This window comes from Polypterus senegalus, chromosome 7, assembly GCF_016835505.1.
Source record: "Polypterus senegalus isolate Bchr_013 chromosome 7, ASM1683550v1, whole genome shotgun sequence".
Classification (NCBI taxonomy): Eukaryota; Metazoa; Chordata; class Cladistia; order Polypteriformes; family Polypteridae; genus Polypterus; species Polypterus senegalus.
This window is the reverse complement of record NC_053160.1, coordinates 174,696,190-174,840,368: the sequence shown is the minus strand read 5'-3', so window position 1 is coordinate 174,840,368 and position 144,179 is coordinate 174,696,190. Positions and strand designations below refer to the sequence as shown.

The 144,179-nt window shown below is 40.2% G+C and overlaps 2 protein-coding genes across 4 annotated transcripts; one reads left to right on the top strand and one right to left on the bottom strand.

Annotated features, from left to right (window-relative positions):
• The first annotated feature begins 27,644 nt into the window (after positions 1–27,644).
• On the top strand, positions 27,645–47,522 carry apela (apelin receptor early endogenous ligand). Its single transcript, XM_039759632.1, has 3 exons — positions 27,645–28,199; positions 34,799–34,885; positions 47,055–47,522. The coding sequence occupies exons 1-2, from the start codon at positions 28,124–28,126 to the stop codon at positions 34,882–34,884; spliced, it is 162 nt and encodes a 53-aa protein (XP_039615566.1). The 5' UTR covers positions 27,645–28,123; the 3' UTR covers position 34,885; positions 47,055–47,522.
• Positions 47,523–50,619: 3,097 nt separating this feature from the next.
• Positions 50,620–114,560, bottom strand: tmem192 (transmembrane protein 192). Of its 3 annotated transcripts, none has more exons than XM_039759629.1 (6): positions 114,367–114,560; positions 102,630–102,779; positions 93,206–93,467; positions 84,648–84,782; positions 65,094–65,205; positions 50,620–51,691 (listed from the first exon to the last, which is right to left on the bottom strand). In XM_039759629.1, the coding sequence occupies exons 1-6, from the start codon at positions 114,421–114,423 to the stop codon at positions 51,568–51,570; spliced, it is 840 nt and encodes a 279-aa protein (XP_039615563.1). In that variant the 5' UTR covers positions 114,424–114,560; the 3' UTR covers positions 50,620–51,567. The 3 variants fall into 3 exon arrangements, with proteins under 3 accessions (XP_039615563.1, XP_039615565.1, XP_039615564.1); XM_039759631.1 differs by lacking the exon at positions 114,367–114,560 and adding an exon at positions 114,196–114,321; XM_039759630.1 differs by lacking the exon at positions 114,367–114,560 and adding an exon at positions 114,078–114,180.
• Between the last annotated feature and the right edge of the window lie 29,619 nt (positions 114,561–144,179).

The following is a 144,179-nucleotide window of genomic DNA, read 5'->3' as shown; positions in this document are numbered from 1 at the left end:
CTGCATTTGACACCATTGATCACAACATTCTTAGAAATCGCCTTAGTCAGTGGGTGGGCCTCTCTGGCAGGGTCTTAAATTGGTTTGAATCCTACCTGACAGGGAGAAAAATCTTTGTGAGTTGTGGTAATTACAACTCGAAGACACATGATATCCGATATGGTGCTCCACAAGGCTCTATCTTGGGTCCGCTGCTCTTCTCAATCTACATGCTTCCGTTAGGTCAGATTATCTCAGGGCACAACGTGAGCTACCACAGCTATGCTGATGACACACAGCTGTACTTATCAATAGCACCTGATGACCCCGATTCTATTGATTCACTAACACAATGTCTTACTGGTATTTCTTAATGGATGAATAGTAATTTTCTCAAACTAAATAAAGAGAAAACTGAAATTTTAGTAATTGGCAATAATGGATTCAGTGAGGTTATCAGAAATAAACTTGATGCACTAGGTTTGAGAGTTAAGACGGAAGTAAAAAACTTAGGGGTAACCGTTGACTGTAATCTGAATTTTAAATCACATATTCATCAGACCACTAGGACAGCATTTTTTCACTTTAAGAAACAAAGCTAAAGTTAGACTTCTTATATCATTGAAAGATGCGGAGAAATTAATTCACGCTTTTGTTTTCAGTCGACTAGATTACTGTAACGCACTCCTCTCAGGACCACCCAAAAAAGACATAAATCACTTGCAACGAGTGCAGAATGCAGCTGCTAGAATCCTAACTGGGAAAAGAAAATCCGAACACATTTCTCCAGTTTTGATGTCACTACACTGGTTGCCTGTGTCATTCAGGATTGACTTTAAAATTCTGCTTATGGTTTATAAACCTTAAATAATCTCGCTCCATCTTATATATCGGAATGCCTGACGCGTTATATTCCAAATCGTAACCTTAGATCCTCAAATGAGTGTCTCCTTAGAATTCCAAGAACAAAACTTAAAAGAAGTGGTGAGGCGGGTGGCCTTCTGCTGCTATGCACCTAAAATCTGGAACAGCCTGCCAATAGGAATTCGCCAGGCAAATACAGTAGAGCACTTTAAAACACTCCTGAAAACACATTACTTTAACATGGCCTTTTTATAACTTCACTTTAACTTAATACTGATACTCTGTATGTTCAATTCATCATAATAACTATTCATCAGTGGCTCTAAAATCCGTACTGACCCTAACTCTCTCTTCTGTTTCTTTTTCCGGTTTCTTTGTGGTGGCGGCCTGCGCCACCTCCACCTACTCAAAGCATCATGATGCACCAACATTGATGGACTGAAAGCCAGAAGTCTACGTGACCATCATCATCAGGTCCTTCCATGAAAACCCTAAATACAAAGAGGACTGTTTGACTTATGTTAGGTAGATTGCCCAGAGGGGACTGGGCGGTCTCTTGGTCTGGAACCCCTACAGATTTTATTTTTTTCTCCAGCCTTTGGAGTTTTTTTGTTTTTTTCTGTCCACCCTGGCCATCGGACCTTACTCTTATTCTATGTTAATTAATGTTGACTTATGTTTATCTTTTATTGTGTCTTCTATTTTTCTATTCATTTTGTAAAGCACTTTGAGCTACATTTTTTTTGTATGAATATGTGCTATATAAATAAATGTTGATTGGTTGATTGATTGATAATTAGTGGGTCTGACTCTGAAGTAGCTGCAGCCTTTGATTATTCAGTGTTGTTTGCCAGCGAGTCTGCTTTGCTCATTTTTAATTGTCATTAATAAGATACAATGAAGGGGGAAAAACTACACAGAGAAAGGGGAAAATATAATGAAATTAACAAAACAGAGTTAAGCATTTAAATCTATAACAACAGCAGAAATAGTTCTAAATGTCTTATAAATGTAAAAATCACGCTGCTGTGCTTTCTTAATGTAGAATAAGAGAAGAGAAAAAAAAACCACCAGCTAAATAAATGAGATCAGTTATTGCCACTCATTATGGGTCTGGTTGGAACAAAAACCTGCAACCACAGTGGACCCCCAAGACTGACTTTGAGAACCCCCGGCCGAGACCACCCTTCGAAGCAATTTCTTTTTCTGGAATGGCCAACAGAGCTGTCGTCATATTACCCTTGATGTCCTGAATGTCTTCAAAATGTCGTCCTTTCAACAGTCGTGGCCAAAAGTTTTGAGACACAAATATTCATTTTCATAAAGTTTGCGGCCTCAGGTTTTATGATAGCCATTTGCGTATACTCCAGAATGTTCTTTAAAGTGATCAGATGAATTGCAATTAATTGCAAAGTCCCTCTTTGCCATGAAAATAAACCTCATCCCAAAACACCCATTTCCACTGCTGTTGTGAAGAAGGCTTCAGGGGGCCCAAGAAAGGCCAGCAAGCGCCAGGACCATCTCCAAAAGTTGATTCAGCTACGGGCACCACCAAGGGCAGAGCTTGCTCAGGAAAGGCAGGAGGCAGGTGTGCATCTGCTTGCACAGTGACGTGACAAGTTCTGGATGATGGCCTGGTGTCAAGAAGGTCAGCAAAGAGGCCAAGACAAACATTAGGGACAGACTGATATTCTGGGATTGGACTGCTGGGGGAAAGTCATTGTCTCTGATGAATCCCCTTTCTGATTGTATGGGGCATTCGGAAAAAAGACAAGGTGAGCAGCGCTACCATCAGTCTGCTGTATCACACCAACAGTAAAGCATCCTGAGACCATTCGTGTCATGTGGGGTTGCTTCTCACAATATTGCCAAGGAAAACAGCCCTGAATAAAGAATGGGACCAAAACATCCTCCAAGAGCAACTTCTCCCAACCATCCAAGAACAGTTTGGTGACCAACAATGGACAATCCAACATGATGGAGCACCAGGCCATAAGGCAGAAGTGAGAACTCAACGGCTCGGGGAACAAAACATCAAAATTTGGGGTCCATGACCAGGAAACTCCTCAGACCTTAATCCCATTGTGGTCAGTCCTCAAGAAGCGGGTGGACAAACAAAAACCGACCAATTCTGACAAACGCCAAGCATTGATTATGCAAGAATGGGCTGCCATCAGTCAGGATTTGGCCCAGAAGTTGATTGACAGCCTGCCAGGGTGAACTGCAGAGGTCTTGAAAAAGAAAGAAGGGCCAACACTGCAAATATGGACTCTATGCATAAACCTCATGTAATTGTCAATACAAATCTTTGAAACTTATGCTTGTAATTCTACTTTAAACATCTGACATAAAGATCTAAAAACACTGAAGCAGTAAACTTTGTGAAAACCAACACTTGTGTCATTCTCAAAACCTTTGGCCACGACTGTAACTGTAAGTCATTGGGGGCCAGATCAGGTGAGTAGGGAGGCTTTCCAATACAGTTATTTGTTCGTTACTCTAATGGGAGCTCCGACATTCTCGCGACAGTACACAAGAACAAGCAACCGCAGTAATGAATGCCACTCAGCAAGGCACCGCCACACGTCGACACGAACACAGCTGTGAGGCACTGATATACCAAGTTTATGAAACCTTCCCGAGCAGTTTCTACAGTACGGCCAATGTAAGCGCACGGTGGAAAGTTCACAAACTTAATTGTCAGACCTCGTATATACACAGCTGTATTCTTTTTCGTTTTAGAATTGCTGCCTTATGGCTCCAACTCCCAGGGTTTGGATCCCATGCCCAGTTGTTGTTCTTGTGGGTTTTGTATGTTCTCGCTCTGTCTATGTGGTTTACCTCTCAAACTCCAAAGACTAGCAGGTTGGCTCAGCTGGCAACTCTAAAAGTGTGGTGGTGCAGGTGAGTGGGCTCTGTGAATTAATGGTGGCCCATCCAGGTGTCGTTTCTGCTTACACAACCCTGGATACTGTAAGTTAGAACATTAGAACAATCGAGATGAGGGCAGGCCATTCAGCCCAACACAGCTCACCAGTCCTACCCACTTAATTCTTCTAAAATGACATCAAGTCTCATTTTGAAAGTCCTTGAAGTCCTACTACTTGGTCGCTTGTTCCAAGTGTCTGTGGCTCTCTGTGTGAATAAAGACTTCCTAATGTTTGAGGGACCTTCACAAGTTTCCAGCTGTGTCCCCGTGTTCTTGATGAACTCATTTTAAAGTCACCGTCTCGATCCACTAGATTAACTCCCTTCACAATTTTAAACACTTCAGTCAGGTCAACTTCTTCATTTTCTTCGGCTTAAATTAAGCAGGTTTGGGAATGTAGTGTTCTGCACAGTTTTTAGTTTATCTGTTAGTGTTTGTGTGCAAGTTGATCCAACCAACCCTCCATTTTCAAGCCCGTGTAATCCTATTCAGTGCCAGCAGCCAGACCACCTGCACTTTAATCCACCTGAAGCTAAGCCTTTTCAGGCCTGGCCAGTACTTGGATGGTAGACCATCTAAGAAAAAGCTGGGGCTACTGCTGGAAGAGGGGATGTTTAGGCCAGCAGGGGGCACTTACCCTGTGATCTGAATGAGGGCCCCAATGCCCCCAGTGTAGTGATGGGGGCAATGTGCTGTAAATATGGTGCCATCCTTCAGAAGACAAATAAAACCGAGGTCCTGACTCTCTGTGGTCATAAAAGATCTCTGGGCATCCTTTATAAAGACCTGGGTCTGTTGCCAATTCTTCTTCTTCTTTTGGCTGCTCCTGTTAGGGGTCCCCACAGCGGATCATCTTCTTTCATATCTTCCTGTCCTCTACATCTTCCTCTGTTACCCCCATCACCTGCATGTCCTCTCTCACCACATCCATAAACCTTCTCTTAGGCCTTCCTCTTTTCCTCTTCCCTGACAGCTCTATCCTTAGCACCCTTCTCTCATTATACTCCGTATCTCTCCACTGCACATGTCCAAACCAACGCAATCGCGCCTCTCTGACTTTGTCTCCCAACTTGAGCAGACCCTCTAATGTCCTCATTTCTAATCCTATCCATCCTCGTCACACCCAATGCAAATTTTAGCATCTTTAACTCTGCCATCTCCAGCTCTGTCTCCTGCTTTCTGGTCAGTGCCACCGTCTCCAACCCATATAACATAGCTGGTCTCACTACAGTCCTGTAGACCTTCCCTTTCTCTCTTGCTGATATCCGTCTGTCACAAATCACTCCTGACACTCTTCTCCACCCACTCCACCCTGCCTGCACTCTCTTTTTCACCTATAATAAATAAAAAAAACTGACAACTTCCAGGGGGTTGAATACGTCTTTAAGGCACTGAATGATAACTTTTCCAGTGCTCTGAATTCTATTTGTAGCAAAAAAATGTACAATCCTCAAACAATGCTATATGATGTTGAAACTGCAGATTGGTTAAGGCAGGGGTGTCCAACTCCAGTTCTGGTGGGCTGCAGTGGCTGCAGGTTTTCATTCTAACCATCTTCTTAATGAGTGAGCCATGTATGTTGCTGATTAACTTGTTTTGCCATTAGTTTTAATTGGCGTGACTCAGACACATTAGTTCAGTGATCTCGGACTCCAGTCCTGGTGGGCTGCAGGTTTTCATTCTAACCATCTTCTTAGTTATTGAGCCATTTCTGCTGCTGATTAACTTTCATTCGTTTTAATTGACGTGACTCAGACCCCTTAGTTGTTTCTTTTTCCTTACTGAGCAGCCAAACAATAATGAGACACAAAACAAGCTACCACCTGACCAGCTCACCTGAAAATAAAGAAAGGTGAAGGTCTCGGTCATGTTGGTCTGCTCAGGTCATCAAAACATCTTGACGGTGGTCTTAGAAAAAAACAGAAAATCTTAACAGTCTGCTGTGTCAGAATGAGAGCAGCAACAAGTCCTGATATTCCATAACGGCTTTAATTAACAGCAAGAACTGGCTACTCATTAAGAAACTGGTTGGAGTGAAATTGGCTGGAGTTTGACATTCTTGTTAGCTGGTCATCTGTCGGCTTGTTTCACATCTCCTTTCTATTTGGCTGCCATTTGATGAAGAAATGAATCAATTCAGAGGACTGAACCCTTAAAAACAGGGCTATTAAAATAAAGGGAAAAGGAGTTAATAAGCAATCAAAACTGGTCAATGATTAGAAAAAGGGTGAAAATGAAACCTGCAGCCACTGAGTTGGACACCACTGGGTTAAGGGAACAAATTTAAGAAATGTAGCTCACAAAGACCCTTTTTTATTAAGGGGTCTTTAAATAATAAATAGCAAATTAAAATGTGGAACATGTAAAGGCCGAGTTCCTTGAAAGACATGAAAACATTTTTTTTTTTTTTTAAAAGTACTCTTATTAAAAATGAAGTCCAAGTCTGGCACAGCAGTTTTAATTTTTAACAATCAGATGTAATGTCTACAAGCCAGACGAAAGGAAAAAAGATTTATACCGTCTGTGTCCTCCGTCTTCTACACTCTAAATGAACTTCCTAAATTGTTGATGCGTCGAAGGAATAAAAGATTACTAAACACGCACTCATTTTCAAACCCTTTTGGAAAAATAATATTGTCTTTAAACAGGCTGCTGGCAGACGTAGGCAAAGGCATAAATAATTCAGACTGACGGAAGGCAACTGACCCCTGCTTTGTGTGTTTTTGGCGGTCCTGTCCAGAGCCGTTTATAAATAACTGACACACTTTAACTGAAAGCGCAGATCTTGCAACTCAGAATAAAAATGACCCTGATCGAGCTTCTTTTGTTAACTTCTAGTGATGTAGGGTCTCTGTCATCACCTGGCAAAACAACAATATGATGCCATGTTGTTGAAATCGAGGGCGCACCCCGGCATAGGGGCTTGGAGGGTTTGCCGTGATGCATCTGCTAGTCACTTATTCCCACATGACACCACAGAAGCCTTTGTTAAGACCTTCTTATGTTGCAAGTGACTAATAAAGGCAATCAAGGTAGCCCCCTATTGTAAAATGGAGTCATCTCTACTATGGAAGTCTTATGAAGTACAAACAAAGTGTTCATTAAGGTCTTGTTACAAAGCGGAGAATGACTAACAGATGGCCTTGTCATGTAAAATGCTAGCAAAATCTGCTGGTTTATTGAAACACACTGGGGGCTCCAGCCCAGTGAGCACTGGTCTCAACGAGAACTCTGAGCTCTTGATAATGTGTCTAAATATGACCGCCAGGCTCCTGAGGACACACGGCAGGAGCAGAGGTGATGCAGGCCACAGGAAACATCAGAACAGTCTGGACAAGAACAGGCCATTCAGCCTCAACAAAGCTCGCCATTCCAATCCACCTACCGTATATACTCATTATACTATATAAGTTGGGTCTTGAAACCCGAAAAATCAATCGCAAAATCAGACCCTGACTTGTATGCCCGTTCAAAAATACGGCAGTTAATTTCCTCCAAAGCAGCGCAGTTACCAATTTCTTTCGCCACTTCAACGACGTTTAATTTAAAACCAGCTTCATATTTTCTTCTGATCGAACACTCCATCGTAGATAAGGGATGCTCTTACGATAAAGGTGTATGAGATAGAAAAAACACAAAACAGTGCAAACGTCGTTTCGGAATAGATTTGGGTATTACCGTGTGGTCACAATACATAGAAACAAAAGGCAGTGTGCGCTGTGGTTACTCTCTCAGGTGGACGTTAGCATATCATAATCACTTGGAGCAATAGCGTGAGTTTTCCGCATTCGACTTATACGACCAGCATTATAAAATATCGGAAATTATACATTAAAATCAAGCCCTGACTTATCCACTGGAGACCTTAAACGTGAGTCTATATGGTAGTTCTTCTAAAATAACATCAAGTCGAGTTTTGAAGGTCCCTAAAGTCCTTCAGTCCATCACACTACTTGGTCACTTTGATGGTACGGGTCGGCTCCATGCTACCAGGAACTCCCAGGCCACTGCCGTTTACGTACTGCGATGAGCACACGAGAAAATGAGGGGACATGTGCTCTGCCTACAGCTCGCGTCTGCTCGGTTGGTGGGAGGGATCATCGCATTGGTTGAATTCTATTGGACGGGACCTTTCGATTGATGCATAACACTTGGGTATTCCTTACACAGAATAATTACTGTAATTTTTTTCTAATTTTTTTGTAACAATTTATGAAACATCACACATATGATTTTTTTAGCCGAAAAGTCAACTATAAATACGAGGGACGTTCAAAAAGTTTCCGCAGTTTTGATTTTTTTTTTACTTTATTTATTATGAATTTCAAACACAAATGACATCACTATTCTGCATAGTCACCTTCGTTTGCGCTGCAATTTTCCCAGCATTGTACCAACTTTTTAATGCCCAATTACTACTCTTCCCTCCCACCTTCACCGTTTCCAACGGAAATATAAAAGTGCGGAAACTTTTTAAACGTCCCTCGTATTTTAACCGTTTGATTACGAGGAGGGTGACGTTGACTCCTGTCATTTGTAAGCGAGTTATTGTTTGTGTCTGTGTGGAAAAGTTCACCTGTAGTGAAAGATTTTTAAAAAGATCTCTCAGGCCGATGCCAGGATGCTCAGGGTGCAGGGCCGATTCTCTGAAGTACAGTAAATTGAGTTAGGGTGGCACAGTGGCTAGCCAATAGATAACGCTTTGATCAGACATTGTAAGTGGTCTTTCTTTGGGTTTCTAGCTTTGATTCTAATGCAGTTCTTTAGAGTAACACTGCTCACGTTCTGTAGATCTACTCACTGACTCATTCATTGACTTTTAATATCAGGATAATTTCAGGTACGTAATTAAATAAAAATGAGTTTTGGCATGGTGATCATAGTGACATCTGTGAATCAACCCTGCTAGTACATCCATATGCAGTGTCTTGCAAAAGTATTCACCCCCGCCCATGGTGTTAGTCCTATTTTGTCACATTGCCATGTGGAATTCAAATCGATTTTTATTTGGATTTTCTATAATGGACTTATTAACATTACAGTCCAAATTGTCGACTTGGATTGAAAATAAAATAGAAGAGTGGTTAGGAGCATGTACTGATTACAGCGTGTTGGCACACCCACCACACGATGAGCCACCTGGATTGGGACCCGAGTGCAACTGGTGACTCCTCAGCCCCACAGTGTGAAGTATTTTTTTTTTTACAGTGGCTGGAGTGCCAATCCTGCCACCAACCCCCACGTTTTCCCTGCAGGCTGGAGGACCTCCTTGGAGGGCTGGGTGCAGATTAACGTCATAGGCAGGATGGAGCAATTGCAGGTGAAGGGCCTTACTCAAGGGCCCAATGGAGTAGAGTCACTTCTGGTGTTTACGGGATTCAAACTGGCAACCTTCCGATTCAGATCACTAGCCTCAGGGCCAAAAATTGAATACCCAAAATTAAATACCTTGTCTATATACTTAAAAAAAAAAAAGTTTTTTGTTTTTTTTATATAAATGCAAGGCTTTTTTTTTTTAATGCAAGATGATTTACAGGAATGTCTGAATCTGTTCACCATCATGTTCAACACACGTACCATACGTGGCACATAAATTGTCCACAAAAATTTTATATAAGTACTAGCTGATTACCCAGTGGCTTCGGGGAAAAAAATAAAATGTAGTATTTCTAAAATAAGTTATTCAGTAGTAAAACATTTTGATAAAAGAATTTGAAGAACATATAAGAAGCGTATAAATTATTAAACGGTAAAACATTTCCATAAGAGAATTTGAATGATATATAAGAAGTGTATACATTATTAAACAGTAAAACATTCACATTTAAGAAGTAAAGATACATTGAGTACTACTGCAGTGGTTTCGGTGTAAACTACCTGCTTGACAACCTTGCACTACGTGCCTGTGATTTAAGAGAAAAATTCTTCTGAGAAATGTGGACGCTGCCCTTCCGTGCTTAACGGGCAGAAGGTCCAAACAATCCCCTAGTCCAATACTTTACACGAAGAGGTCGGTACATCTTCTTAAATATCCTTCTAAATAAAAGCCGTCGGGATTGTCCTTCCGTCCCGTGAGTGCTACGCAGGCGTGGAGTTTCACACACACCCCGTCCATTTTGCAATGCATGATGGGATTTGTAGCTTCGTTTTTCCTGGTAAAAGATGATTTTCTACTCCAGACTGTGCGTTTTCTTCTTCTTCTTTCTTACTATATAAAAGCGGTCGGGATTGTCCTTCCGTCCCAGCTCGCGGTACGAATCGACATGATGTGAGCAGAGTTCTGGTGGTCTCATCGTTCCCTTGCTTTTGTGTGCGATGCACTGGAAAAATAGACAAAATTATGTCTGTGGAAATAATTAATGTTGATGGAGTACAAATGCCTCACCGCATAGTAAATATCAGGGGGGTTCAAAAGGGCGACCTCAATATAGAAAAAAAGTTTAAATTTAATCACAAAAATAACAGAAACTATGAGTATTAAAGTAATACCGCTCAAATGCAATATAACCAAATTAATGAGTTTGTATAAAATATCAAATTGATCTACATATTGAATTGCCTTAAGAAGTGGTCAACTTAAAAGTCGGTTGCCTTAAAAGGCGGGTCAGCCTAGTATATATATAGATATATAGATATATAAACATGACAAGTTGGGAGTTGCGTATGTTTTCATCCCCTTTGCTATGAAACCCCTAAATAAAATTGGGTCCAACCAGTTAACTTCAGAAGTCTCATACTCAGTTGATTAGAGTCCACCTGAGTGTCACATGAGGTCTTTTCTGACTCTGCAACACCACTAAGCACAACACAAATAAATACTGAAGAGCACTCCAAACAAGTCAGAGACAAAGTTGTGAAACAGTATGTATGAGTTATGGGGAAAAATATCCCAAACTTTAAATATTCCATAGAGCACAATTAAATCCATTATCACAAAATGGAAAGAATATGGCAAACCTGACAAGAGAAGGTCACCCACCAAAACTTACAGACCAGGTCACAAAGACTCCAAGGTTAACACTGAAGGAGCTGGTCAAAGATCCACAGCCGAGATGGGGATATCAGTCCACAGGACCACTTTAAGTTGTACACTCACCAGAGTGGGGCTTTATGGAAGAGTGGCCAGAGAAAGCCATTGCTTAATTAAAAAACAAAACACCTTTGGAGTTTGCACAACAGCATGTGGAGGACTCCCAAAAGACAAGGAAAAAGATTCTCTGGTCAGATTAGACTAGATCACCCGGAAGGCCAAGTGTGACACACAGCCAGCTCTTGCCATCACCCTGTGAACACCATTCTCATAGTGAAGTATGGTGGTGGCAGCATCACACTGTGGGAACAGGAAAACTGGTCAGGACTGAAGGAAAGATGGATTGCACTAAATACAGGGCAATTCGAGAGGAAAACCAGTTGGAGTCTGGCAGAGCGCTGAGGCTGGGATAAAGGTTCATCTTCTAGCAGGACAATGAATGACCCTAAACATCCTGCTAAAGCGACACTAGAGTGGTTTAAGGGGAAACACTGAACTGTCTTGGAACGGCCTCATCAAAGCCCAGACATCAATCCACTCGAGAGTCAATGGCACGACTGGAAAATGGATGAACTCCAATGCAGCTCCTCAAACTTGAAGGAGTTGGAGCAGTTTAGCTTTGAGAAATGGCTGAAAATCTCAGCGCTGAGATGTGCTAAGCTAACAAGAGACCTGCAGCTGGAATTGCAGCCAAAGTGGGCTCTCTATCTGCCTATCTATCTATCATATAGTGCCTTTCATATCTATCTATCTATCTATCTATCATATAGTGCCTTTCATATCTATCTATCTATCATATAGTGCCTTTCATATAGTGCCTTTCATGTCTATCTATCTATCTATCATATAGTGCCTTTCATATCTATCTATCTATCTATCTGCCTATCTATCTATCTATCTATGTAGCACTAACTTTGAATACTATGCACACTCAGGATTTCTCTTTTTTTTGTCTAAATTATTGTTTGTGTCACAATAAAAACATTTTTCACATTCAAAGTAGTAAGCATAATGTGGTTTAAATCAAATAGTGTTAACCATCTCCCCCCAAAAAATGTATTTTAATTCCAGGCTGTAATGTGACAAACAGGACAAAGAGTGAGGGAGATGAATTCTTTAACACGAGGCACTGTATCGGTCTTCACTTCATGCCGCTTTACTAACTGATTTCATTACAACCTCGTAACACACAAAACTAAATTTAAAGTCTGCTTGTCATTTGTGCCGAGGTCTAAAAATGTGAATTATTCAAATCCCCCCACACAGAGGAGACAGGTGAGAACTCTCTCTAAAGTTTTAAAGTTTAGCTTTGTGGATGCAATGCTAGAAGTGCACCTTCATTTTTACCTGTGTGTAGAAATGTCCATCCATCCATCATCAAACCGTTTTAATCCATTTCAGGGTCACAAGGCAGGAATCGACCCTGAATGGCTCACCAGGTGTAGAAATAACATAAATAACAGGACATAAAATTCTCAAACTTGCTTAATCCAGTTCAGGGTCAAGGGGGCAAGACCCTATGCTGGTAGCTTGGGTGCAAGTCCATCGCACATTTCAATGCCACACTCATAGAGAGATTTTCTGGCAATTCCAAGTAATAATTCCAACATTTGTTGTGTCCGTGGCCAAGAGTCTCCATAATTGAATAAAAAATAAATAAATCAATGTAATATTTATGATGTATAAGTTTATTCATGAGTGGAGCAGGAGTAGCGCTGCTGCCTCACAGTGTGGAGACCAGCGTTCATGTCTCAGGTCCTCCCTGCATGGACTTTACCTGTTCTCCGAGGGTCTGCGTGGGCCTCGTCCAGGTGCTCAGGTTAGGTGAACTGGTGACGTTAAATTGGCCCAAGTGTGTGTTCGGTGTGTGGACATGTGTGTGCCCTGTGATGGACCGGCACCCTGTTCAGGAGTAAAGCTCTGAAGAGCTCGCCCTGGCTCACTCCTCTGAACAGTCAAATCTTTAAATTGGACCCAATCTTACAAGATGGAATACTGAGAGTCGGAGGCAGACTCAACAAAGCTGCTGTGCCAGAAGAAGCTAAACATCCTATTCACGTATCGCTTCTCTTATATTGCAGCACATTCATACAGTCGCTGGATATCATGGCCGGCCTGTACACTGCACTGTGAGCGCTATGCAGAGAGGAGGCAGAACCTCTGCGGTCTTCCCAGTTGACTCTGGGGTTCATCGGTGGTCGTTTTTTGCTCCTACTTTGTTCAGTGCTTGCATGGCCTGGGTGTTGGACAAGGTTATGGGGTCCAGCGGCTGTAGGGCATCTGTTGGTAGAGAGATTCACTGATCTTGACTTTGCTGAAGGTGCTATGAGCTTTGCAAAGTCAATGGAGGTTCTGATCAGGGCTCTCGAGACACTGAATGAAGAGTCTGAGTGTCTGGGCCTGTGAGTGTCCTGATAAAAACCAAAGAGCCAGGCCTTTAATGACCTCTTGGGCATGGCCATCAGCAGTGTGTCTGTCTGCAGAGAGTGTGTCAAACTCATCGAGAGGTTTACATACCTCAGCAGTGACATTCATGTCTCTGCTGACTCTTCCTATGAAGTCAGCAGAAGAATTGGGAGAGCTATTGGGGGTCATGAGGTCACCAGAAAGGGGTGTTTGGCGCTCCCGATATCTATGCAAAAGGACGAAGGTCCAAGTCTTTAGAGTCCTGGTGCTTCCTGTCTTGCTATATGGCTGTAAGACATGGATGCTATGCAGTGACCTGAGATGAAGACTGGACTCCTTCGATATTGCGTCTCTTTGGAGAATCCTTGGGTACCGCTGGTTTGACTTTGTGCAGAATGTGCTCAGAGTCCCAAATGAGGCACATTACCTGCATTGTGAGAGAGCGCCAGTTACGGCACTATGGTGATGTGGCAGGATTCCCCGAGGGTGATCCATCTCACAGGATCCTCATTTTTTGAGGACCAGAGTGGTTGGACCAGGCCAAGAGGATGTGCACGTAACACCTGGCTGCGGTAGACAGATGGTCATTTCCACAAGGTGGGACTGGACTGCGTATCTGCCTGGAGGGTTGCCAACCAGGATCTCAAGCTGTTTTGTCGTGTAGTGAGGGCAGCTATCCAGTAACCTGAGATGAAGACTGGACTCCTTCAGTACTGTGTCTCTTTGGAGAATCCTTGAGTACCGCTGCTTTGACTTTGTGTAGAATGTGCTCAGAGTCCCAAATGAGGCACATTACCTGCATTGTGAGGGAGAGCCAGTTACGGCGATAGATAGATAGATAGATAGATAGATAGATAGATAGATAGATAGATAGATAGATAGATAATGAAAGGCACTATAAGATGACAGACAGACAGACAGATAGATAGATAGATACTTTATTAATCCCAAGGGGAAATTCACATAATCCAGCAGCAGTATACTGATATATTAAATTAAAGAGTAATAAAAATGAAAGAAAAAAAAAATGAAAAAAATAAAAATAAAATTAATGTTAGCATTTATTCCCCAAGATGTAATTGAAGAGTTGCATAGTGTGAGGGATGAATGATCTCCTCAGTCTGTCAGTGGAGCAGGACGGTGACAGCAGTCTGTCGCTGAAGCTGCTCCTCTGCCTGGAAATGACACTGTTAAGTGGATGCAGTGGATACTCCATGATTGACAGGAGTCTGCTCAGCGCCCGTCGCTCTGCCACAGATGTTAAACTGTCCAACTTTACTCCTACAATAGAGCCTGCCTTCTTAACAAGTTTGAGTTTGAGTGTGAGGCGTCTTTCATCTTTATGCTGCCACCCCAGCACACAACCGTCTGGTAGAACATCTGCAGCATCTTACTGCAGATGTTGAAGGATGCCAACCTTCTCAGAAAGTATAGTCTGCTCTGACCTTTCTTACATAGAGCATCAGTATTGGCAGTCCAGTCCAATTTATCATCCAGCTACACTCCCAGGTATTTATAGGTTTGCACCCTCTATGGTGATGTGGCAGGATTCCCTGAGGGTGATCCATCTCACAGGATCCTTATTTTTTGAGGACCAGAGTGGTTGGACCAGGCCAAGAGGATGTGCACGTAACACCTGGCTGCGGTAGGCAGATGGTCATTTCCACAGGGTGGGACTGGACTGCGTATCTGCCTGGACGGTTGCCAACCAGGATCTCAAGCTGTTTTGTCGTGTAGTGAGGGCAGCTATCCAGTAACCTGAGATGAAGACTGGACTCCTTCAGTACTGTGTCTCTTTGGAGAATCCTTGAGTAGCGCTGGTTTGACTTTGTGTCGACCTCATAGGACCAGAGACATGAATGTCACTGCCTAGGTGAGGAAAGTAAAAGAGCCAATCTTAGAAAGTTCATGTTTAATGTTAAATTCTTATGGTGTTTGCTTAATTTCTACTGAATGTCAGTTTCTCATAGCTACTTAGAATATGGTATAGCCTTTCACCACAGGTTAAATTAACATGAGAGAGAACTTTCTTAGCTATATCCGTGAAAGAGAGTGTTCATTGAGCCAGTGAGGAAATAGTCTTACTGCTGGCATGGTCTGTTTGTAAATAGGAGATTGGCTTACAGTTTTTTTACTGTTTTGAAACGTGCCTAAAGTACGACTGTATGACCAAACTTTATAGAAATGAAACAGGATGAATAAGGCTTAAGCAGAACTTTCCTTAAACAAGAACTTTTCTTTTTTTTTTTTTTTTTAACATCAGTTTTTTCTATCTGTTGCTTCGCGCTCTCCCCGACCATAAACTACCGTCTATGGGGGAGGAGCGAAACTTTAAATTCGTCAAAAATTTCGATCTCCGGGTTTTCAACGGATCTCAACGTTTTAGGGTTCCCTGATAAGAAAATGTTGATATCCTGATGATGGATGTGTATCTGTCCGTGTGTCACAGTTTCTTGAGGACGGTCTCGAGCTAAAACTTCTGGAAGGAAAAATACCAAACTCGAAACTTTAGCCTGTTATGAGATGACGATGTGCTGGTTAGTTTTTAAGCCAAATTACACAAGAGAAAGAGGCACTCTAGAGGAACACTCAGATACTGTAATTCTGCAATTAGTTATGAATTCTTCTCATCAGTTGCTATCATAATGACCTATTTTATGATCCGAAAGATCAGCATCAGAGCGGTAAATAATTACTGAAACGTTATAGAAGAGTTCGGGTAAGTCTACTGACGCTCGCATGGATTTTTATGTAAACTGTTTTGCTTTGAGGTTTAGTAAAACTTTTAAAATGAAGATAACTTGGTCTGTGGAATTATTTAAATACGCATCACACAACTGCCAGAACCATCCTATGGAGCAAACTAAAAGCTGCAGAACTTTGGTCATTTGGGACAAACCCAGCTATAATGTGTTTGAACCACTAAAGGATCTCCCATTTATATAAATAAATAATAAATAGTGCTATAAAAAGATTCATCAAAACAATACTTAAATAAACCTTAACTATATATTAAAAAATCTAATGAAATTTGCATTCAAAGAAGATTTTTCCAAACGGAGGTTCAAGTTAAACCTCTCCCTGTTGGTGATCCAAAGAATTGCAACTAAAGCAGTTAGTACTAGAGTGTTGTACCGTGTTAGCCATTATGGATGTGTTGAGAAGTCAAGCAAAATGATGCCTTTTATTGGCCAACTAGAAAGATTACAACAAGCAAGCTTTTGAGGCAACTCAGGCGAGATGTAAAAGAAGGGTCCCGAGTTGTCTCAAAAGCTTGCATATTGTAATCTTTTTAGCTAGGTGTCATTTTGCTTGACTTCTAACTAAAGCAGTTAAAATTAACATTGTATAGGATTTATAAAAAGTATTAAATCCATGAAGATGATGCTATACTGGCCCGTGTGCGTTTGCCCCGGTGCCCTTCCTGCCTTGCGCCCCATGCTTGCTAAGATAGACTCCGACTCCCACGCGACTCTGCTCAAGATAAAGCAGATTTAGAAGATGGATGGATGTTTATCTAAATATATAAAATTCTTTTCGCATTTGAAACAGAAATTACTTATGACCACAGAACATCATATAATACACTACGTGCGTATGACCGGAGACGGAAACTAATCACTTCGTTTGTGGACGCCAGTTTTCATATCGTCATACTCTGCTTAAGATAAAGCATATTTAGAAGATGGATGGATGTTTATCTAAATATATAAAATTCTTTTCGCATTTGAAACGGAAATTACTTATGACCACAGAACATCATATAATACACTACGTGCGTATGACCGGAAACGGAAACTAATCACTTCGTTTGTGGACGCCAGTTTTCATATCGTCTTTATGAATTGTTATTATTTGTGTGAGAGTTATTTTACTGATATTGAAAAGAAGTAAACACCTATTTGGTAAGTGATCATTTAAGAAAATAAATGTCTATGTATTCGTGATATGTTATTATATGTACTACTATGTATGTGTTAATTGTTTATAAAAGATTTGTCAAAACCCGGAAATTACGTATGACCACAGAACATATTATAATACACTAATCTTGACAAATGCCAGTAGAGGGAATCGTGTCTTCTTTCCCCGTATCTATACCACGTTTATTTGTTGAAAAATAAAATTGGTAATTAACAAACTTATTTTATAAATACTGCATTTTATTTTTTTTCCCTTGCACTCAGTGAGCGAAGCCACTGGGTAATCAGCTAGTTTCTTAATATTTTTAGCTCACAATGATACTAACAGATGAAAATATGAAGGAGGTGTCTCAAGAAAACTATACCTCATAGAACAAAATGACTTCACATTATCAGACTTCAGCATTATAAAAGTATGCCCAGAACACCCAACACAATCCTTTGGATAAAACTGTCGTTGACCGATGTTATGACTCATTAACCAAAATGACAAAACTGCTAAACAATGCTTAAGAGGACATCAAAATATTTACCACAATTTACTGTTATTTTTTAGTTCAGCTATTAAGTGTTTTATTTCACTTTGCCTTTGTAATGTATTGCCACGCTGCAGTAACATTTGTCACCTTCTTATGACAAAGGTCGCAAAGAAAAAAGAAAATCAGTCTAACTAATGTCTGTGAAAGGTTTGCAAAGTACAAAGGAAAAGTAAACTAACACTCGACGTGCTCTGCTCCTTAAAAGACTAAGCAGCTTCATGAGGAATGCCAGCTCAATGGTCAACATTTTGCAAACGTCATAAAGTCGTAAACGTGAAGTGGAGTCATTTTTTTTTCCTAGACTTAAACTCGGGAGAAAGAACTCAAAGCGAGTCTGTAGCAGTGTGGCAGAAGTGTAAGGCAGATATTTTCGGGGTGACAAAACTTTATTCAGCTGCAAAGAAAGAATACAAAACCATTAGTGGCATGATGGGATTTAATCCTAACTGACGTGTAAAAGCAACAGCATTTTATCATAATGTGCCAATTCATTAGTTGTACAATATGTATAAAGGCGTGAGCATTAAAAGGTACAAATCACACATAAGATGTTGATTGGTAAGTTTGTCTTATGTGAGGGACCCCCACTCCCTTACCTAGCCAGGAGGCTTTGATTAACGGAGGATCAGGGAGGAAATGACAACGTCCCCTTTCCAAGCCACGACCCGGATGTGGAAGAATGTTACAGCAGGGCTGGCATCCAAGCAGCCACCGAGTGACACCTGGGATGGACTTGGGAACAGGGAAGGACGGCACACTAAGTGACTGCCCACTATGAGCAGATTGTCTGTCCCCCTGAATACTGGGTGGCAGCATCCCATTTGGCAAGCTCCATTATGGACTCCTGCAGAGCAGCATGGGATTTGTGGTCCCACGGGCCTGCCTTGTAAGGTTCTGTGGTGGCCGCCAGGGGGAGATGTCAGATAGTGACGATACAAGGAGTGCTGCAGTCCTGCCTGACCTGGAAGTGCTTCCTAAGCACCGGAAGTATTCCCGGGTCCAGAGTTAAAAGAGAGCCCTCCACTCGGCTCAGGGAGGCAGAGTCAGGTGAGGAGCTGGACAACACTCTCATGGGAGAAGTGGAGGAATGGGAGTGACTGATGGAATTATCGGACTGCGCTGTGTTGTGCGAGAGCCGCTATGACAATGAGGGAAGGAAGCCTGTAAAATGTAGACAATATTATAACACTCAAGACAAGAACAGGCCATTCAGCCCAACAAAGCTCGCCAGTCCTATCCACTTATTTCTTCCAAGAAAACATCAAGTCGAGTTTTGAAAGTCTACTACACTACTTGGTAGCTTATTCCAAATGTCTGTCGTTCTTTGAGTAAAGAAAAACTTCCTAATGTTTGTGCGAAATTTACCCTTAACAAGTTTCCAACTGTGTACCCGTGTTCTTGATCAACTCATTTTAAATAATAGTCTCGATCCACTGGACTAATTCCCTTCATAATTTTAAACACTTCAATCATGTTACCTCTTAATCTTCTTTTGCTTAAACTGTAAAGGCTCAGCTCTTTTAATCTTTCCTCATAACTCATCCCCTGTAGCCTCTGAATCAGCCTAGTCGCTCTTCTCTGGACCTTTTCTAGTGCTGCTATGTCCTTTTTGTAGCCTGGAGACCAAAACTGCACACAGTACTCAAGATGAGGCCTCACCAGTGCATTATAAAGATTGAGCAGAACCTCCTGTGACTTGTACTGCACACATCATGCTATATATTCTAACATTCTGTTCCTTCTTAATGGCTTCTGAACACTGTCTGGATGTCGATAGCTTAGAGTCCACTATGACTCCTAAATCCTTCTCATAAGGTGTACTCTCGATTTTCCGACCACCCATTGTGTATTCAAACCTAACATTTTTACTTCCTATGTGTAATACTTTACATTTACTGACATTAAATTTCATCTGCCACAAATCTGCCCAATCCTGTATGCTATCCAAGTCCTTCTGTAATGATATAACGGATTCCAAATTATCTGCTAGTCCACCTATCTTGGTATATTATAAGTAAAGGTGCTGGATATGAACGCAAGACTCTGTGTGTGTGTGTGTGTGTAGTTATGTCTGGGGTTTGGGGTGCTGGTACGCCCCCTAGCGGCCACACTTAACTTCCATTTTCCAGATCTAAACTTCTGAAGGTTAGAACACCTGAGTCACAAGCATTCATGAACATATGTAGTAAAATCTAGTGATGGGGAACACAAGTCTCAGAAAACGTGAGCAACCGTGTCTTCAGTTTTAAAAATACAGTCAAACTCGGTTATAACGATTTCTCGGTTATAATGAAAAAAAATATTTTTGAAAGATATACCAGCTATTGGCATGTAAATTTGCCCGGTTATAATGAGCGAAATCTCAGTTATTACGAACAAAACTTGACCACATCCTGGACTTATGCGAGCCACTTATCGGAATAAATTTCAAAACCAAATAAATTTCTTATCCACTGCCTGGAACAATGTGACGACTGTTACCATACAGAATTACTTCAGGAAATCAACATCTGATATTTTTGAAGAAAAGGACGAATTGCCATTATCTACATCGTTTCACCAAAACAATATTGAAATTAATAATGCAAATTATTATGACTATCAACACGTGGATGACTAGCGTAATTCATACAGAAAAAGAAATCATAAATCAAAAAGAAGACGATGATGATGACAAGGAGGAAGATGACGCTGGCATATTGGATTTACCAGAACGCTGTTTACCAACATTGTTTGATGCCGAAAACGCCTGCAATAGATTGATGGCATTTTAACAAGGGACTGATGCGAAAAAACAAGCGTTGAATGCATTAAGAGGCAAACTGTGCGACTGTCTGTAGATTACAAAGTTTAAAACAAAAAAGTATTTTGGACTTTCTTAAAAAATAGTATATTGCACTTAATGTATGTTTTAATTATGGACTAAATGTATATTTTTCAGTAAATCACTATTACTTTAATAGACTGTTAGTTTTTGTCAAATTCGCATTTCCCGGTTATAGCAAATTCCGCTTATAACAAGCAAATAGTGTCGGTCCCGTCAAACTCACTATAACCGAGTTTCACTGTACTAGCCTTACAAAGTGTACAGTTCAGTATAATATGCTTTGTGGTTTGCACATCTGGCTTTGGAAAATCTTCAATATGTTTGCTGATGACATTGTGATCTGTAGCAAGAGTAGGGAGCAGGTTGAGGAGACCCTAGAGAGGTGGAGATCTGCTCTAGAGGGGAGAGGAATGAAGGTCAGTAGGACCATCAGGACAAAATACGTGTGTGAATGAGAGGGAGGTCAGTGGAGTGGTAAGGAGGCAGGGAGTAGAGTTGGCGAAGGTGGGTGAGTTTAAATACTTGGGATCAACAGTACAGAGTAATGGGGATTGTGGAAGAGAGGTGAAGAAGAGAGTGCAGACTGGGTAGACTGGGTGGAGAAGAGTGTCAGGAGTGATTTGTGACAGACGGATATCAGCAAAAGAGAAAGGGAAGGCCTACAGGACGGTAGTGAGACCAGCTATGTTATATGGGCTAGAGACGGCGGCACTGACAAGAAGCAGGAGACAGAACTGGAGATGGCAGAGCTAAAGATGCTAAGATTTGCATTAGGTGTGACGAGGATGGACAGGATTAGGAATGAGGACATTAGAGGGTCAGCTCAAGTTGGACGGTTGGGAGACAAAGTTAGAGAGACGAGATTGCGTTGGTTTGAATATGTGCAGAGGAGAGATGCTGGGTATATTGGGAGAACGATGTTAAAGATAGAGCTGCCAGACAAGAGGAAAAGAGGAAGACCTAAGAGAAGGTTTACGGATGTGGTTAGAGAGGACATGCAGATGATGGGTGTGACAGAGCAAGATGAAGAGGACAGGAAGATATGGAAAAGGATGATCTGCTGTGGCAACCTCTAACGGGAGCAACCGAAAGAAGAAGATAATTATGGGAACTGATCTCAGAAGGACCCAGATACTCTATACTGGAGTGAGCGTGTTGAAAATATATGAACGAACAGATAGATCTCAGATAATAACTAACCCTGACTCCAATTAGCACTAAAGTAGTGCCCTTAACAGCAGACACCAACATTACAAATGCACTCAGTGCCTATAGAAATATTCCCCCCTTTGAAGGTTTCTTTATTATTATGCAAAACTGACTCACAGTGGATATAATTTGGCTTTGTTGAGACTGATCAACACAACACAAAAAGACTCAGTAATGTCAAAGCGAAAACAGACCTCTGTAAAGTGGCCTAAATTTATTACAAATACAAAGTATTTCGCTGGAGCAGCCAATAGGTTTTAGAAGTCACAGAATTATTTGACTGGAGGTCACCTGTCTGGGTTTCAGTCGACTGTCGTATTAATGCATCTTACCTTGAAGGCCCTTGTGGAATTTCCACTGTGGTGTCCCCCATGGTGAATCACTGACACACATATCACGCATGGCTGTCTGTGGATCACCATCTTGACTCATCTTGGGTAAGAAATCCAACCTCGGGATGAAAGTATCATCTCTTTCAGTTCCTGCAGCCAGGAGAAGACACCCAGTGAGGTCAAATGACTCAGCCGATTCCAGTCTGAGGAGTATAAAGGCGAGGAACTCACAGAAGGTGGCGTCTCATTCTGGACCAAGGCTCGAGAGAGATGGAGCTGTGAAGCAGACGGGATCACTTTAAGAACTCGGTGTCTCATTCTGGACCGATGCTCGAGAGAGATGAAGGTTTGAACCAGACCTGATCACTTTAGGCACTCTCAACTGTTGCCATATTATGATTAGTAGAAACGTCATTCAACGTTGTTACTATTAAACAGTGTGATCCGACTTGTGGCCCAACATTTCCTGGAATCAATTGTTATACCTCGCATGACCACACACATTATAGCGGTGCAATGGTGTCTGATTAAACTACCCTCGGCGACCCATTGCAAGATGTTCCACAAACCATGTGCGACCCTTTTGCATTGATTACAATTGTGAATCACGACGTTGCACAACCCAAAATCAGATAACACACGCCACAGAATTGGTTGTGACTCATAGTTTAAAAACATGGTTTAGTAGATGCACCTTTGACAGGCATGACAGCCTTGACGCTGTGCAGAGGAGAACAATCAAGTGCATTCCAGGTCTTAAGCACGTGTTCTACTCAGAGAAATAGACCTGTTCAGTCTCAGGCAGTGCAGACTGTGTGGGGATGAAATCCAGGTGTTTAAAATCCACAAAGGCAGTCCAGCAGAATTCTAAATCACGTAGTCAAGGACATCGGTGAAAATGAAGGGGAAGTGCATTTAAGACTGAAGCCAGAAATAAATTTTTTATGCAAAGAGTCGAGGGACTTTGGAACAAACTACCGAGACACAGTGTTAAGACAGAAACCTTGACAGTCTTTCAGAAGTACATGGGTGAGATATCGGGGCAGCTTACCTACTAGCTAAAACAAACAAGCCTGATGGACAGAATGGTCGTCTCTTGTTTGCTAAATTTCTTAAGTTCTATGCTCTTATGTTCTTGAGTCTGTGTGCTCAGGCTTTTAGCAGCTTTGCACATCCGGACGCTGCCATTTTTCTCCATCCTTCTTTGCAAAACTGTTCAAGCTCTATCAGGTTGCTTGAGAATAACGAATGAATGATCTTCTTCAAGTCAAGCCACAAATTCTCATTTGGATTGAAGTCTGGTCTCTGACTTTGCCACTCTCGGACATTAACGTTTTGTTTAGGCCACTCCTGTGTAATTTTTGGCTTCATGCTTGAGGTTGTTGTCTTACTGGAAAGTGAATCTCCTCCCAATGGTGCAGGCTTCTTGCAGACAGCATCAGGTTTTTCCTCTAGGATTTCTTCAAATTGTGTTGTATTCCTTTTACCTTCTGAAGCTTTTCACAGCCTGCTGCAAAGAACCATCCCCAGAGCATGATGCTCCATGATGGCGATGGCGTGTTTTTGATAGCCTGCACTGTTTGGCTTGAGGCAAACATGGCATTCAGTCTGATGGCCAATAGGCTCAAGTTTGGTTTCAACAGACCAAAGGACCTTCTTCCAGCTGACTTCAGGGTCTCCCAAGTGCCTTCTGGCAAGATGTCATGTTCGCTTTCTATTAATGGTGGCTTTCTCTTTGCCACTCTCCCATAAAACCTGTGACTGTTGAAGCACCTGGGCAACAGTTGTCTGCACGGTGTCTCCAATTCCTCCCACTGTAGCTTGTGACTCCTGCAGAATTCTCATAAGTCTTTTGGTAGCCTCCCTCACTAGTGATCTTTTTGCATAATCACTCAGATTTTGTGGCCAGCCTGCTCTTGTCATACGCTTTCCATTTCTTAATGATTGATTTAACTGGACTACAAAGAATATTCAGCGACTTGAACTATTTGTTCATCTCTTCAGGGAGTTGACTGAAGTGCTCTTTTGTCTTCATTGTGTAGGTTAGTCCACCATACTGACCGACCACGGGTTAGGCCTTCCACATTTACACTATAGTCAATTGAAGCCTCCGAGAGATGATCTCCACTGAAGTAATTCTGTGACTTCTAAAACCAATTGGCTGCATCAGTGAGGATTTAGTTGTGAAAACTTAGGTGGTCAAAGATTTTGTGTTTTAGATTGTGATGGGCAACCACGGCTATCACCCAGCTGGGACGCCAACTGGATGGAAGGACCAGGAGAGAGAGCACCTGCGAGGCACTACCTCCGCTCGGACGCTAGAGAGCAGCCCTCCAGGGCAATTGTGGCACCACAGATTCCTGCAGGGCACACTGGGAATGTGAGTTTGGTGTAGCCTCGTTGGGTTCTGTGGGGGCCGCCAGGGGAGCTGCAGAGTCCTGCAGTGGATTTCCATCACACCTGGGTTAGTGATTCCAGGTAATGCTGATGAACCAACCGGAACACTCCCAGGACCTGTTTAAAAGGAGCCAGCCACCAATGATCGGAGGCGAGAGTCGGGAGGAAGATGACAGAGCTTGCCACAGAGGGAGTGGAGGCGGAAAGAAGAAGACGACAATCTGTTGTGTATGGGACTGTGATTTAGAATTGTGCTGTACTGGTGGGAAATGAGGTAGAGCAGTTCCCACGAGGAAGAAAAATAAATTGTGTGTTGTGTGGCAAAAAACGTGCGTCTCTGCCTGTCTGTGTCGGGTTAGGGTGGCTCTACGTGCCCCTGGTTTCCACAAGATTTATAATTAATTTAGACCACTTGGTAGAGATCTGTTTGCACTTTGATATTAAAGAGTCTTTTTCTGCTGATTAGTGTCAAAAACTCAAATCAAATCCATTTTGAGACAATGTCATATAAGCAGAAACTGAAAACTTCCAAGTGATGGATACTTCTTATAGGCAGTGCTTATGACAGTACTATATTAAATTAAAAACAATATTTTTTTAACAAAAAAACTGTAAAATGTGCTTAGAGCTGCTGCCTTATACATTTCCAAGGGTTTCAATCCTATGCCCAGCTGTTGTTCTTGTGGGTTTTGTATGTTCTCGCCATGTCTACGTGGTTTACCTCTCACAAACCCGAAGACTGGCAGTTTGATTCATCTGGGAATTCTAAGTTTGGCCCTTTATGAGTGTGGTGGTGCAGGTGAGTGGGCTCTGTGAATTAATGGTGTCCCATCCAGGGTTTGTTTCTGTTTGTAGAAGCCTTGCTGGATTAAGAAGGTTTGAGAACATAGTGTTCTGTATGGTTTCTAGTTTCTCTGTCTGTGTGTGTGTGTGCGTATACAGGGGGGGACAAAAGCAGGTTTACAGTTGTTCATATGGAAAAAGACATGTGGGTTATGATTATTACAATAGCTTTATTAACTCAAAAGAATGTCACAATGGCATAGTGCATTTAGGTACAATCTCAAATTGCTCTAAACTCTAAACCTAATTTTGCATTTATCCATCCGTCTACCCATTTTCAAGCCTGTTTAATCCAATTCAGAGCCAGCAGCCACACCACCTGCACTTCAGAGCAGGTCACCCACCTGAAGCTAAGCATATTGGGGCCTGGCCAATAATTGGATGGCAGACCAACCAGGAAAATGGTGGGGTTGGTAAGGCCAGCAGGGGGCGCTCACCCTGCGCTCTGTGTGTGGATCCCAATGCCCCAGTGCAGTGATGGGGACAATGCTGTACAAATGAGGAGCTGACTCTATGTGGTCATAAAAGATCTTTTGAAGACAGTAGGGTGTTTCTAGATGTGATGGCTAAATTGTCCACCACAGCCTTGACATTCTAGGCACCTAAATCATTTCCTGTCCCTTATTAGCGAACTCTCTCCCTCTTTCTCTCTCTTTCACCCCTTCACCATCTAACAGCTAATGTGTGGTGAGAGTTTCTGGGACAAAACTGGCTGCCCGTCTTGTCATTCAGGCGGATGTCACACATTGGCGGTGGTTGAAGTGGCTCTGAGTAAATTAGAAAAGCACTATAAAAATGAAATAAATTATTTACCGAATAATCAAGGCAGCATAAAAAATAAGGCATGAGGCAATCCAGGGCACACTCAAACACTTTAGAGTGGATATCCTTAGGAAAAGCAGAGAGTGCCTGCAGAAAAACATGCAAACTCCTCACACACAGAAACGATAAAGGACTTGAACCCGGGGCTGAAACTGTAAGTTTGCTTTTTTTATTTTTTTTTAAACATAGTCTACTTTGTTCAATTCAGGAATACAGGGAGCCATGGCACTGGGTTCAAGGCAGAAGCCCATCTTGGATGGTTCATCACTGAGCTCACTCATGTATGGCCAGCAGCCACATCACCAGCACCTCATAAGAGGTCATCCAGCTGAGGCTAAGCGTGTTTAGGCCCAGCCATACTTGGATGGGAGACCATCTAAGAAAAAGTTGGGGCGGCTGTTGCTGGAAGAGGGGTTGGTGCAGCCAGCAGGGGGCACTTACCTTGTGGTCTGAATGTGGATCCCACTGCCCCCAGTGCAGTGACAGGGGACACTGTGCTTTAAAAATGGTGCCGTCCTTCAGATGGGACGTACAACTGAGGTCCTGACTCTCTGTGGTCATAAAAGATCCCTGGGCATCCTTCGTAAAGAGCAGGGCGTATCCCAATGTCCACGTTAAATTGCCCATCTTTTTTTTTTTTTTTTATATAAACATATCAAAGTCACTTAGTTCAATTCTGAGTCACAAGGAGCCACTGCGAGAGACCAACCCTGGATGGACTGAGCTCACACGATTTAAGCTTTAGGATTCCAATCGGGGCAACTTTCACATTTTGGGGATTTTGGTGGGAAAAAAAATCAAAAGTACCTGCAGAAAAGTCACAAGGACACACAGAGAGAGTTTAACTACAACACTGGCACCAACTGAGGGCAGAATTTAACCCCAGATCAGTTGGTGTGGAGCTTTAGCTGAAAGGGCACACATACCGCAGATCTGTGTGTCCACATAATAAAATTATTTGAATAAAAAGTGACAGCAACTTAAAGCAAATTAGATGTGATTGCAGTTTTTAAAGATTATGTAGCACCTCTGACACTACCTTTCAGTGTCTATTAGACATTCCAACATACAGTTTTCATTATTTTTATCTTGAAAAGTACAATCACTACCAAATGCTCCTTTTTGCCCTAAAGGCGATATTCCTATGGGTACGGCACTTTTAAATACGATGGACTCTTTTAATTTCTTCTTAAATGACATGTCATTTTTCAGTCTGCTCTCTCTTAGCAGACTTAGACCCTTAAAGTCACTTTCCATACCCAGGATATTCACAGCACACAAGAAAATATCATGGCACAAAGGCGGCTCATTAAAGTTAACAGACTCGAGATTCCCTTTGAATGGCCGCCTCTTTGCAGTTACTTTACATACTATTCAGTGAAACTGCTGCAAGCAGCTGCCTGATATTCCTGGGCTCCTGAAGTATGCGCAAAGGCAAAGTGTGTGTGTGTGTGTGTGTGTGTAGGGGTGGGGGGTCTGGTGGAAGGGTGGGCCGGTTTGACTTGTGGGGCTGGCGGGGGCTTCCTGTCACCCTCACTGACTTCTACACGTGGGGACAATATGTGCAATGCAAAGCTTAAGACATGCAAATCAGGGAGCCTTTACTGTTTTGATTTTTAAATATTCAACCCGCCCACTGATATAAAAAGGAGGTGGAGATGCTGCATTCAGCAGACGGTCCTCCTGCTTATCTACTGAGGGACAATCACCGCTCACATGCTCATTTACTTCTAGGCTTCTTAGCTGCCGAAAAGAAAAGAGGTGTGTGTGTGTGTGCGCACGCGAGTTTAAGACTTTACAAAAGAGGTAGAGAGGCCCTGGACACAGCAACCAATAACCCTGCCTGATGTGATCATTAGGGTTATTAGTAGGGACTACCAGCAAGCAGTCGGCAGTCGTGTGCAGTCACTACATGGTGCAGTTGGCAGACGCAGGTCAACTTGGAGAAAAACTACCTTCATACAGCGCACTAGCGGCATTCTAAAAAAGGATTACCCTCCAGAAGAAGAACAACTCGGCCAAAATGAAACTACAGAGCCTCCTTTATATCTTTTTTCTCATAATGATGGGCGCCTTACTTGCACTCGGACAGAAGCCAGGTAGGAGACACGGATTTGACTATGTGACTAGAGGATTGACTAAGATGTGTGACCTGAGGTAGAATTGTGCATTTCAGTGTTCAGTAGAATTGTGGTGGGATGTATTTTGCACCTGTTTTATCATCACAAATGATGAAAAATGATAAACATGAGGTTTGTAAATAAGGTTATTTACCTGACTGACAGGCAAACGCTTACTATACACACAGTAGATATAACATCATAATTCATACGGTGAAGAAAGTAATGTTATCACATACTGTAAAGAAAGTAAAATAGCTTATAGGATACATGTGTGCATTAATTTATATACATTTAATTAAGATAAATGTTTTATGTGAGACATTACAGTACATATACACACAAACAATACAGAATAGCTCTGCACTGTATGTATGAGAAACCGGAGAGAAACAGAAAATATGAAAATTAATTAAAATCCACTCAGCGTACATCCATCTATCATCAAACCTACTTAATTAAGTTTAGGCTTGCAAAATATTATAATATATATATTGTATACAATATGTACACACTCACAGTGTGTGTGTGTGTGTGTGTGTGTGTGTGTGCGTGTGTGAGTGTGAGTGTGTATTTTATATATATATATATATATATATATATATATATATATATATATATAAAATAAAAAAATATATAAAGAAATATATATAAATATAAATTATATATATATATACACACACACACCACACACAAGGGTGGACAAAAGTAGGTTTACAGTTGTTTGTATGGAAAAAGACATGAAGGTTATGATTATTACAATAGCTTGATTAGGTTTATTAACTTTAAGAAGACAAATAATACAAATTAATAGCACATTAATTAATAAATAAGAATACAAGAATAAAATGTTTCATGTATTTACAACTGTAAACCTACTTTTGCCCAACCCTTTATATAAATTTAGATGAGACTAGATAAACTTTTAATAATCTCATGGGGAAATTCACATGCATACAGCAGCAGAAACATAAAAAACAAGACTACAGACATGTATATTTGAATGTATTATATACATATAATGTATTTGTATTATGCAATATATTTAGTATATGCATATACTGTATAACATGTACACACACACAAATACATACAAACATACATACATACACACAAATGCTATATGCATCATTGCCTCTTTGAAAACTTTTAAGAGAAGAAAAGATGTCAAATTATACCATCTTCTCTCTCTCTCTCTCTCTCTCTCTCTCTCTCTCTCTCTCTCTCTCTCTCTCTCTCTCTCTCTCTCTCTCTCTCTCTCTCTCTCTCTCTCTCTCTCTCTCTCTCTCTCTCTCTATATATATATATATATATATATATATATGGGAAATCTACATAACATACAAATGTGTTTTTACAAAGGAGAATTAAAAGATGGTCAGTTGCTTGTTAATGTGTGCTCGTGTACTCCACATTCATGCATGGTAATGTACAACTATCTACAACTAAATGTATTATTTATGCAAGTTTTTAATACACATAATGTTTCTTTAAATGGCTTGTTCTTATCTAATTATTTTCTAAAGTGATGTCTTCATGATTATGTTTGTGTGGTCACTTAAAGAAAGAATGTTATCTATTTAATTTTGTTTGCATCAATACAGTAAAAGAGCTTAGTTTATCTTTTAAGAATTTAATTTTCAGTCAGGTAAGTGTGGGAGAATTTTCATTAACGTCCCCTAACAATAAAACTTTTGAGTAGACACAGAATATGCTTAACTCACTTTTGACTCCTGACCGTACCTTTGAAATCTTTAAGCAGCTTCTGCTGTAGTCACAGGTAGGCAAACCTTTCCTTACCAAGGACACTTGTAAGTTTTCTTCAGATGTTAATACAGCTCCCTCATTCGCATTCAAATTAGAAAGACCATTAAATGCCAGGGGATTTAACACTAAGGAAAAAAACAATTACAGCAAAAAGCATTAGTGCCTTCTTAAAGTTCGCCTTTTAAGGACAACTTTATCTGAGATTTTTCTGAGTTGCAGTTAATTTTGTGGGGGCCTAATGACAAAATGAGAAAGCTTAATTTAAATCGACCAAAGCATTTACAACCATCCATTTTCAAACCAACTTAATCCGGGCACCAATGTGCACAAAGAAGAAACCAACCTTTATAATTAAAACATCAACATTATAATTTTTAACACTAGTAGGCTCCTATTTGAATTTATTTTTTTAAAGAAAGGTACATTTTTACAGTTCTCTGTGACATTATTTATTTTTTGGGTTTGTTAACAACTATAACAATGAGGGAGGATATCGCTAGTCCTTTCTTTCTTTCTTGAGACCAAACATGTTAATTGCTGTGAGGTTAATGGACCATACTGGTGCTGGTCCAGCTTCACACACCAACATCATGACTTCAAAGTTGTAGTTTGAAAGTGCACATTAGTGAAGATGTCCTTCATATTCGGCACGCTCAAATCCTCGCCCATGTGTGCCCGCCCGTCCACAGAGATGTCAGGACTCGATTTGCAGCCTAGCATGAAGACGGCAGCAACCCGGAGAGGGAGCTGCCAACACCTGTGGAGGAGGGTTTGCTGGATTTCTCTTAGTCTTAATTGGATGTGACTTTAAGTTTAGGCACACATGATAAAACCTCTTGGATTACTTTCCGCCTCTTTTTTGCCATTAACTTGGGCATAAACCATTTCCGGCATGTCTATTGTAGTCTTTGGTGTTATATTGGTTTTTCCACAGTTAAGGGTCAGCGATTTTAGCACAGTCTTTCACACTAACAGCTGCACACCTGCATGTTCTCAGCTAAAAGAGGCAGAAAGCAACTGACATGCCTTTTATAAATTCTCCTTTTTTCTCCAAACATGAAGGGGGGTCCGGCTCATTGACTTCTTTAAAGTTTTACAGCCATTCTTAGTTTTAACTTGTCTGAAGATATGTTTGCTGTATTACTGACATTTTGTTATCTTAAATCGTGGTCTTATACATGAAATGAATACTTTTGTTTTTTGACAATTCTGTGTAATTTGCAGTTCAGATTACATTTCATCCAACATTCACTTTACAGCAATCATCATTTTTAGAGTCACACACTCGGGCATCAGCTAATGGGCACATTTAAGATCTCCTCAGTCTTGGTGAGGTGGTCTCTTTTAGCTCTTTAAACATAAAACCAATAATATACTTGTGAGGCACAGGCTCCATAAAGCTGATTACACCCAGAGGGCAGGATGTTTGCTCCTGGTATGCTAATATAAATGACTATGCTCAAGGCAAATACTTAATTTTCAGACCATAACCACTTCATTATATATATACAGAGCGAGTTGGTTGACCAGCGCTGAGCTATAGTTTCATGTGCCCAATCAGCCAGGATAAACTCAGCTAAAATCTGACCTTCAGTTCATATTGTTCATTTAGTTAACTCTACAAAAGTGCAGAAAAAAAAGCAAGCAAGAAAACGCACAGATTAATGGATTTTCCAATGTCCCGTGTTCTCTGTTTTCAGCTTCTAAACTAATTATGTGTGTCATTAGCTTCAGACACATCTGATATTAGTTAACAAGGAGGTGGATGGAGTTGTAGCAATAAAGACACTGGGACTGTTCTGGTAGGAGGACGGCCTGGTGTAGTGAACCAAACCATGTGTCCAGAGCTCATGAGGTGGGTTATGGGGGACAAAACAGACAACTCCAATGCACATACATACATACATACATACATACATACAGTACATACATATATACATACTGTACATATATACATACATATATATATACATACATATATATATACATACATATACACACACACATACATATATACTGTATTTACATGTGTACCACGCACACAGTTTTTCCCGAAAATTAGCATTAGAAAATCAGGTGCGCGTCTTACACGAGGAAATGTAAGCGCAAGCTTCTGCTTGGGCGGGCTCTTTCTCTCTCGTCATGCAACAAAAACAGAAGGGCATTTTGTCGTAAACGTGCCCTAAACGCTTCCTATACAATCACAACGCGCATCGTACATGGGGCAAAACGATTTTTGTGATTTTCTTTGTAAAAATTAGGGTGCGAGTCTTACACGAGGGTGCGTGGTACACGAGTAAAAACGGTACATATGTACAGTATGTGTGTGTGAATATATATATATACTGTATATATATATATGTTACGGTCAAAACCCGAAATCGGCCAAAGTGGGAAGTGTCCGGCCAAATCGGGAAATGCCCAATGTTGCTGTAAATTGACCAGCCAATGTCCGATCTTTTCCTTGGTTTCGGGATTTGGCCAGCCAGTTTGCGAAATAGCATGGGGCGATCGCCCAAAGTCGGAAGAAAAAAGACACGAGCAGCGATTTGTTGCACACTTAGCAGTGCAATTGCATCGAGTGTAAGCCTTGGCCGCTGGTCGGTGATTGCGAAGACGTGACGGTTCGTAGTGATTTTTCTGTTGTGCCTACGGATTTCAGTGTGAGCAATTTCTCATGCAGAATGGAAAACTCACTTCTGAATCTGCATCTGAAATTTTTAAGCATCTCTGCACCTTGAGCAGACCGTCTTACATCAGCACATCAAATTTTGGCCAGGGATTTCTCACCCCTTTGCGAAAAGGCCGGCCAAAGTAGCATATACACTGGTCATTACTAGTAATTCGGACTTTGGCCACACTTCTCTGCCAAAATGCAAAATGGCCGGCCAATTCGGGAACTGGCAGAACTTCGGGTTTTGGCCGTGATATATACAACACACACACAATTATAAACCTGTCACTGCATTGGGGCATTAGGATCCACATACAGACCACAGGATAGGCGCCCCTTCTGGCCTTAACAACACCCCTTCTTTTCATTGCTATGCAGATGATAGACAGACAGACAGACAGACAGACAGACAGACAGACAGACTGCTTCTTCCACTGAAACAAAGCAAAACACATTTTCCTAAAGCCTTACTGGAATGTCGGATAGATATTAAAACATGGACATCACTAAATTTTCTTAGTCTAAATGACAAAAAAAGCAAAACCAAAACAGACTGCGTGTTTTGGAACTTCTGATCCTACCTGTGCTTCTTCAAGTAATCTTAGCTTTCTGACCACCTGCTGTAAACACTTGGCAAAAAAATCTTGCTGTGATGTTTGATAACGCCATCAAATTCCACCAACAGATTAACTCCATCATTAAAGCCCGTTTCTGTCATCTCAGTGTGTTAGCTAAACTCAAACCTTTTCTTTCTGTAGATGATTTTCAACAACTAATTCACGCTTTTGTCTCTTCTTGTCTTGACTACTACAACTCACTGTATTCCGGAATTAACCAGTCATGACTTGATCATCTTCAACTAGTCCAGAACGCTGCGACCAGGTCGTGTAACAGGCACACGAAAACAGAATCACATCACACCAACCTCAGCTTCACTTCACTGGCTTCCAGTTCACTACAGGACTGAGTTTAAAATGTCAGTGTTTGTTTGAAAGTCTCTAAACGGTTTCGCCCCCTCTTATCTTACTCTCCCTTGCGATCACCTCGTTCCTCTGACCTTAACTTACTGGTCGTGCCGAGATCTGCACTTAACCTCAGAGGGGGTCAGCCCTAAGCCTTGGAATGGTCTCCCTTTTTATATTACGTCAGCACCAACTTAGGCTATCAGACTGGATTTAAAAGTGACCAATCTTTTTGCCTTAACTTGCATGAGTGTACTGCTTTTTATGCATTTATATACTTTTGATGTATTAATTTATGTATAAATATATTGGCATATTAATGGAAACTGTCCAACACTTTGGTCAACTGCTTTTGCTTTAAATCCGGGGTCGCCAAGTCTGGTCCTGGAGGACCACCGTGGCTGCAGGTTTTCATTCCAACCCTTTTTTTTTTTTTTTTAATGAGTGCCATTTCGTGCTGCTAATTAACTTCTTATCGATTCATTTTAATTGACTTGCTATTTAAAGATTTGCTCCCCTGAATTTCTTCATCGTCCCTCTGAATTGCTTCATTTCTTTCCTTAAATGGCACCCAAACAGAAATGAAATGTAAAGCGAGAGAGCCAACAGAAGACCAACTAAGTGAGGACGTCAAACTCCAACCAATTTCACTCCAAACAGCGGCTTATTGAGGTGCCAATTCTTTCATTTTGTGGCTTGTTGCTACTCTCGTGGTGCATTAGCAGACATTTCTGAAATTGTTGATTTTCCCTTTTCTAAGAGCACCATTAAAATGTTTTGGGGACCTGGGAAGGTAGACATTCCTGAGACCTTCATCTTTCTTTATTTTCAGATATTGTATGATGGACACCAGTTGTTTTGGCTCATTTTGTATCTCATTATTGTTTGGTTGCTATTTAAGGAAAATGAATCAATTAAGAGGTCAGAGTCTTCAAGAACAAGCCAAATAAAATTAGTTCAAAAGTGAATTAGCAGCAAAAACAGGTCAATAATTAAGAAAAGGGTTAGAACGAAAACCTGCAGGTACGGTGGTCCTCCAGGCCCAGAGTTGGCGACCGCCGATTTAAATGTTCTCCATAAAAGAAACTGGCACGACTTGATTTGTTAAAAGTGTTCACAGTTTGTTCCTTAGGTTAAAGGGTTTAAAGAAGTTCATTATCTCTGCTTCATTTCAGCTAACCTTACGCAGAGAAGGAAACTCCGACACCACTGTCCACATAGACGGTGTATGCCTCTGCATTCGAGGGTCCCTTTCCCTTAAGGTATGTGCAAAATATCTTATACTGCATATGTAGTCAATGATTGTGTCCTGCAGCAAACTTGCGAATGCAATAGTGCTAGATACTGTATGTCAATGTCATATACACCAGTCATGTTTTACACAAACCGATTAAATATTAAAATATCAAAAATAGCTTCATGTTTTCACTTGCATGAGCATCATCTCGAACTGCATGCACCTCCATAGTATCTGCCTTCTGTGTATGGCACATTTCTTACACATGCTGTTTTATGCCTTTAATTATTCTGAAAGCACAAGAACTGACAGTTCAGCCGAGTGTAGTTAATCCATTCCCTTTCACCTCACATGCAGTTGGGACAGGAGCCTCCCCAAAGCGTCACTTTTGACAACACTGTTCATCTCCTGCTTACATAGATTTACAATGTTCTGTGCAAGAAAGAAGCAGCTTTCTAATATTTATGTGACATTTAGTCTTAGTCAGCTCCCAGTGCCGTCCTCACATCTGCAATGAAAGGCTTCAAGAAAGGTATAAGTTGGGGTCTGCTTTATTTTTTTTCCACCTATAAAAGCCTGAATTATTCTCACAGGTCTTCTTTTAACATCTGTTTAATTTCTTTAGTTAAAAACGTTCATGTGTTTACATTGGGTTTCAATATGTCTGGCACTTGCACTCTGGACTCCTCTCTGTTACTGTTCAAGTAAAAGTCTGAAACTGACATTTCTTATTTTGAAATATCTGCTTTAGATGACATTTCTTGTTTTAAAACACCTGATTTAGATGCTTGTTAACGCTGAATTTTAAAAAAACAAAACTGTTTTTTCTAATGACAAATGCTCAGGACCGATGTCATCATTAGGCATTCATCTAGGGCACAGATCATAAATTGGTGGGGGGGTCTGCCCATGGGTTAGCTACCGAACAGTCAGTTGGCACACTAATAAACTTGACCTAGGACACACAATAACCTAACATTGGCACTGCAAATGCTATCACCAAGAATGGGTGCATGTGCTAGAGATAACTAGTTTATAGCTCTAAACAGAGGGTAAACGACTATGAAGAATTGCCAATGCAAGGCACTGTGTTCTTAGTTTGACTTCTGGGTGAGGTGTCACATTTTTTATTTGGTTGAGTAGTCATGATCTCCCCACATTTATGTATGCTTCCTCACCACAGCCTAGGTTGACTGGTGACTCTCAGTGGGCATGTTCTAAAATAACTGATTTCCCATTTAGGGCAATAGTTTCACTTACACCTTAGGTTCCCAAGCAGCCGCAAAAACTAAATAAGTGAATAAGAAAATTAATGGATAGATAGAAGTGTACAGCTTTTGTGTTTACGAAAATCTTTTTTTAAAATTCTTACAAAAAATTGTCCCAGAACATAGTGTGGAAACCAGGGGAGCTCCAGCTGCCCCAACCCCGACACAAACAGGCAGAGACACAAGTTTGCCACACAACACATATTTATTCACGTAGGAAGGAAGCACTTTCCCCTCGCTCCCCACAGCAGCACAGTACAAACACCAAAACAGCACAGTTTCTTCTACTTCTCTGCTTGATGTCCACCTCTGCTCCCCCTCTTGGCAAGCTTCGTCCCTCTTCCTCCCGACTCTGGCTCTCCGAATGGAGTGAGACGGCTCCTTTTAAGCTGACTCAGGGAGTGTTCCAGGTGTCGCATTAATCAGACCTGGAATCACCCCCCAGGTGTGGCGACAGCCCCACTGTATGTTTCTGCAGATCCCCCTTGGTGGCCCCCACAGAATCCAACAGGGATGCACCAAACTCCAACTCCCAGCATGCCATGGGGAATCCATGGTGCCACAGCTGCCCAGAAGGGCTGCCCTCTAGCGTCCCGGGAAAGGGATTGCCCTGCCGATACTCTCTCCCCTGGTTCTTCCATCCAGCTGGTATCCCAGCCGGGTGGCCGTAGCTGCCGGTCACAATAGTCATAGGTTAGGTGCAATGCACACTAAGTTCTGAGACCTTGGTTCCATCTCCTTTATGAATTACTACTTGCCTTTGTTTTTTTTAACAGAAGAGGGCTGCCCAGGAACCAAATATTTTTTACGAAATAATACAAAAAGATTCCTTGATTCAGAAACAGTCACAATTGTAAAATCTTAAGTATATGACACAAAACTGTTTCTATTGAAAAAAAAGAAGCTCATGAACTTTAGCAATGCACTGTATGTAAAATATTGTATTTATAATAAGCAGGGACAACACTTCTGCCTCACTGCTCCAGAAGTCGGGATTCAAATTCTAACCCAGTCATTGTCTACGTTTAATTTAAGAATCTCCTTGCAGATGCTGCAACAGACAAAAGTCCAGCGAAGAGTGACAAAACTTATTGTAGGCCTGCGGGATAAGCGCTTTGAGGAACGATTAATGGAACTCAGCTAAGGTTAAAGGAATACCCTACCCAAAGATTGTATTTTTTATGTTTTTAAACCCCATGTGGTTTGTAGTGATGGCCAAAAAAATTTTTTTTTTTCTCATGTTTTCATGCAAAATGGAGACAATAACGTTTTTGATAGAACGGGAGTGATTGATGATCAATGCCAGACAGCGGCAAACACTATCAAAAACGTCCTTGGAAAAAGAAAAATAAAAACCTCATACGTTACTCACATCACATTAAGTCATCTGGGTTAATGTTAACAATCTTGCTGCAAAACATATTCTTTTTGTTTAAAATATTGTTAAATAAATATCTCCAGAAAATGGAAGCAGTCTACAAGCAGGACTTGCGTTTTTGAATTGAAGGCAGGACTCTTGACCAATGAATGAGGAAAAGAGGCGGGTCTTCAATTCAAAGATGCAATGTCTGCATATGATTAGAAGATTTAACATGTGCATTATGCAACTTAAGTAGCTTGAGATTTGTTTCAAAGTGGAGACCACTATAGGCTCCAGTTATATCGGTTATATTAGAACATGAGATCAAATTGTATTCTCAGTCATCACTAAAAACACATAGGGTAAGGAACATAAATAAAAATGTCATCTTTTGGTGGAATATTCTTTTGAAAGGAGACATAATAGAAGTGAATTATCATAGGAATTAGTGTCATGATCTTCAGTAAGCAAAAAGAATTTTTGTTCTATTTTAGAAAATTTTCTATGGTTTACTTCTCAAAGAATGACTAATTGTTTCAGCTTTTTTGTTGACTCCTTCCTTGTTGCATCATATACTGTATTGCCAATAGTATTTAATTGTTTTTTAAAAATCTTTCTCAAAACTTTAAATAAGTTTTATATCCCAAATGACCAGTTAGTTAAATTTAAATTAGATGACTTTCCTCTTATTATATGGTAGGGTTACATTGTAAGGTGACAGCTGCAGTCGTTTCCCAGGGATGTTCTCTTAAACAATAAGCTTCATGAAAGTACAAGTACAATTAGCGACAAGTTAGATAAACAGTAAAAGCAAAGAACCTTTGGTGCTTTCTTCTCTTGGCTTTTCCCTCATTGGCTCATCGCTATCACTGCAGGTGAACAAACAAGATTCGCAAACACTGGCCTAATCCACCAGCTACATAACTGGCTAAACTCCCTCATGGAGGTCTGCAATAGTTACAGAATTTATATATGTGCCCAATGTGGCAAAGAGCAGCTACTCTGAACCATGGAAACAAGTTCATGTATAATTCACCTCCAAGCTTATCCTCTGTGACTACATGTGAAAAGGTCTGGCATTGAGAATGTGATCTTTTAGCAAAATAACACAAAACAGTGTTAGCTTAGGATTTGTAGGATTGCACTGATGGAGCTCAGTTTAGTTCAAGTCATGCATTTTCAAAAAGGCAGACTACACCTTTGTGCAATTAAATTGAAACAAATTCTGAAAACAACAAAAATCAGTTTTTTATTAATAATATTCATATACTTTCAAGTTAGATGGTTGGGAGACAAAGTCAGAGAGGTGAGACTGCGCTGGTTTGGACATGTGCAGAGGAGAGATGCTGGGTATATTGGGAGAAGGATGCAAAGGATAGAGCTGCCAGGGAAGAGGAGAAAGGTTTATGGATGTGGTGAGAGAGGACATGCAGGTGATGGGAGTAACAGAATAAGATGATGAGGACAGAAAGATATGGAATATGATCCGCTGCGGCAACCTCTAACGGGAGCTGCCGAAAGAAGAAGATTATTAATATTCATACACTCACATCAGTACCGGATATGACCTCCTCAGTTCTTGAGAAGCATCTCGATGTGATTTGGCATGGAATCTACCAAATTTTGAACAGTCTTGGAGGATGTTTGGGTATCTGTTGCAAACTTGAATTAGAGCCTCAATCATCTTCTCTGTGGTTTTGCAGTCCATTCCAAGAAGTCGTTGCTTACAAATAGACCACAAATTTTCAATTGGGTTCAGATCAGGAGAGAGTTTCCAGGCCACTCCAGCATGTTCATTTGATTCTCATCGAAAAATGTCTTCACTTGTTTTGATGTGCATCATGGGGCCAGCTGTTGTTGAAAAACATTGGATCCATAGGGAAATAACTTCTTCAGTTCTGAAAAAACTTTTCTGATGATAAGTACAATCTAATATGGTGAGTGCCTCATGAGCTCGACTGTGTGCAAGCCACCGATGCCATAATAGCTGAAGCGACCCAAAAACATCTTTTATGGGGGTTTCACGCAATCCGGGTTTTTTTTTCAACAAGACCTGGCCCCATGTCACACATCGAAACAAGTGAAGAAATCGGTCAATGAGAATCAAATGGACATACTGGAGTGGCCCAGAAACTCTCCTGATCTGAACCCGATTGAAAATTTGTGGTCTATTTCTAAGCAAGACTTTGTGGAATGGACTGCACAACCACGGGGAAGTAAATTCAGGCCCTAATTCAGGTTTGGTACAGAGACTGTTCAAAATTGGTGGATTCCGTACCAAATTGCATCGAGACGTTTCTCAAGTGTTGAGGAGGTCATCATATCATGTACTGCTGGGAGTATAGGAATATTATTATTCATAATAAAAAAAAATGAGCAAAACCAAAACTGAGTTTTGTTGTTTTCAGAGTTTGTTTCAATTAATTTACACAAGGGTGTATATATGATAACTGGACACTAGTGTGAGTGACTGGTAATAATTAATGTTCTATCACTCACATTGGCATCTGCTTCTAAGACATTTAGAAAGAAGAGCTGGGACACATATTGAATACGTTAAAATAGAACAATGATCCAAACAGTATCACATATCTGGAAATAATTGTCCGGAAATGCAAAACAAAATACTAAACAGTTGGGTTGCCGTTAACTGGGAGTATTTAACTTCTGAACATCGTGTGGGTTGGCTGGCTCGCATGAAAACATACCACCACTGCTCTTCTAAAGAACAAAGCTTAAAGCAATAAGTTCGATTCCACCTTATAATAACGATGTTCTGATAAAATTTCTCTATTCTGCTATAAACTTGTGTCCCATAAGTAGAGGGCATTGCTTGGCTAGAGATTTATTTGGCCCCAGGAAACCAAAAAGCACGTGTAGTATGGTGTAGTATGTAATGACAGCAGGATAAGCACGATGACCACAGCATACTTTAGGAATCTGCAGATGTCAAACACACGGAGGGTTTTTGTCTTGCCAGGCTCACTGACGTTTGTAAACGGGCCTCAGCATAAGTTTGTGTGTGTCGGTCCTAGGATGGCTTGCTATCTCATCCTTGGAGTTGCTGCTAGGTTAGGTTTCAGCAATCCATAAATTTGTATTTGAAGAGGCAGGATCATATAATGCATAGATGAAGAAGAATTTTTTTCACATCTTTTATTAAAATGTATTTGCAAATAGTATGGTGGTGCAGGGGTCAGTGTTGCTGCCCCTCGGCCTGGTCACTAGAGAGGTTGCACATTATTTTTGTGTCCTTATGGATATTCACCTCATATAAAAATGTAACTTTAATTGGTCATTCTAAATTCAACTTGGTGTGCGTATGTGTGGAAGTTTTGGGTGTGTGACATGCGAGTACACTGTACAGGGTTAGGTCCCGTCTTCTTGTGTGTGATGAGGTCAAAATAATCTTTAGGTCTCCACGTCACTGACCAGGTTAAGATAAGGAATGAATGGATTAAGACATCCTACATAATGGTCAGAATTTCACTGTACTCTGCACAGGTCATAATAAACTAGAAATGAAACACTAATGCTTTTGCAGATTGTGTCAAATCTGGACTGAAGAAACATTATTAAACTATCAACTTGCTAAACATGCTATAAGCATCCCAATATAGCAAATAAATACAGCTACTCTGTCTTTCATACAGCACCATTCTCCTACTTTCCTAAAGACGCGCAGGTTATTTTAACTGGTTATTCCAAAGTGGTCCCCGTGTGAATGTGAGTGGGAGTGTATGTGTGAAGGGGTCATGAGATGAACTAGTGGAATGTTCAGGGCTTTTCCCGGCCTTGCTGGCATAGATGAAGATCCTCCATTACTATGAACTGGCCTGATTAAGCAGCTTTGAGAAAGTTAATTTATAGTGTCACAAGGGGCTTGAAAAGTATTTAAGAATGCCACTTAGATAACAAGGTGGAATGCGAGATAATTAAATTAACTTACCAATAAGAGTTAAGACTACAAAGCACAGGGAAAAAGTGAAACTTTCAATGGTTAAAGAATAGACTTTCACTGAAGGCTACTGTTTAATAGCAGCCACCCTGACATAATTCACATTTTCTAGCTACTAAATCTACCAGCGTTCTTTTCAACTAATCAAAGTAAATCTTTTATTTAGATAATTATAACCATCTGCCCCAAAAAGGAAATTTGTCTTTACATAAGCTCAATAAATATTGTAAGAAAATAAATAAATGTTAGTACAAATACACACAAGAATTACTGACTTGGCTAAAGATAAAAAGGGCAGCCACAGTTCACAGTGAGGCATTAAAAAGGCGCATTGCTGGAAGTATAAAGGAGCCCCAGTACCTGTACATATAAATTAACTGAAGAGAAAAGGTGATCTTTACATAATTAAGAAAACTTTTTTTTAGAAATACTATCAAAACTGACAGCAGATATAAGGTGTAGGCACACTACAAAACATTTCAAAACCTTGCCACTCTTCAGAAGTGTGAGTCACTTTCAGAAAAGACAAACAAAAACTGAAACTTGAAAGTTTACTCGTATTATAGGAATGTGGGGACACTGCGCCTGACTTCATTCTAGAGAAGCTGACAATGAAAGGGAATTGCATGTCACTATGTACTGTAAAATTCTCCCTATGACCCAAGTCAGCCTGGGTCAATAAGTGTGTGGACTGAAGCCGCAGTTTAAATATGATTGTCCATTAGCTCTTTTAGTAGCTCTTTCAAAGTTAAATAAATGTTAACTAAGGTAAATAGGGACTTATTTGCTGATGCAGTCACTGGGAAGCTCTTTATGACCGTCAAAGGCCTGGTAAACACTCTGCTCTGTTGTCTAAAGCAAATCGAATTAGAGTAAGAAGTCGGTGGCCCACATGTTGACAGGTCTGCACTGGGGCTTTCTATCATGAAATGTGATATTCGCTATCAGACCCCATTGTTTGCCCATTATAGACAGTTAAAAGAAGTCCCAGCCTACTCTGGAAGGTAAGGGTAGCCAAAGCAGAAGCCATTCCTAGACTGGGAGTCATGCCACCGCTGCAGGGTACAGTCCTGGACATATGCACTCCCATTCAGTGGGCAAATCTGGAAATGGAATGGATTTTGGGAGAAACTGGAAAATGACAAGAACGACTAAAAATAAAAAAATATGGGAACCTGTGAAAGATAACATAAAGCATGAATACCTTGAACCTTACACTATACACTGACAAACAATTTCCCTCTAGATGAATGTAGAGAAAAGCCAAGCAAAATGACACCTTTTATTGGCTAACTAAAAAGATTACAATATGCAAACTTTCGAGGCAACTCAGGCCCCTTCTTCAGGCAAGATGTAAGAAGGGGCCCGAGTTGCCTCGAAAGCTTGTATATTGTAATCTTTTTAGTTAGCCAATAAAAGGTGTCATTTTGCTTGGCTTTTCTCTACATTCATAATGGCTAACACGGTACAACAACCTAGTACCTCTAGATGAAGCAAGTGTGATAATAGAGTTATGTGTAAGATATTGTTGCATTCAGTTTTTGGATGACTTCGACTAACACCAATTACATTTTGCTGTTACAATGACAGGCAGAGTGGCCCCCTAGTGGTTATGGATTTAGACCGATTTAAAGTAAAAATGTGACAAAACAGTGAAAATAAGCACGTATTAATTCCTCATACCTACAGAATAAAAAAAAAACAAAAAAAAACTTTATATAATAGACAAATGTACAGTATACCACAAAAGAACTTCTTAAAAAGGAGACAGTAACAATAATATTTTATATATACATTTTTATTATATATATACATACATACACACACACACTCATACATACATATTTACATACACACACATAAACACTCGCCATAGTACTTAAATCTTAAAGCTCTCTCTTGTCTTGTACTACATGCATCTTCAGTGCCTTTCCTCTGTATTTGCACGTGTGAATGTCTCATCACTGGAGCCCAATCTCTGAAGTGTGTTCCCGTAAAGCCTGCTTCTCAGATTCTGTCATTATTTTTGAGAATGCTTTGTCACTTCCTGCCCAGTTTTAAACATGGCATCTTTGAAGTTGACTCTATCAGCAAGCTTAATATGCCTTTCACTCCACCTTGTGTCTCTCACACTCGCACTTCCATTTTCATTGCATCACCAAAGCCAAACTGACCAATCAGATTCCTCAGAGGGACGGGACACACAGACTTATATATATATATTCTTTTTGATGTATGAATTGCAATCTGATTATTAGGTGGCTACCTACCAGGTAATGTTATATAATGTATAGTATATATACATACACACATATATGTATACTTACTGTGTATAGACAGACAGATAGATAAGACACTATATAATAACTTATGATCATTGGTTTCCTTAAATTGTAAAAGGACCAGAAAGGGCAGGACTTTTCAAGCACAGTGGAAGTGACACCAGTGTTTCTCTGGGGCTTCCTCCTCTATTCTAGATGGAAAGAGAGAAAGGCAGTTAGTTACTAACAGCATCACATTCTTTTCTTGCTGCTTCTCATAAGGGTTAGATCCATCAATGGGGATGGATGGATGGATGGATGGATAGACAGACAGACACACTCTCTCTTAATTGAAGTTAGGAAAATCATATTACTTCATTTACTCATTCCTACTAGTAGTCTGATATATTTAAGCAGTTTATTACATCTTTAATTTTTTGCCTGAAAACTGTTTTACAAACTGATTTTAAAAAGCACACACTGTACAGTAGATCAGCTACATCTGCCACTGGCCTCTTGATAACCTCTCTGACGGGTCTCTTTTTCATTCTTGCTTATCAAGCTGGGAGGGAAGGCCTGATTTTGGTAGGTTTTTGGTGGTTTGCTTACTTTGAGTTTAAGTTTTTTCCTCCTGCTAACTTCATTCCAGAGCCCCTATGAAAACTCTTTGGTATTCATGCTCAAATGTTCGCTTTGAAATGCACTACCTAAGCAGAAAGAACCCAAGCACAAAAAGTGCTGAATTTATGCTGAAATTCTGTGAATCACTACAATGTAACACCAGAGCTCAATTAACCTACTGGTATTCTCAAAGCAATCAGTTATGTCTGAGCAAAGGGGAACAAGAAAGCTAAGTGAAGCTGTCCTGAAGGTAATTTAAGTTCAAAGGAGCATTTCTGTAGTCAATTTAGAGAAGCTGGGCATATTTCAGCACTGAATTCCTACTTCATGGAGTAAAGTCTACGTTTATATGTTTAACATACTATGGTGAGCAAAACTGTAAGATGCACAATGCTTCACTTGTGCCGGTGAATCAAATAGGAACAGGTGTGCAGTACATTCAGTTAATCTACTGTATTTAATTTATTAATTCTCCAAACACCACATTCCAGACGGTTACCTAAATGTGCCCACTGGTGCTATATGAGGCCTGTCTCTAGTAACTCTATAGTGTAAAAAAACAAGGGTTAAATAACCTGTGGACAGAAGGCTGGATGTATTTGCATAGTCTGCTATCATCAAAAATATATTTCCATATGTAAGCCATTTTCTAACCTTCTTAGCCCTAAACAGCATCGCGGGAGAAGCCGGAGCCTCACCAGCTAGCGTAGGGCACAAGGCAGAACAAACCTTGGACAGGGCACCAGTCCATCGCAGGGCAAACACACAAACAGACAGACAGACCCCAACCACACACTACAGCCACTTTAGTATTGCCAACCTGAATGTCTTTGGACTGTGGGAGGAAACCCACGCAGATCTCAAACTCCATGCAGGGAGTATCTGGGGACGCCAACCCAGGTCTCCTTACTGTGAGGAAGGAGCGATACCACTGTGCCACCTTGCCGGCCATTCAATATGTAAACTATTTACAAAATTAATGTTATACAGCGCATTAACCAAATTAATGGCAACCCCCCCCCCAAGCCAGACACGCGATCCAGTCCCACCCCCCAGAAATGACCATCTATCTGCCACAGTCCGGTGTTACATGGATGTTCCCATGGCCTGGTCCAGCCGCTCAGGCAGAAGGGGCCCGAGTTGCCTCAAAAGCTTGCATATTGTAATCTTTCTAGTTAGCCAATAAAAGGGGTCATTTTGCTTGACATCTCACTACATCCATAATTGCTAAGGTGGTACAACACCCTAGTACTACAGACTCCAAGCACCATAAATTCTAGGCAGCTTCTTGCTCTGGTTCTTTCCTTCCTACCACCTGTTATTTCCCTGCAAGTGTAACCAAGAAAAAGCCAGTCTAGAAAATGGCGACTCGGAGGCTAAGGATCTGTGCTGGTATCCGGAAGGTTGCCGGTTCAAATCCCTGTTATTGCCAAAAGGGATCCTACTCTGGTGGGCCCTTGAGCAAGAACTTTAACCTGCAATTGCTTAAGGGGTGCTGTACAATGGCTGACCCTGCTCTCTGACCCCAAGGGGTATGTGAAAACTAACACATTCCTAGTACAAGAAATTATAGAAGGCGAATATCCATCCATCCATCCATTATCCAACCCGCTATATCCTAACTACAGGGACATGGGGATCTGGTGGAGCCAATCCCAGCCAACACAGGGTGCAAGGCAGGAAACAAACCCCAGGCAGGGCGCCAGCCCACCGCAGGGCACACACACACACACCAAGCACACACTAGGGACAATTTAGGATTGCCAATGCACCCAATCTGCATGTCTTTGGACTGTGGGAGGAAACCCACAAAAACACGGGGAGAACATGCAAACTCCATGCAGGGAGGACCCAGGAAGTGAACCCTGGTCTCCTTACTGCAAGGCAGCAGCGCTACCCACTGTGCCACCCAGAAGGCAAATAAATAACAAAAAATAAAATAAGTAAATCAGTAGGAACAACTTAAGCTGGTACGGAGGCCGTTTATTATAACAATAAGCAGGAAGAACTAGGGCTAAATGCCCAAATTAAAATAAACTCTGAAATGGAGCAAGCATTTGAGTGTGGCTTGTTATAAGTGAACCTAAACTTACTTTATTCTTTGTTACCTAGTATTGCCTAATTTTATTTTTCTTTCTTTAACTTGTAAAGCACTTTGAGCTACATAATATGTATGAAAACGTGCTATCAAAATAAATGTTGTTATCCTATATAATTAGTTCCCATAATTGACATATTATTTCGGAACTGTACACCATTCTTCATTATTAATTAGATGGTTGTAAAGGCTGCAGTGGGCTGGTGCCCTGTCCAGGGTTTGTTTCCTGCCTTGCACCCTTTGTTGGCTGGGATTGGCTCCAGCAGACCCCCCATGACCCTATAGTTGGGATATAGCGGGTTGGATAATGGATGGATGGTTGTAAAGGTGTGAAGAGCCACATTGCTTTAAATATTTTATTGCATTGATTTGTTAGCAGTGCACTCAGTTCAGAATTCAGAGCCTGTAAGGACACTTAAGGATAGCAATCTTTGATAAACTTATTTCCCGTGCAAATGTTAACTGAATTTGGCCCCAAGTGACCCTGATAATGCCACAATAGTAATGGAAAGCAAGGATATCAAGTGCCAACGGTATTTTACTGTTTTGCGCTAGCCACCACTAGTTAACATGTGCCACTTATCACATTTTTAAACCATTTCCAATCTTCCGATTTTTCTCTTTCCAGCACTGAAAAAGACGAAGAGCAAGAAGAAAAGAGAAGAATGATTCCACACATGAGGAGTTTCATTTCTGAAGTGAATCTGGGCTCCGAAATGCCTTCCTGTTCCAGCTCCTCTACTACAGGCCACCAAAGCAGACCTCAACGAAAGCAGCTACAACACACAGAAGACAAGCTGCAGGATGCCAGCCACAAGCCAATACTGTCAGAATGCTGTAGGAGTGAAACATGTGCTTCAGACCTTTAAGAAAGTGAGCACAGCAATCTTGTAAAAGATACCAGAACCAATTAATTAAAACAAAAATCATATACAAGCCTGCAGCTCAGCGAGACATGAGGAACAGATGGCTTGACACAAAAAAACACTTCAATGAGAGGGAAACAATATGCTGCAGCCGATGGAGATTGTAAATAATAACATATGCCATCAAAATAAACTATCCTCCAAATCATTTATTTAAAAAAAAAAAAAAAGTAAATAGAGCCTAGGCGGTAAATGAAAATATATGCTTCTTGTTTCTTCAAAATTTTTCCTATCATCATTTGTAAAACCAGCTGTAAATAGAATTTTCTTAAGAAGTTAGTCTAACATTTATTTTAATTAAGCACAATGCCTCAAAGTTTAGAATAAAAGTGAATATACTCACAATTGCAGCCTTGCAGCGTGACATGCACTTTACAGCTGGCATTGTTCTCAGATGTTGCAACACCTTTTTCACGATTCAGAAAACAACAAATCGGTCCCCTCTGTGGGCGACATCAAAAATGCCTAAAAGTGAAGAGAGTTGGTCAAAGTGCTAGAAAATGACTGGATTGGTTAAAACAAGATGTCAAACTTGTCTGAAATACAAAATGGGTAACTAAAACGTATATTCATTTTTGAGGCATTTGACTGTGTAGTGATCTATATGTTTATGTAAGTTATGCACTTCCAAAATCCTTATATTATGATAAATAAAGTTTGTACTCAGTTTTATTTTAGTGATCTTGAATTACTTCATCTATTCTACTGTAATCATTTTATCTTTGCAGGAGACGAGCAATTTGAAAGTCTTCAGTGGATGTTTATTTTACGTAAGATGAATCAGCGGCACGCTTGCTCTGCAGTGAAACGATGGCTGCTTTAGATCCGATTTCTGATTTGTATCAGCTGCTGTCAGGGCTGACTATGATAACCCTGAACAGGAAAAAGGGAGGGAAGGCATCGTTCATTATAACTGGACTGGACAGGGATTGCGACTCGGTGGCTGAATTACTCCGCTGAAAACCACAAGTTTGCAATGGCCATCACTGGCTAACTGTACGACTCTAATTAACCACTAAAAGCATAAATATGGGAGAAATTATATTATATACAGTAGGTGTGATTCGTAATTCACTTTAGCTACATACATTTAAAGTACACTTAGTGCTGCTAAATCACATACAATGTGTTGGTATACCTTTAGGCCAGGGAAAATGAATTTGTCCATCAATTTAATTAGTTTCAGTGCTGGAAGAAGCTGGTGCCTAACTCTGTGATAAAAGTAATAAAGTCAGAATCAGTTCCAGATGTGATTACTAGTTCTTTCACCCAGTTTTTGAACGTTTTTTTGTTCAAAGCTATTAGTGAGCTACAACCTATGAAGACCAAATACTCTGGTCGATGGAAAACCAGCAGGATTTAAACCCCAAGTTTGCAGAAGTAAAAAGAAAATCTCAGTCTGGTTAGACGAGTTGTTTCTCGGGGTGTGATTATCTTCAACGTTCTCTTTTATTTTGAATATCACTTCTTCTGTAATTGTGCCAACATTAAACTGTAACAACTCCCATCCTTAATTAATACCTTTGGATTCCCTGAAATAAAAAAAAAAACCAAAGAAACTACCACAGTATTCAACTCCCAGAACAAATATTTGTACTTTTAACTAAATAAACCGTTTATCTAATACTAAAAGAATAAACAATGGTTTAGATCATTCATGGGCGGCACGGTGGCGCAGTGAGTAGCGCTGCTGCCTCGCAGTTAGGAGACCCGGGTTCGCTTCCTGGGTCCTCCCTGCGTGGAGTTTGCATGTTCTCCCCGTGTCTGCGTGGGTTTCCTCCCACAATCCAAAGACATGCAGGTTAGGTGCACTGGCGATTCGAAATTGTCCTGTGTGTGTGTGTGTGTGCCCTGCGGTGGGCTGGCGCCCTACCCGGGGTTTGTTTCCTGCCTTGCACACTGTGTTGGCTGGGATTGGCACCTGTGACCCTGTAGTTAGGATATAGCGGGTTGGATAATGGATGGATGGATCATTTATTAAAACATTTTATATTCACCTGTAAATTGGACAGTCAGAAATGTTAGCACCCGAGTATTACCTTCACAGAATAGTAGCACTTCATGTGGTTGTTATAATTCTAGTTGTAACTCATATTTCTACATAAAATGAGTTAGTAGTTTCTTATTTTATTTTGTACTATCAACTAACTTTGAGTTTTGGGAGGCTTGTAAGGAGGAACTTCACCTGCATATTTGACTGTCAACTGGGCATTACCTTCACAGAATAGTGGCAGCTCATGTGGTTGTTATAATTCTAGTTGTAACTCAACATATTTCTATATAAAATTAATTACTATTTTATTATTTTACTTTGTACTATCAGCTAACTTTGAGTTTTGGGAAGACTGGAAGGAAGCACTTTCATTTTTCAGATCTCTCAAAACAGACAGTAATTACTTTTAAATAACCTGAAATGTTCAAAACAGGGCCAGCCAGCTCAATGGGTAGCTCTGTTGCTTCATCAAGTTTGGGTCCCTGGTGTGAGTCCCTTGACTGGTCACTATCTATGTAATTATAATAATAATAATGAGTTTTATTTATATAGTGCCTTTTCACTTGTAATGCGCATTACAAGTGTGTGGGTTTTGCTTATAGTTCTCCTATCTTCCTTCCACATCCCCAAAGACGTGTAGATTCGATTAAATGGTAATTTCAGATTGGCCACTGTGTGAAGGTGGGTGTTGGTGTGTATGTGAGTGGGCCGTATGATATGCCTGGCACCTTGTCCAGGTTCGTACCCTGCCTGGTGCCCTGTGCTGTTGAGAAAATTCCTAATACAGATATGCAAAATACAATATAGGTTCTGATATTCTTAACTTGTCACGCTAAATATTAAGAACATGATAAAAAACATGAAAGATCATATTTATATGAACCGCCAGAGCTACCCCAATGAAACACGAAGAGCAATACAACCTGGGTTAGTCACTAACAGATTTGCTTGATTTCATTGGGTTTTTTCTGGCATTTCAACTTTTACAGAGCTTTTTATTTGAACACGGACATGACAAGAAATTCAATAATGCATAAAAACCTGTTCTGAGTATTGAAAATGAGACAACATCATAACTTGCTCCCGATGAAGCATCAAAGCCCAAACTCAAACATGCAGCATAGCATTTCTTTTTTTTTTGTGCCATCTTTAATAAATTAGTTAAAGAATATATTTACAAAATGAATTCCAAACCATTACACAAATATGCATGTATGGAGATAACACAACTTTAAATGTAATTGCATTCCAAAACCAAAAAACAATTTTAGAAAATCTAAGCAATTTCCTAAAAGCAAATATAAAGCTTAAATAAAAAGAAATATTACACAAAGGAAAAGGGCAATTTCAGGGACCCCATTAATATTAATGAGTAAGACATGAAAAATACTGTGTGTGTGCGTCACTTAAAAGTAATACATTTATTGTGAAATTACACACTGACACAAAAACGCTGATCTATAATAAAGAATGTTTAATGATATGGTTTGTATTATGATATTTGCAGCATTTTGACTATTTTAAAAACCACCTCATTATGAAAACACTGGGGTGCATAGACCTCACACAAAGGGATCGGTTCCATTAATATTTTTACAAAGAAAAGCCCCCCCAACCCCCCCCAAAAGAAAAACATCTATAAAAATATAATAAATTAAAACATTAATATACTATAAACAATAAGCTCAAGGCTTTCCCTAATGAAACTATGAACATACCTTAGAAACAAAATGCATGTGCTGAATTCACAGTTTTTAAATTATGATCCATTTTTCCCTTACCACCATATAACAGGTATAAGTAGAGAAATCTTTAAACAGGTTTTCATTACTGCAAAATGGCAAAACATGACACAAGTAACAGCATTCTACATGTATACACACATACAACAAAGAAAATTTCAAAAATGTCTAATAATTCTTCATAACAAGGAACAATGCCCACCCTAACCCTTAAACTGGCCATTTATAAAAATCTTCAATATTTGGTAGAAACTACCAAAACATTCCATTTGGTGTGTACCAAATATTAATACCTCTCACATTAGAGCAAAATTAAATATATTTCCAGTATGAATAGGATTACAATTATATTTATAAATGAATTCAGCAATTAAGTAAATGAATCAGTTATGAAAGTTGCTCAGTTTGATTTTAATGCACAACTAATATTAATTCCCAAAAGAGCACCGCTGTGTTTCTGTTTCATCAGCACTGGCGTTTTCAGTATCGTATTTGTTGGGCTGCTATGGAGAGAAGGCGCTTGCTAAGCAAAGTATTGTGCTGCTTTAGGTATTCAATCAAATCAGCTTGCTTCTCCACAACTTCTTCCAAGCTAGAGCTGTCTCTGCAAAAACAAAAAAGTGCGACACGTTACAGAGCAAACTTTTTCTCTGCTGCTATTAAACTGTCGTTGGTATTGAGCGCTCAGTGACACAGCAGTAGAAATAATTCAGCTTATGTGACATTTACACAGTAACAGGATATCCCAGGTGTCACTGTGGACACTCATCAAATCCTAGCACCTATCAGTCCTACCTGGCAACACTACTCTTCTGTAAATCCTCAATGCTGATATACAGATAGCTGCACACAGAGAAGTGTTATCTTTAAATATTCTCCGAGTCAGAGTTATTGTGGCAGGGTGCCTGTGATGTACTGATATCAGGCCACGGGTTGGTTGCTGTCTTTCTACCTAGTGCTGCTCGGCCCAAAGCTCTTTAGCATTCCGCCACTTTAAATCACTTAACATTTCTAAAAACCTGCTGGCCATGCTGTATTCACAGCATTTAAGATCTTCAGATACTAGTGTGGAGGGTCCAAAAAAAAAATGCTCAGGTTTCACAATATAGTAGTTCTGCATACAATAGAAGAGTCATAATGAGGTGTCAGAGCTTTAAACAAACGTAAATGTTTATAAGAAAAGCTTTGCTCATCATCTGATAAGTAGAATAGCCAAGGAAGGAAGTATGTATGTATGAGAGCTGGGAAGCAAATTAAAAGAAAAAAAAAGGGCTCACACTTTAACAGAAACTGTTCTGAAGGATTTACAATGCAAGCTTTTGCTTTGAAGGAGTACCTGAGAGGTCAGACATGGTGGCACAGAGCACCACATTGTAGCCTCACATTGACCTTTACTTATTTATTTGGCTGACTCCTTAAGGTGGCTTACAACATTTGAGAGATACAATTGCTTACGCTTCTTTTATTTTTACAACTGCAGCACGGGCAGGTGAAGTGACTTGTTCATGGTCACACAATGTCAATTAGCTGGATTTGAACTCACAATCTCAGGAGTTGACACTGTGCCACACAATAGTAGGATTTAAACCATTAAAGAAACTCTAGTTATCATTATTAGTAGGCTGATGCCTTTATCCAAGGCAGCATGCAACATTTTAGAGAAATAATTGCTTACATTTCTTTGTTTTTCCAATTGGAGCACAGGCAGGTGAGGTGACCTATGCATGATCAACCCAGTGTCAGTAGTGGGATTTGAACACAAAACCACAGGGTTACCACCTTAAGGACTAGGCCACAATTCTTTGATGCTTTGTCTGATTGTGACGGGGTGCATTTGCCCTTACTCTAGGACTTATGGTTTAATATCACAGCCCACAGACACGTTTCTAGGTGAAGAGAATGTTGTAGTATAGTGTGTGCCCGGCAGACTAATATCCTGTCTAGTGACAGTTTTTGCCAGTTCGTCACGAATCCAAAATGAATAAGTAGGTATGAAAATGGATGGACTTAATCATTTTAATTTTCTTTATTATGCCTTTATCCATCATATATAAAATCCATATTAAAAAGGTTATTGTACCTCACACGCAAGCTTTGTTACTCCAGCTTATTATTCTGATAAAAGTAGAATGAAAAACATAAACCAAACTAATATGTACATTTCAAGCTGTAATTTCACATTCACAAATCTCAGAACAAAAAAAAAAAACAAAAAACAAACAAGTCCTGCATTTTTATTTCTTATCCTCTTGCATACTTTAACCAACAAAACAACATGTTTTTTTGGAAAATTTCCCTGAAGTGCAAAACTTCTACATATAAAATCAACAATACATATGCCACATAGAAATAAATGAATGGCAATGAGAAGCAGACTGCCACAATCCACCCACTCAGTCAGTCAGAAATGCTCAATTAAAAATAAAACTTTCAAAAACATGGAAAAGCCACTTTCTCAGTAAAAAAATCATGCAAAACTTAAAAACCTGGCTCCATTATATGCATTAGTGACATTCTGAACCTACTTAATCTTTCTCAGTATCGCTAAAAAGCCAGAGCCCATCCTATTAGCACTGCTTGCAACTGTGGAAATGGGTGCCACTTCACCGCATGGTCCCTTCATACAAATATCCACCCTCACACACTGGCAATTTAAAATTATGCATTATTTCTGTTCTTAACATAATTCTTTTTTTTGTAAAAACTTGATTGCTATGTATGGATTGTAATAAAATTAATAAAAAAAAAAAAAAAAAATTGCATTATTTCAACCATTAAGTCTTAAGGGACGCGAGAGGAAAACCCAGGCAGACACACCGACAGAATGGACAATGTTTAGATCACGTTTCGAATGCTGGACATTGGATCTGTAAGAAAGCAGCACTTGTCACTACGCTACTATGCAGCCCTACTAACATTTCTTTCAAAGCACAAACTCTATGGGAGGAAAAAAAAATTTCAAACTGGGTTAATGTCTCCATATTATCAGACACTAATTAACTTCTTGTATCATCTATTTTCTGATGGGATGTTAACTGTTTATCAGATGAATATTTATATGTAGTCTAGATGCTTTTATATTACATGCAAACATCATAGGTGCACATTTATAGTATTTAGAATTTAATTAATTTTGTGTATGAGATATTTTCTGATGGGACTTGAGCTACTGATCACATGAATATTTATGTTTAGTCTAGATGCTTATATATGTATGCATTAACATTACTGAGATCCAGGCCTTTAATGACCTGTTGGACACGGCCATCAGCAGTGTGTCTGTTTGCGGAGAGAGTGTCGACCTTGTCGAGAGGTTTACTTACATTGGCAGTGACATTCATGTCTCTGGTGACTCTTCCTATGAAGTCAGCAGACAGATTGGGAGAGCATGGGGGGGTCATGAGGTCACTGGAAAGGGGTGTGTGGCGCTCCCGATATCTATGCAAAAGGACGAAGGTCCAAGTCTTTTAGAGTCCTGGTGCTTCCTGTCTTGCTATATGGTTGTGAGACCTGGATGCTATCCATTGACCTGAGACAAAGACTGGACTCCTTCATGTGTGTCTCTTCAGAGAATCCTTGGGTACTGCTGGTTTGAGTTTGTGTTGCTTACAGACTCCCAAAAGAGGCACATTACCTGCATTCTGAGGAAGCGTCAGTTACGGCACTAGAGCCATATGCCGCGATTCCCTGAGGGTGATCCGGCTCACAGGATCCTCATTGTTGAGGACCCCAGTGGCTGGACAAGGCTAAGGGGACACCAACGTAACACCTGGCTGCGGAAGACAGAGGGTCATTTCCGGAGAGTGGGATTGGACTGCGTGGCAGCCTGGGGATTGCCAGCCAGGATCCCGAGCTGTTTCGTCTTGTGGTGTTTGTGGCAACATGCTGTACCAGAGCATGGTCCCCAACCTGACCTGATGCAAACATCATGGGCACACATTTATACTATTTAGAATTTAACTACTTTCTTGTATCAGATATTTTATGATGGGATGTTAGCCGCTTATCAGATGAATATTTATATTTAGTCTAGACCCATATATATATATATATATATATATATATATATATATATATATATATATATATATATATATATATATATATATATATATATATATATATATATATATACATATATATATATATATATATATATATATATATATATATATATATATATACATATATATATATATATATATATATATATATATATATACAGTATATATATATATATATATATATATATATATATATATATACTGTATATATTTTTTTTCTTCCACATTTTGTTATGTTACAGCCTTATTCCAAAATGGATTAAATTAATTTTTTTCCACAGAATTCTACACACAACACTCCATAATGACAACATGAGAAAAGTTTACTTGAGGTTTTTGCAAATTTATTAAAAATACAAAAACTGAGAAAGCACATGTACATAAGTATTCACAGCCTTTGCCATGAAGCTCCAAATTGAGCTCAGGTGCATCCCGTTTCCCCTGATCATCCTTGAGATGTTTCTGCAGCTTAATTGGAGTCCAAATGTGGTAAATTGAGTTGATTGGACATGATTTGGAAAGGCACACAGCTGTCTATAGAAGGTCCCACAGTCGACAGTTCATGTCAGAGCACAAACCAGGCAAGAAGTCAAAGGAATTGTCTGCAGACCTCCAAGACAGGATTGTCTCGAGGCACTAATCTGGAGATGGTTACAGAAAAATTTCTGCTGCTTTGAAGGTCCCAATGAGCACAGTGGCCTCCATCATCCATAAGTGGAAGAAGATCAAAACCACCAGGACTCTTCCTAGGGCTGGCCAGCCATCTAAACTGAGCGATTGGGGAAGGGGGGCCTTAGTCAGGGAGGTGACCAAGAACCCGATGGTCACTCTGTCAGAGCTCCAGAGGTCCTCTGTGGAGAGAGGAGAACCTTCCAGAAGGACAACCATCTCTGCAGCAATCCACCAATCAGGCCTGTATGGTAGAGTGGCCAGACGGAAGCCACTCCTTCATAAAAGGCACATGGCAGCCCACCTGGAGTTTGCCAAAAGGCACCTGAAGGACTCTCAGACCATGAGAAACAAAATTCTCTGGTCTAATGAGACAAAGATTGAATTCTTTGGTGTGAATGCCATACGTCATGTTTGGAGGAAACCAGGCACCGCTCATCACCAGGCCAATACCATCCCTACAGTGAAGCATGGTGGTGGCAGCATCATGCTGTGGGGATGTGTTTTAGCGGCAGGAACTGTGAGGCTAGTCAGGATAAAGGGAAAGATGACTGCAGCAATGTACAGAGACATCCTGGATGAAAACCTGCTCCAGAGCGCTCTTGACCTCAGACTGGGGCGACGGTTCATCTTTCAGCAGGACAACGACCCTAAGCACACAGCCAAGATATCAAAGGAGTGGCTTCAGGACAACTCTGTGAATGTCCTTGAGTGGCCCAGCCAGAGCCCAGACTTGAATCCGATTGAACATTTCTGGAGAGATCTTAAAATGGCTGTGCACCAACGCTTCCCGTCCAACCTGATGGAGCTTGAGAGGTGCTGCAAAGAGGAATGGGCGAAACTGGCCAAGGATAGGTGTGCCAAGCTTGTGGCATCATATTCAAAAAGACTTGAGGCTGGAATTGCTGCCAAAGGTGCATCGACAAAGTATTGAGCAAAGGCTGTGAATACTTATGTACATGTGATTTCTCAGTTTTTATTTTTAATAAATTTGCAAAACCTCAAGTAAACTTTTTCACATTGTCATTATGGGGTGTTGTGTGTAGAATTCTGAGGAAAAAATGAATTTAATCCATTTTGGAATAAGGCTGTAACATAACAAAATGTGGAAAAAGTGATGCACTGTGAATACTTTATGGATGCATTGTGTGTGTGTATATATATATATATATATATATGCAAACATCATGCACATGTATTTATAGTATTAAGAATTTATAGTATCTGATATTTTCTATTGGGATGTTAAGATTCTGATTAGATATTTGGTCTAGATGCTTATATATGTATGTATTTATATTACATACAAACATCATGGGCACACATTTATACTATTTAGAATTTAACTACTTTCTTGTATCAGATATTTTCTGACGGGATGTTAGCTGCTTATCAGATGAGTTATTCTATTTAGTCTAGATGCTAATATACAGTAGGCATGCATTTACATTACAAGAAAACGTGGACACACATTTAAATTGATTACAATTTAACGGCAACAAATTGGGAATCCCTGACTCTATAAATTCTGAGGATTTCTATCTTTGGTTGCTGTATTTTGATGTGGCCTATAATAAACAGCACTAAAGTGTATCCCAAAAAGCATTACTACCTACTGAGAGGCTGACATCCAGAGATAAAGACCATGATTATAATATGCACACAAGCAGTAAAAAATAAGAAGCTCATTAAAAAAAAAAGAAAGATAGAAAAGAAACAGAATTGCTCAGTTGAATGCAGAAGGTAGTCTGATGGGGGTGGGGGTTGTTTGGTGACTACGACCCAAAAGCTATACTGATCATGTTACTCCATTTACATGACTAACAAATCTGACAAGCAAGATCTGAAAAAAAAAGTTGCCCACTTACTTTGATCTCTTTAGAAGAAAGAAGATAAAGACTTTAACTACATTCTTGGATCCAATTACAATGTTTGCATGAAAAAGATTTTATTGACATAATTGTTTTCTAATCAGATTTCAGAGGAATTCATTTGCCGGCCAAACATCTAATGTATACCACTAAACTCTTAACTGTATCAGCTTCATAAGAAGCAAAATAAAAAGCTTTTTTTTACAGATAATTATAAAGACATTTAATTACATAAGTGAAATTAAGGTTGCATGATTTTTTTCCTTGACACCTTCTTCCATCATGCTATGCCTCACTTTGGTTTTTGTGCATGCAGCTTTATATTAGCTAAGACTACATCACTTGCATTTTGGAATACTCAAGTCTGTAAATTTACACAATGTATTAACAATGGAAAATTAATGGCATTAAACTGAATGAAATAAGACACCACATTTTACTGAGACTGAAGAAACAAATTAGTTTGGTCCATTTTACATCACACTAACTGCTCAATGATCATGATACGTTCCAATGTATTTTGTTTGAAACCCAATATCATTGGTCTGTCCAAGTAAAACTTATAACATGTTCGAATAAAGATATTAATTGAACTAAGATGTTCCCATGGCTAAAATAGGCCTTTGCGATTTATGATAATAAAAGTTATGCTTTAGGGAAGTATAGTAGGGCTGTGGTTAGTGCAGCTGCTTCACAGTTCCAAATTCCTACTTAGGGTTTATTTTCAGGCCTGATTACCATCTGTGTGAAATATATGTGTTCTCCCTGTGTCCACGAAAGAGGATTCCAGGTACTCCAATTTTCTTCTAGATTCTAATTAATTAGCAACTGAAAATTGACTTAGGTTGAGGCTATATCCACAATACCATGTTTTAATTTTAAGGCATTTTTAAATAAAAGCAATCTCCTTCTAAACTAAAGTTTCAAAATATTTTACAAAAGTACCTTTGTCTACACTTAAACAACTAAAAAATATACGATGTAGACGTTCACTTATACTGGTCATGTGTACAAAAGTAAAAAAATGCTGGAAGGGACAGTAATGCTGTTGGACACAAGATTTATCGCAAAACTATAGCTACTGGTAAATTATTTGTATTCTGTGAATGTATGCAGCATTCAAACTCCACACAACAAAATGTACAGTATATGCCTACAGATAGCACCACAACAAAAAAAGACATGAAATGTAGCTCTTCTTTGTCCGCTATGTTGGAATATGGTTTTCTTCCATGAAGGGTGACCAATCACGGAATAAGATGTTGTAATGAGCAGGATCCAATCAGGAAAGGGTAAAGTAATAAGCATGAATAAATCAAAGTGCCCATGGAGTCTGCGTTTTTAGAAGTCTTCTTTTCCACCACCTACAATGAAACGCTGAGCCAGCATTTCCAGAAGTATAAAAGACTCTCTTTTTGGGAGGTTAAAAACAATGTGAATGAAAGATCAAATGAAGGCTAATGTCTTCATTTTTAAATGAAAATGTAGATATAGAATGACTAAGTACAGACAGAGGAGCACTGTATCTTTGGACTGATGTCAATTTTCAGTTTAAGGTCCCGTCTCACTACTTTAAATTTTACTTTGAACTTCAAGCTTGTTCTTATGGTTCAGCCAGAGGCTCTCAGGGCCTTAGAGAGTGGCCAGCTGACCGTGAAGGCCCGGATGTGTTTTTTTTTTTAATATATGAATCCTGAGCTTTGAGGTTTACATTTCCCCAATTTAAATAAATTAAATCATCACGCAATTTTTTGATTTGATCTTATACAAAGTATTTTTTTTTTGCTTTAGACCCCTAGCAGAACTCCTCATATAATGTATTACTTTCATTTTTCTATTAAGGCTGATCACAGCTCTGAGGAAAAAAGAAAAAAAGTTTAATTTAATAATACATGAACACTAACAATTTCCATTAATAACTTGAAGAATCCTCTAAGAATAAATCCACATATTGGAAAAAAAAACAAATCTGCAAGATAAAACTCAAAACGCTTTGCATTGAACTAAAGTCTACCTGCCTTATGCAGTATATTTGTTGAGAACGTTACCACTTACAACTAATTTCAAGCACCATGTTAAATGCATAATTACTATATTTTTGCTCACCATTTATCGTGCAACATTGTATTGCAAGCTAAGTTATTTGTTTGTCCTCCAGCACGCTTTACTTTTTTCCTGTTTATCGTATATACTCACGTTTAAGTAATCGATCATAACATCAGACCCCGACTTATGCGCCACTTAGTTTTTTGGTTTTTTTTTTTACGTCTTCTTGCCTTCTCCTCCAATCTCACATCAGTTTTTCAGGCGTATTGAAGTTTGTTGCAGCAGCACAGTTACCAATTACTTTCACCTCTTCAACGACTTTTCATTTAAAACCAGCTTCATATTTTCTTCTGATTGAATGCTTCATTGTAGATAAAGGGATACTCTTACAATAAAGGTGTATGAGGATGTGAGATACAAAAAACACAAAACAGTGCAAACGTTGCTTCGGAATAGTTTGGGTATTACCGTGTGGTCACGTAGACACAATACATAGAAAAGAAAAAGGCCGGGTGCTCCGTGGTTACTCTCTCAGGTGAGCGTTAGCATATCATAATCTCTTGGACCAATAGCATAAGTTTTTCGCATTCGACTTATACGACCGACATTCGGCCATTAAATGTTGAGTAGCAAGCATTCTTCTGTTAGGTTAAAAAATGCAAATCAGTCTTCATTGTGCTAGCACAGTACAATCTGTATCAAGAATCTTCAAATTAGAGTTATTAGATCTCTTTGAAGAAAAACTTGTTTAAAACTTGAGACATACAATATTATTTTCTGCTGAAAATGTTTACTTCTGATTACACGCACACACACACACAGTGTGTATATTATATCATATACATTCATTTTGTCTTGTCCTGTGGCTTAGGTTAGCATCTTGGGAAAAGACACAGATTGTTTGGGACAAAATACATTAACTGGAACTCTTTCAACACAAATTTTAAGATAGATGCAGTGTTTCCAACAGGGTAATTTTTGAAATTCATTATGTTAAAAAAATCAGCTACTTTTATAATGTACAAAATTGCATGCTACTTCCTTCTTATGATATAAATAAAGCACATCTCAAAAATAACAGTCTTTTATCATAGGAAATCTTGAGGTCAAGCCAGAATGTTTGAATTATGTCTTTTAATTTGTATCCCTTGGAGACTGATGTGCTTTAAATTAAAAAAGTCAGCTGGAGACGTCATTTATTTACAGTATTTTAACCATTTTCATCCAGACGAGTTATCAATGTATAAACGCAAAGTTGTGTGGTCCTGCTTGTTCTTCTACACACAAAATTTTAATACAAATCAATACTTCTTGCAAGTAAGGTAACCGAGAATAATGACTCATTCACATGGTAACTCGTGAATTAAACAAATTTTAACATAGCCGTGGAACTGAAGTAGCACTACGTCAACATGTATTGGCACAAAAAAAAACTGGAAAAAAATAATTAAATAACATCAGCTTCTATCTGTGGCACCTCTGCAAGAGAACCACCTCTTTCAGCCTTTGCAAACATATGCAGTTTTTAATATCTGGAAAAAATTTGGAATTAACTTGCTTAGAGATCTTTATATAGACAACATCTTTGCATCCTATGAACAATTACACTCCAAATTTAACATTCAAGCTACACATTTCTTTCACTGTCTTCAAATCAGGAACTTTGTTAAACAGAACCTTTCCGATTTTCCTCATCTTGCACCCTCATCCATGCTGGAAAAAATATTGCTCAATCTCAAGGACTTAGACTCCATCTCTACCATATATAAAATCATTTTACAATCCCTCCCTTTCAAAGATCCAAGAGGACACTGGGAAAAAGATCTCTCAATTAATATATCAGAAAAGGAGTGGAAAGTAGCAATGCAGAGAATTCACTCGAGCTCCATATGCGCAAAGCATACAATTATACAACTCAAAATTATATATCGAGCACATCTGTCTCGACTAAAACTCTCCAAAATGTTTCCAGGGCAAGATCCAACCTGCGAACGCTGCAACCAAGCCCCAGCCTCACTGGGTCACATGTTCTGGGCTTGCACCAAATTAACAATATTTCGGACAAAAAGGTTTAATTACCTTTCAGACAGCCTTGGACTCACAATCCCTCCTAACCCATTAACAGCTGTGTTTGGGGTTCTTCCAGAGGGGCTTAAAGTGGAGAAAGACAAACAAACTGTGATTGCATTCACTACACTTTTGACACGCAGACTTATTCTGATAAACTGGAAGAACCCAAACTCTCCTCTTTTAAGTCAGAGGGAAACCGATGTGTTTTACTATTTGAAATTGGGAAAAATCAAATACTCAGAGGATCCGTACAGACTTTTTTCAAAACATGGCAGGATCTAATCAGTAATATTTTAAAATACGCTCATAAAACACAGAGAAATTACTAATTTAGGTATGTTTACAAGCCATAAATTTCACGCCGTTTGCCTTGCTCTCTCTCAGGGGTGGGGATCGATTTGTCCATAACTCAATTTTTTTTTTTTGTAAAAACTTGATTGATTTGTATGGATTGCAATAAAATTAATAGATTAAAAAAAAAACACACATCACCTTCCCATTTAACAATACTGTATTCTGATAATGGAAATTAAAAATAAATGTGCGTAGACTTTAGGTTTGATTTCCCAAATGCACATATTCACTGTTCCAAACTTTAATGTTATCATGTATTAACTTTTCTTCAAGATTTAACAACTATTAAAAATGCAGCTGCATAATTCAACACAAAGCTTGTGTGTTAACTTTTTGTCATCCTTCTTTTCGTCTTAAGTTTTTCTGACACTTTTGAAAAAGTACAGCTTATTTTTAATGACTTGGCACTCTTGGATTATTCTGAAAAACAGAGTGAATTAAAGCGATTAAGAAGAATATATCAATCAACAATGAGGGTGGCATATTGGCCCACTGGTTGTGCTGCTGCCTCCCAGCAAAGGAGAATGGCTTTTATATCCCCAGTGCTCCTTGTATGGAATTTGCATGGTTTCCCTGTGTCTGTGCGAGTTTCATCTGGGTGCTCCAGTTTACTCCCCCAGTCCAAAGAAATGCTGGCTAAGTGAACTAACATTCCTGAAATTATGACAGGCTGGAAGGAGAAAATAACTTTTGTCATTCTCCTTTCCGTCAGCACATAACTTTTTTGTGTGTTGTTATATGTGTGCGTGTGTGTGTTCGCCCCGTGGCGGACTGGTACCCTGCACTGCACCCAGTGATTGCTGGAAAAGGCCTCAGTTGCCCAGTAACCCTGCCCTAGATAAGTGGGTTAAGAAAAAGAATGGATGGGTGTCAACAATGAGCTGCAATATTTTCCTGGCACACATTTTTACATAAAACGTTTTATTCACATGGCTATTTTGAATGCATAATCATGCACATGTCGGTATTTAATGCTGATATTCTTATTTAGTATAAAATTCTATTACAAAACTGTTATATTGGACAGGAGTTTGGAGGCCTTTATAATAAAGAATGGAGGGAAGCTGCCTTCCAGGGCCATGTGCTCTCCTCACCATGATAGATGGCAGCATCCCAATGGCAAAATGCCCCATGTAAACACCATCATGATTGTATGGGAGTTTCTTGGGAGCTCCTGGTGGTCCTCGGGGGGGTTCCGCCTGACTCGGAAGTGCTTCCTGGGTGAATTGTGGCATCGCCAGAAGCACTCCCGGGTCCAGAATTAAGGAAGCCACCTAGGTGAGCTTGAGTCAGGTGTTTAAGAAGGACAAAGCCCTCCTGGGAGAAGTGGAGAAGAAAAATAGAGAGAAGCAAAAGAGTTTACTATCTGGAAGAGGAAGATGCTTAGAGGTACTTCATTGTAATAAATTTATTTAATTTGAAACTGGGACTTCTGTGTGGTTATGTGTTGAGTTTGGGGCTCTGTGGTGCCCCCTATAGGTCACAACAGTTTGAAAAAAAGTCTAGGTTAGGGTGGCGAACTCCAGGCCTGGAGTGCCACAGTGGCTACAGGTTTTCATTTCAACTCTTTTCCTAATCAGTGACCAGTTCCATCCATCCATTATCCAACCCATTATAACCCCCTAACTACAGGGTTACGGGGGGTCTGCTGGAGCCAATCCCAGCCAACACAGGGCACAAGGCAGGAAAGAAACCCCGGGCAGGGCGCCAGCCCACTGCAGGGCAGTGACCAGTTTTCACTGCTAATTAACTTTTTCCCCATCACTTTAATATCCCTGTTAGAAGAGTTCAGCCCTCTGAATTGATTCCTTTCTTCATTAAAGGACAGCCAAGCAGAAATGAGATGTGAAACGAGCTAACAGATGACCAGCTAAACTGGGGCTTCAAACTCCAACCAATTTCACTCCAATCACTTTTTTAATGAGAAGCCCATTCTTGCTGTTAATTAAATCCGTTATTTAATTCCATGGCTTGTTGCTGCTCTCATTCTGCCACAGCAGACATTTCGAAAACTGTTGTTTTTTTGTTCTTTCTAAGAGCACCGTCAAAATGTTTTGGTGACCCGAGAGATCAACCTTACCAAGACCATCACCTCTCTTTAATTTTAGATATTGTGTGATGGGCACAGGTGAGCTGGTCATGTGGCGGCTTGTTTTGTGTCTCGTTATTGTTTGACTGCTAATTAAAGAAAAAGAAACAAATAAAGGACCTGAGTCAAGTTAATTAAAAGAATTAATCAGCAGCAAAAACTGGTCACTAATTAAGAAGATGGTAAGAATGAAAACCTGCAGCCACTGCGGCACTCTAGGCCTGGAGTTCGCCACCCCTGGTCTAGGTTATGACATTTACCTAATATCAAAGGCTATCTGTGGGACAATATCTTGTAATAACAAATGCAGTTAAAGAAAGCAATTTCTATTTTCTTTGTAAAATTTGTAAAGTGGTTTTCTCAACTATGTCTCCAACAAGACAGTGTGGTGGGTAGAGGGAAAAAATATATATTTACAGCAATATTCACTTAATTCTCAAGCAGTGCTTCTGGAGATATGTTGTTGCAAAAGGTTTTAATATTATTTAGAACCAAGTTTATGAATTTCTTAGTGTACTGCACAAAACTTAAATTAAACATTGAAAAGCTTTTGCATATTGGATGGATATCATTTTGTCTTTGGAAAATCAGACCCAAGACAAAAACATCTCAATATACTGTAAATTTATAAATTTATAAATATTCCAAGATAAAAATTCCAAGATTTTAAAAAACTTCTCAAACATATTTAAAAGGCTTATAAGAAGCCAATGACAACTATATTTTCAGTTTACCATAAATTTTCTGCTGTAACAACATCAATGTGTTATAACAGAATAAAAAAAAAAAAGTAACAGAAAATGTCTACTAAAATGATATTGTCCATTTAAAATAAAAACTTACCTAAATCCAGTCTCAGTGCTTGTGAGGATTCTACTACTTGAATAGGTATTTGAGCGTTCTTCCTGACTGATGTCTGGGGCAGGTTTTTCATTGTTAAACTTGCACACTTTCACTGGGAAAAAAAAAAACAAATAAAGGACAGGTCAGGATGGGGAGCATGTACTGGTATACAGCGCGTTGCCGCACCCACCACATGATGAAACAGCTTGGGATCCTGGTTGGCAACCTCCCAGGCAGAAAATCGGTCCAGTCCGACCCTCCAGAAATGACCATCTATCTGCCACAGCCAGGTGCTATGTCGGCATCCCAGCGTTACCCAAGGACTTTCTGAAGTGACACAGTACCAAAGGAGTCCAGTCTTCATCTCAGGTCACTGGATAGCACCCATGTCTCCCAACCATATAGCAAGACAGGAAGCACCAGGACTCTAAAGACTTGGACCTTCATCCTTTTGCATAGATATTGGGAGCACCACACACCCCTTTCCAGTGACCTCATGACCCCCATGCTCTCCCAATCCATCTAAAAAGAACATTTCTTTAAAAATGTTTAATGCTCATTTTCAGTTAACTCTTCCTAAAGGCACATGTTTCACCATGTTACTCTGGAAAGCATAAAATTACACAATTATTTTTCAAACACTGTATATTATAATATTAATCCCTTGGGATTAATAAAGTATCTATCTATCTATCCATCTATCTATTAAAAATAACTAGAGTGACATAAAGAAATAATAATAATAATACATTTTATTTATATAGTGCCTTTCCCATGCTCAAGGCACTTACAGAATATAAGAAAGAACAGCAGGGTATACAGTATATAGCATTATACAAACCAAACAAAGAAGATTACAACAGTGAATTCAGAGAAAAAAAGCCTAACAGATAACATAATTGATAGTCCAGCACACACACACACACACATACAGGTTACATGAGCATCTTGACAGAAAGGTAAACTGAGAGAAGGGTAATAAAATCAAGTAGAGCTAAAAAACTTCCTGAACAGATGAGTTTTAAGTTGTTTTTTAAAAGAATTCATGGAGTCAGCTGATCTGATTAATTTCGGTAGGTCATTCCAGAGTCTGGGCGCTATACAGCTGAAGGCCCTGCTGTCACCCATGGAGTGTAGATTAGTGTGGGGCACAACAAGATTGCCAGAATCAGAGGACCTTAGTGGGCAGACAGGCACATAGTGATGGAGAAGGTCACTGATGTAGTTTGGTGTGAGGTTATTTAAGGCTTTGTAGGTTATTAGTAGGATTTTATATTTGATTCTGTAAGACACAGGGAACCAGTGAAGATGTGCTCGCCGCTGCTGGTTCGAGTAAGGACTCTTGCAGCTGAGTTTTGAATAAACTGGAGCTGTGATATAAGATTAGAAGGGGCACCTGCCAACAGCGAGTTACAATAACCAATGTGGGATGTGATAAAAGCATAGACAAGTTTCTCAACATTAGAGAAGGAGAGGAAGGAGCGAACACGGGATATGTTACGGAGGTGAAAGTACGAACACGGGATATGTTACGGAGGTGAAAGTAAGAAAGTTTCTTAATGTGATTTATGTGGGCGGAATAAGAGAGGGAGGAATCAAAAATGACACCAAGATTATTTGCAGTAGAGGCAGGTCTGATGAGATCACCGCCAAGATGGACTGGGAAGGAGCTCATTTTATTAAGTTGCAGTTTAGTCCCAATCAATAATCAACAAGAAACTTTATCTGTTAAATAAAGCAGAAACAGTTTTGGATATACAGTACAACACAAACTTCATCTATTGTCTGACAGTGAACAACCTTGGTAATATTATCAAGCAAAGCCCAGAAAGATATCTTAAAAGGAGAAGTTTGGTATTTTTCAAGTTCAAGTTATTTCTTCACAAACATGCTACTTGTGCACTTGCCAAACCATGTGTTGTAGAGTTAAACACTATCTATTTATTTTAAAAAATATCTTGCCTGCACTGGTGCTTTATATTTCAGTCTAGGGGGCATGGAGGAAAAGATTAAAAACTTACCAAATACATCCATTTTTCAAGCCAAGAATGTTGTCAAGTATTGATCTACATCTTGCGATTAAACACACATTCAAAAATTGTTTATACATGTCATTTTTGAACAAAAAAAAAAAAACAAAAAAAAAACGGGAGTGGTCTCCCCTAGACTTTCTCGTATACTCAGATATGGGGATGGATGTTTAAGGAATAAATAAGACAATGATTATACTTTTACATTATGTACATTAAAGAACCATCAACAACAGATCAAATTAAATTAATAATACATTGAACAATTATTATGAAAGTAAAGTTGAATACATCAGACTCTACATCTGCATTAATAAAAAAAAAAGTACCACTTCTGGTTAGCGGAAATATCTCAAAAGTTGATCGAAATCTACTTTTGGTACCTAATACTTGCATGTATAATTTGGTTGACCTAACTAAAAGTTTACTCAGGTTATCGTGTTTACACACACACACAATTTCAAAAATGGTATTTTTTGGACTCGGGAAGTCTAAAATTGTCGGAGATTCATCAAACTCTCGAAATCTCCTTTTTGGACAATTACAATACTTTCCCTATACTTTGTATATGAGAAAGTAAAAATACTAACATTATGATATTCGGCCATTTTAAACATTTGGAAAGCATGCCTTTGTTTCCAAGGTATATCTGTGACAACAAAAGGGATCTGGAGATAATCGTTATATCATCCATGCCCGATATCATGTTTATTTGAGGTAAGGATACGTTGTCGATTTTTTTAAATGGTTGAAACCCATAACATTGGTATTTTGTGGTTCACAAATGACATGTACAAGATATTTTACAATGTGTGTGTACCCTCAAGATGCAGATCAATGGTCAGTAAGTTTATTGGCTTGAAAAACTAACATATTTATTAAGTCTTTAGGCCTTTGTTTTCTAGTCAGGCTCTATGCCTCACGGTTTCCATTCTAAAAATGCCAAGACAGGCTAGGAATTTTTTTTTTTTTAATTTATAGAAGACAGTCAACTTTAGAACACAATTTTGCGTAGCAAATGCAGATATACCATGTTTGTGAAGATATAACTTTTGAAAAATACCAAATATACTTCAGACCCCTACGGCCCTGTGTTAGGATATAGCGGGTTGGATAATGACTGACTGACCACTCAGGTTCTTTAACTTATAAAATGTCTTTTAAACTTTAACAAGATATCTTCAAGCCATTTAACCTTAGTTTCATGCTAAACCAAACCACTTTTTTTTTTTTAACTGAACAACCAACTTGTTGAATTTTTGAACATTCTTCTCATTTCTGTATGGGTTTTACTTGCACATCCCCAAAGGTGTGTATTAGGTTAACTGGTATTTTAAATGTGCCCTTTATGAGTGTGTGTGTGTGTGTGTGTGCGTGTGCATGCGCGCATGTGTGAGCCCCAAGATGGACTGGCTCCTGCCTCACACCCAACACTGCTGGGATAGAATCTGTGTGGTTTATATTATTTTGTTAAGACCAATTTCATGCAGCAAGGTCAGAGTTGAGATCCTGACTAAGACTAACTCAACAATGCCCCCAAAAACCCACCAAGGGTCCATCCAAAGTGGTGCACCTTTCTGCCGTACCTCATCATGTTGCACTGGCCTTGCTATTTGGATTACTGAAAGAAAGCGAAGTACTGTAGTCTGATTCAGGATTGTGCACCCTCACTATTCCTGATATCAACAACTCTTTTGGTTCTTCCTTACATTTATCTTCCTCATCCTCTCTCCAGCATTTTACAGTGATGGGCAACAGACGAAGACAAGGGTCATGGTGTTCTTTCATGCTTTGGGGACTGCCAATAAAAGGAGGGACAGGCATACATGACGGTGATAGGCGGATACCATTATCCATGGTGTTTTTCTGCCTCCCCCTTCATGCCAAAACTTCAATACCTTTTTCCCTTTTTTTGATTGGAGCCCCATGTGCTACTGCACATTAACACATGCTTATCACATATCTTTTTCAATGGGTATGTCATTTAAACTATTATCTTCGCTCTTCTGGTTAAAATAGTATACTTATTAGTGCTGGGACCCCAGGGAGTATGGGTTGCAAAAATAGCATTATGGATGGCTAGTGTGACATGATGGTTAAAAACCAATAAAGCAAATCCACCCATCACAATCAGACTAGGTGTCAAAGAATTGGAGGCACTGTGGCATAGTGGTTTAGTCTTTAGGAGGTTTTGGGTTCAAATCCCGTTACAGACACTGTGTTGACCATGTGGTCCCATGTAGGGAATCCATTCCCAGGAATTCGGAAATCCCGCATGTCATCCCTGGGAATCCCAGGCTCCCATGAATGACACAGTGCACGGGCATCTCACATGTGAGTGGTTTTAGAACGACCGACACTTATTTTTAATAAAACTACTGCAATATGTCGACACCAATGAAAGACTAACCTTAACTACAAGCAGTTCATGCTGTCATATAAGTACATGTATCTAGTTAGTTGTGTAATAAGAGCGTAGAAAGCACAACTCGTCGAGCGTGCAGTCATCTAGGTGAGAGCGCACCTTCGTGCAGGGTACGCCAGCCGCTGAGAAAGCACGCTCTGCCTCCACTGAAGTAGGAGGCTCAGTCATCAGATACTGATACACTTGTTCTAAACAACGCCAGCACTTGCCGTTGCTTTGAAACACCACCATTTCAGCTTTTACTGATGCATCCAGTTTCTTTTCATTATTCTGTGATGGCAAGTTTCTTGGCACAGCTAATGGGGATGCAACAGACTGGCGCATTACAATTTCAAGTTGCTGTTCAAAGCTGTTGTCTGATGAAGACACCAGCCTGTACTGTCAACAGCACGTGCCACAGACGTCAACAAACTCTGCCCCGTCCCGGCATTCGTGAGCTGCAGAGTGCAGACACCACCCAGTCCACGGTGCTCAGACTTAATGGGAACCAGGAGACTGACTGCTGCTGGTCTGTTGTTGACTGAATTAATGAGCAACACACTACACCGTGGGCCGAAAAACCGTGCCATTTAATTATTTTCAAATACAACTCTGTTATTTCTTGATCGATTTTTTACACTTTTACATGCTATACATGCAATGGATTCCCTAGTCCCATGCTTTAATTGGAAAAAAAGAAATGTGAGCAATTGTTTCTCAAATGGTATTAGTGTAATGAAGTTTTCTTCATTTTCATTAAAAATTACAATGCTATAATGAGCTTATAAAGGTAATAACTTTAGTTTTTCTTAATGCTGAAGATGTGTGGAATGCATCCCAGGCAAGATTCAGTATTGTCATGGCAAGACTTTAAAACCAGAGTTTTTTGCTTTTTAGAGCAGCTTGATTGTGTTGTTTTATTCTGTCTAGCAATGTTTTATAACACATTAACATCACTTATATAGTACTGGCCTCAAATTTTGTTATGATTAAGTTTTTAAACAGTAATCGCATTCACCATTAATACCAAAATAAAAACAAAATTGAGAAAGAAAGCAATATTGAAAGATCTAATGATGGTAATGCAGTTAACAAAGACTGAAATATCTTTAATATATTTTAAAAACTTTAAAACTGGCTGACTTTGCTTCTTCTAGTTTCAAGTGATGCATCACATCTACTATATTAGCCACTGCAAAACTGACAACGCTAGAGGGCCAATCCAGGTGAGGTAAATGAGCAAAGCAGTAAATGCTAGTAAATGCTACTGCTACTCTAGACGGAGCAGTGAATACGGGGAGTCCGTTCAGCATGAGGCTGATGGTCTATTAACACACCAATGACACCAGAACTTAAAATAAAAATAGAGGTCCCGCAGAGTCAATATCAAGGCAAAGTTACAATCTGAGACAAAAGGACGTTAGAATTTGGTCACACCTCTAAAAGTCGGAATTTAATTTGGAGTCTGAGTGAAATAACACAATGGCCAGCTTTCAGTTTAATTTGTTTATATCTAATAAAACTTGAGCAGATGATATTTTCTGTAAATTCACTTCTCATTCACTGCAGTGAATGCAACTCAAAGTTCACACACCAAGTGCTCATTTAGAAAACTTAATGAGGAGTTGTTTTACGAACACTGATATATGGCTTTAAGATTACCTGTACTTCATTATCCATTGTTTTTTTCTGGCACCCCTTTGTGACAAAACTTCAATTTCTTTTTCCTTTTTTGTGGTTGGAACCCTACGTGCTGCTGCACATTAACACATGCTTATCACATATCTTTTGCCATGGGTGTGTCTACTATTATCTTCACTTTTATTGTTGAAATGATACACTTATTAGTGCTGGGACCCCAGGGACCCCACAATGCAACATTATCTCATACTTGAATCACAATAGGTTTTAAAGTATTAAGTACTGTGAATCACTTTTACAAAATACTGCAATCGATTGTTCCTTTTAATTTTGATAATGATTCAAGTTTTCAGATCCCTATATGCAAATAATTATCAACCTACTGTATTACACCTAATAAGAAAGAAAGAAAAAAAAAACTCACTTAATATATTTCACTTACACCTTTATAAATACAACGGATTTCAAGTATTGCAGTCACCCCAAAAGTAAAAATTAAAATTCCCAGTTATGCTACATAACACACACCGAAGTTGAATGTCAAAATTCAGCTGTGGCCTGGTCCTTATGAGATAAGCCTTGATGTGTAAAGTATGGCTGTCTACTAATAACTGAAAAACAGGCTTGATATTAAGATACTGTTTGAATAGATTATAATAAGAATTTAAAACTATCTGGGCTGGTCACATCTGTTGCTAAGCCAGTTGCAGATGGAGAGACAGCCCCAGTTTAGGTGTTTGATGTTAACAAGATGCTACCAAATTGAATGTTTTTCTATTATTATTTCTTTCTGAAAACGATAATGAGCCCAAACACTTCACTTAAACGTGAAAAGAGCATTTGCATTGGATTGCATTTACAGCGGGGCAAACAATTGCAGTATGCCATCTTTTATAATGCAAAACATTAGTACATACAGTGCACTCCATAATGTGTGGGGCAAAGCAATAGCAGGTCTATTAAAGCAATCAAATCTAGACCTTTGTCGCATATCCTTTGCATACAATGACTGCCTGAAGGTGCTGAGGTGCTTCTCTGGTGATGTTCTGCCAAGTCTCTAAGGTAGCTCCTTGCTTCTTTCAGGGGATTCTCTCCTTAGTTTTCTCTCCAGTATATGGAAGGCCTGCTCGATTGGATTTAAATTGGATGACTGGCTTGACCATTCAGCAATTTCCCATTTTTAGCTTTGAAACATTCTTGTGTTGCCTCAGCAGTATGTTTGTAATCATTATCCTGTTGTAGAAATAAGCTCTGTCAAATGAATCCAGAGACACATAATGGAACTTGAGCAGATTAGATGTTTCTATACACCTCAGAATTCATTGTGCCACTGCCATCAGCAGTTCCATCATCAATGAAGAGAAGTGTGCAGGACCTGTGACAGCCATACATGCCCAAGCCATAGCACCCCCAGCACCGCCATGTTTAATAGATGATGTGGTCTGCATTGGATCTTGGGCAGCTCCTTTTTATCTACGCACTTTGCTCTTGCCATTACTCTCATGCAGGTTCATATTTGTCTTGTCTGTCCTTAAGACCTTTTCCCAGAATTCTGCAGGCTCTGTGAAGTCTTTTTTCTCAAACTAATTTGGCCATCCTGTTTTTGTGGCTAACTAGTGTTTTGAATCTTGCTGTCTGGCCTCAATATTTCTGTTCATGAAGTCTTCTGCTGGTAGACGTCTCTGACACACCTCGGCCCCCTGAAGACTGTTTCTGATCTGTCAGACAGACGATTGGGGCTTTTTCTTTACCATTGTGAGGATTCTTCTCTCATCAGTAGTGGAGGTCTTCCTTGGCCTACCAGTCCCTTTGTGATTATTGAGCCCACCAGTGTGTTCTTTCTTCTTCATGATATTCCAGACTGTTGATTTTGGTCATCCTAAGGTGTTACCGATGTCTCAAATGGTTTAATGCTCATTCTTCAGCCTCTTTCATTAGCACAGTGCTTGTCCTCATGTTGAGCAAAGGCAACTACAGACTCCAAAGGCTAGAACAGAAGTGACCCAAGGTATCTTATGAAGCCATGATTAACTTTCATTTAAATGTATCCTGAAAAACAGGCAGCTTTCCTTAATCGCTGTTTGTTGTTTTTTATGTGGACAATGATCATATGAGAACATGAAGAAAAAAAAAGTACAAAACCGAACTTTTCATTTAATTTATAACACATTCACAATTTAACCAATTCAAGCAGAAGCATCTGCCAGAAACATCGGCAAGCTTTTATATTAATTTCATTTACATATATCTATTTCAGTTTCGCTTAATTATTAAATAACGCAATTTTAGAACAGGTTCTGCTTTGAATTAAACAAAAATGTTTAAGTACACTTCTTATTTTGAATTAACAGAATCAACGCAAAAATAAACTGTGCAATTACAAAAAATACAACTGGTCATGATTTTGATTAAAATTTCTGGCCCATGATAATAAATACTGCGAATGGTCGAGCACCTGAGTAAGTTTGAATAATGCCTAACACACGCTGCTAAAAATGATTCATAGCTTTAACTCGCAGCATCTGGAAGTAATTATCAAGTCAGTCCGGAAAGAGTTATGGTACATGTAATGGAAGCACTACCTATTATTGTACTACAGCATGAAAAAGAGAGAATGCTACATATTTAAACATACTTCTTTACACATCATAAATCTCAAAATCTGACTATGATTCAGTTAAGATTTTGAATTCACATTTTAATAAAGAGCTGTTAACAATTATTTGGGAAACTACTTGCATTACAATCATCACAGACATTAAAAACTAGCTGTAGATCCTCAAGAGTTAGCTCAAAAAAATAACTGACACAAAAGTGTTTTTTGAATTTATTAAATTTCAACCCAGGGTGAAAAAGATCCATCTATCCATTTTCCAACCCGCTGAATCCAAACACAGGGTCAGGGGGGTCTGCTGGAGCCAATCCCAGCCAACACAGGGCACAAGGCAGGAACTAATCCCGGGCAGGGTGCCAACCCACCGCAGGACACACACAAACACACCCACACACCAAGCACACACTAGGGCCAATTTAGAATCGCCAATCCACCTAACCTGCATGTCTTTGGATTGTGGGAGGAAACCCACGCAGACACGGGGAGAACATGCAAACTCCACACAGGGAGGACAAGGGAAGCGAACCCAGGTCTCCTAACTGCGAGGCAGCAGTGCTACCACTGCGCCACCGTGCCGCCCGGGTTGAAAAGATGCACAGCATAATGCAAGAAACAACCCTAATAAGGACACCGATACAACACTGGGCATACTCCCTCACACCACAATATGACTAACATAAAGGTCATGTATTTTGGATTAAGAGGAAAATTTGAATACCCAGTAAAACACTTTAACATTATACAAATGTTACTGTCCGTTTTACCTGCATTTTTATCTCTCTTTAATATTGTTTTTCATTAGTATACTGCTGTTGGAGTTTGTGAATTTCCCCTTGGGATTAATAAACTATCTATCTATCTATCTATCTAACAATCGGGAGTGGTCTTCCCTAGACTTTCTCGTATACTCCGATATGGGGATGGATATTTGAAAAGTAAACCACAAGACAATGGATTATAATTTTATATTATGTACATTAAAGAACCATCAGCAACAAATCAAATCAAATTTGCAATATATTGAACAATTATTATAAAAGTAAAGTTGAATACATCGGACTCTGCAGCTGCATGAATAAAAAAAGTACCACTTCCGGTTAGTGGAAATAGCTCAAAAGTTGATAGAAATCTATGTTTTGTACCTAATACTTGTATGCAAACACACAGACAGGCAGGCAGAAAGACAGAGAGGATTCCAAAAATGGTATTTTTGAACTCAGGGAGGTCTAAAAACGTTGAGATTTCATCAAAATCTCAAGGTCAGATTTTTGGACGATTACAATACTTCGTATACAAGAAAGTAAAAATGCAAGCACATGTATAAAGTGCCCTCACCTCCTGTAATTGTAATCGAAGACTCTGTAGCAGCATTAAACGTGTGCCACTTCACTGTTGGTGCTAACTTATAACAATGACATACTAAACTTAATTTCTAAATTCATACTGCAACAAGGACAGTGCTCTCTGGTATATTTACATAGCAGGAATAATACCAACAGCCTACATGTTATGAACGTTTTATAAACTGCATATATACAATGGAAAGATGAACAACAAGGAAACTCAAAATATCAAACAAAACACCAACATAAGTTGCGGTAGACCTATGAGCAGAATTTCAACGGCGAATCCCGTGTCAGTTTGGTGGGGTGGACTTCTCACTTTTTAAACCTGTTGACATCACATACAGTCTCCCTCTCTTCCACCATGTCTGTTGATCACTAACTGCAAATCTTCTCCCATTTCAATATATTTTTGATAAGATATGGCCATTAATCTTATCGGTATGGGGCCAACACCAGAACTGCTTTAGGTAATGAAGGTAGCTTTATTCACCTTTAGAACCCCCCTCCAGCATCCCTCAGTGTGTCTCTACACATAAGCTTTGTTTTAGCTTTCCAAGTGCCTTCTTTGAATTCTTACTTTCTATGTAAGGAGGAACTATGGCCCCCTCTGACCCAGGCAAGAAACAACAGTGCTGCCATTAACCGCCCAGGAGGAAATGAAGCCTATTTTCCAGCCTTCCAAAGCCATCACTCTCCAAGTAGTAAGATACGGCTGTAAATGCAGTTCTCTAGCATCTGAGTACAAGGGTGTTGTAGCGTGTTAGCCAATACGAATGTAGTGAGGAGTCAAGCAAAATGACACCTTTTATTGGCTAACTAAAAAGATTACAATACACCACGTTTTGAGGCAGCTCAGGTTGGGGTCTGAGCTGCCTCGAAAGCTTGTATATTGTATTAGCCAATAAAAAGTGTAATTTTGCTTAGCTTCTCAAAAGCTAGTTAAAAAGCAATTACTAAATACTGAACAAAATCTATGACTGAATAACAGTTAGTTAACTGCTTTCTAGCAGCAGTGGGCAAAAGAAGCTGTACATATCCAGAGGGCAGAAAGTGGATAGAAAGCTTAAACATTCCCAAAATGCTCTGTAAGCAAATGTGTCTTTGACAGGTGCTTGAACATCAGAAGACTAGGAACACGGATAACGAACGATTCTTTTACATTTAGGAAGTGCTTTTCTCACTACTCAAAGCACTTTAGTGAGTGGGGAGCCACTCCACCCACCACTAATGTGTAGCATCCACCATGATGATTTGACGGCAATCATTTTTGTGTCATTTTGCTTGACTTCTCACTACTAGCATCTAAGGAAAGAAGTGCAAGACTCCTTCCCAGTCCACCATTTACTAGGGTTTCAGGAAGGTTTCCTTTTGGGGCACACCCAATCATAACAGAATCTACCTTGAGGTCTGCCTTTACATTGTAATGAAGTAATAAAGTGTCATGTTGACAATTCATATAGAACCTTTATGCTTTGTACTGATCCTGCAATTCAAGATGGATCGTGATGGAACAACCATGCTGTTGGGTGCAATGAATCTCTCTGTCTCATCTCTATTGGCTATACTGATACTTTTCAAACTGGGGCCAATACAGAAACTTTGCTGCTCCTGACAAGGTTGCTGCTGTTTACAAAATAAAATCCTATTTTAAAAAGATTGTAAATTGCCTCACAATGTTCTTTAGTTCTGGCATAGAAGTAGGTTTCTATCAGTGTAGCTACTGCCTAGAGCAGCAGCTCTCAACCTTTGTAGTATGTAAGTACCTGCCAGGTGGCAATAAGTAAATAAAATGGAGGGAAGGGGCCATAAAAGCAACGTTGGGTACACAGCCCTCAATTCAGGGACTTCATGCTCGGCTGCACTTCTCCATCTCATACATGTTTGATGCGGCAAGACTCTGCTCCTGTCTCTCCCATTTGGCCTCGTTCTTCTCATGTACTTATGTGGCCCATGCCAATTCAAAGTCTCCCTCTGCTCACACTGGTTCCAGGGTAGCAGCTCCTTGTCGTGTCCCACCTCCCTGAACCAAACCTTGCCAGGATTGAGACTCCCTGCTAAAAAGCAAGCCGAGGCCAAAAGATTTTTGCAACAAAGTGCATCTTAATAAGTAAGTGCTCCCCTTTTCTATCTCCCCTAGGTCACAGACTACACATAGTGTGTGTGTGTGTGTGTGTGTGTGTACACACGTCTCTCTCAGCTGCATCCCACCAATGTTACTACTTTTTTAATTTTGAAAATCTTTACTGGTCTACCAACTTTTTCAAAACAGTTTTAAAAAACTGGCAGAATAATATGCAATGAGGCACAAAGATGAATAATTATTATTATTATTTTAGTGCTCATTATTATTAATCAACAACAGAAACCTATTATTTGAGAAAGAATTGGCAACGTTTGGTAACCTTCATCCTTTCAGGCCTTTTTTGACACGATTCCGACACCCATTTTTAGGTGCACTGGATGTCAGCTTTTTCACCCAAACCTATTTTATACTGACCATCATAAGTTGTAACAGTAATAATCCTACATTTTACAGAAGATGACACTTAGGGTGTTCTTATGAGATGTAAACAAACAGTATACTAAATCCTAAAGTCATAGCCCCCTGGTCAAATCAAAGGTAGGGAACACCAAGTTTAATGCTATTGAATAAAAAGGAATGGTATAAAATATACAAAAACATAGCAGCCAGGACTAAAACTTAACACTCGTCATGCATGCGCATCAGAGGATCACCTTCCGGGTTTATCACAGGTAAGCAATACCACCCGGGGGTGTAAAGGGGGACAGTTGCAAACATTGTTGTCTCTTTTGTCACCAACAGCAGCGAGAAGTCTCCCGCTGAGGGCAATTGAGTCCACCCTTAATGGCAGGTGGACTATAAAAGAATGGACACCCCAGAGAATGGTGTCTCATATCGGACACGAACTGCGAACAACATGGAGGTCCCTTAGGAGACCCATTTGATTCCTGTTAAAGACATCACGAAAACTCCTCTTTAGTTTATTTTAAATTTACCTCTGTATACACCATTGGGCATTCATGGACCTTGAATTTATTTATGTTTGGTTTAAAAGGGTGACCCAGCTGGCACCCCAACACTTTCTCGACGATTCAAGTGTCCTTCTAATCGTCCACACATTGCATTTGTTGAGTCTTTTCATCTCAAGCTTCGGTTACACACAGATTCTAAGAGAAATTTGGATTTTATATTGCCGTACTTATAAAAAGAAGTGCATGCTTGTCTATGTGTCACGTCAGATATTGCTGCAGATTGTTTTAAATTAAAAGAACTTAACACAAAGTAATACAAAACCTGACAAGTTAGTGCAGACTTGGGGAAAAACATAAAACTAGTGGAAATGGATGGAAATAACCTTCAGAAACAAAGGGAAAACCTAAAATAGTAGAACCGTGGACCACAAATTTAGTCCTGGAGACCCACTGTGGTTGCAGGTTTTTGTACCAAACAGATTCACAATCAGTGAGAACAAATGAAAATTATTGATCTCATTTAATTAGCTGGTGTTTTTACTCTTTTTTTATTCTATGCTCAGAAGTGCATAGTACAGTAGTATGATTTTTACATTTTTATGACATTTAGAAATTTCTATACTTGCAATAGATTTAAATGCTAAACTTTTTTGTTGTTTTTTCCATTACTTTGCTCCCTTTGTTGTATCCTAATAATAACAATTAAAAGCAAGCTCAGCAGACATCCAGGCAAATGATGCTAAATGATGAAAGGCTGCAACTACTTCAGCGTCAGACCCATAAATTAGTAAAAAATGATTGAAATAACAAGACCACTTGTATATAAGATAAGCAGAATGAAAATCAGGATTATTAAGATGAAAAAAATATATCCATTATCCCCATATAATTACTTAGTATATTTTAATAAAAATTTACTACATTGCCTTCAAAACTGGCAAATAATAGCTCACATAGTTAGTCCACGAGTCCAATTAAAACCAGAAGTTGCATGGAACAAAAAACCTGCAGCCACAGGAAGTCCCCAGGACTGAGTTTTGGAAAAGCTATAGTAGACATAGCGATTCAATTTTGCTTTCTATGGTATTTTCAGTCATAAGAGACTGGAAAGAAAAAAATAAATCAGTCAAAAGGGGATGTGGCTGTTCTAATTTATAGTCACTTCCCCAAATGCTAAGTCTCCAAGAAAGCACCACTTCCTTAAATAATCCACCATAATATTTTTCTCCTCCTTTTAATAAATTACAGAGCCTGATTTTATTTTGAAAGAGGGGGGATTTCCCCCAAAGCAACTAAAAAAATGGGTGGAGGCGGCATGGGTTTTAGCCAAGCATGTATAAATAACGATACGATTGTCACTGACTACCTGATTCACCTTACCATGTGTACAGACTAAATTTGAAGCATGTATTCACATTTGCTGAGAAATAAATACTGTTTAAAAATCAACATTAAAAATGAAAAATTCTATTATATTAGTACCATGCAAATTAATGAATGCTACAGTTATTCTGAATATTTTAATCTACTAATTCTTTAAAGCTGCTTTTGTAACAATACACTTTTTAAAATCAGATTTGTCAGCATGTCACTTTCTCAGGTTTGTGACATTTTCTATTGTGAGGTTTATGTCTGTATGATTATACGGAGGACACTTTAGCAGGCTAATGACTCTTACTGAGAAGTAATATTTCACAGATAAGTCTGATTTACATTTCAAATTTCACAAACTCCTGATGCTTTCATTTTCTAAACCCCGTTATTATTTTCCATTTGTCCAAATTTTAAAATTCAAACTTGTCAGCTGAATATTAATCCTTTATTTCAGTTGCTCTGTTCTGTTACTTCATTTAATTGATCTGAATTTGCCACTGCTTCTGCCTGTGAAATAATTCAGAATTATCTATTGAAGTGGACTAATCCTTACAACAGTAATTAGTGCTACCAAGAGAAGGTATCCTATGGGTTCCCACGCCATTTAAGTACTGTATATGGCATCTGTAGTGTACTTTCACTTCAGTGCATCTCTATAATTACGCTCTCTCGTTAACCTCATTTGAGGTTTGCCTTGTGCTTCCAAAAATTATGAGCTGAGCCACATAAATGTCGGGCCTAAACTGATGTTTTGAAACACTAAGTAAATACATTGTACTCTGGAATGAGCATGTAGAGCAGCTAATATTATAATGGGTGCAGACTATCCACAGATGTAGATTCAGCATCTGGTCTGAAACTTGCCTCCATTTTTAATTGTTACAACTGTAGCTGGCAATGCCTGTTTAAAGTTCCTGTCAAACACTTTAATGTTCATTCTTTTCTTTTAGTTCAATTGTTTCAAATTATTTCTTATTTCTGGACTATTTTGACCTTCTAATTCATTTTCCTTTTAGTTTTATGAAGTTTGTTATTCCTGTTTTATTTGTTATTGGTAATTTGGAATTTTAGAATAAGAATTTAAATTGGATTTTATTTTAAGGCAATCATTTCACTTTAGTTTTCTTTTCATCCTAAAAAAGGCACATTAAAGAAGACTAAGAAATGCATGTCGTGCTGCCTCGTTAGAATTCGTCGTTGCTTCAGATACATTTTTTCCATTCATCTGTTATAACCACATGTGTGTGTGGCATAAATAATTTTACTTAAGGAAAACATTTTTGTTGTCTAATTTTAAGTGCGTCACATTGCTATTTTGTAGCTTTATCGTTTTGGTAGTAATTTGCTAGTACATGCTATATTGTTGCTAAAGGCAGTCTCTCAGAAGGTAGTACGTGTCACATCTCAAAAACTCTGCTATTAAAGCCAGCAAAGCACTTTAGCTCTTTGCCCAAGATTGTGGTTTGAGACCTTGTTCAGCCTTGATCTTCTGCTCTTAGTGCCGGATTTTGTGGTTAATTGTTCACCGCATTCCACATCTTGATTTGGTTCACAGTTCTAGCATCTTGGCTCTCACCCTTTTTGTTTACGACTCCTGGCAATTCTTGTTTAGACTTCATTTATGGTGAAGTCCTCCGATTTATGAGAATGGCATTTTTGAAACTTCTACTGCAGTTTCTCAAAAAACACACACACAGGGCTGTTATAACACGTCTGTGTATCTGCTCACAATTTATATTGCCAGCAGGCAATTCAGAGAGGTCAGCAGAAACTAAAAAAAAAAAACAGGTGGACATGTGTATGTTGTGGTCTAGCCAAGCCCCTTTGAATACTCATGACCGGAAAAACACATAGATGAGGACTGTAAAAACACACATATTTGCTCAAAAAAAGATGCATGTCCATTTCTTCTCTATCCATCTGTACCATTATCTTCCAACCATTTAATAAAAGGTGTATCACTTGCGCTGCAGAAATGTCCCATATATTGATGTGATTGTCTTTATTTTATTTTAATTACTAGACACTTCCAATTCAATATAAAAATCTATAATTCTGCTTTCTCAGCAGGACAGAATCCTTCAACTTCTTTATAGACATCTTTGTAATATCAGTATTATTTATATTTAAAACAAAAAAAATTGAAACACAGAGTCGGCGGTTTCGTTTTGCGAACATGCTCACCCCCTTTGTCTATCAGCAGCTAAGCAAATTTCTCTCTTATTTGTCTTTTCTTGGAGATTTCACCTTGCCAACATAGTCGCCTTCTTTCAGCTTCATGCTGTAGCCTCGTACTTTTCTTCTTCTGACTCAATAACTTGGGGCTGCCTTGCCGGCTCTTTCAGCTTCATATTGTAGCCTCGCACTTCCGGACCAGACAGAGAGACGCACACACTTCCACATGTAGACATTTATATATAAGATATACATTATTATTTTTTTTTAATTTACTGTGTTATTTTCCTTTAATTAAGCTCCACAAACCTGACTCCCCGTATAGATTGCAATTCTTATTACTGTCAATGTAATACTCAGTGTGCTGTGTGTCCATGTTCAGAAACATGTTCTTTCCTGCTAGCTAGCACCCACCACCCCTCACTGGAATATGTGGCCATGTAATGCATAGCTTATGTGTGAAAAAGGAGAAAAACACAATGACGGACTTCCAGCAATGGGTTTATTTTAAAAACAAACACATTTTTATTCCCACCCATTTCAAATTTTACTTCAGCTACTTTGACTATGCATTTTAATTTCATTTTTAGCTTTCATTTTTCACAGACCTTTTTGTTTTATTTCCATGGAGTGCTTTTTTATTTATTTTAACTATAGTTTTCAGCAATGATATTATACTTGCAGTTTACATTATGTGATGACTCTAAAGTGAGTAAATGTAGATGTGTGAGGGTATGGCACCCTGTCCAAGACTGCTTCCTGCCTCGCTCATAGTGCAGCCAAAATAGACACCTGCTCTCCAGAATACTGATGGGCCAGAACCCTAGCAGGACAAGCCTACTGGAAAACAGATGGGTGGCTTGACAGACAACTTCAGTTTTGTCTGTTAAATTACAGGATGAATTAGCAGCCTCCATATCAGGGCTATGCGTGATGCTGTATTAAAAAAAGCTAAACGTTTCTAACTCACTCAATTAAAATGAAAGCAGCAGCAAACCACAGGTCATTGGTCACATCACTGCCCACTAGAGGGTTGTCACAAATTCAGAGCTGTGGGGTTGGTACACAAAATGTTTGACTCCAGCTCCTCAATTTATGGTACCAACAATTCCAACTCCTTTAGTCATAATTAGATTAATATATTTACTTTATTGATTGAAAGCACATAACATACAAGATGCAAGGTACTGTATGTCATCCCTGCCAGCGTGAATCATCAAGCTACTTTTTAGCACCCTAAACTCTTAACATTTGGGTTTAAAGGCTGTAGCGGTGCTGTTGTGGATTTTTTATATTATTTATTAAAGAACTTACAAACATTGAGAAACATTAAATGAAAGATAAAACTTAGAGTTTAAAAGCAGGCTACATTTTTATTAAAAAGCTAAAAGAAAAAAAAAAAGCTTAATCAAATTGGTATTATGTAAAACTAGAATTTTTAACACATTATAGTACAACTAGCCATGGTACCCACTGAATATGGACAATAGAATAACTAAAACATATTTGCTATCTCTTGCCCCCTGTGTACGTTAGTGTCATTACCGGCACTCCCTTTCTCAAGCACATTACCATAATGGCTGTTGCTGAGACTCCGTCATTAGTTTTGAGGCATCTTTCTCATCTCCAGTTTGGTTTTATACATGCCATCTTTGAAGACGACTCTCTCAGTATGCACCTTTACTCCTCCGCATGCACTCACACTTGTAATTTCTCTTTCATCACATTGGCAAAGCCAAACTGACCAATCACATCAAAAAGAAACTGACCAATCAAATTGCTCTGAGAGACTGGACACACAGACCTTAGTATTTTATTATATAGTAGATTTACATTTAGTCAGAGTCGGTACATTTTTTTGAATCTGACTCCACAGCCTTGCAAAATCATGTATTGTTATTTCTGAACTAACTTCCGTAATGGGATAAAAAAAGGCAATAACGAAAGCTGTTTAAATAACAGGCATGATTCTTACTATGGCATGATTAAACTCGTCTTTAATTATTTGCTATTAAATTGCTAAAGCTTATGCTGATACATTAACAGTATTGCATTAATATGTGTTACTACTTTTACTAATCATTTCTAAAATGTTAATAGAAATCAAAAATAACTTTAAAACTGTTCCAAATTCCTTTTTCATTCAAATTTATTAACACTTCTTGAGCATAAAGCAATCCTCCAATAAAATTCAATAAACGTCATCACTGAAAAATGTAAAAATGTTTCTAAAAACACACCCTATTGGTATTAAATCAATAAATTAGATCAAAGCTGACAAACATTTGAAGTGGTCAAACTGGCAAAGCAGAAAGGTGTTAAACTTACAAAATGGAAGGAAAGTGCTGCAATAGTTTTAATGGACAGGATAGAGAAATAGTGTTCTTCTATCGCCTGATCAAAATCCCATCAAACCAATAATGGGATGCAATGGAACAACTTTTTTTAAAGCAAAAACTCACCACGAGGTACTTTTCAACACTGTCAGACAAAATGCAGTCAACGTTGGCATGAATTGTGGTGTAGCGGTTAAGGCTTTAGACTTCAAACCCTAAGGCTTTAGATTCAAATCCCACTACTGACACCATGTGACCATTAGCAAGTTGCTTCACCTGCCTGTGCTCCAATTACAAAGACAAAAAGGAATTGTAGCTAATCGCATCCGAGTTGCTGTAAGTCATCCTGTATAAAGGTATCAGCCTTCAAATAAAACATAGGCTACCATGTTGGTGCGATACTATTTACAACTGCACAGTTCATGCATCAACAAATTCAGACTGTTCCAAGGAAACCAACTTGGTTTTAAGTAAAGATACCTTATTGTTCCAAGGAAACCAACTTGGTTTTAAGTAAAGATACCTTATAAAGTGGTCACTTACTATACTTTACTGACACAGATTCCCCTCATTTAATACTGCAACATGACCCAGTAATGATGCAAAAGTTTACTGTTACTGTGAAAAAAGAAATTCTTACCTGCATAAATGATAAGACTGAGAGCAGAAAAGAAAAGCTCCAGGGCAAGAACTGCAAATATGAGGTAAGTATATAAATGATCATCTCTGTCAAAAGAACGTTTTACAGACAGTATAAGCAAAAGGGCAGCATTTCCTGTAGAAAAATAGGAAAAAGAACATTTAAGGACTCAGAAATTTAATTTTATCAGAAATAATTTAGGGGAAAATTTCATAGAATGGCAATAAAAGTATAAGTAAGCAAACGTAGTATAATGGTTACACAACAACAAATAGCAATCGGCTACTTTGTACTATATATTATATATCAGCCAAGATTCCTTCCCAGGGCGGCATGGTGGCACAGTGGGTAGCACTGCTGCCTCACAGTTAGAAGACCCAGGTTCACTTCCCGGGTCCTCCCTGCGTGGAGTTTGCATGTTCTCTGCATGGATTTCCTCCCACAGTCCAAAGACATGCAGATTAGTTGCATTGGCGATTCTAAATTGTCCCTAGTGTGTGCGTGCGTGTGTGTGCGTGTGTGTGTGTGCCCTGTGGTGGGTTGGCGCCCTGCCTCTGGTTTGTTTCCTGCCTTGCGCCCTGTGTTGGCTGGGATTGGCTCCAGCAGACCCCCGTGACCCTGTAGTTAGGATATAGCGGGTTGGAAAATGGATGGATCGATTCTTTCCCTGGCTGGGGTTTATATTCCTATTTTATATATTTTTTTGTTCATTTTTGGATCATTGTTTAATGCCAACATAACTTTTTTTTATCATGTGCTTTGTTCTCTGTGTCTGTGCTATGTTCCATGTGTTTCATAGGTGGTCCCTGCAAGGGATGGAGCCACCTGCCAATCATCACTAGGAATCACCACCATTTAAATGTGGAGGGCCTCCCACAGTTCCCAGCAGTTCATTTCAAATGCACTTGGGAGTGTTTGTTGAGTTCAATGACTTTGCTGTGCTTATTTCAATTACTGGATTTTTGACTCTGTGCTCTATTTTTTGACTTCATTTTGGATATACTATTTTAGGACTTTGTTTGCTTTGGATCACCTTATTGACTCAGGCAATTCCATTGCCTATTGTGCACTGCCGAGATTGCTTTTGTTTCAGAGCTTTTCTTGTTAAAAATAAATATTTTACTTTATAAAGCATCTTCAAGGCCCTGTAAAGTATCTAGACAGGGTTTTTTTGACGGTGAGCAGTGGGCATTTTTGGAACTGTCACTTGCATTTTTTGGGACTCAAAACAGTACCTGTTCACTGCAGCAGAATTGTTAAATATAAATTTTAATCAATTTATTCTCATTAACACAATTGATGTTAAAGTAGAAGGTCAAGTTGTTGTTCTGTAAAACCCTTGCACAGATTTCTTGTGTGTGGCATATATGCATTTAAAAAGCTAGACAATAGTAGTAGGGTGTTGTACCATGTTAGCTATTATGGATGCAATGAAAAGCCCAGTAAAATGACACCTTTTATTGGCCAACTAAAAAGATTACAATACACCACCTTTTGAGGCAGCTCAGGTTGGGGTGTGAGCTGCTTCGAAAGCTTGTATATTGTAATATTTTTAGTTAACCAATAAAAGGTGTCATTTTGCTGGACTTCTCAAAAGCTAGTTAAAAAGCAATTGCTAAATACTGAAGAAAATCTAGGACTGAATAACAGTTAGTTAACTGCTTTCTAGCAGCAGTGGGCAAAAGAAGCTGTACATATCCAGAGGGCAGAAAGTAGATAGAAAGCTTAAACATTCCCAAAATGCTCTGTAGGCAAATGTGTCTTTGACAGGTGCTTGAACATCAGAAGACTGGGAACATGGATAATGAGCGATTCTTTTACATTTATGAAGTGCTTTTCTCACTACTCAAAGCACTTTAGCGAGTGGGGAGGCACTCCACCCACCACTAATGTGTAGCATCCACCTTGATGATGTGACGGCAGTCATTTTGCACCAGTACACTCACCACATATTAGTTCTTAGGTGGTGAAGTGGTGAGAGAGATAGCCAGTTAGAGACAGTTGATGATTAGGGGACCAGGATGACTAGTTAATGGAGGGCAATTTAAACCCTACTCTATACAAAGTGGTGGCAAAATTGGCACTCCAGCCACCATAAAAAACCTCCCACTGTTCCATTCCAAATGAACGAGTGCGGTGCAGAGGTGTCACCCGTTGCATGGCTGCACTCGGGTCCTAATTAGGATCCTGAGTTGATTTGTCGTGTGGTGAATGCGGCAATGCACTGTATCAGCTCGTGCACAAAACCTCTCTTTATACAAAGCATGCTCGGGGATCTTTTATGACCAGAGAGAGTCAGGAACTCGATTCTATGTCTCATCTGAAGCACATCACCATTTTTACAGAACAGTGTCCCCGTCACTGCACTGGATCGTTGGGATCCACATTCAGATCACAGGGTAAGCGCTCCCTGTTGGTCTTTTCCAATAGCAACCTAAGTTTTTCCTAGATGGTCTCCCATTCAGGTACTGGCTGGGCCTGAACATACATAGCTTCAGGAAGATGACCATTTTCTGAAGTGCATATAGTATGGCTCCTAATTATCAGGGGAAGAGCAAGAGTAAGAACATACTAGCATGGGAAAGTATATCATATTAGCCAAAGAAGTCAGGAGGTCAGAGAACCATAGTAGTCCATCCAACAGACACAGCCATAGGAAGTAAGGGTACTGAGGGCTCTGCACCACCGCAAAAGAATAGGTACAGTGGGTACGGAAAGTATTCAGACCCCCTTCAATTTTTCACTCTTTGTTATATTGCAGCGATTTGCTAAAATCATTTACATTAATTTTTTCCCTCATTAATGTACACACAGCACCCCATATTGACAGACAAAAAAAAAAATTTTTTAAATTGTTGCAGATTTATTAAAAAAGAAAAACTGAAATATCACATGGTCCTAAGTATTCAGACCCTTTGCTGTGACACTCATATATTTAACTCAGGTGCTTTCCATTTCTTCTGATCATCCTTGAGATCACCTTCATTTGAGTCCAGCTGTGTTTGATTATACTGATTGGACTTGATTAGGAAAGCCACACACCTGTCTATATAAGACCTTACAGCTCACAATGCATGTCAGAGCAAATGAGAATCATGAGGTCAAAGGAACTGCCTGAAGAGCTCAGAGACAGAATTGTGGCAAGGCACAGATCTGGCCAAGGTTACAAAAAAAATTTCTGCTGCACTTAAGGTTCCCAAGAGCACAGTGGCCTCCATAATCCTTAAATGGAAGACGTTTGGGACGATCAGAACCCTTCCTAGAGCTGGCCGTCCGGCCAAGCTGAGCTACCGGGGGAGAAGAGCCTTGGTGAGAGAGGTAAAGAAGAACCCAAAGATCACTTTGGCTGAGCTCCAGAGATGCAGTCAGGAGATGGGAGAAAGTTGTAGAAAGTCAACTATCACTGCAGCCCTCCACCAGTCAGGGCTTTATGGCAGAGTGGCCTTTCGGAAGCCTCTCCTCAGTGCAAGACACAGGACAGCCCGCATGGAGTTTGCTAAAAGACACCTGAAGGACTCTGAGATGGTGAGAAATAAGATTCTCTGGTCTGAGACCAAGATAGAACTTTTTGGCCTTAATTCTAAGCGGTATGTGTGGAGACAACCAGGCACTGCTCATCACTTGTCCAATACAGTCCCCACAGTGAAGCATGGCGGTGGCAGCATCATGCTGTGGGGTGTTTTTCAGCTGCAGGGACAGGACGACTGGTTGCAATCGAGGGAAAGATGAATGCGGCCAAGTACAGGGATATCCTGGACAAAACCTTCTCCAGAGTGCTAAGGACCTCAGACTGGGCTGAAGGTTTACCTTCCAACAAGACAATGACCCTAAGCACACAGCTAAAATAACGAAGGAGTGGCTTCACAACAACTCTGTGACTGTTCTTGAATGGCCCAGCCAGAGCCCTGACTTAAACCCAATTGAGCATCTCTGGAGAGACCTAAAAATGGCTGTCCACCAACATTTACCATCCAACCTGACAGAACTGGAGAGGATCTGCAAGGAGGAATGGCAGAGGATCCCCAAATCCAGGTGTGAAAAACTTGTTGCATCTTTCCCAAGAAGACTCATGGCTGTATTAGCTCAAAAGGATGCTTCTACTAAATACTGAGCAAAGGGTCTGAATACTTAGGACCATGTGATATTTCAGTTTTTCTTTTTTAATAAATCTGCAACAATTTCAAAAATTGTTTTATTTTATCTGTCAATATGGGGTGCTGTGTGTACATTAATGAGGGAAAAAATTAATGTAAATGATTTTAGCAAATGGCTGCAATATAACAAAGAGTGAAAAATTAAAGGGGGTCTGAATACTTTCCGTACCCACTGTAAATCAAATTTAACATGAACAATGAATAATGTTAGGACATTTACTTTGCATTGTGACCAGTTAACATGACAGGACAAAACCATATAAAGGATTTCTTTGTAAATCCAACACATAGCAATTAGGCTTCACTGACTGGTAACACAAAGAGACTACCATATACTGTCTACCCTCTTTGTTGTCAGAAAATGACAGCAAGAAAATACTGATAAAAAATTATTATAGGTGAAAATTAAGCTTATTGTGGAGTAGGCAGTATGATTAAAGAATTAATATTTACTAAATTTACTCAAGCTAAGCTAATAAAAAAAAAACACAATGAACTGAATTTACCAAAAGGCAAATGACAATGAGACAGGGTGTTGCTGGTTTGTTGGATACACTGAAGATGAAATAAAAGGAAATGTACTGAAAGAAGCAATAAAGCTATAAGAACAGATCAGATCACAGGAATATCCGGAACAGAGAATGCAATTGCGTAGAGCCGGCACCTATCTGAAGGTGTAGCCGTAAACCTTTGCCATCAGGCACAATGGAGGCAGGTAAGAATCAGGCAATAAAAAAAGATCTGAAGGCACAAAACAGAGGATGCAGTACTCCGCTTTTATGTTAATATGAACTATTTCTGTGGTTTGCAAGTTTATTTCTGGGGGCCCACTATGGCTGCATGTTTTTGGCCCAACTACTTTCTACTTTAAATTGGTTTCCACCCTTAATTAGGCAAGCCCAGTTGTTCTGTGTCAATCCACAAATTACAAAACTGGGTTTGCTAAATTTTATTTGGAATGTAGCAAGCTGTAACCAGAATTGAAAAAGAGCTTATTTGATAATTGTGGGGAGCCTAATTATGTTGGCATACATGCAGCTTAAGGAAGGGCAGCTCCTTCAGGCAGGTTCAAAATGATTAGGGCAAAAGTAATCCCACACAATCATATACAGATACAATCTATATATAAAATGCATGTTAAAAGGGGTCTTAGTTTTCTCAAACAAACAGTCACTGAAGTCTGTATGTAACAGGTTTTGAATACCAACAAAGCAAGCCGCTTTATTAAAGGCTCATAGACCTTGAGTTTGACACCCCTACAAAAAGTATTCCATATGAACTAAAAATGGCCTGATATTTACCAATTTTATGTCTTTGTTTATGCAGGCCCAATGCCTTTAGTAGAACATAATCTATACATTTCTGAATGAAGAAACAATTTAATTGATTTTTTTTAATCCATTTATATTTTTGTTAGCTATAGCATATCTTATTTTCGGGCGGCACGGTGTCGCAGTGGTAGCGATGCTGCCTCGCAGTTAGGAGACCCGGGTTCACTTCCCAGGTCCTCCCTGCGTGGAGTTTGCATGTTCTCCCTGTGTCTGTGTGGGGCGCTCCGGTTTCCTCCCACAGTCGGAAGACATGCAGGTTTGGTGGATTGCCAATTCTAAATTGGCCCTAGTGTGTGCTTGGTGTGTGTTTGTGTGTGTCCTGCGGTGGGTTAGCACCCTACCTGGGATTAGTTCCTGCCTTGTGCCCTGTGTTGGCTGGGATTGGCTCCAGCAGACCGCCGTGACCCTGTGGATGGATCTCTTATTTTCTGTGTTTATATAAAAAAAAAAGGAAAATCTTGTTTCTTAACTTGTGTCTACAAAGACAATTGTATCTCAGGGATTAATAGTGGATGAAATACCAAAAAAAAAAAACCCAGCAGAATTAAATGGCAATTGTGCCCTCTAGTGGATGTCATTGTAAACTGCATTTTCTTTTAGAAAAAAAAAGTACCAAAGCACAATTTATAATTTAGCTTGGAGTGAAATGCAAAAATAAAACAACCTCCAAATACTAGTAATTATGTATATCTTATATAAGAAGTATATAAAGCTGATACACACTTCTTCCTCTTCAACATAAGGTTGATGTTCTTGATCTACCATCTCACACAGCTCGGTCCTGCACCCCCTCCTCACTCCTTCACCCCCTTTTCCTTTCACATCTTTTTTTCCACCTCCACTTTGGCCTCCCTTGTTTCCTCTTCCATTCCCAACACTCTTTTGCCCACATCTTCATTGTCTCTCCTTGTCACTTCTCCATACCATTTCAACCTCCTTTCCTGTACTTTCTTAGCTGTCTCTCCCACTTTTGTTGTACCTTTGTTTGTCTCATTTTTATTCTCTCTTTTTTGTAACTCCACACATCCATCTCCACATTCTTATTTCTGACACATCCAACCTCTCCTCCTGCACTTTTACTGCCTTCGTCTCAGCTCCATACATCATTGCTGGTCTCACCACTGTCTTTAAAGCCTTACCTTTAATTCTTTAATAATGCAATAAACCTGATACCCTTCCTCCATTTGTTCCATCTACATTGCACTTTTTTAGTTATCTCTGCATCTGATTCTCCATCTTGGGCTACCAATAATCCTAGATATTTAAATTTGTCCACTCCTTTCAATAGCTCTCCCTGCAAGCCAACTTCTAAATCCTGATCTTCATTAAACCTTATGAATTCCACCTTCTTCCTATTTATCTTCAATTCTCTGTCTTTCAAATCCCTTGTCCACTCTGAACTTCCTTCTTTCTGATGCTACACAACACAATGTCATCTGCAAAAAGCCTGCACCAGAAGGACTGGTCTTTTACCCCATGGCTCTGCACATCCATAACCTGATCAAAGAGGTAAAGACTTCAAGAAGATCCCTGGCGCACACCTACTGTAACTGGGATCTTGTCTGTTCCCCTGACACTGCTTTAAACCAGAGTCCTCACTCTGGCATATTGTGTATACCCTAGACAATCCTCACACACTCCTCTGGTCCCCCTTTCTCTCTCTTGCGCCTCCAGACCTCTTGATGTGGCACTCTATCACAAGCCTTCTCCAAATCAATAAACACCATATACAGTACAGACCTTTGTTTTTCTTGATGCTTCTCTCATGAGATGTCCTGATGCAAAGACTGCATCAGTTGCTCCCCTCTCTGGCATAAAATCATACTCCTCCACTATGATGGTCTCTTCCCTAAGCCTTCTCTCTATATCCCTTTTCTAAACCAACCATTCAAATGGAAATGTACCTTATTGCTGCACATGGCAATGGCATCTCAATGAATGGTCTGCATAATGTTCGTGCAAAACACTCAATGGCACTCCTCGTCTCTCTCAGTGAGTTCTTGCACTACCATCAATTTGTACGGATGGAAATTAAGGCCCTTACAGCTTGGATGTTTTCATGCGTTTGTACAGTCCGAGGACGGCCTGGAGATTTTCTGTTTAATGTTGTACCCGTTTGTCTTTATTTAGCCACCCACTGAAGAATTGTTTTCCGATTTGGGACGTCACCATTAGGAAGAATGCTGAAGTGCATTTGGAAGGCGCGTTGCATAGTGATGATGGATTCGATGTTCGACAGAAAGCACGGTGCCCACCGGACCAAGGCATGTTGCCGACTGAAAACTACAAAGGATCGTCTATCAAAGGACCCCCCACCCCAACCCAATCAGCTGCCTCTACATCGCACAATGGCCTTGAGACATGTGGTACTTCATTTGGCTCACCCTGTAATTCACTGAATAAAAAGCCCATTTGTGAACATTAAATTATTAAAATTTCCTTGCAGACAAAAATAATAATAACTATTTATGTCCCTTTCGATACTCTGACTGTGGATGTAGTATTAAAATACAAGTCAGATATACAGTACCCTAACACTATTACTGCCTTGTGTTTGATTTAATCCACCCGTGTCAACTGCACATTTCTAATGTGTCAGTAAACTAGGGTATCTAACGCAAACTCAGTTGGAAAGCATTGAGGTGCCAACAAAGCAAGTGATCTGGAATCAGGCACTAGGACACACATTTTTTTTTTTTGGGTCATAAATTGTACTCTATATGTCTTAAATGCTGTGAGAAAGACACAAACAGACAGCAGAGACATTTTAAAACTCTGCAAGGGAAAAAAAAAAGAATCAGCCTGTTGCTGTGACTGGGGACATCAAAGGTCTGCTACACTTTGTTATAGATGAATTACCACACTGATTATCTCTAACATCTACAAAAATGTATAGTATATACTCTACACCAAGTTTTTCCTTACCATCAGATTTGTCGGTTTTGTTTAAAGTCTTAAAATACAGATGCATTTCCAAATTTAGATCAATTAAAACAAAAACCTGGAAAGTTTTAATTATGAACTCATCCCTCATTCATATTCTTAATGGAAAACAAAATATACACCATCTTACCTGTACTGAGAATTAGTAAGGGAAGGTGCTTGAGATGTCGCGTGGAGCGGTAAAACAAGAGATAGCCCCGATTCCTGGTTTGGCTATGCTGGTGCTGCACGTAACGCTCAAAAACAGCAAATATGAGCCACAAAGAAACTTTTCCAATGCAGACAATAGTCTGAGTATCAAAATCATGGATATACTCTTTACAGTCTTGTGCATTCTTTTCTTTTATGGTGCAAAACACGATCAATACAAAAGACAATCCTGTAAACGAAACCTAAAAATAAAAACAGACACACAAAATAATGAGCAAAATCACAAAGGAGAACAAATATGGTCTTCAGTACTGAAATGAAAGTGTAAACACATTTCCATAATTTGTTTTACATAAATAGTCAGTCAGTCATTATCCAACCTGGTATATCCTAAAACAGGGTCACGGGGGTCTGCTGGAGCCAATCCCAGCCAACACAGGGCACAAGGAAGGAACAAATCCCAGGCAGGGTGCCAGCCCAACACACGGCAAACACACACTCGCACACACACACACACACACACTAGGGACAATTTAGGATCGCCAATGCACCTAACCTGCATGTCTTTGGACTGTGGGAGGAAACCCACGCAGACACAGGGAGAACATGCAAACTCCGTTTTGCATAAATATTGATTTGTAAAATAATGCTATTTTTTAAAACAATAAAGGATTCTTATAATTACATTTTTCTGTTAAAAAAAAAAAAAACAGGTAAATTAACAGGCATCGAAAGAAACTGAAATTCACTGTTTAATATTACAATCTGTGCATCCTTGCAGGCTGCGTACTTCTATAAGGAGTCTGAATAGTTGCTTGTTTAGTTGGATTTTTTATGGGCACACCAGTCCTTTGTACAACTTAAAATGACATTGAAAAACTAAACTGTGACTCCTAACTCTCTGGACATAAGAGAGGGTTATACATTTATGTGCACGTGTGCGTCTTCTGATTAGCCGCCATCACATCAGGCTGCAGTTTCACACAAGGTTGAAAAAGTGAGTCCAGACAGAGATATTTTTTTTTTTTGGTAATACTTGAGAGAGAATTTGTCCATGTTAAAAATTCCACCTCAATTGTTTTAAAATTATTATCTTCTGCAGAGTTACATCATATTCTCAAATACACTTGGAACCTAATCCAAGGTTGCAGGGGATAAGATATGGGCACATGGCAGAAGCCAGTCCAGGATGAGACACCACTCCATTTCAAGGCTCACACATCCACACTCTCACGGTTATGTATTTAAAATTAGCAAACAACCCAACACACAGACATTCAAACTGAATTCTTTCAGCTTAAGGGTGAATCACATACTCGAGGAGATCAGTAGAAATTAAAGGGGAAGTACATTTAAGACTGAAGCCAGGAAGCTCTTCTTTACTCAAAGAGTTGTGGGGCCCTGGAACAAACTCCAGAGGCATGGAGTTGAAGCAGAAACCATGATTGCGTTTAACCTCCTTAGCGTGACATTTTCTCCTGAGAAAACGTGTTAAAAGCATTGCATTTTTTGGCTTGAAAATTACATATTTATTAAATCTCATCTTTCTACTGTAAAACATGAAAAACACTAAAAGTCAGAAGTGTAGAAGGTATAATAATGATACAAATAATAATAAAAATAATTGTAGTACCGTATATACTGTCAAAATCTGTCGTTAGTGTGGTATATCTTAAAGCATGGTGAAACACACAATCCAATGGCAGAGTCTGGAAAACAGTACCACGATTCCGTACGGATTTTCTTTCCAGACTGACCAGCTTTTGAACTGCACAATGCACATGTGCGATTGACAAGAGCGTCACTTTAGGATTCATCAGAGTCTCTTTCAGTTTCACTGCATGAAGACAAATTCACTTTGTCATCACTGCCCATATCACTGTTAAGAGTGTGCAACACCTGGGCAGCTGAAAAAAAAGTTTCTTACGAGATGCTATTATGAGGCTAGGAGAAGACACGTCTGCACTATTACCTGGGTAACATTTGGGCCTGTCGCTTAAGCAAGACGTGCCAATGTCGTTTCCCGAGCAACGCTCGGCACTAATGCTGTTGGCACTTTTACAGCCCGAGTAACCCTTGGGTCTAATGCTTAAGTGCGACACGTCTATACAGTTAATCAAGAAAGGCTTGGAACTAATGCTTTTACAGCGGACTGACTCTCGGGTCTAACGCTAAAGCGGTTAAGAAGAATCTGGATGAGGTATTGGGACAGCTTAGTTATTAGCTAAACAAACGAGTTTGATGAACTGAATGGTTTCCTCTCATTTGTCAAATGTCTTTTTGTTCTTATGTTTGGGAAATGACAGGAAAATCAGAGTACTTGGGCAAAACCACATACAAACACAATGCAACGTGATAGCTCTAAAAACAGAACACAAGGGCTTTGGGTTTCAGCACAAGATGCTGACGCATGGGAAATGCTAACTGCATTTTGACCAAGAGATCACAAGGATCGCTTATGACGCCATAATTCACTTTCAGTATTTCAAATATTAGAAATGCTACTTGGGCTCCTTTATACAAACAGGAATACTTACCCATAAAGCCTCGCTGCGGCTGTGACTGACAAGGCAGAAGTTTTCTTTCTTTTCAGCCATTCTGGTGTGTGCTCAAACCATAATGTGTATACATATTTTATTTAACTGTCTATTTATTTAAAGAGCCACTGTGCAAAGCTAAAGTTCCACTTGGAGACAAATAAATTTCAATCTAACAAAGTATATTTACTCAAATATATTTGAGTGTGGTTTTAAAAAAAATATTATATATATATATATAATATTAGCAGAATACCAGCCTTGGCGAGAAGTAGTGTGTTAAAGAAGGTCACGAAAAGAAAAGGAAAAATTTGAAAAACAACGTAACTTGATTGTTAATGCAATTGTTTTGTCATTGATATGAGTGTTGTTCTCCTCTCTCTCTCTCTCTCTCTCTCTCTCTCTCTCTCTCTCTCTCTCTCTCTCTCTCTCTCTCTCTCTCTCTCTCTCTCTCTCTCTCTCTCTCTCTCTCTCTCTCTCTCTCTCTCTCTCTCTCTCTCTCTCTCTCTCTCTCTCTCTCTCTCTCTCTCTCTATATATATATATATATATATATATATATATATATATATATATATATATATATATATATATATATATATACACTCGCGTTTAGCAGTGAGATAGTGTGTTAAAGAAGGAAGAGAAAGAAAAGGAAACATTTTAAAAATAATGTAACGATTGTCAAAGTAATTGTTTTGTGTATTTGGCGGCGCGTCAAAGTTTTAGATCTAGCTGCATCAGAAAATGTACCTAGCGTCTGACATGCCTCCTTTTTAGTGTTTTCTCACAGCTTGGATTGCTGCTGTCATGTATATATACACATACATATCTTCATATCTACATATATACATATATATATATATACATACATATATATATATATACATATATATATATATATATATATATATACATATATATATATATATATATATATATATATATATATATATATATATACATATATATATATATATATATATATATATATATATATATATATATATATATATATATATATATATATATATATATATATATATATATATATATATATATATATATATATATATATATATATATATATATATATATATATATATATATATATATATATATACATATATATATATATATATATATATATATATACATATATATATATATATATATATATATATATATATATATATATATATATATATATATATACATATATATATATATATATATATATATATATATATATATATATATATATATATACATATATATATATATATATATATATATATATATATATATATATATATATATATATATATATATATATATATATACATATATATATATATATATATATATCTATATATATATATATATATATACATACATATATCTAGGTGTATAGCTTTGGTCACTGAGTGCAAGGGAAAAATAATAAAATATAGTCTATAAGTTATTAAACAGTAAAACATTAACGTTTTAAGAAGTACAGGTACATTGAGCACTACTGGAGTGGTTTCAGGTAAACTACATTTTAAAGACTGTGTAACACAACAGGTAAGTAACTAACAGCAGCTAAAATGTATATGGATCATCTCTCGGTAGTTGATCCCTTTTGAAAGGCGCTACACGACGGCTGTGGTATAGAAATTACATTTTCTATGTGAACGTTCAAATTTGTGCCTCTGGTAATGTGCCTTACCGGCATTTAAAGAAAATTAGTTTTGTGTCCTCTGCAGTGTTAAGAGAGAAAGGCTTTGGTTTGGGATAAAAGGAAAAAAGGTGTAAAGAAAGGAAAGTTGCCTTTTTCTTTTATATAGTATAGAGAGATGTGTTCGCTGACGTTATGATCGCCTTGTGTAGACTGGTGAGACGTCCCGCCATTAATCGGCTGTGATGGCACTGTCAGTCCTCCACTCGTGTGCGTGTTTCATAATCCGAGGTGAGGACCTCATAATCGTATACGTGCAAAGAAAGTGTGAATCGCCTTAATATTATTTTGCCGTGGTGTAGAAAAGGGGTCCGTGTTTGCACTTGTCTGGGCTATAGCGCAGGGGGAGGATGAAAAAAATTAAAAGTGCTCACTTTGACTTAAAGCAGAAGCGCAGTCAGCGTCTCAAAGGCCGGCACAGCTATGCGCGCTGGCTGCTCGACTTTTGCTGGGCAGGAGACCACAGTTTTGCAGACACGTTCATGATATCAAAAGTCTCAGCGCTCTTTGGAGGTCATTCATATATTATATATATAGCAAAATCCCGCGTCTAGCGGAGAAGTAGTGTGTTAAAGAAGTAATGAAAAGAAAAGGAAACATTTTAATAATAACGTAACATGATTGACATTGTCATGAGTGTTGCTGTCATATATATGCCTGCCTAAATAAGTCACCCTCGCTTTGCTCTTACTTTATTTACCGTTCATTTAATCATGGCTATTGGCGGAAAAATTATAAAATGGAAGGAGGATGGCTTTACCAAAACAATTATTGATGGCGAATCGATTATTCATAAAGCTTGAATTGGTGATGTTTTTCTGTGTTAACCTCATATTTTTCAGACTTCTTCTCAAACTAAGGTGGTGCGAGGGTAAAATGAATCGGGATGCGCTGATCAATGTAATCGTGTACAGTACCAGGAAATCATGCATTGACAAAAGCTCCCTTTGCTTGTAATGCAAAGTGTGATTAAATGCATTATTTTTAACGCGTTATGGAGCACATGCATCAAGCTTCTCAGCTGTGCTTGTGCTAAGAAAAGGAAAGATTTTAAAAATAACGTAACACGATTGTCAATGTGACCTTTTGTAAGTAGTGCCTGGAGGATTCAGTGTGGAGAAACTCTATAGAGACAGCGTGTGTATTAACTTGTGGATTTTTCTGTGAGTATTTGGTGGCAGTCTGACAAAGTTGCTTCGAAGACGGCATTAGCCGCGAGCTCAGCTCAGACCGAAATTAGATGAATGGGAGGGTGATGATGACGTGACTCCCCACCCGCCTTAACTGTCAATCCCCACAAACACAGTCTCGGAATTTGCATAAGCACACCCCTTCACCTACAATTTTAACTTAGTTATAAAGTGATCAAAACTCGTTTATATCCTCGTCCTCTCATTAAACTTGTATCCCGCATTACCTGTGGGCATGTGAAACGCCAGCGGTAGCCTGTCTATGAACTTAATTTAAAGTTTAGGTTTACACCTTGCTTTCTTTCCGAGGCAGCAACACTCATGAATATGGTAGTATATGTCACTCGCTCGCTTCTTATTGTTTTTCGCTGCGTTCTCAATTATATAATGCATGTTTTCTTAAGCGCTTTTTGCAGGTCTTCCTGGTTTTCTACGCACTGCGTTGACAATCAGTTCACGTGATTACGTGGGAGGCGTGATGATGTCACGAAACTCCGCCCTTCCAGCTCAACTCCATTACAGTTAATGGAGAAAAATACCTTCCAGTTATGACCATTAGGCGTAGAATTTCGATTTTTGTAAGTAAGCTGTAAGGAATGAGCCTGCCAAATTTCAGCCTTCTACCTACACGGGAAGTTGGAGAATTAGTGATGAGTGAGTGAGTGCTTTGCCTTTTATTAGTATATATATATATATATATATTTACACACACTTGAATGTGATATAGACGATACCATCGACATGCTGTCTTCAAGTATTTATTTCAAACAATCATACATTTTCTAGATTACGACACGGTAATCAAAGAAGCAAAACATGAACAGTTTATCTTTCAACCCCAATAAAATTTGTATTTTAATTAAATCATATTATGCACTGTATCACCACCTAAATTTAGTAGTTAATATGTTTTTAGCCATGGAGCTTCATTACAGTTCATTTTACGAGGCCAAATAATTGTATTTCCTCATTTCCTTAAAAAATGCAAAATAATCAACACAAGGGTTGACCTAAAACACTTCAGTTTGTAATTTCCAGATAGGGTTCTCTAATGTTAAACTACTTCAGTGTCTCTCCAATACAAAATAATGACTATTGTGGTTGTGTGTTTCACAAGTGGAATGACTAACTGCACTAGATTTTTGTATTATTGGTTAATGTTTAAATGGTGCGTTATTTCATCAGGACTGGAGAGTTCAGATGTGTTTTCCAAGCAACAATGTACACTATGAACCAGGGGTCGCTAGCTTCGGTCCTGGAGGACCACCATGGTAGCAGGTTTTCATTCTAACCCTTTTCTTAATGAGTGACCTGTATTTGCTGCTAATCAACTGCTTTTGAACCAATTTTAATTGCCAATTTCTTGAACACTCAAACCCCTTCATTGTATCTCTTTCCTTAATTAGCAGCCAAACAATAATGAGATATAAAATGAGTCAAAACAACTGGTGCCCATCATACGATATCTGAAAATAAAGAAAGATGAAGGTCTCAGGGATGTCGATATTCTCAGGTCCTCAAAACATTTTATCAGTGCTCTTAGAAAGAGAAAATCAACAATTTCGGAAATGTCTGCTATTGCACCACGAGAGCAGCAATAAGCCATGGAATTAAAGAACGTGTTTAGTTAACAACAAGAATTGGCACCTCAGTAAGCAACTGGTTGGAGTTTGAGGCCCTGACTTAGCTGGTCTTCTGTTGGCTCACTCACCTCACATTGCATTTCTGTTTGGGTGCCATTTAAATAAAGAAATGAAGCAATTCAGAGGAACGATGAAGTAATTCAGGGGAGCAAACCTTAAAAAAGTAATTCAATTAAAATGAAGAAGTCACAAGAAGTTAATTAGCATTACAAACAGGGCACTTATTAAAAAAAGGGTTAGAATGAAAACCTGCAGCCACGGTGGTCCTCCAGGACCGGATTTGGTGACCCCTGCCAAGAACAGTACTTACTTGTGGCCACAGTGTTGGGCTTCTCCAAAAAAAGTTGACAGTCATCGACATCCCACTCAGGGATCAGGTGGAAAAGTGAAAATATACCCCCTTGCCACTCCAGTGGGTCTTCCAAGTGGCAAGAAGAGCGGTGCCAAACTACAAAAGAGCTCACGTCAATGAGCAACCATAATTTTAAATGAAAATGACTGCCCCTAATAATTGAACAAAAAAAATCCCACTTTTAATGACAACAAAATTTATAAAACCAAAAGTAAGAATAGACTGTTACTGGATGTGATGGACAAAATCAGTTTTGAGCCACGATGGTGGGCAAAAGAGTCCTGTAATGTCCGCTCCAATGCTGCTGTGCAAAAGGAGAAACATGAAGTTCGGCGGAGAGATGATAGACTTCAATTTCACATTTTCAAAATTTGCTAAACATCTGAATACAATGAAAATTAAAGTAAGATATCAATATGACAGCCTTGGTGGGAAGGAACAAACTGAACACTCAAATCAGTTCTGTTGGTAAATGATGCAGGTTAAAACAGATCGAGCTTATTAAGACTGGTACATTTTTTAATCTCTTGCTGGAGTTAATTTACACTGGTAATCTAATGTCATGTCCAATAACCGCAAGGAGAGGGGCTGTGGGTTTTCCTATATTTATTTAATAAGCATGATCAAGCTAAAAAGACAGCAGTGCCACAGTGAAGACATGTGCCTTTAAATAAAAATAAGTGTACAAAATAGTTTATACACGTAGGGAAGAAAAACATTCATCATCAATGCAGCATTTATAAATTCCAAAATGCTTACCAAATGTATGATTATGATACGAAAGAGGAGCTGAAATCTCTGTCATGTTAAACAAACAAAAAAAAAAAAAAGTATATATAGCTATTTCTCTCTCTCTCTCGCTACCCTGGGAATTTATGTCATTTCCTGACACCTGCTTTTTGTTCCTTTATTGACTGATCTACTTGAACTGCATCAAAATATTGAGCATACTAAAATGCAAAGAGAGTCACAGACTAAGTACACATACATACATACAAACATACATACATATTATACACAAATGCAAAAAAGATCAACTTGGTGAAGGCACTGTTGAATTTTTAAAGAAACTCTTCATGAGGTGAAAGTAAAGCTGTAAAATAGTGGTACTCGGTCTCTGTTCTGGACCTTGCTGCCATGTCTATGATTTTTTTAAAGCTCTTATCAGACTACTGACCTTTTTAAAAGTGATGTTCAAATGAAGGCACAGAATTTAATAAATGGCCATTCACACAACAGCTCAGAATGGCACAGGCACATGAAAATAAACCAACCAATACTGGAAAGATCTGAAAATCCAGGACAGGGAACCAAAAAATAAACTGCTGAAATAAACAGTATTATAACACACATGTATTTTTAAAACAACAGTAGAAAACATGGAAAAACAGATATATTACTAAAGTTCTAAGAATACTTGTTTTAAGGTAAAAGACTACCTACAAAATGCCTAAATACTGTATAATACCACAAAGTGTTTAGAATTTTAATTTAATTATTCAACTAGTCAATCAATTGCATTTCTAGTATTTCATTGACTCATAGATTAGGTTCATCCACCCACTGTTGTATTTATTCACAAATTATGTGAAATTCGTCCGCAAGGCAGCATCATTGACTGCAAGTCTTCTATTCAAAGCTTAAACATTCATGAGAAAACATGAGAGTGAGACACCTCAGTCCCAGCTAATCCAGTTCAGGGTAACAGCAGTCAGATGCTATCCCATTAGCACTGAACGGTAGACAATAACCAAATTTGGAATCTTCGGAGCCCGTGGGTCTTCACCTCCTTAAGAGTGCATACCCAGGCTTACAATGAACAGACTCGGAATCCTTCTGGATATTAACTTGGATAAAGAAACCAAATCTTAAACACATGGAAATGCTATACTACAATGTGCAAGTCTGACAGGAAGACGACATTGCTTTTATATTTAAAACTGAAGAAAAAAGAGAAACTCACGTGTAAAAGTAACAGAAGAATCGCAATCCAAGATGTGTGCAAAGACTTGAACTGGGGTCGGATTGCAGAATCTAGAAGATCATTTGGAACAATAGGACCATCAATAAGGGGATCTTCTTCCAAACTTTGTGTTATTTCCATGGAGGGTGCCTGAAGAAAAAATAAAATTTCACTAATTTTAATTAAATTACATTTACATAGCGTTTCCCTAGCTACTCAATGTGCTTTTACATGGACAGTATATGAGCCACTTCAACCACCACTAATGTGCAGCATCCACCTGGATGATGCGGCAGCAGCCATTACTGCACCAGTAGACTCACTGCACATTAGCTGTTAGGTGCTGATGATATCTCAAAACCACCACATACCTCACAGTGGTCTAACCAGGGGACATAACCCAGGGTGAGTGAGAGGCACACATCTTTCTATATAATATGCTACCGTGGCTGTCCGTTTGTCGGTCCAGGATTTAAAATCACCTGTCGCTCGCAAACCGTTTGGACTATTGACCTGAAATTTGGTACACATATACTACGTGATGTCTACTATCCACTTTCGGGGTGATGATCGACCTCCAAGGTTATTCCTCCTTTCATTTTATTTCATTGTAGAATCAACTTTCAGCAATGGCCAGCAGGGCGGCCATGTAGCACATGCATACGGGCAACGTTCTCATTCCCCACCACCTTCACCGTCACTTCCCCTACCTCCTTTTTATCTTAAATCATTCTTGAGGCAGGTTGAAGACTTAAGTGCCAGCTTAAGTGAAGAAATTAAAGAAATGTACGAAGTAATTGCAACACAAAACACTGACTTAATCAGTTTTAACGTGATTAAACTTTCTAATCAGTCTGTAAAATAGTCCACGATCCATGCCACCAGGTTTGAATCTACTCCCATCTCTGTCAGCTTGTCCCTAAGTAGCAGAGGTTGGATGGTGCTGAAGTCCAGAAACATAATTCTTACATCAACACTGCCTCTGTCCAAGTGGGAGAGGGATAGGTGTAGCATATAGATGATGGCATCCTCCACTCCCACCTTCTCCTGGTATGCAAACTGCAGAGGGTCGAGGGCATGGCAGACCTGTGGCCTCAGGTGGTGAAGCAGCAGCCACTCCATGGTCTTCATCACACGTGACGTCAGGGTGAAGTCATTCAGCTCACTACAACGCGATACCTTTGGGACTGGGGTGATACAAGATGTTTTCCAAAGCCTTAGGACTCTCCCCTGTTCCAGGCTCAGGTTGAAGATGCGCTGTAGAGAACTCCCCAGCTCTAACGCACAGGCCTTCAGTAGTCGTGGCGATACTACATCTGGACCCACTGCTTTGCTGGCACAAAGTCTCCTCAGCTCTATGCTTACCCGGGCTGCTGTAACTGTGGGTTGGGGGAAACTCTCTCCTATGCTGGTATCAGCAGAAGGATGGGTGGAGGGTGCAGTACACCAAGGTGAGAGTGGGTTAAGGTGGTCAAACCTGTTAAAGAAGTTCTTAATCCTGATCACACAGCGTCCCCCAATTTTCATACTGGTACTGCAACTCGTGCACGCATCGCATTAATTTCTGAGAACATGCAAAGAGGACGCGTCAAATGAACACTAGGAACGCATTGCAGCCATGACGTGTGCGCATTCTGAGCATGATATATAATCTAGCCCTAACAACTCTGGCTGAAAAGCTAGTAAACAAGTTAGAAAATGTGCACATGGTGTAACATTCAGGTGTGTTTGGGGATGAAGTTAACCGACATCAACGTTTGAGCCTTTCACATTTTTTGTTAATTCAAAGATCCAGTAAACACATTATTTGTTCATTTTAAGTATTTTTTCAACTAAATATCATTTTCAAAAATACCAGTGACAACAGAATGTAATTACATGGGTTAGCAGAATCCCTGCTTTAACACAGCACTTTACAGTGGAGTTAAAAGGCTTGTGGTGGCTCAATAGCTTTCACAGACTGAAGACTAAAATCCATATGATGTGAAAATGGCATTGACTGATGTGCTGTTAATAGCTATGGAAGGTCTGTGACTAATTGTAGTTTTGGGATCCCAAAAAGATAAAAATCCCAATTACCACCTAACAGGTATTTAGTGCAGTAAATATAGTCCTCACTTTCTGAACTTTCATAATACCACCACACCACACAGTGAACCTCCTTGGCATAAACCTTTGGAATTTTATATAATCACAGTTAAACCCGAGTCCTATTCAGGGTGACGTGTAATGGTACACTTTATAGCAAAGGTTCTTAAACTATGGGTCACGTGTTGTCTGAATTTGGGCAGCAAAGAATTGGGATTCACAATAATACTCAATGGAAAAGGGTCTTAATAAGGTTTGTGGGGTCTCTTCAGTGGGGTTCCGTGAGCAGTTTTAGCAAACGCTATAGCTCTGCTATGCCCTGCGTCACCAGTTCTCAAAGTCAGACATTTGGGAGGATTGTCAGCAGTGATTCTCCAAGGAGAAAATGCAAACCCTAGACGACTGTCAGCAGCAATTCTCAAAGTGAGACGGGACCAAGCCTCTCTACCACCCGAGTCACAATTTTGGGTCTTGAAGACAAAACATACGAAGTTTAAGAATCACCAATTTACAGCATTAAGCCCAAATAACTCTTGTGATAGTATTGTGCTGACATCTATTGGATGAAATAATATCATGCTGCAAAAAACAGGAATATTTCTAGGCTTTCCACCACCTTATGGTAACTCTAAGAGCCGGTTTATACTTCACGCTCAGAACGCGTACGCGCTCGCATCATGGCTGCCACATGTTCCCAGCGTTCATTTCACATGTCCTCTGAGCAGGTCCTCAGAAATTAACGTGACGCGTGCGCGAGTTGCAGTACCAGCAAATAGTCGGAGGGCGCAGTGTGCTAAAAGTCGGAACGTGACGTCAGAGTCTCGGTTTACTTTCTACATGTGACAGAAAGCCTCTATGCAGATCCTACGGGGATCGATGTGCGTGCTTCGCCGTTTGATGAATGGTTCGATGTGGTGAAGCAAAATACCGACATACAAATGCATTCGTGGTGATTTTATATTCAAGCGTCGCATATTCCCGATCGTAATGACACAATACATTTTAAAAGTCTCACATAGCATCTTTTGTGCTGTCTTTTTTTTTTTTTTTGCAACTTCACAACAGCAACATAATGTATAGCGCTGTATTTGAGACACTGAGAAAACAATAAAGGACACGGTGAAAACGTGTATTTTGTGATTAAAGTGGAAATTTTGGCTTTAATCTCGAAAGGTCCACTTTAACCTCATAGTTTACTTTATCATTAAAGCAGACCGTCGTAAACGTCATCCCAGTTTTTAATCGCTATGAGCTTCTTGGACCTGAGAGCAGCGGCAAGCAGCAATAGATCACCACACAGAACAAATTAAATGTATGATATTCCAACTCTCTGCACATTTAGAATCTTTAGATTTATACTTGATATCACTTTCATGATGTAATGCATTAAAGTGTGTATGTTACGTTTTACATATAATTTCATTTAAATAATGAGTACTGTACTGTTAATACTTACACACATGGGGGTGACACAGTGGCGGAGCAGTAGCACTGCTATCTTGCAGGGAGTTATGTTGCTGATATTTCCTGCCTATATTTCACACTGTGCTCCGGTTTCCTTCCAAAGATATGCAGATTTGGGGATTTGGTGCCGTTAAAATGACGGCAGTGTACAGTACAGGCCAAAAGTTTGGACACACCTCCTCATTCAATGTGTTTTCTTTATTTTCATGACCATTTACATTGGTAGATTCTCACTGAAGGCATCAAAACTATGAATGAACACATGTGGAGTTATGTACTTAACAAAAAAAGGTGAAATAACTGAAAACGTGTTTTATATTCTAGTTTCTTCAAAATAGCCACCCTTTGCTCTGATTACTGCTTTGCACACTCTTGGCGTTCTCTCGATGAGCTTCAACAGGTAGTCACCTGAAATGGTTTTCCAACAGTCTTGAAGGAGTTCCCAGAGGTGTTTAGCACTTGTTGGCCCATGCTTGCTGGAACGGACACATCCCTGGATTGATGAATTTAATCATTAAACATCCTTTTCAGAGATATTGTGGTAAGGTGTCATCGGAATTTAATAGGTATTCTAGGCATTTCACAACACAGAGAAGCCAAACGTGTTCTGACTGTGATAATATCTTGCACTGCCACCTGGTGGATTCCTCCAGATTTATGTAAAGTACGCGCGCAAGTATAAACACTACAACGTTTGCGTAGCAGGAGCGTCCGCTGCAGCATGCGTCGCGTCACGTGAAGTATGACTCCGGCCTAAGGTAACTCATCAATATTCAGGAGTGGGTGAAGCCTCCATAGAAAAACTAAATGGCAAATGAACAGTCGAATAGGCAGTTTTAGAATGAACTGAAACTAAACAACTGCTCGAATGGAGGAATTGTGATCAGGGCCATCTTAACAGCATCAAAGGCCCCAGGCCAAAGCAGTGCGCTGGAGCTCCTATTTTGATAGTAAAACAGAAACATATTTAGGGATCAGAAACACTGTGGTCCGCTGTGCTCCTGTGCCCATTTTTAAGACAGCACTAATTGTGATAACGATATGAACTGGTCATGAAATGTTGAGACGGAAAGTGAAACTGATGCTTGAACAAACCAGTGTGATACGTAGTGAATTCTCTCGCTTGAAGCTTCACTGTGGAGAGACAGTAGCAGTGTGACAAAAAAGCAAAATACTTGTGATCAAGTGCATGGACAAGCAAGACGTTAGCCCCCTAAACGCTGTTCACAACGCAACAACTGTCAATGTTTATGTCAGGGAAAATGTGGAAGTTATTAAACCTTGCACTGTGGTAGCCTGCAATAAATAACTGGTAGTGCAGGTCAGGCAGGCACTTACATTCTACCCTATTGTAGGAAAGCAACAGAAAAAATATTATAAGGAAAGTATGCAAAGAAATATGCTTCTACAGTTCAGTTCACATTGGGCTATACGTTGCTGAATTTTCAAAATATGTCATATGATGGATGTGTACTCAATCTGTATTAGTGTAGCAGTGGACACTGTATTTTATGTTGACTTTTGATAGTTACACATTTCTTTTACACATAACTTGTTTTCCTGTTGAAAAAAAAAAATCAGTGTCTTTGCCTCATTTTTTTTCCAGGTCAAACAAATGAAAGGCAAACTCATACAGTATCTTATATAATACGCTACCGTGGCTGTCTGTGTGTCTGTCTATCTGTAGCTCGCAAACCGTTTGACCTATAGACCTGAAATTTGGTACACATGTGCTATGTGACCTCTACTGTCCACTTTCAGAGTGATGATGTGTATTACTCTTTATTTTACTCTAGTATCAGGTACGGGCGCCGTTCTCATCCCCACCACCTCCGCCGTCACTTCCCCTACCTCTCAATATCTCAAATCATTCTTGAGGTAGATAGCTAGAGGGCATCATCGCTACCACCTTCACTGTCACTTCCTCTAACTCCATCCATTATCAAACCCGCTATATCCTAACTACAGGGTCACAGGGGTCCGCTGGAGCCAATCCCAACCAACACAGGGTGCAAAGCAGGAAACAAGTTGCCAGCCCACCGCAGGGTGCGCACACACTAGGGACAATTTAGAATCACCAATCCACCTAACCTGCATGTGGGAGGAAACCCACACAGACACGGGGAGAACATGGAAACTCCACGCAGGGAGGACCCGGGAAGTGAACTCAGGTCTCCTAACTGCGAGGCAGCAGCATTACCACTGCGCCACCGTGCCACCCTCCTCTAACTCTCCATATCTTAAATCATTCTCTAGGCAGGTTGAACACTTAAGTGCCAGCTTAAGTGAAAAACATAAAAAAAAAAAACGTACTTGCAGTAATTGCAACACAAACACTAACTTAATCAGTTTTAACGTGAAAAGATACGACGAAAGAAGAGAAGCAGCGGGCCGCTAGGGTGGAGAAAAGAAGAGCTGCTCAGGAAGCAGCAAGCGCATCAACCTCTGAGCAAATGAATGATAAACGTACAGAGACAGAGGATGAAAACTAGGACTGTTCAAGTCAAGTGTATAACATGCAGTGTGCCATTACTGGTAAACAATAATGTGAAATTAACAAAAAAAAATGAACAATATTAGCATAAGATCACAATCAATATTACTACATGAAAGAAGAAAAGCACCTAAAATAAGTTCCCAGTCTTCTGCTGATACATAAACTGCAGTTCCTTTCCTAAACCCCTGCTATCGTTATATCACTTAAGAGGAACTGCACTTCATGTGTAATTTATTAGTTCAAACATCGTTTATCTGCAGGTTGATAATGTCCACTCTTTACAATAATAATGTGCAGATAATGCAACTGTGAGGTGCACTCGTTTATACTGTGTGGTATATGGCCGGCCAGTCATCCCGGCCAATACCCCCACGCCGACAGATGGAGCCTTCGCTACGGCGTAGAGATGCCCTGAATTACAGCAGGACACCATGGACATTGGAGTTTTCCTTCACAGCCCTGCTGGATACCCTGGGGGCCACCAGAGAACGCTGCAGGGAGGCTCAAGGATTGTTTCCAATACAGCCCGGAAGTACGTCACAGTCACAGGGACAAAAGAAACAACGTACTTCTGGGTTGAAGAAAAGGAGTTTTTATCTGACCCGGAAGTGTTACCAGTCACATGGACAGAGAGAGAGAGAGAAACACATCCGGGTCAAAGACTTTAAAAAGGACTGTGGGAGATCCCAGGGTTGAGCTGAGTCTGGGAGAGGAGGATTCTTGATTATTGATTGCTATTGGTGTTTGTTTATGAGTATTGTGGAGTGGAGGGTGCTTTGTGCACATTACTATTGTAATAAATCCAAAATTTGGACTATTACCTGGTGTCTGGTCTGAGGGTTCAAGGGGACGACAGCCCCCCTCTATCTGTCACAACTGTGATGTAAATACCGAGGACATGTTAGCTCAGTCTATGCTTCTAGGCAGATGGGATACAGAATTTATTTTCTCTTTCATTCATTTCCAGATAATAATTCTTTACATTCATAGAGCGCTTTTCTTCCTACTGAAAGCGCTCTCCACGTAGGGAGGACCCGGCACATGAACCCATGATCTCCTTACTGGGAGGCAGCAGAACTACCACTGTGACACCTGCATGGACAGAAGACTTTCTGTGTGTGTGTGTTTCTATACAAGCAACATGAACGCCACCATCTCTCCGAGTTTTGACTAACTTGTTCTGGGGATCCAAGCGGATGTCAGACAATTACAAGAGGAAAATGTTCAAATTATATAAGATGATATAACCACTCTCAAAGTGAAACTGAATTAGTAAGCTAATCCATAGTTGAAGTCTGACAGAACTCTTCTTTGTGTTAAGACATGCGAGATTGCAAACTCGGCAATGCTTTCCAAAGGGCTATTCCGTCATTCCAAAACTTTGTGCGGCGTAATCTACTTGAGATATCCCAAAGCAAATTGAACGGCCTCGACAAATTTCTTTGAAGAATGAGTGTGCCACAATTCAACAATATTGGTCCTGTGGGGCCGAGTTGTATTATTCAGACGGACGGACAGACGGACGCACGGCACTCGCAGTAATGCACTTAAACAGAATTCTTTCTGTGTCTCAAATAATTAAGAACCGTCTACAGTAAAACTGCAAAACTTAAGACAGGCACTTTCATCTGCTGTCGGGATAGTAACGCTTAACCACTGTTAATTTAACTTATTTTGAAAGTTTAACGTTAATAACTTTGTCGTTCAAACTTGGACTGGGAAACTTTACTACACTACTCTACTGCAGCACTTGATAATGACTTCATTTGAGACATGTTTGTTATTTAAGTTTAAACTTGCACTCACACCTGACTGGAGGACTACTCTAATAACCGAGAATTACAAAAATCACAAAAACGTGCCACTACATTAGTAAAACCTGCCTGATGAAATCGGGGGCACCACAGATACAACTTCCCAGCCAGACATATAACTGAAAGTCTTGCCAGTAAGCTAACTGCAACAGTGCAAAGATGCAGACTTACAAGAAAAATGGTTGCATGTGTTCTTGGTAGGTACAGACCAAAATATTATGGCTGCTAATTCACTCAACTCTCATGAATCGGGTTTCAGAAGAATATTTCACCCATGCACTGTAACATGCATATTAAATCCCAGTTTAACTGTACCTTCACTATCATGAGAGGCTATGGAGGCACAGCAGCAATATTCAAGCTTTCAGCACGTCTGCTCTCCACTGCCAGTGTGAAACTTTACAGGCTCAAATGACTGATTTTTGAGTGTGTCGATTCACTCCTTTCTTCACAGAAAAATACATAAAACGTCTGAGATGTAAAGATGCTTCAGTCTTGTGTCTACTGCTGCCAAAATGGGTTTTGGCTCACCTGTGACATCTAATACAGGGTGAGGCAGAAAGGACGGACGTCTCTGAAATGGCTAGAACTCACCACTAGGTGGAGTCGATCAACATTTATTTATATAGCACATTTTCATACAAAACAATGTAGCTCAAAGTGCTTTACAAAATGAATAGAAAAATAGGAGACACAATAAAAAATAAACATACGTCAACATTAATTAACATAGAATAAGTAAGGTCCGATGGCCAGGGTGGACAGAAAAAACAAAAAAAAACTCCAAAAGCTGGAGAAAAAAAAGAAAATCTGTAGGGATTCCAGACCACGAGACCACCCAGTCCCCTCTGGGCAATCTACCTAACATAAACCAAACAGTCCTCTTTGTATTTAGGGTTTTCATGGAAGGACCTGATGATGATGGTCACGTAGACTTCTGGCTTTCAGTCCATCAATGTTGGTGCATCATGATGCTTTGAGTAGGTGGTGGTGGCGCAGGCCGCCACCACAAAGAAACCGGAAAAAGAAACAGAAGAGAGAGTAGAGGTCAGTACGGATTTTAGAGCCACTATGAATAGTTATTATGAAGTATATTATATTATGAAGTGACAGATGTGTGGTAGGTGGCATTAGGTTCACGAAGTCTTAGCATTTTTTTATTTTCTTTTTAGTTGAAGCCATGGAGCCGTGGACGATAGAAAACCGCGTTTTTGCGTACGACTGTTATGTCAAGAACAACCAATCTATTACCGCAGTTCAGCGTGAGTTTTGTTGCCATTTCAATATCCCGCTCGTAACACTGTCCTACGTTGGGTTACATCACTTCGTACACGAGGTACACTAATGAACAAAAGACTGCCGGGGGCTACACGAATGGCACGTACCCCTCAAAATGTGGAAAGCGTACGACTAGCCCTGCTGCGAAGTCCAAGTCGATCTGCTCGGAAGCATTCTTCTGAACTTGGCCTCAGTAATCGTTCGGTAAGGCGTATTTTGCATTTAGACCTGCATTTTCATCCCTACAAATTGTCAAATGCTATTTCAATATGAACTCAAATCCTTCAACAAATTTTTTTGTAAGAAAAAATTAACAATTTTGTGATTCTGTAAAAAAACGTCCGTCCTTTCTGTCTCACCCTGTATTAGGACTACAAAGGTACTGAAAAATGAATGGTAATTAATGAATCAGACTTCTTTATAAAGCACCAAGTTTAATAGCAGGCCATACGTCAAAGACACAAAACACTATTACGTACAAGATACTGCAGCATTTTTCAATTACTGCACAAGGCAGATTATTCAACAAATCCAGGGCACTCACACAGTCTGACGGAAATGGAAATGAACTTTTGACATTGTGGTTTCAAGTTCCAATCTTAAGCCACAACAGCAGACCGACATGCCTTTTACTGTTCTACAGTTAATTCCCAAGTTTTGTAATATAACCCTGATGATTTAAAAAAAGTGTGCCATGTCAGCATATACTGCGACACATACAACAGGGAAAAAAGTATTGAACGCGTCAACGTTTTCCTCAGTAAATATATTTCTAATGGGGCTACTGACATGAAATTTTCACCAGATGTCAGTAACAAACAAGTAATCCACACTTACAAAGAAATACAAAAAAAATAAGTCCATAAATTATGTGTAATAAAGTGAAATGACACAAGGAAAAAGTATTGAACACATGAAGAAAAGGAGGTGCAAAAAGGCCTGGAAAGTTGAGAAAGCAGCTGAGATCTGTCAGTATTTAGAAAGCAACCCTGATGGCCGCCTATCAGTGCAAATGAATATTAGATGGTTTAGTCCTAATTGATGGCAATAAAAAGGTTTCGAATTACCAAGGTGTCACACAAGAAGCAACTCATGATGGGTAAAACCAAAGAGCTCTCTCAAGACCTTCACAACCTTATTGGTGCACAACATACTGATAGCATTGGTGATGGCCGTATTTCTGAAGCTCTGCTCAGATCTCCAGTGCTCTTAGAAAAGAGAAAATCAGCAATTTTGGAAATGTCTGCTATTGCACCATGAGAGCAGCAACAAGCCATGGAATTAAAGAACGGGTTTAATTAACAAGAATCGGGGCCTAATTAAGCAACTGGTTGGAGTCTGAGGCCCTGACCTAGTTGGTCTTCTGTCAGCTCACTCACTTCACATTTCATTTCTATTTATGGAAAAAAATAAAGCAATTCAGAGGAACGAGGAAGAAATTCAGGGGAACATATCTTAAAAAAAGCTAATTAAAATGAGTTCAAATGAAGTTAATTAGCAGCAAAAACAGGCCACTAATTGAGAAAAGGATTAGAATGAAAACCTGCAGCCACGGTGGTCCTCCAGGACCAGACTTGGTGACCCCTGACCTAGGCCTCCTGCTGGGAGACTCTGCTCCCACCCAATCTCCTTCTCCTCTTTCCTGTCCACTATCCGCACTAATTCAAAGTGTCCCGCCTGCTTATGCAGGGTCTGACATACTCACATCCCCTCTTGCTCCTTTCCCATTTTGAGTTGACCTATGCCAGAATCAACTTTCCAGAAACCACACGAAAAAAAAATTGATTTTTTTTTTAAGAAAAACAACATCTTAACAGGTGACTACTGTCATTCTCACCCCCTGCACACAAATGAGCAAATGTTACAATGTTTTCTGGGTCCTCGGCCCCTGATGAAGTCTGACCAGGTCAACGACAACTCGCCACTTTTCTGTCTGTAATGCCCCTTTTCACAGGTTCGTGCCACCCATTATTATTCCTTCTAAATCTTGGTGCGATTCGGGAATGGAGTTTTTCGAAGCATCGTAGGAATAGTCGCTGGACCACTGAGTCGTGAGTAATGTGAATGTAGGGTATATTTAATCATAATACGCGTTCAATCTAAGCTTAGACAAACAGCAGACTTGCGACACGGAGCAAGCACCAAACGCATATCGAAAGTTAACTTGACCTCGGTTAGAAGTCCAACCGCGTTTATGAAAGGTAAAGATTATAATTCAAATTAAAAAAAACAGCCAAACATCTACTGAATTACCAGCCTAAAGTGTCCCAACAGCCATCTCCTAAAAATAAAAAAGCATCCTCATACCACACGTGATGACACTGTGACCTAGTTGGACTTCTTATCAGTGTGTCAGTTTTCAACGGCAATCACAACCGTTCTTAAAAATTATCAGCGTTGTAAACTTAAGCACTTCAAGTCTCACCAACAGCCTTTCTTTTTTATTTAGCAGCTGCAGCAAATTCCGCAAAAGATGTCTTACACTCACACTGCTATCCCCCACGGAGCACTGTCACATGGCGCTGTCAGCTGACACACGCTACAGCAAATACTCAAGAAACGCCAACAAAATTTCACAATAAAATCCAATACATACCATCCCTGCTGTCGCTCCTCGAACAGCCATTCCTGTGTTGCGCTCCTGAAGACTCATTTCACAAGAAAAGAGGAAGGGAACCCACTGAAGCCATCGGATACTAAACCGCCAATCATTCTCTAGTTGCACTTCCTTCGATTTCTCTCTCTCTCTTCTTTTCTCGCTCTGTCAGTCGCGAGCGCGCTCCCGCGAAGCCTTTGTTCTAGCCGCCCTTCTCCTGCTTAACGTGATTGGATGGTTTGTGATGATTGACAACCAGCAGACGGATAATAGGATACCGCACTCTAAGACCCCGCCCACCCGTGGTGAGCTGCTCTTTCTTTCCTTTGTCGTCATCGTCAACCACAGAGCTGAGAAAGATAAGAACTTACAACGGAAAAGTTCTTTATTTATAGCTAAAGTGGAGAATAATGTATTAAAAGAAGAGCGACAGAAGTAACGCAAAATCACAGACAATACATTTCAATCGAAAACGTTCTTTTAGTGCAAATGTACATGAATATGCATTGCATCCGTCATGTAGAACAGTGGTTCTATTTCTTTTCCTGTACTTTTACTGCAGTCTTGACAAAGGTGCTTTTTCTTGAACTTACATTTATTAACCAAATCATATTTTCTGCTAGTGCTACAGTATAATGCAAAATTAAGACGTAATTTCAAAAACAGCCTGTGTGATTTTATTAAATACTCATTTTACTAAGCGTCTTGAACATGGGAAAGGCGCTATATAAATACAATGTATTATTATTATTATTATTATTATTATTATTAATGCCTGAATTTCTTAATCATAACATAAGATAAATAGGTATTTCAATAGGTATTTCTTAAGGATACATAACAGGGGCATAGCCAGATGGGGTGTGTCTTTTATCCAAACAAATTGGGCTTTTTAAATTAATTTAACATCTTATTCATTCTTAATATATGTTATATATTTTCATTGCCTAAGGTTTTCTTGTGAAAAGTTTTGATAAACAGAGATGCAAGACAGAGCTATTGAAAAAGTAACATTTATTATTAAATGCATAGCTTGTCGTTTTTTCTAATTCTTAATAAAAAAAAGTCTGAAATTAGCGTTGGTTTTAAAACAAAATCTAGCCAGTGTTTTTGTTTGAACTACATAAATAAATGCATTCTGTAAAACAGACCATGATATTAGATAATACTAAATTGTAATACTACACTACTATTTGAACTACTATTGAACTACTATTCTGTGTGAATTTCCCCTTGGGATTAATAAAGTATATCTATCTATCTAGTTATTATGAAATCAGTGTTTTATTCAGTTTCAGTAATGTACTTTTATTTTGACGTTTGTAGGTTTTATTTAAAAATTATTTTTGAAGGTTTTTTATATTTCATTGTGAGACTTTTCCGGATGGCACATTTCAAAATAGTGTATTATTTATTTCAAAAGGTCTCTTTTAATCTCGTTTTGTCGTCTATCATTCAGTTAGTCTTGTATGACCATTGCTGTAGTTTTTCAAAATGTAATGACTTATTTATATATGTCATTGCACTTTTTCATGTGATTATTTATGTGATATTTACCTTTTTATTTTTTTCAATATTGGTACAAATGGCATTCCATACGTTCGTGCCATTCGAGATTACCAACATAACGTAATCCACCTGACTCTAATATTCCAATGTTTTTTTCTTAATTGTGCAGAACATACAACCAAATTTTATCAACTGATAAATTAAGTCCCAACATTAGCGATCTCACTTTAGTCAGTGAAGCTGGCTAATTAGAGGACAATTTAGCTACAGGAATAACGTATTGCAGAACACTGAAGTCGAGGTGAAAGCCCTACCTTGTGTTCTTGATTTTTCGGAATCGCTATTCTAAATTTTGGGACAATCGTTTGCTTTTTTTCTCACTCCTTTCACCCCACTTTGAAAAATTACTGTTTGCTCCAAAGGTACCATCATGAGGAAGGAAGCTGATTCATGGATGCTGCGCATTTTTTGCTTTGCGCCGTCACCCCAACATAACCTATCATCTATGGGGGAGGAGAGAAAATTTTGGATTCGTCAAAAAAATTGATCTCTGGTTTTAGGGTCCCCTAATACCGAAAACATGGATATCTTGATGATGGGTGTGTGTCTGTTTGTGTGCGTGCATGTGTCAGTTTCTTGAGGATGGTGTTGGGCTAAAAGAACTGGACAGAAAAATACCAAACTTGAAACTTAAGCCTGCTATGAAATGACGATGTGCTGATTTGTTTGTGAGCCAAATCGTGCAAGAGAAAGAGGCACTCTAGAGGAACACTCAAATACCGTAATTATGAATTCTTCTTGTCAGATGCTATCGTAATGATGTATTTTATTATCAGAAGGATCAACATCAGAGCAGCAAATACTTACTGACATGTCATTTAATAGTTCGGGTAACTTGGGCGCAAAGCCAACTGACGCTCATGTCCAAACTTTTTTGTCATGTATGCTTACTGGTTTTAGTTTGCATATTAATATTTGTATATTTTGTATTTTTATGGTATCTTACGAAAAATAGGCACTTACTAGGCTGACCCGCCTTTTAAGGCGACCGACTTTTAAGTTGACCACTTCTTAAGGCAATTCAATATGTAGATCAATTTGATATTTTATACAAACTCATTAATTTGGTTATATTGCATTTGAGCGGTATTACTTTATTACTCATAGTTTCTGTTATTTTTGTGATGAAATGTAAACTTTTTTTCTATATTGAGGTCGCCCTTTTGAACCCCCCTGATATTTACTACACGGTGAGGCATTTGTACTTCTTCAATATTAATTATTTCCAGAGACATAAATTTGTCTATTTTTCCAGCGCATCACGCACAAAAGCAAGGGAACGATGGGAGCACCAGAACTCTTGCTCACATCATGTCGATTGGTACCGCAAGCTGCAAGTAGTAAGTCTGTGATAAGCGGAATACCGCTACGTTTTCCACTCATGGGACTGAAGGACAATCCCGACCGCTTTTATATAGTAAGAATGAAGAAGATATCGCACAGTCTGGAGTAGAAAATCATCTTTTATCTGGAAAAACGAAACTACAAATCCCATCGTGCATTGCAAAATGGATGGGGCGTGTGTGAAACTCCGCACCTGCTTAGCACTCACGGGACTGAAGGACAATCCCGACCGCTTTTATATAGAATGATAATGGTTTTTTTTTGGACCACTAGCAGTTTGGGGCAGGTGGAATGACCTGCCTGAACAAACCCCACAATAATACAATAAGCAGTAATTACCAAAATACAGAATTTCTCACTGCAGATATTTTCTGTCAAAAGTCTAGGGAAGGATTTTGACATCGCCCCGAAGGATGCTGCATTTACTGTATGCAAGTAACCTACACAGAGCTCTAGACACGTCTGGATTACCAGAGAAGTTTAAGACATGGCTGTATCATCTTCCCAAGATTTTCTGGCCACCCCTCATCTACAAAGTAGTAATCTCCAAAGTCAAGATCTTGGAAAAGAAAGTGAACAGCCACCTCAGGAGATATGCTGGGGCTACTGAAGAGCCTAAGTAGCATCACACTCAGTGGTCACAGCAAATTACATCTCCCTTTCAAGTCTCTGGAGGACTATGTGAACGAGAGGAGTGATGCAGTACAGGGACTCAGATGATTCAAAGGTAGCTGGTATTTGAGTTAAAACAGGAAGGAAAGGGAGGGCAGAAGAGGCCATTCAACAGGTGGAGGCAAGGCTAGGCTAGAAGAGGCTGGTGGATGTACTTACACAAGGGAGAACTGGGTTAGGTTCCTTCAAATATCCCCACATTAGAACCACCAGGAGGAAGGAGGAGTAACAGCTAGCACAGTAAAAAGTGGGAAAATTCACACTATAACATGGCGTAAGGACAAAAGCGGAAATGTGCTTACGCACAAAAAATCCAGATGCATAAATCTGTGCGAACGCCAACGTCCATGTTCTTCCGCTCCATAAATCCCGGTCAGCGTGAAAAGTAACGCACGTGCACGCGCCTGTTGTCCTGCTCCAACTCCTCCCAGAATTATGCCTCTTTGAATATGCAAATCAATATAAATAGCCCTTAAGCTCAGCGTTCTGTGAAAAGGCAATGGCAAAAGCACAGGGTGAAATAGAAGAATTTCAGCGAATACCAAGTGGAGGCAAGGAAAAACGTACTATTTGTTGGATTAAACAGTGGTATAATCAACAAAAGGAAGTTGATCGAGTGACATAGCGTGTCGGAGAAGCTCGAAAGCTCAAGTTCACAAAGTCGAACAGTGCCCAAAATAAAAAAGAACTTGTCAGTTATCAAAGTCGCCATGAAAAGGAGAGTCATAGCCCACCGTCTGAGTGTCATATGAAAGCTTATTAGGGTACAGAGAAAAAAAAAGGCACACAGTGGGGAAAAGCATGAAATGTCAACTTTAATCTTGAAATTTCCACTTTAATCACGTAGTTTATTTTGTCATTAAAGTAGAACATCATAAACTTCATCTTAAAATCGTTTAATTTACTAGTTTCTCAAATCCCCTCATAACTAAAGTAGCATGTTAAATGCTTTGTTTTGTATTTGATCTTCTATGTGCTCTATGTGTGTGAATCACTACATACTTCCAGGCTTTCTCTTCCTCCGACAGGACACAGAATCCATTACATTCGTGATGTTACAGCTCTCTGAATAATTAAAATACTGAGATGTATATGTGATATCATTTTCATGATGAAAGAAGTTAAAGCATGTTATTAAACATGGGAACATGGTGGTGCAGTGATTGTTCATGTCTCACACAAGAGACATGCACAACCCTCGATGAAATACTTTATTGCAGCAGTATTGTCTCTTTCAAACGTACTAACCCCCAATTCCTGTCCTTACTTTTCTTTCTCCAAGTACCCAATCACCACACAATCAGTTCTGTAATAGACGTTAAGCCATCTGTAAGCTTACAACGACGATTCTTCAATCTTCAAAGAATCTCCAATTCTCGAAATATCTTCGTAGTACATGTTTAATTATTCTATCCATCTGTCCTTCCAGTGTCACGCCAGCACCTGCAAGAATACAGCGCGAGGCAGGAACAATCCGTGAACGGAGCACCAGCGCCTCGCTAGCACTGCGGCACCGTGTACTCACATGTCCATCCATTATCCAACCCGCCATATCCTAACTACCATGGTCTGCTGGAGCCCGTCCCAGCCAACACAGGGCGCAAGGCAGGAAACAAACCCTGGGCAGGGTGCCAGCCCACCACAGTAATTATTAACAATATAGATTATTTAAATGAAGATAAAGTTTTATCTGTATAATATAATAAACATATTTTGCTGCATTTCATCTTAAAAATGATATTGTCATCATATGTAAATACGCGCTTTATAAAGTGGCTCAGGTTGTGCAATATTATAACTGTAGTGCAAGTTTACAGTGAGGTGATTGTACTAATAAGTACAAACAGTTCTACAAGGAGCACTTGATGGACTGATTGAGTGCGTTTATAGTTCTTGGGATGAAACTGTTTCTGAACTGCGAGCTCCGTACAGGAAAGGCTCTGAAGCGTTTGCTGTGTGTGAGCAGTTCAATAGACAGCATGGCTGAGGCAATGTGTGCTTGATGCTGTATACTGATAATTCTCCTTCTCAGCTTCTGTAGATGTTTGATTCCCCACTCAGATACAGTGATATAAATACTCCGAGTGGTGCAGTGAGAGTAATATGGAAAAAGATGATCTGCTGTGGCAACCCCTAAAGGGAGCAGCTGAAAGAAGAAGAAGAAGGTGCAGTGAGAGTAACAACGGTAAAGCAGCTATTGTATTTGGAATAGTTTGACCATTCTGTGGACCATTATATTGTTACAGGTTAATTACAATCAGATGCATTAAAGTAATAAACAATATGCAGCTAATTTCAGTGTATTTATAAAGCCGTGTCAGGGATTTGGATCTAAAAAAGAAAGGGAAGCCACACTGGAACAGTAGCACTGCTTTGACGTTGGGTGCCGCCAGTCTGCAAAACGAGCGCAGAACTTGCGTACGCCAGGGTATGAGCTACCGTGGAATGTGAAAACAGTCTTACGCAACATTTTTGTGCATACGCACCTTTTATACATGAGGCCCCAGGTCTGAGATATGGAACTCAGAGTCACACCACATAAAATTGCTTATCCAGGGAGTGTACAATGTTCTGCCCACCCATTTGAACCTGCACATATGGGGCAAAGTAGAGTCTCTTGTCTGCACAGTATGCTTCGAGCAAGGCACCTTGGACCACATCCTCAGTAGCTACTCCAAAGCACTAGGCATGGGCCACTACAAATGGTGTTATGATCAAGTCTTGAAGACCATCACCAAAACTGTCAGTGTAGGAATTACTGCAACTAAATATTTGTGCCCCTGTTAGCAGATGATTGATTTTGTTAGAGCAGGTGAGCAGCCAAAGACTACATCTGTAAGCACCTTAGTGTGACGATGTGGGTTCTGGCTCCACGCTCCCATGGCTGTTTGGGAACCCTTGAACCCAACACCGTCGATAATGAAACCGAGTGAGCCAGTCAATGGAGGCAAATTGAGCATCTGAGCAAGGGGATGGTTGAAAGTACAAAAGTGCTTTTATTAAAACAGTCAACAAAAACAGTGTTCATAAATAGTGCAGTTCTTCCAAATTCATTAAATAAATAATCCATAAAACGAACGTGGGGTAAAACCAATAAATAAACACAACAATCCTTTAAAAACGAAGGTTAAAATCTTCTCTTGGAAGCAGTCTTAAAACACTAACACAATCCGGTGCCTATTTTCTGTATGCGTCTCACCTGCTTATCCCGTACGGGCTTAGCAGCAGGCAAGACGCTTTCTGCAGCTGCCCTCCTCAAACACACGCAAGACTGGAGACCTCCCGATCCCTGGCTTCGGTTTGGCTCTCATCCCAGCCTCGAGACTTGGACTCCTTGGTCTCCAGGACGCTCACACCAAGGACTGCCACTCCAAGCCTCCCGACTTCCGCTGCCTTTCTGCGGCCTTCTGCGGCTCGTCGCTTTCACCTTGGTCACTCCCGCTACCTGCTCGCTCAGCGGGAGCGACATCAACACAAACACGTGGGTGTCGGCCTAACACCCAGCTTCCATGCAGCTGTCCACGAGCGCTCATTCGCTCGCACGTCCGCTCGCTCTTCGCGGCTCTCTCCCTCTCACCGACCTGCTTCCTCTCCTGCTCCCGGTAACCTCCGTCCTCTCCTTTCCTTTCTCTCTCCGATCGTTTCTTTCTCTATTCCCGAACATTTCTTTTTTCTTCTTTTTTTTCCCGATCGTTTCTTACACTCCCCCACAACCGACTCGCGCTTCTTTTTAAAATGACGAGGGCCACAGCAGCTGCAGCATTAGCCGCGGGACAATCATGAATGTGGGCAGTTCCTCACCTGTGCACTAGGTGAGAAACGCCCACACCCTACGGATCGTCCCACGGCCCACTATGGCCCAACGTCCCCTCACTAAGCCGCGAGCACATTGATTATTTATTTAAAAATGGCCTTTACTCCACGAGCTGTGGACCCATAACACCACACTTAGCCTCAGCAAGGAATTGTCAGTTACTTGTGGGCCTTGAATGATAGCTGAAGTTCTCCAGCCATATTGTTGACACTACTTTGCATCCAGACATTGACATCTTGTAGCAAGTTGTGATATTGGAGGTGAAACTGACACTGCAGTCCCTCCTTTTATTTCAACATGATGTCTTTTTCAAAAGGCAAATTTACACACTATAGAGCATTCAAAGCTTATTTCAACATTGTCTAGGCACAAATCACTTTCATTAGTGTATGGCTAGGGTGGTACTCAAAAGTCACAGCACACCCAGTTTTGAATTCAGATATCTGCTTTTAACACAAGTGAGTTACCTAATGGAACTCATGTTTCTCTGCATGAGAAGACAGTTTAGTGGGGTTTCTTATTTATATCACATACTGACTTTTTTTAGTAAGCATAATGTTTATAGGTTTATACATAAAGGGTCTTGATTGTCACTTGTACAAAGTACAGTGCAATTCTAACTTGCATGTGCTACTCATCACTCTCTAGTGCTATAATTAATAAGTACTAGGGGCTCCGCCCACCCCCGTGTTTGGTTTTAGCGGATATACAATTTAAAGATATTGTTATTTTCATGGGAATCGTTACATATGCATTATTTTCACTTTTACTTTAAAAACTTTTGTAAAAACAACACTTCCGGCCCCGGGCGTGGTTACATCTCTTTCTCGCAGGACGTATAACTCTACTCGCATTGTGAAGGGGGACGCTAAGGAGATGCCGTCGGATCATCTGCTGTCTTTCTGCTGCTGGCGAGCTGCCTGTTTTGCTTGTCGCATGTCGTTGTTTTAAGAGCTGGGAGCACATGATGCGTGTCTGCCAAAAGCAGTCCGACAACTGCTAGGTTAGATGTCTGTGGACTTGTTTTAAATGATGGCTCACTGCCTTGTCTCGCATGACTTTGTAAAAACAATACTTGTCCCTTATTTCCGGCCCCAGGTGTGGTTAAATCTCTTTCTCGCAGAACGTATAACACTATTCGCGTTGTAAAGGGGGGGCAGCTGGTGTTGCGCTGCCCGTCGATCATTTTAAAGCCTGTACAGCCACTGTCCTTTTTGCCACTTCGTGTCTCTGCTGCTCGCATTGTGAAGAGAGGGGGTTAGGGTGGCTGAACGCACGCAAGGAGAAGTGGTTGGATCATCTGCTGCGGGTTGCATGTTTTGCTTGTCGCTTGTCATTGTTTTAAGAGCTGGGAGCAAGTTAAAGTGTCTCTCGCGGGACTTCAGATTGTCTTCTGAGAAGATCACGTCTCGTCTCCCTACTCTGCCTCCCCAAAATGTTTTTTTAATAATAGAGAGATAACTACCTTACTTCAAAATTTCTGTCTTTTTTACCTGAAATAACTACCTTACCTAGAAACGTCTGGTTTCATATCAGAAATTTTTCATTTGCTTCTAATAGATGAACACATTTTACAAAGAGATATGATTTCAATTTTAATTTCTGTCATAAATTACAATATATCATAGAACTTAAATGTAAACCTTATCCTGAAGTGGCTCTAGTAATGAACTTGTATTTTCACTTTAACAGGCTTGCGTTGTTCCTGCCACAGATCAGTTAGCCTTCTCCTGGCCTCTAACCATAGAATGTCCCTTGATCCACCCAGTCATGGAGAAGAATAAATCTACAGCTAAAAGAATGATACGACCTGCTCTCTATCTCCTTCGTGCATTCTCCACAGACAACAACAAGGCACCCGATTAAAATCCAGGATGCTAGATCCATGTAGCTGTAGCACTAATTAATGTGCAACCATGCCTCCCAGACAATGATCTTGACAGCTGCAGATACCAAATAGTTGTAATTCTGTTTTGATAACTGCAACCAAAAGTCTGCCTTCTTGTCAGATTTGACGCTCGGCTGTGGAAAAAAATCACACTGAAAAATTAGCAGTTCCATTTCTAGTGCCACCTTCTCCGAGCAGAATATTTTTAGGCAAGAGTCCACAACACTCGGGTTTCATTCAGTCTGCTTTGATGATGCATAGAGAAAAATAAACAGTGAATTCAATAGATAAGTATGAATAATTCTTAATTATGTATACAATAGCCCAATAAAGAAGCCTGACAGAAGAAGACATTTATTTACTGATTTCTCGGATTCTATTATTCATTCCCTTCTTGTAAGCTCTAGTATAATCAGTGATTTATCTTTTTTAAACTATGTGTAAAAAGAAGTAAGTGAAGATACAAGTCAAGTCAAGTTGGGGAGCATGTACTAGTACAGTGTGTTGCCACACCCACTACACGACAAAGCAACTCGGCATACCAGTTGGCAACCCCCCAGGCAGACACACGGTCCAGTCCCACCCTCCGTAAATGACCCTCTATCTGCCACAGCCAGGTGTTACGTGGGCGACCCCTTGACCTGGTCCAGCCATTCGGGTCCCAAACAATGAGGATTTTACGAGCAGGATTACCCTCAGGGAAAGGCGCCACATGGCCATAGTGCCGCAACTGACGCTCCTTCACAATGCAGGTAATGTACCTCATTCGGGACTCCATGAGCAACCGCTCATTCGACACAAAATCAAACCAACGGTACCAAAGGATTTTCTGGATGGAGACACAGTACTGAAGGAGTCCAGTCTTCGTCTCAGGTCACTGGATAGCGTCCATGTCTCACAACCATATAGCAAGACAAAAAGCACCAGGATTCTAAAGACTTGGACCTTCGTCCTTTTGTAGAGATATCAGGAGCGCCACACACTCCTTTCCAGTGACCTCATGACCCCCCATGCTCTCCCAATCCGTCTACTGACTTCATAGGAAGAGTCACCAGAGACATGAATACCACTGCCAAGGTAAGTAAACCTCTCGACGAGGTCAACACTCTCTCTGCAAACAGACACACTGCTGATGGCCGTGCCCAAGAGGTCATTAAAGGCCTGGATCTTGGTTTTTATCAGGACCCTTGCATGCCCAAACACTCAGACTCCTCACTCAGTCTCTCAAGTGCCACAATCAGAGCCTCCATTGACTTTGAAGATCACAGTATTGTCAGCAAAGTCAAGATCAGTGAATCTCTCTTCACCAACAGATGCCCCACAGCCGCTGGATCCCACGACTCTGCCCAACACCCAGTCCATACAAGTATTGAACAGAGTAGGAGCAGAACACACCCCTGGTGAACCCCAGAATCAACTGGGAAAAACGCAGAGGTCCTGCCTCCACTCTGCACAGCACTCACAGTACTAGTGGACAGGCCAGCCATGATATCCAGCAACCTGCTGGAGGCTGAAGATACAAACAGTATAAAAAAGAAACTAAATTCAGAAACTGTTTTGTGACAGCTTTTTATTGGTGGGTCTGTTGAGACACTTCTCCAATAAAATGTGTTGTATTTGTTACTGGGGATCCATTTTACAGTATGTGTTCATTGTGTTTATGTGGGTGTATTGTGTCGGATAAATAAATATGATTATCCTATAAGATTAGGATGGTGTACAAGATAAGGCAAAATCAGTCTCTCCCAAGCCATCTTTAAAAAAGTGAAAACTAGGAGTCTTTGTAATCCAAAATCTTACACAGTAAGAGAAGTAGTGAGCTAAAGGGACGTGTAACCTCTAACTGGTGTAACAATCAACGGGTGCTTTATTATTCTCAATAGAAATTCCATTTTGGCCACAATGTGTTTAATAAAGTCACAAGTACCTGGCTGCTGGAGGGGTCTGACAGCACATGTTCAGCGAGATGGCTCTCATAAAAGTGCTTGGTGAAATCTAATTATACTGTGGACACTAGGAGGTGTCAGACACTAACTATTTTGACCCCTGTCCAGTTTCAAAAGATGGTTTTATTTTAAAGAAAATATTATTCAACAGGCTTCTTATTATCACAATCACTACAACCACAATTGATGATGATGATGATACTTTTATTTGTCCCCAAAAGGAAATTAAAATTTTACAGTAGCTCAAAAACAAACACACACACACACACATATATATATATATATACTAGCAAAATACCCGCGCTTCGCAGCGGTGAAATACTGTCTTAATATTTTTATTAATAAAAAAGTAAACATTTTTAGACTGAACGAAAATATGTAAAAAATTAATTGTTAAGGATCTCTCTGTATACCACGTTGTCAGTTCGGCCCTCTGGTTGTAATATGACTAAGCTGTGTGCTGAGCTCACTCTTGAGCATGCAACATACAGTTGGCCATGTGAAAAGTAATCCCGCCTCAAATCAATGTCAACCTTTTGTAGTGTTTGTCCCTGAGACTTATTAATTGTCATTGCGAAGCAGAGCCTTACTGGAAATTGAACGCGTTTGAAATGAAATGGGAGATTAGATCGTATAACGGGATGCGAGGAATAAAAACTGTTTCACCTGAGGCACTGCCAGTAAATATAGTTGCTTCAATTAGGTTGTTTTGTAGAGATGTGACCTGAAGTCTTGTGCCGTTACAAAGTTTCGGTGGTTGTAAGTTTCTGCTTCCTTGGCGAAGGTCGTAAACGAAAGAAGACACCGCAGTGACACACAGAAGAGAACCCGTGGATTAAATAAAACCTACACAATAACTGTAACAATCGTAACAAATGAACAATAAAATAGAAGAGAACCCGTGAATTAAATAAAAAGGTTGCTTCGTTGGTGAAGCAAGGAAAAAGCACTTTTTTATATGTCGTTCGTTTTTAAAACAGTGCAGAAGCTGTGAGAAAGCTGCTTCATTGGCGAAGCTCGTAAACGAAAGAAGACACCGCAGTGAACACAGAAGAGAACCCGTGGATTAAATAAAACCTACACAATAACTATAAAAATCGTAATAAATGAACAATGAAACAGCGGAGAACCCGTGGATTAAATAAAAAGGCTGCTTGGCGAAGCAAGGAAAAAGGACTTTCTTATATATCGTTCGTTTATAAAACAGTGCAGAAGCTCTGAGAAAACTGCTTCCTCCGCAAAGTAAGGAAACGACTGAAGAGACGGCGTGGACGCGGTAAGTGTTCGGCAAGGCAGCTGAAGCGCTGCATTATGGGATCTGTAGTTTATTGTGTTACCAGTGCTTCATATCCCCGGGCCATTAATAACAATAATACAGTATATAAAATGATCTCGCGGGCCGGATATAATTACACGCTGGGCCGAATGTTGCCTGCGGGCCTTGAGTTTGACACATATGGAGTAAATAGAACTTGAAAAGATATATTTTTTCGTACATCGAGCCCGCGTGCTATTGTGGTTTTGCTTGCATGCCTCAATAAGTCATCCTCCCCTCGCTCTTACTTTTTTACCGTTCATCTAATGAATACACTGAGTATGGCTTTACCAAAACAATCATTGATGGCGAATAAAGTATCCAATATTCGAGTATGTAGATCGGGTTATATATATATACATATATATATATACCCGCGTATCGCAGCGGAGACGTAGTGTGTTAAAGAAGCTATGAAAAAGAAAAGGGAACATTTTAAAAATAACGTAACATGACTGTCAATATACAGTATTTGTTTTGTGAGTGTTACTGAGTGTTGCTGTCATCAAGGATTTGATTATCAGTATTTCTTTCAATCAGGTTCGTATTTGTAGGATGTGTTGTGTTCAAGTTACATTCCGTGTTTGTCAATCGTTGTAAAGATGACAGGTTTCATTCATCGATTTGTTTCTTACTGCATAAATAAACAGCTCGTCTTCTTCTTTATCTGAGACCTGACACACTGCATGCACGGGTTTGTTTTTTTACACTGTCTTCCTTTAGCGGGACATTGACTTTTTCCACCGTGTGCTTTGTTTCCGCAGTAGCTGCATTTATGAATATGCTTGTATGTATCAGACGCTTCATATTTTTTGCTGCCTTTTCAATTGTGTAATTCATTTTTTGTTCAGCGCTCTTTGGAACTTTTGCTTTTTGTCTGTGCACTGCGTCAGTTCACGTGAGCCGCTCGGTGTACATGCATCGAAGTTTCCCAGTTGTGCTGGTGCCATCTCGTGCTATGTCCATGGCTGTATCTAATGTTACCGAACTCCCGGCACTTAAAACTTTCTCTCGCAGTTTCGCTGAGTTTGTGCCAAACACCACCCTGACCATCTCATTTTCCTCTGCATAAGCACAGTCCTTAACCCGTGAATATTTAGCGGCAGTGTTTCTATTGGATTGCCGCTGACGGACGGCCTTTTATGGGCAGGCACTAAATTACAAACGCCAGCGACAGCCTGTCTATGAACTTAATTTAAAGTGTAGGTTTACATCGTGCTTTGTTTCCGAAGTAGCAGAACTCATGAATATGGTTGTATATGTCACTCGCTCGCTTCGTATTGTTTCGCTGCCTTCTCAATTATATAATGCATGTTTTCTTCAGCGCTTTTTGGGCCTCTTCCTGGTTTTCTATGTACTGCGTGATTACGTGGACGGCGTGATGATGTCACACGAAACTCCGCCCCCACGGGTTTCAAGCTCATCTCCATTACAGTAAATGAAGAAAAACAGCTTCCAGTTATGACCATTACACGTAAAAGTTCGAAATGAAACCTGCCCAGCTTTTGTAAGGAAGCCGTAAGGAATAACCCTACCAAATTTCAGCCTTCTACCTACACGGGAAGTTGGAGAATTAGTGATGAGTCAGTGAGTGAGTGAGTGAGTCAGTGAGGGCTTTGCCGTTTATTAGTATACTAGCAAAATACCCGCGCTTCGCAGCGGAGAAGTAGTGTGTTAAAGAAGCAATGAAAAGAAAAGGAAACATTTTGAAAATAATGTAACATGATTGTCAATGTAATTGTTTTGTCACTGTTGTGAGTGATGAGTGTTGCTGTCATATATATATATATATATATATATATACTGTATATATAAATATATATATATTTGCACACACACACATAAACATATATATACATATCTATACATATACACATATATATACACACACATATATACATACATATATATCTACATATATACACATACATATACATACACACATACATACATACACACACATATATACACACAAATACATATATATATATACATATATACATACACACATATATAAACATATATATACATACATATCTACATATATACACACACAGCTATTTCGTATCAGTGCAATACGCTGCTTGTTAAAACGGATAACTCCCGCTCTTACGTGCAAGTCTGCGTGGATATTATGAACTATCGTATTTGTTCAAGTTCTATTTAAATTTTAAATAGAAGGAATTTTTATTTAGTCGAAAGAAATATCTTTGGTAGGAATGGTAAAAACAGACAGGAATATTATTCCTGAATAAATCAACTCAAACCTTAAACAACTTATAATATTTTGCTCTCCATAAAAATATATCCTGTCTAAATTATACAAGTTAGAAATAAAGTAAACGTTAAAAGAACAAACATTCAAATTTCTTTACTCTTATGTAATTTTATATAAAAAATAAACTTAGATTTTAAATATCCCAAAAGATTTTGCTCTCCATAAAAATATATCCTGTCAAAATACGAAAAAAAATATACAAATTCAAAAATTATACAAAAAAATACAAAATGCTGCATAACAAAACCTGGAAATATAAATAAAATGTGTTCCTTTCAGCAATAACAAATCAAATCATTCAGTTGTCTTTGCTCATATGTCATTTTAGAGCTGGACGCCTGGCATCTTTTTTGGCCACAGGTTCGTTTATGTTTGGTGTGAGGTTCTGTGTTGTGGAGATTCTCAGGATGGATTGCAGGTGCTCATCAGTGAGGCGACTCCTGTGTGCTGTTTTGTTAGTCTTTATCACTGAGAAGAGCTTCTCACACAGATATGTGCTACCAAACATGCACAAGGTTCGAGCCGCATGTAGACGGACTTTTTGTTCTTCAAAGTCACCAAAGCGCCGTGCAAACTCAGTGCGCTCAGTTTATCAGCAAAGTGCGTATTTGGGAACACCGTAGTGACGACTTGGTTTAACATTACTTGGCAACAGGGAAAGTGGGGCAAATTGCACTGGTGCATTTGTGTCTCCCATAAAAGCAGCTTCACTTGAAATCACTTTGTGATTGTGCACGGGTAAAACGTCCGCTGAAGTGTCAGATTCTTATTTAATTCTTCTGCTTTCTGTATCTTCTGCATTGCATTCAGGTCTTTCAGGTTACCCTGATGTTTTGTCTCATAGTGCCGTCTTAGATTAAATTCTGTAATTACAGCCACATTAGCTCCACAAATGAGACACACGGGTTCAGTAAACATATACTCAGCCTCCCATCGGTTTTAAAGGCTCTATTTTCAGAATCAACTTTTCTCTTCAGCATCGTGTGAGCTAGCCGCAATAACTTGCAGCATCATAAGGTAGACTTGATTAACGCGTAAGTGTTCGGCAAGGCAGCTGAAGCGCTGCATTATGGGATCTGTAGTTTATTGTGTTACCAGTGCTTCATATACCGGGCTTTAATAACAATAATACAGTATATAAAATGATCTCGGGCGGATATAATTACGCGCCGGGCTGGATGTGGCCCGTGGCCCTTGAGTTTGACACATATGGACTAAATAGAACTTGAAAAGATATATTTTTTCAAATGTGATCGCAATTCAGATAGAGTTGACGCGCACTACAGCCTGCATGCCTCAATAAGTCATCCTCCCTCGCTCTTACTTTTTTACCGTTCATCTAATGAATACACTGAGTATGGCTTTACCAAAACAATCATTGATGGCGAATAAAGTATCCATTATTCGAGTATGTAGATCGTGATATATATATACATATATATATACCCGCGTATCGCAGCGAGAAGTAGTGTGTTAAAAAGCTAGAAAAGAAAAGGGAACATTTTAAAAATAACGTAACATGACTGTCAATATACAGTATTTGTTTTGTGAGTGTTACTGAGTGTTGCTGTCATCAAGGATTTGATTATCATTATTTCTTTCAATCAGGTTCGTATTTGTAGGATGTGTTGTGTTCAAGTTACATTCCGTGTTTGTCAATCGTTGTAAAGATGACAGGTTTCATTCATCGATTTGTTTCTTACTGCATCAATAAACAGCTCGTCTTCTTCTTTATCTGAGACCTGACACACTGCATGCACGGGTTTTTTACACTGTCTTCCTTTAGCGGGACATTGACTTTTTCCACCGTGTGCTTTGTTTCCGCAGTAGCTGGATTTATGAATATGCTTATATGTATCAGGCGCTTCATATTTTTGCTGCCTTTTCAATTGTGTAATTCGGTTTTGTTCAGCTCTTTGGAACTGTTGCTTTTATCTGTGCACTCGTCAGTTCACGTGAGCCTTCGGTGTACATGCATCGAAGTTTCCCAGCTGTGCTGGTGCCATCTCGTGCTATGTCCATGGCTGTATTTAATGTTACCTTAGTCCTGGCACTTAAAACTTTCTCTCGCAGTTTAAGCTGAGTTTGTGCCAAACACCACCCTGACCATCTCATCTTCCTCTGCATAAGCACAGTCCTTCACCCGTGAATATTTAGTGGAGTTTGCTATTGGATTGCCGCTGACGGACGGCCTTATATGGGCAGGCACTAAATTACAAACGCCAGCGCAGCCTGTCTATGAACTTAATTTAAAGTGTAGGTTTACATCGTGCTTTGTTTCAGTAGCAGAACTCATGAATATGGTTGTATATGTCACTCGCCGCTTCTTATTGTTTAGCTGCCTTCTCAATTATATAATGCATGTTTTCTTCAGCGCTTTTGGAGGTCTTCCTGGTTTTCTATGTACTGCGTGATTACGTGGGAGGCGTGATGATGTCACACGAAACTCCGCCCGGCGTTGAAGCTCATCTCCATTACAGTAAATGGAGAAAACAGCTTCCAGTTATGACCATTACGCGTAGAATTTCGATATAAAACCTGCCCAACTTTTGTAAGGAAGCTGTAAGGAATGAACCTGCCAAATTTCAGCCTTCCACCCACATGGGAAGTTGGAGAATTAGTGATGAGTCAGTGAGTGAGTGAGTGAGTGAGTGAGTGAGTGAGTGAGTGAGTGAGGGCTTTGCCCTTTATTAGTATATATATATATATATATATATATATATATATATATATATATATATATATATATATATATAGTAAAAGAGATAGCAGGAGACAGCAAAAAGGTTTGGGGTTTTCCGGCCCTGTATATTGTCGACAATCCACAATATTGTAGTGACCCGGCAGCCAGCGCTGGCGGCGTGTTGCATTATGGGTAATTTATGTAAATAGCATTGTGGGTAATTTATGTAAAAGCTTATTGTTGCGTTAAATTAACGAAGTAATCTAATTGTGTTTCCTGTTGTAATTATTGTATGTGTTTGTGCTCAACTGGTGGGGCGGGTTGGGTTATTGCCGTCCGGGGGTTATTTAAATGTAAATAGTTACCATCGATAAGAAAGATGGCTTCGTTAATGACCTTGGCAATGGCTAAGCAAATAAGCTAAGCTTTGTTTTTGCTGACTATCTGCTCTAATTAAGAGATACAACAGGACAGAGCTGTGTATTGCTAAGATTTCTATCGAAGCAATTATTACCGAGACACTCAGAGTCGTGCGGTGTATGGGACACGAGTGCTCGCTACCTAAAGAGCTGGGTACAGCTGCGTGCATAACGCTGGCAGTCCGCTAGCCTACATCTTGGGAGAGGTGCACGGCAGAGTTCGGCTCTAAAAACTTTAAGACTCAACCACGGGTCGCTACATTGGTGTCAGAAGTGGGAGACCAGGCTGTTTAGAAGACGCCGTTATGGAACAGAGTCTTGAAGAATTAGAGCGTGCCATCTTAGAGAACACCGTTACGTTAGAGCGCCTGATCAGCGGAACTGTGCGGAGAAAAGAGGCAAACTGGCCTGATGGTGCCAGTATTCCCCGGACAGTGTTACGTTTTTATAGGCACGGCCAGAATGAACATTCAACTACCGCAACGATACCCCAGGTTACCAGTCGGCCGGTCCTCTTCTCACGGTCACCTGCTAAGCTACCGCGATACAGCGGATTGACGCCCTTAGAGATATACCTTGCACAAGTTGATCTGGCCGCCCTACACAATGGATGGAGATGCAAAGAAGCTGCGACACACTTGGCCCTTGCCTTGGAGGGTCCCGCACTTCAGGTACTCATTGATCTGCCATCGGAGGAGTGTCGTGATCTTCAGGCTCTCACCGCTGCTCTCACCCATCGCTTTGGACAAAGAACCTCAGCAGAATGCAGCAGAAGCTGACTAGCCGACGTCGGCGTGAAGGTGAGAGTGTAGGAGCCTTTGCCGCTGACATCAGGGTATATTCACGAAAAGGTTACCCTACTTTCTCGACAGCAGCGAGGGAGGAACTCAGTCTTCATGCTTTCCTGCGGGGCCTCACACCAGAACATCTCCGCCAGCATGTCTGTCTGTTGTCACCCCGAGATCTGAGCGAGGCACTGCGATAGGCTGAGCGGGCTGAAAAGGTTCTACAGGCTGAGTCACCGACAAGACGAACGCCCGCCCGAGTCGACTAACGAGAGCAGTTGAACGAAGGGTGGAAGGAGACCCGTCTGAGGTAGTGGAGGACATTCGCGGCCAACCAACATCAACCCCCCGACAGAGACAACGAGTAGACCGCTGTTTCCGATGCGGAGAACCAGGGCACTTTGCCAGGGATTGCCCTGCTCCAAGTCCTTTGCCTCGTACAACATCACCGCCGGGAAACGACCTCGGGGTGAGGCCGTGAGGGGACCCTCGCTCTGTTTTTCAGCCCCCCTCCACAATGACTGCCTTAAAGTGGGGCACTGTGGATTTTCCACTGGACTGTACCTAGACTGCACTATTGACGGGCGGCCATGCAGTGCTTTAGTGGACATGGGGTCCACTATTTGTTTGCTACAAAAAGGAGTGTTGCCCAAACCGCTGGTCTTCTTCCAGAGGACTGGACCCCCACAAATAGCGAACTACGCACTGTTACGGGTGAACGGACAGTAATGCCCGGAAAGAAACTGTTATCTGTGTTGGTAGGGACGAGCCAGACCAGCCACGAATTCTGGCTTGCGGACATTAAAGACAAGTGCATTATTGGGTTGGACTTGTTGGCCCACTGGGGAGCAAGTGTTGATGTGTCAAGGGCCGTCCTTTGTTTTGTAATGAGACTGTGCCGCTCCGGTCGGGCTGGAACCGTCCTGGAAGGACTGCCAGAGTGGATTCACCTGGACACCACTGCTCACCGGCTCCCAACCATTGTTTGGAAGTTGCAGGGTTTCAAGAGAACCCCCAGGAGAGTATTGCTGGACAGACAAATTCATCGCACAACCCCCCATCAGCTGAGACGGTTGCCGCTGTAGAGGAATTGGGCCATCGAAGTGGTGAACATCTGAGCATGCCACAGCAGGAGCAACTCCAGCAATTACTGAACGACTTTGTGGACATTTTTGCGGCTCGAGAGGAGGACTGCACCAGAACCTCGTTAGTAAAACACCACATTGACACTGGCCACGCCGCTCCCATTCGTTTGCACCCCCACCGATTGCCTCTTGCAAAACGCCAAGCTGCCGAAGAATTGATTCGCGAGATGGTAACCAACGACATTATTGAGCCTTCGGACAGTCCCTGGGCCGCACCCATGGTCATGGTGCGGAAGAAAACGGGGTTGGCACCCTTGTGTGGACTTTCGTAAATTAAATGCAGTCACTCGAAAAGACTCTTACCCACTGCCCCGCATCGATGATGCATTGGACTATGTGGCTGGATCCCGTTGGTTCAGCACCTTGGACTTGCGCAGTGGATATTGGCAGGTAGAACTGGCATCAGAGGACCGACCCAAAACTGCATTCACCATCGGACAAGGGCTGTGGCAGTTTAAGGTAATGCCGTTTGGACTTTGTAATGCACCGGCCACCTTTGAAAGACTAATGGAGCGGGTCCTAAAAGACATTCCCCAAACCCGTTGTGTGGTCTATTTGGATGACCTGTTGATTCATGCCAGAGACTTTGACCAGGCTGTGCACAATTTAAGGGAGATCCTGACCGCCATTCGTAGCGCCGGGTTGCGGTTGAACCCTGAAAAATGTAATCTTCTCGCCCGACAAACCCAGTTTCTAGGACACGTAATCAGTGAGAGTGGGGTGGCTACCGACCCAGCAAAGGTGGCTGCCGTGAGCAACTGGCCCCCACCAGCCAACATCACCGAACTGCAGAGCTTCCTGGGTTTAGCCTTGTACTACAGGAGGTTTGTAAAAAACTTTGCAACCATTGCCAGCCCCTTGCACCGACTGACGAGTAAGGGCCAACAGTTTGGGTGGACGGAGGATTGCGCAGCCGCTTTCCAACAACTAAAAGCTGCCCTCGTCAGCGCGCCTGTCCTGGCTTACCCTGACCCCAACCAACCTTTTGTTGTGGACACTGACGGTAGCAATGTGGGAATTGGGGCCGTACTCTCACAGAAGGGGAGGCTGGAGAGAGTGGTAGCTTATTACAGCTGCAGCCTCAGTCGACGAAAGAAATTACTGCGTCACTCGGCGGGAGCTGTTGGCAGTGATCTTAGCGGTACGGCACTTTCGGCCCTACCTATTGGGCACTAGGTTCACACTGCGGACTGACCATGCTAGCCTCACCTGGATGTTAAATTTCCGGCAACCAGAGGGCCAGGTGGCAAGGTGGATGGAGATCCTCCAGGAATACGATTTCGAGGTACAGCACCGACCGGGACAACAGCATGCCAACGCTGATGCCCTCTCCAGGCGTCCATGCCTCATCAACGAGTGTCGATATTGCCGCCGACAGGAAGAAAGGGGTCTGGCGCCATCGTCAGCATCCGCAAGGCTAGATGACACTGTTGGAGCAGGGGAGCCGTTCACCATTGACCAATTGAGGCAATTACAGGCGAACGACCAAGCGCTAGAGAAGGTAAAGGGCTGGTTGGAGACCCAAGAATGTCCCGACTGGCAAACCGTGTCTTCACAGGGATCTGAACTCAAGCTACTACACTCCCAGTGGGGCAACTTGGAGTTGCACGATGGCGTAATCTACAGACGGTGGCAAGCACCCGGGGGGGGATTGACCGACTACAACTGCTGGTTCCCCAGGCTTTGCGCGCCGAGGTCCTCCGATGGGTCCATGGAGCAGCTGGATCCGGACACTACGGAAACGCTAAGACAGTGCGTCGACTGCGGCAGCGGTTCTATTGGCCCGGGTGTCGGCAAGACGCGGAGCTGCACGTCCACTGCTGTGACATCACTGCGCAAAAAGGACCTGGTCAACGTTCTCACGCGCCATTGCAGCAGTACCTTGTCGGGGCACCCATGGAGAGAATTGGAGTGGACGTACTGGGTCCTTTTCCTGTAACTGAAGCCAGAAATCATTTTATTTTGTTTGCGATGGATTATTTCACCAAATGGCCAGAGGCGTATGCAGTTCCGGATCAGAGTGCCTCCACAGCAGCACAAAAACTAGTGGATGAAATGTTCACTCGATTTGGAGTTCCGGACGAACTTCACAGTGATCAAGGGCGAAACTTCGAGAGCCGTTTGTTCAGGGAGGTGTGTCAGCGACTGGGGGTGAAAAAGACTAGAACCACCCCCCTTCACCCTCAAAGTGATGGACTGGTCGAGCGATTTAATCGCACTCTGGCCACTCAACTGGCGATCCTGACTAGTCATCACCAGCGAGACTGGGACCAACATTTGCCTCTGGTCCTGTGGGCATATAGGACAGCCGTACAAGAATCAAGCCAATGCACACCAGCGGGGCTGATGTTTGGGAGAGAACTTCGCACGCCAGTGGATTTGGTGTTTGGCTCGCCCCCTGAGCCTGAGATTGTTGGTGGGCCCGAACTGGATTATTTTAGACGGTTGAAAGAGCGCCTGGACACCGTTCATCGACTGGCCAGGGAGGCCTTGGAGGGAGCTGGAGCTCGCCAGAAACGGGCTTATGACACACGGGCTTATGGCCCGACGCTGAAACCAGGGGACAAAGTGTGGGTATTTTGCCCGCAACGGAAACGGGGACTGTCTCCTAAATTGACTCACCATTGGCAAGGACCTGGAGAAATTTTTGACAAAATTTCGGAGGTAGTTTTCCGAGTCCGAATGCCTGGACGGGGCAGACGGGTGGTGCTGCACAAGGACCGGTTGGCACCATACCACCCACTGGCCCCAGAACAAGAAAGACTTGAGAATCCAAGCGGCTCTCCAACCTCCACCCCCGGCCGAGACAGACATTGACAGTCTCAGGACTGAGCCTGGCACGAGTGATGGTACATCAGGCAGGCCGAAGCGCGTCCGTCGCCGGCCAGGACATTTGTTCGATTTTTACTGTGATGAGTAGGGTTGTGGGGACACTAACCCTCTTGGGGGGGGGCTGTGTAGTGACCCGGCAGCCAGTGCTGGCGGCGTGTTGCATTATGGGTAATTTATGTAAATAGCATTGTGGGTAATTTATGTAAAAGCTTATTGTTGCGTTAAATTAACGAAGTAATCTATTTGTGTTTCCTGTTGTAATTATTGTATGTGTTTGTGCTCAACTGGTGGGGCGGGTTGGGTTATTGCCGTCCGGGGGTTATTTAAATGTAAATAGTTACCATCGATAAGAAAGATGGCTTCGTTAATGACCTTGGCAATGGCTAAGCAAATAAGCTAAGCTTTGTTTTTGCTGACTATCTGCTCTAATAAAGAGATACAACAGGACAGAGCTGTGTATTGCTAAGATTTCTATCGAAGCAATTATTACCGAGACACTCGGAGTCGTGCGGTGTATGGGACACGAGTGCTCGCTACCTAAAGAGCTGGGTACAGCTGCGTGCATAACGCTGGCAGTCCGCTAGCCTACAGCTTGGGAGAGGTGCACGGCAGAGTTCGGCTCTAAAAACTTTAAGACTCAACCACGGGTCGCTACAATATATTAAAAAAAACTGGTCATAAACTATAAACAAAACTGTTCATATGCATGACGCCGAATCATGGCATCGGCGGCCATTTTATGGAGGAGGAGCCGGAAGTGGAGGAATGCTGGGAAGGAACCGTGAGGGAAGATGGGATTGATGACGTCAGGAAAGATGGCGGAGGAAGGGCGGAAGTAGCCATAGTGCCGGCAAACCCGGCTTATGGTGGCGGAGCGTTTTTTTTCCTGTAAGGAAGCATAGGGAGAAAGTTAGTACCCTGCCATTCCCTTTCGGCGAATGTCTTCCCAGGTGTGCCAAGATCCTTCCGCTGTCTCCCACTCGCGCGTGCGTGACTATATATATATATATATATACACAGTGGAACCTCGAGATACGAGTTTAATTCGTTCCAGCACTGAGCTCGTATAGCGAATTTCTCATATCTAGAACAAACTTCCCCATTGAAAATAATGTAAATCCACTTAATCTGTTCCGCACTCCCAAAAATATCAACATAAAAATCAATTTTCCTAACAAATAACACTGATAAATAATATAACTGTAGTTTACCTTTATGAAGAGTCCTGGCTGGCTTGAGGGATACGATAGGGAGGTGGGGAGGGTGGAAATGGGTTACTGTGGGGAAGGAGAGTCCCCCTCTGATTCAGGAAGGCTCTCTCTTCTTGGGAATTTTACCCCAGGTTCTGGGTCAGAATCACTTAACTTTCTTTTAGTTGCAGGTTGCTTTACCAAAAACTTATCTAATGACACTTGCTTCTGCAGCACTATCTGAGGCAACAATCTTCTTGAGAGGCATTGTGGAATAATTATTTTCACGTTAAATGCAAAAAAAACAATGAAATCACAAGCGCACAAACGTGTAGATCCTCACGCTACAGGAGAACAAGGACCACTGAGTGAGCTGACGGGCGGGCAGCGTCAGCTTGGGTGAATCCCCGAGTCGAGGCGGATTGGGAAACACGTCACACATAACCACAGCCTGGCTCGTGGCTCGTTATGCAAGCCAATGCTCGTATTTAGATCCGAATTTTTCGCTCATACTTTCCTCGTATCTTGAATTTCTCGTATACAGAGCTGTTCGTATCTCGAGCTTCCACTGTATATGTGAGTGTACTATATGTATGTAAATATATATATCTTATATATAAACGTCTACACATGGACGTGTGTGTGTCCGACCAAGAAGTGAGAGGTGAAGTTGGGGTAAGGGCTCCACCACCGACGAAACAGAAAACTCGCTTAGCCACTAATAACACAAGTGAGGCCAACAAATCAGTAAAACAAAACCTCAGAAGAAAGACAAAGTCGCTTAGCCACTAACATCCACAGAACGGTATCCTTTTTACTTTTCCTCCAGCCGCTAATACACAAGCGATGCGATCACGTCAGCAAAACAAATCCTCCTAGGAGAGAGATGCCCAGAGTCGTTCCATTCAATCACCTGACATTTTTACATTTCAATTTTTTTTTCTGACGATTTCAGTAGTTTCTAGGACCCCAGGCTTTTTACAGCACGGGCTTACACAGCTAGCTCTGTCCTCTGCCACCCAACTCCAGCACCTTGAATGGAGTGAGGCGGCCCCTTTTATAATGCACCCAGATGTGGTCCAGGTGCACCCTGATGATTTTCCTGCAGCACTTCCTGGTCTGACGGAAGTACAACAGTCCAAGGCTCCAGGATTGTCCAAGTGCCCCCGGCCATGGCCACAGTCACCAACAGGACTGAACTTCCAAGCTCCAGTCCCATGGCCCCAATGCAAACCAGGGGGCTGCTCTCTCTTGTCCTGGGGAAGGTATTGCTTCTCTCCTGGTCCTTCCGCTTTCCAGGTGTCCCAGTGGGTCAAAGTCCCTAGTTGCCTGTCACTATATATATATATATATATATATACTCAGCAAAAAGAAACGTCCTCTGACTTTCAACTGTTTTTACTTTCAGTAAACTTAATGTGTAAATATTTGTATGAACAGTAAAAGAGTCAACACCATAAGACATAAACTAAAAATGTTTCACAATGTGTCCCTGAATGAAGGGAGGCTCAAAATCAAAAGTACCAGTCAGTATCTGGTGTGGCCACCAGCTGCTTGAAGTACTGCAGTGCATCTCCTCCTCATGGACTGGACCAGATTTGTCAGTTCTTGCTGTGAGATGTTACCCCACTCTTCCACCAAGGCACCTGCAAGTTCCTGGACATTTCTGGGGAATGGCTCTAGCCCTTACCCTGCGATCCAACAGGTCCCAGACGTGCTCAATGGGATTGAGATCCGGGCTCTTCCACTGCGAGGATGATCAGCTGTCCTTCCTGTCTCCCTGTAGCGCTGTCTTAGGCGTCTCACAGTGCGGACATGGCAATTTATTGCCCTAGCCACATCAGCAGTCCTCATGCCTCCCTGCAGCATGCCTAATGCACGTTCACGCAGATGAGCAGGGACCCTGGGCATCTTTCACAGTCGGTAGAAAAGTCTCTTTAGTGTCCTGCGTTTTTAGAACTGTGACCTTAAATGCCTACTTTCTGTAAGCTGTTAAGGTCTTAACGACCATTTCACAGGTGCATGTTAATTAATTGATTATGGTTAATTGAACATGCATGGAAAACATTGTTTAAACCCTTTACAATGAAGATCTGTAAAGTTATTTGGATTTTTAAAACATTATTGTTGAAATACACAGTCCTGAAAAAGGGACGTTTCTTTTTTTGCTGAGTATATATTATATTTATATATTATTTATATATTTATAGTATATATTTATATATATATTGTCGGAGATGGTTGGGGTGGCGACCCGGCTGGGACGCCCAGGAGGACCGGAGGAGGGCTTATGCCTTCCCCAGACCATGTGGGGGGGCGACCGCCCTGGTTCCTTTGGGGGCCACGGGTACAGAGCTTTGGAGCCATGGACCTCAGCACTTCTGCCACACCCGGAAGTGCTGGGGGGGAAGAGGAGCAGGGACACCTGGAGTGCTTCCGGAGCTGCAGCCGGCACTTCCACCACACTGGGGTGTGTTGGTGGGAGATTGCCGGAACACACCTGGAGCACATCCAGGTACCTATAAAAGGGGCCGCATCCCTTCATTTGAGGGCTGGAGTCGGGAGTGTAGAGGACGAGGTCTTAGGAGGAGGCAAAGAGGCGGCCTGAAGAAAGGAAGGCAGTGTGTTGTGGCCAGGAATTTTGGGGGACTTTTGGGGTTGCTGCACTGTAAATAATGGTAATTAAACATATTGTGGGTGTGTCCGCCTGTCTGTGTCCGGGCCGAGCTCCACTATATATATATATATATATATATATATAATATATGTACAGTCACACATGCACTTTAGAAGGCTACCCTCCCAGTTCCCCTCTGGGATGTAGTTTATGTAGTTCCACCTTGGGCCAAGAGACTGCATTGCCACTAACTGTTTTCTCTGCTTTCTCCTCCACAGTACGAAAAAACCACCCACTGAGGACAACTGACGCCACCCCTTTCGTTCCCTGGGCCATAAAAGCACAAACACCTGGAAGAAGAGTTTGAGACGACTTTTGCTTTCAGAAATGGTGCATTACCATGCTTGAAGTAGCCATTAGAAGATGGATAAATTGTGGCCATGAAAGGATACACATGATCGGCAAAAATATTTAGATAGGCCGTGGCATTCAAATGATGATTGATTGGCATTAGCAGGCCCAAAGCGTGCCAAGAAAACCTTTCCCCACACCATTACAAAACCACCACCAGTCTGAACTGTTGACACCAGGCAGGTCGGGTTCATGGATTCATGCCGTTGGCTCCAAATTCTGACCTCCTACCATCCATGTGCCTCAGCAGAAATGGAGATTCATCAGACCAGGCCACATTTTTTCAGTTTTCTACTGTCCAGTTTTGGGGAGTCTGTTCCTATTGCAGCCTCAGCTTTCAATTCTTGGCTGACACGAAAGGAACCAGATGTGGTCTTCTGCTGTTGTAGCCCGTTCATCTCAAGGTTTAATGTGTTGTGGATTCTGAGATGCATTTCTGCTCACCACAGTTGTACCGAGTGGTTATCTGAGCTTGAACCTGTACTCTCTCATCAACCAGATGCTTCCATTTGCAGGACTGCCACTCACTGGTTGTTTTTTGTTTATCACACCATTCTAAGTAAACTCTACAGACTGTCATGTGTGAAAATCCCAGGAGATCAGCAGTTATAGAAGCATTCAAACTAGCCTGCTGACACCAACAATCACAGTCCAAATTACGGAGACCACATTTTTTCCCCATTCTGGTGTTTGATGCGACCATTAACTGAAGCTCCTGACTCGTATTTGTATGATTTTATATATTGCTGCTGCCACGTGATTAGCTAACTAGATAACTGCATGGATAAGCAGGTGTGCTGGTGTTCCTAATAACTTGTACACTGAGTGTGCCTCTGCTGCATCCTAAATGTGTAAAGTCACATACACAAAATAGAAGAATGGCTTGAAGACAAACAATTAGGCCGCCATAATCGGGTAAAAACAAACTGCAAACAAAGGAAGGCTTGTTTCTAGGACACTGACATTTTATCCACAATAAATGCTAAAGGCACAGTTCTGAAGTGGATTAACAGAGCTCTCCTTTTGTTCCCACGATATCAGCATACGTCTTGACAGACAGGAGCTCCTGCAGCTTTGAGGATACCGTGAAGCTTTTGCATTAGGTGTCTGTAAATAAGACAGTGTCCCAGAAACAAATTCTTTTGCTTTAGGGCGGCATAGTGGTGTGTTGGTTAGGGCTTCTGTGTCACAGTTCCTGGTGCCAGATTTCTATGTGAAATTGGAATCACCTGTGTGGAGTTTTGCATATTTCTCCCCATGCTTATGTGTTTTTTTTCTCCAGATCCTCTAGTTTTCTTTTAGATAGATAGATAGATAGATAGATAGATAGATAGATAGATAGATAGATAGATAGATAGATAGATAGATAGATAGATCTTTATTGTCATTGTCACTTTTACAAAAGAACAATGAAATTGAAGGTGCTGTCGACTCAGTGTGAGGCATAAGAGTTAAAAAACAGAATAGTAATAAAAGTACATTACAAATATATACAAATTACACTTGTCATATATACAAATTGTAGGAACGGAGCTGGACAGTTTGACATGTGTGGCAGAGCGACGGGCGCTGAGTAGGCTCCTGTCAATCATGGAGAATCCACTGCATCCACTGAACAGGATCATCTCCAGACAGTGGAGCAGCTTCAGGGACAGACTGCTGTCACCGTCCTGCTCCACTGACAGACTGAGGAGACCCCACACTATGTGACTCTTCAATTCCACCTGGGGGGTAAACGTTAACATTATACAAAGTTACTGTCTGTTATACCTGCATTGTTATCACTCTTTAATTTAATATTGTTTTTATCATTATGCTGCTGCTGGAGTGTGTGAATTTCCCCTTGGGATTAATAAAGTATCTATCTATCTATCTATCTATCTATCTAATGTTTTATACTTTACCAGTATCCTTTTATATTTATAGTGCCTTCAATCCATACTATAAGGGTGCAGACCGAATGGTATTGAATATATACAATAATTGGTCACTGGTCTATTAGGTCCACCTATTTGTTAACTTAAAAGTCTGGCTCTTCCAAACAGACACGTGTGTAGCTAACACTCAATATGTACAGCATTCAGTCGAAGTCAAGGGGTTTGTTTATCTAGTCTATCTAATCTAGTTACGATTCTGGCAGCTATGTTCTGCACTCATTGTAATCTAGTTGACTAAAAACTAATTTTGTAGCATCTTGCAAAGTTATAAGGGATTTACCTTTTGCTATTTTCCTTAAGTAAAAAAATGCTGTCCTGGTAATCTGATTAATATATGATTTAAAGTTTAGGTCAGAGTCAATAATTACTCCTAAATTCTTTACCTCTGTCTTGACTTTTAAGCCTAATGGATCAAGTTTATTTCTAGTACTCTTACTATATCCATTTTTAACAATAACTAAGATTTCTGTTTTTTCCTTATTAAGTTTTAGAAAATGACTACTCATCCATTCAGAAACAAAGGTAAGACACTGGGTCGGTGAACCAAGAGAGTCGGGGTCATCAGGCGCTATTGATAAATACAGTTGTGTGTCATGTACTTACGAAATGCTCTGTAAGTGCTGTGTCTGCACCACCCCTTACCCTTTGCTCACGTGGGTGATTTTATTCCCGTCCCTGCGGCGGACATGTCCTTGGCCAACTGAGGAATGTGTTTATCTGTGGTCCGAATCCAGGGCCTATCCTCACCGCCTATCCTTATAATCCTTGAGGGTAGCAAGATGCTCTTCTGTCAAGCTCACATATCTGGCCTGCCCAGCCTGAGACAAGCCCTCATGAGAGGTTCAACAGTGCTAGTGTTAAACCAGTCCTCTGTCTCAGGTCGTTAGTCGGTCCTTCATCCCTCTGTTACCACCAATGTACTGACCCTGGGGTACGAGAGAAGTGAAATTAGTCACAGTACGCCAGAC

Coding starts and splice junctions, on each gene's coding strand:
- apela (XM_039759632.1), top strand. CDS start 28,124: ATGAAACTACAGAGCCTCCTTTATATCTTTTTTCTCATAATGATGGGC. Junction 28,200..34,798: donor TGCACTCGGACAGAAGCCAG/GTAGGAGACACG, acceptor GCTTCATTTCAG/CTAACCTTACGCAGAGAAGG.
- tmem192 (XM_039759629.1), bottom strand. CDS start 114,423: ATGAGTCTTCAGGAGCGCAACACAGGAATGGCTGTTCGAGGAGCGACA. Junction 93,468..102,629: donor TTCTTCTGTTACTTTTACAC/GTGAGTTTCTCT, acceptor TTTTATTTTTAG/GTTTCGTTTACAGGATTGTC. Junction 51,692..65,093: donor AGCACTGAGACTGGATTTAG/GTAAGTTTTTAT, acceptor TTGTTTTTGCAG/AGACAGCTCTAGCTTGGAAG.